This window comes from Tauraco erythrolophus, chromosome 2, assembly GCF_009769465.1.
Source record: "Tauraco erythrolophus isolate bTauEry1 chromosome 2, bTauEry1.pri, whole genome shotgun sequence".
NCBI lineage: Eukaryota > Metazoa > Chordata > Aves > Musophagiformes > Musophagidae > Tauraco > Tauraco erythrolophus.
In genome coordinates, this window is record NC_141466.1 from 73,322,950 (window position 1) to 73,467,128 (window position 144,179).

General features: G+C 40.0%; 1 protein-coding gene across 1 annotated transcript; it reads right to left on the bottom strand.

The window, feature by feature from the left end:
* Positions 1–11,712: 11,712 nt before the first annotated feature.
* Positions 11,713–76,101, bottom strand: SCAF8 (SR-related CTD associated factor 8). The gene is given in 21 exon segments (XM_086631471.1): positions 11,713–16,171; positions 16,174–17,556; positions 18,161–18,382; positions 18,977–19,057; positions 19,587–19,731; positions 21,371–21,501; positions 22,665–22,821; positions 23,494–23,607; positions 25,254–25,354; positions 27,872–28,065; positions 28,552–28,664; positions 28,819–28,950; positions 31,397–31,514; positions 31,945–32,024; positions 38,551–38,727; positions 42,250–42,380; positions 44,021–44,177; positions 45,457–45,618; positions 49,358–49,402; positions 51,167–51,250; positions 76,021–76,101. Coding segments are annotated over 21 exon segments (4,071 nt in total). The 5' UTR covers positions 76,051–76,101; the 3' UTR covers positions 11,713–15,857.
* Positions 76,102–144,179: the final 68,078 nt, after the last annotated feature.

Here is a 144,179-nt window from a genome sequence, read left to right on the forward strand (position 1 = left end):
AATGAGTGTATTTCAGTGATTTCTGGCAAGCTAATTCACAGAATTATGCACTTATTCTAACACTCAAGCATTACAAACTCAGATAGCCAGACATAAGGGTAAAATTAAACACAGAATGAAAACGCTTCACGGGGACAAAAACTCCTTCAAAGTAGTATTATGCAACTGTATCATACTGATGATAAAGGTACTTAAATATCTACATTGTGAAACTAAACTACAGATCATTTTTTCCCTCTTTTCCTTGAGGTATTGTTACAGAAATTAAATTAGGGCCAATTAGGAGCTACAGCTGTGTGGTCCTACATGTTAAACTTATGAAGATACCTTTTACGTTTTAGAAAACAGTACCTGTGATGTATTGTGCTGATTTTGGCTCGGATGGTGTTAATTTTCTTCACAATAGCTAGTATGGGGCTATATTTTGGATTTGTGCTGAAAACAGCGTTGATAATTCTGGGATGTTTTCATTACTGCCAAGCCGTGCTTACACAGAGTCAAGGCCTTTTCTGCTTCCCACCCCACCCCACCAGTGAGTAGGCTGGGGGTGCACAAGAAGCTGGGAGGGGGCACAGCTGGGACAGGTGACCCCAACTCATCAAAGGGATGTTCTATACCACGTCATCATGCTCAGCATATAAGGCTAGGGAAGAAGAAGGAAGGGAGGGACATTCAGAGTGATGGCCTTTGTCCTCCAAAGTAACCATTACACGTGATGGAGACCTGCTTGCCTGGAGATGGCTGAACATCTGCTTGCTGATGGGAAGCAGTGAAGTAATTCCTTGTTTTGCTTTGGTTGCACATACAACTTTTGCTTTACCTATTGAACTGTCTTTACTCCAACTCATGAGTTTTCTCACTTTTACTCTTTCAATTCTCTCCCCCATCCCACTGTGGGACCGAGCAAGTGAGCGGCTGGGTTGTGCCTAGTTGTCGGCTGGGGTTAAACCATGACATGTATTTTACATCATGTTTTACATTTCAGCTACTGAAACTATATAGGAAATGTGCTCAGTCTTTCAATATACTCGAAGTATTGAATGCATTATTGAATACTAAGACACATATAAATAATTTTCATCTTGTCTGGTATATTCAGTATTGCAATACATTAATCGATAAACAAGGTGCATAAAGGCAATGGTTCAGTGAAGAAATCTTTCAGATGATGAGTGTAGTAAGATAAATACTATCCATTTTGAGCAAATTTGTAGGTGATTAAAGCCAAAGGACAGTCTTATTCCTTAGAATTGATCATACAAATGACCAAATACTATGCAAAAGAATTTTTAAAGCATTCATAGTATTTCTTACAGGACTGATGTTGGAGACTAGTTTACAGTCAAAAATGTATGATAACAGCTACTTTCCCATTTCTGAACTGTTGCAATTGGTAAGATACGTGGATGGACATCGAAACCAAGAAGTACATGGGACTACAGAGACAGGCGCTGCAACAACTCTCAGGGACTGACAAGACACCCACAGCCCTGCAAGGAGGCAGGAGATAGCTGCAGGGGAAGGGGAATCTCTATTGGAGAGGTAGGATTTGAAGCGGGCTGGTACTAAGAGTTGCTAATTTCCTCCTGAGTAGTATTTCATTACCTGTCAGCATACAGACTTCCTACACGGCGGATAATATAACAACATAAGTGGCCTAAAAATGATGGAAGTACCTATCTCCTGAAATGTATCACTCACCAGAGTCACCTTATCCAGAAACATCAAAACCATATGAACATATTAGCAACGTTGTTTAGTCTGGAAACAAGTCTCAACAATATTTTACTGGGTTAGAACACTCCTATAATCATGTCTAGAGAAGGATCAAAAATATTAATCTCAATATATGTAAGCCCATGAACATTACTGTATAAAGAAAACTGATCTCATACAAAAGATGCTAGGATCAAAATCATCCTACTAAAAGCTGTGCCAAACCTACAAAGCATCAGAAATCCTACCCCCCAGCACAAGAGCAGACAGTTTTAGGTAAAAGCTCTTTACCCAGCTCTTTCCGCAGGTGGACTCAGCTGATCCCCTTCCAGACATGACACATTACATGGTAAAAAGAGTACTGCACATAATAAAACTTACTAAACAGTAGTTAAACAGAGTATTCCTATATGTGAAAAAAAAAAAAGTATTCTAAAGATAATAAAAAGCAGGTTCTCTCAGCTACATTTCTTAACTGAGCTCTCCTGAAAATGTTTCTCTGGTTTCAGGACCAAGCAGAGCAGAAGCACTCCGACAAAAAGAAGTCCAGGACTTGTAAAAGGAAACAAACTTAAAAGTTATCTAAGTCCTTGAACTACTTTGTAATGGGCCAGATAAGACAGAAACCGGAAGCTGGTAGCCAGGCTAGCTAGCGGGGGTGGGGAGGGAGGGCAGCAGCCATCAGCTGAGCTCACGTGCTAACGCAGGTTATGGTGGGTCAGAAAATCATAGAATCATAGAATGGCTAGGGTTGGAAGGGACCTCAAAGATCATCTAGTTCCAACCCCCCTGCCATGGGCAGGGACACCCTCCACTATACCAGGTTGCTCAAAGCCTCATCCAACCTGGCCTTGAACACTTCCAGGGATGGGGCAGCCACAACTTCTCTGGGAAACCTGTTCCAGTGCCTCACCACCCTCTGAGTGAAAAATTTCTTCCTTAGATCTCATCGAAATCTACTCTCTTTCAGTTTAAATCCATTGCCCCTTGTCCTATCACTACATACCCTTGTAAAAAGTCCCTCTCCAGCTTTCCTGTAGGCCCCCTTTAAGTACTGGAAGGCTGCTATAAGATCACCCTAGAGCAGAGAAATACCTCACCGTCCACTTCCACAGACCCTTCTCAGGAAGTATCACAGTGATATGACAACGATTTTTAAAGTAGGCTTTGACCTGTGAGAACGACGTCCGTGCGATTCCCGTTAATCGCGGCGGGTGTCTACAAAGGACAGGTGAGCGGGAACGGACACGTCACCCCGAGCCCGGCACATGCCGGAGGGGGAAAAACTGCCCCCAGTTAGCACCGGCGCGTGCGAACTGGGCGGGAAACAGCGCACCGAAGCGCAACGGCGAATCGTTTTGGGACTCGCCTTCGAGCCACAGGGCACCTGCCCAGCGCGGGGCGCCGGGGGGGCCGCCGCCCGCTTCCCGCCCCGGGACGGAACCGCCGCGGCTCCGCGCGCCCCCTGCTGGCCCCGCGGCCGCAGCCCGCCGCGGCGCGGGAAACGGGCACGACTTGACGAAACTCCACTCAATAATTATCAAGCGGAAGCAAAACCCGGAGAAGAAAAGGCACCTCGACCGCAAGAGAGAGTAAAAAGAGGCACCGAAATTACTTCCAAAAATTCAAAGAAAAAAACGTTCGCTAAACCTTTTTCTTTGGAAACTACAAAAAGAAAGTCAATTATTGGGTAAGCGTCCCCCGCTCGAAGATGTTTCGTTACAGGTTGCAAATTGCCGGCCCTGTGTTTCCATGGTAGCTTCTTAATAGCTGCTTAAGTCTACTTGCATTTTTCAAAAAGGCTTTAAAATAAGCCTTCGGTTAGGTGTCAGTAGTCTCTTCTTTTTCAAAAGAACAAGCCAAATAGACTAACCTTCAAGACCTCAGCAAACAAACTCAAGTCAGTGGGATTTTTTAAAAGCAAGCCAGGTATTTTCCTACCATCTATTTCAGCTGTTTTTCATTACGGTTTCTGTCAAACTAAGACAGACACCCTACTCTCATAAACACAAGATTCAGCAGTTCTTGTTTTCAGAATCCCTTTTTCCCCTTTTAACACAGCTTTTACAAACATCGTGGCTTCCAACAATCATTTCTCCTTAGTTTTCAAGAGTCCTCCTGACTGTTCACAGTGTCACACACGAACCTCTGTGGCCTGTAAAGCTCACATAACCCAAACATTTCCAGGTTTGAAATTACCAAAACCTAAAGCAAAACAAAATGCCAAAGTCTAACAGCATTAACCTTCAACAGCAGCCAGCTAGTTAGGCACCAATCCTGCTTTATGACTGAGCGAAAACAGCATAACCCCCAATAACTTCACTTTTAATATCGCTCACAAATCCTTTAATTTCACAAGTCTTCAAACCCACAGTAATCTCCCTTTGTTCACTGCTGACACTTCTGAAAACATATTTAATCAGTACTGAAACATTAAAGACAGGAGTATTGGATCTCAAGTTCGTTGCATCACCAACAAAATCAGCAAGTCCTTAGAAAATGTTTTAGAATACGCAACATTTTGCATCTTTGTGAGAGGAGCTTCTCTACTGTTCAGTTTTGACAAAACCAGGATCTCTTGAAAGAAAAATCCCATGATACTTTGCCATGTGACAGCTTGCTACTGACTATGGATTTGATTACAAAAGTGTTCATCATTTTAGAGTGCAGAATAAAGTATTACATTGTTGATTACAGGTAAGGTGATTGAGCTTTAAAGAGCTCTCCTGTTCCTGCAGGCAACTCACTCCTCAGTCCTGCTAGAACAGATTTCCCAGTTCCTGTGCTACTCTGCTGTTGCTTGGCTGCTCATTTTTTGCATCCTCCTCTCACTCCATTATGTTGTGATACACTCAGATGGAAATAAATAAAAAATAAAGGGTAAAAGGATAAAAAGAAACTAACTCAAATGCCTGACACCACCATCTGTACAGCCAGAACATATGTGTTTGTTTACAGAAACACTGTGATCCAAGAAAGATTTCACCACCACCTGAAAACAACAAACTTAATGGCACTAGTGTGGAGCACAGGGTCCTCACCATACCAATGACTTCTGTGAGCAGCGGATATGCAACTCCTCTCACCGCCATTGTATTCAACTAGCTCTATTTTATGCAGGAGAGAATTAGTGAAAGAGCAGTAGCATTTCGTTTTTAAAGAAAAGGTAGACAAAGGCGCATGTGGGAGCGTTTGCCTCACGTCACAGACAAGACCGAGCAATACCCAGCATCTGTGTACTTCATGGGCAACAGGAGGCTTTAGAGCTTTGCTTGGTAATTCAAGTGTTTGGAACAAATATGCCAGAACTGGTCACACTTCATAAAAGGGACAGCCAGTTGCTGGCCTTGTAATTCACATAAGGTCCCTGAGCCCCAGTACAGATGATAGTTAACTAGGGGAGCAACTCATGCAGCTGCCATTCTCGTCTTTGTACACCCAGTGGCTTGCTGCAAAGAGAGGTTAAAAAACTGGATGTGGTGTCCTGGCAAGGCAGGCTCACTCTTTTCACACGCTCATCTCTCTCCACATACTGAGGAGCTGCTCTTCACAGAAGCTGCAAATATATTTTGGGGACACACTGGACCTTCCCTCTTAAGGTGATGAGAAAGTAGGCTGCAGTGGCTGGCTGGACACCACTGCTTTATGTAGGTGGGGAAAGCATAAAGAAATAGCAAGAGTATATGGAAACTGTTCCTTCAAAACCTGTCAAAATCTCACTTTCAGACTGAAGACACTGGAAATCATGCTATAATAATCAGCTTTGAAATGCTCACTGCGAAGAGATTTGCCAAAGAAAAGAAATGAGAATGAAAATACAAACTGGGGAAGTATTTTGTCACACCAATAGAGATTTAATGCCAAAAGAAAACACACAGAATTTCCTATTTCAAACTCTTTATAAAAAACAGAGAACAACGGCATCAGAAGGACTGAAAAGGTCACTGGAGGAGAGCTAAGAACATCTTCCTTAGGAACAGAGATGATGATGGGACGTAGTGCTTTTGTGCCATCTGTTACCAAGCATGGTCAAGACCACATGAGGAACGGGAAAGCAAATGCAAGTGAATGGTACATTTGAGGTACCCACCTACTGCCAGTATTTCAGAAGGTCAGAACCCTAAAAAGTTTCAGAATTTAACTCTGGGCCTTTTCCCAGAAAGCGAGACCTAGAAGCAGGAATCACACACCTGTAATATCTTCAGATACAATTCTGTTTCAGAACAGCCAAACAAGCACCTACAGTGGTTTAATCATCTCTCATCTTTCTTGCTTGTAGTCCAGTTCCTGAAGTACGGCACCTGGTCCACACATCTGACTTGCCAGCAATGACTAACTCGAACAACTTCTTGGTTAACTTTAAATACTTCTCCTATTTATAAATATTAACCATGTGACAAAGTTCAGTATAAAAAGACTACTCTGCTGCCTGCCATAGTGGTACTGTTACTGTGGCTCAGGCCAACAAGAAAACCTTGAACCCCGGGTGAGTGGGAGCCTTGTGTCCATACGGCTGAAGACCAGCCCACCCTCGAGGCGTCTGCCTGTGCACCTGCTGTGAGGCACAGCACTTTGCCTGCACCTGTTTGCGCTCCCTGGGTGACCTCACAGCCTGGGACAAAAAGCCGTGGTAGGTGGTTGTTCCAGCCGAGGCCAGAGTAATTCAGGCTTTGTCTGTCACAGTCCATCAGAGCACCATTTTCTACAGTGTAAGGCTGGGAACTCTATACTCCCACATAACAAAACTGATCACCACCAAGACTGAATCCTTCCTACATATGCAGGAATATTTTGTTTCATTTTACTTAAAAAAGTAAGACTGTAACCACCAAATGGTGTAAAAATCTGGTGTAACTCACCAAAGGTTTCACGGCAAGCTAAATTTGGAACCCTAACTTCACATTTACATTTTTAAACATTCACCTGATTTTCAGAGATGATGTGCACTTAAATCTGTATGTGAACACACCGACATCTAACTTTGACACAGCAAGAGCGGAAGATGAAACAAAGATGTGTCAGCTGCAAGCACACCATGAGTGCCACATGTTCCGCACGAGGAAGAGTTCCTACTGTGCTTTGTGTTTCCCTTCATACGGTGCAGACTGTAAATACTGTGGGTAAGCTTTCCAGAAGCTTCTATAAAATGGATATATGCACATACATCCACAGTTCAACAATAGTAAGTTCTAGGGTATTGTGTACCTTGCGGTAGGTAGCTCAAGTCAATGCTAGACAACTACTGTAAGACAAGATGAATAATTTCAAAGCTGTATTATAAGATGTTTAATAGGTCCCAGTTTTGAAAAAAATTAATGAGACAAAAGAACAATAGTGGAATTTCTTAGGAAGGGCCTCTAAGAAAATATAATTTTCAAATAGATGGCTTTCAAAAAAAGCTAATCAGATGGTAGAATAAACCATGAATTAAAACCTTTCCAGTTCTCTAGTAGACTTCGTTTGGGTCTCATTTTCTTACCCATTAAATGCTACAGGTGTTTAAAAAATGGTTTTCACGTATTTGTTCATTTTGGATTTACGTTTGCTTGCTTTTCTGTATCAAGATGAGAGATATTTAGAACAAATTAATTCTCAAAGTTGGGAAAGGTGAAATCCTTCATCATTTTCAGACAATTTGTTGGTTAAATTTCTTCACTGTGAATAAGAAAGACTAAAGTATCTGGTGACAAGGTAAGGAAAGGAGAAGGGAAATGCAAGACCTTGGCATTCGCTACAGTGTGCGAGAGTGGCATGGGACAGCTCCAGAGGTCGCTCTAACTTGTGTGTAACTTTTCAATTTGCATCTCAGAGACAGCAGAACTGCTAGGTGGTGTGAAAAATGCCATTTTAGTTATGTTCTTGAACATGCTGGAACCAGACTATCATGACAAAAATTACATGTAATTTTGGATAAAAATTTTATTTCTTTTTTTTACATGTCAGCCATTCTTATTTCTATTCTAGTTAATACAGAAATGCAAGAACTTTTTGTTGGAGAAGAAAATTTATTGAGGAGAGTTAGGCAATGCATACTAAAACGAAGTAAGAAAACTTTATTAACCTAGTGCATTCATTTTTCTTTAAATCATTTGAAGAAAAAAATGCTACTTAAATAAAACACAACCTTTCAGAAGACTGGGAAAAGAGAGCCAGAGGACATAACAGATTCTAAACAAAGACTAGAGACTGTGTATTACAGGGCTGCTCTACATGCTGTAGTGAAAAGATCTACTTAGAAAGTATGATTATTTCGGGAGAGTCAGAAGATAAGACCAATGTGTTTAACTAGCTTTAATTTGCTCATTTGCTTTCACTCTGCGAATTTCCTAGCATAGGCCCAGACAAGTATAGTGCTTGCCATTTTCTTCAGGCATTTTATACAATCTATTCCACCATACTCTCAGAATCTTGAAGCAATCTGTATTAGGGCTGCCTGCTCATAAATACTTACACGGGGAACAGGATTTGAGAGAAAAAAAAAACATCCCCCAGAAGGCTCTGAGCTTAAAAGCAGTAGAAAAATCCATGAAACTAGAACCAGACAATCTTCTACCACCTGCTTTTCTAAAGGCCACTGAAGAAGAAACTGAGACACATAAAGCGTTTGAAATTCTGGATCCAATGAAGTCAACAGCAATATCCCACTGGTAAACAAGTGAGCCATGTATCGCATACTGGTTCAGTACTAAGACTGAAGCAGTGTTATTTTAAAGTCTCTAGAAATAATATGAAAGGTAACGTAATAATTTTCATCAAGAAAACTGTATTTACTACAGAGAGCAGAAAGCAAATGATACTGTAGCTAGGACTTTCCAAACTGGGATACTATTGTGCAATAAACCCTTTTAACTACTGAGATACTTAAAAGTAATCAATAATTATCTCTGTCCTAAGTAGACATTCCTCAACAGCGACGTTTCAGATTGGTGGTTCACACAATTCAGTAATCAGCTCTTTTGATTTCTCTGACGGTTCTGCCCCAAACAACATCACTCCCAACTTCTCACTAGCTGCCTGTGTCTGTATTACAGTGATGCAATACATACGATGTATTGCATATTAGACAAAATACAAATGCATTAATCAGAGTATCTTCTAATCAGCATTCAGAGTGGAACCCTGAACAAGGTCAGTATTTGGACTAGGAGACAGCACAAATGAGGAACAAAAAAAATCTTGGATTTTACACCAACACCTCAGTTCAGCACATTCTTTGCAAGTGCTATAGTTTTTTATTATGCTTTTACCTGGGTTCTGCAGGATCTACTACTTGAAAATATCCAAATAGGTATATTAACATTTGTATAAAGTTATTTCTCCAAGAACCTTGTGATCTTACAAATATTTACACCTTCCTGTTTGGTTCGTTTTTGGGGTTTTTTTGGGTTGTTTGTTTGTGTTTAATTAAGGTACAAGCAACATCAAGAAAAATGGTCAGGTCTATTTGAAATCTTTGGATGCTTGCTTGTTAATTAGTGAACATTTAATCAGAATATCTACATTATCTTTCTTTTAAATCTAAAAAAAAAGATATTTATTCATGCTTTGTAACTGAGGTTTTATCTGATTTCAAATTAGGCTAACAAGCTATTGCCTCTGAAACAACAATATCTATCCATTGCTTTACATATAGATCCAATCCCTACAGCATTTTTGGTGTCTGCTAGAATTTGCCATTTCATGTTAATTTCCTGTTTTCCACAGTGGTTCTGATCATGCAATGAGTATTGCAGGTGTAAAGCACGCATAAACTGCACACACGGAAACTGCAGACAGTATGCACATAAAATTTAAAGACTGTATTTCAATATTTTGTATAAATAACATATTTATCCTAATCACTTCAGGGGTTTACATTATAATAAAAACAATGGGTACCTCACTCGTTTTATCAATTCACAGAACTATGGCCCATCAAATTCATATTTTTAATATGGTGAATTTTTTAATCAACATGAAATTTGAGAACATGCCACTACTTTGCTTTTATTAAATAATAAAATTCCAAACTAATCAGCAAGCGCTTCAATTTGTTTTCAATATTTTACTTTTAAACACAGAGAGCTTGAAGGTTCTCAATAGTGAATTACCTGTATTGGTATTCACAAGAAATCCACGAGTATCAAGAGGAAGACTCATGATTCTCCTGTATTTAAATAACTCAATTATGCAACCGAATTACATAATTCAAAGGTATTTCTACTTTGTGGTAAGAGGAGTTCTGTGATGACACCACTTCACAAAGCAATGTATTGCAAGCATGTGAAAATAAATGAAAAATGAACTGGACAGACTAGTATAACATCCAGTAAAATTTTTAAAGTTGAGTGTCCATTTAATATTTATGTATTTACAGTGCTGAAATGAGAAAGATTTTCTTGAAGAAAATCACTGAACTCCAAGTTACATTTGAAATTCAGATAAAAATTTATTGATTTTGTCCACATTTTTGTCTAAAGTTTGAAATATATGCTTCTTTTTCAGAAGGAAAAACTTAAGGCACACTTAAAACTGCATTTCACTGCATTGCTGAATGAGATCTGATTACCTCAGAAACAGTGTAACCAAAGTAATTTTTTTCCCTTGATCAACTAAAGTGACAGTGATAGAGCTTCCTTTGACTACATGAAGGCAGACAGATTTTTTGGAAAGAACTTTAAACACTAAGATTATTTCTACTTAATTCCTGCTGTTTTCAAGAAAAAGCTTAATTTCTCATTTTCCCATATGTAATTATCTCTCATTTTAGTGTGGAAGTGACATTCAGATACAACGTCCCTGCATCTACAGCCTATGTGAATCCCACCAATCTACATCCGAGTTAACAATTCTATATCCAGTTAATACTCCTCACCTATTAAGGATTTTTTACACTGGCTTGCACACAATTACAATGCTCCAACACAGTTATAATGCTCCAGTATACAAATCAATATGGCTGTGAAGTTTACTCTAGTTTTAGAAACACGTCAAGTCATTTACCTTAAAGAATCTCACATTTTTCTGTGTTTCAACAGAAAGCTTGTACATGCTAATGTGAACACACATCCATTGCAATGGATATGCATAGAGAAAATCATTCAAGAGGAAAATTGCAACATTAAAGCATTAAATCAGGAAGGAAAAAATGTTCAACTAATCTATCTACAGGTTAAAATACTCTCTGACCAGATTTATTTTGTTTTTTGTAAAACACAAAACAGTCCCTTTTCTGAGGGCCTTAGTATGATTTCACATGATAGGAAGAAGAGAAAATTTAAAATTAGCATTAGTGAGTTAACTTTAAAAAAAAAATGACAAATTACAGAATAAGATTAGTAAACAGTGACATCACTAATATAATTGTTACTACGCAAGTGTCAAAATGTGCATTTTAAACTTCTTAAAAAGAGAAAATACATTCGTCTTCAACTGCACAACACATCTTAACAACCTCTTGATTTTTAAGAGTACAGAGACCACTAGTCCTTCCCCTCTTCTAATCTTTGGTAACAGAGTATCTAAAAGATACTAAGAGTAGGATATTCAATGAGAGTACTCTTCATCAAGTTTGTGCAAGAATTATGGCAAATACAATTTTACAGCTTACCAACTTGAACAAAAACCCTATGTACAGACTATTAACAGACTTTCATACCATCCCATCACTGACAAGAATCACTTTTCAGATCCTATACACCTTGACTGGAACTTATTACTCTTCTTAAAGACATGCGAATTTTCTTTTTAGTAGCTTTTCTTGGACTATGAAGTATCATGTACATACGTTAATGAAATTCAAAATGTTTACTGAGTAGCCAAAGAACTTGTACAGACTAGGTGGAGCGAATAACATGACTGAAACGACCCTTCAAGAAGAAACATAAGACTAGTTAAAACTAACAAGCCTTGTGATACAATATTCTCTTGCCACTGCAAACTTTCTGCTGATGTGAATGAATATAGTAAAGCAACATGGCGGAAAGATGCTTTCATCATTCTTGTTCAAATAACAGCTTCAAATAAAAAATATCCTGCCTTTTTGCCTTTTAAAGCAATCTCTCATCTACTCAAGCTGATGGCTTCACAGTACACGCTTACCTGTGAAAGCTTAGTACTTGAAAGGAAAACGTGACTAATGTAAAATTAAGAGTCAGCAATAGCTGGCGACAGGGAAAGAAAGATCCTTTTATTACCTGAATTAGTAACAACAAAAAATTGTTCCAGTTACTCTTGTTGACTTCTGATACTCAGAGTAAGTTTTAAAACAACATCTCTTCAGCTCCCATTATCAAGAGACCCTTATTACTATGTTATTTTAAAATACATTACTAAAAATACAAAGAATGACATTTGGGGTCCATTTTCAAATCAAATGACCCAAAGACCTGAGTTAGGGGAACATGAATCATGAAAACAAGTACTTAAAGCATTGACCGGCACAACGTATCCTTGCATGTGTTCAAACTGCTGGCACTGTATTTTGAGAGAATTCTACAATAAACGGGCTTATTTTATAAATACCTTCTATAGACAGTTTTATTTGATAATTTTCCAACTGTGCTTAAGTAATGCCTGTGCATGCCACACTACAGATTTGATTACAGTATTCCCATCTTGCCTTATTCAGGGTAAAAGTACCTTAACTTCATAATAAAGCCATTTAGACCACTGAAATGGCTTGAAAAAATGGTCTAGTACTCTACTGAAGCAAAGGAATCTAACAGAATCTATTCCCTTGAGTTTGTAATAACAACGTGAAGCACTAGATATAAAATGAAAGTGTACCAATATTTCACAGAAAAAGGCTTCAGTAAAGAAAATATACCCTTATAGCAAATGAAGGCTATCTTTCATCCTTGTAATCTTTATGGATGCAGCATTCTGCTCAAACACAGTACAGTGAAATATCAGAATCACGGGCTGTTTAAAAAGGTAATAAATACATCAAACAACTTATTAATGCGTAAGGTTTTCAAGTAAATGTGCACGCCTAAATATATTGTGTTGCCTGCAAAGCTACCTGAAATATTTTTTCAGTATGAATGTTACTTATGTAAATAGCAGATCAGCTTCTTCAGTTGCTAGAACCGACACCTTTCATCGCTAGAGCAAGCTTTAAACTGGCATAAGCCAGAGCTGCTCCCCAAATGCCTGGCCTCCATCTTCTTTCTGTCCCATTCTCACTCTTTCCTTTGCATCAGCAAAAATGACACGTCACTACCGTGAACAACATGAAAGAACCGGTCTGGATCTCAGAACAGCTCCTTTCAGTGCACATCTTGGCTTACAAACTCAAACTCTGAAAGATTTAAAAATTCCTATTGGCAAGATAAAGAAACCATACTGTTCTGGTAGTATTGAGTCCCATCTGAGTTTCTGAATACAGCTGTTTTGGTAATATTTGTCTGCATGCTACATGATAAAAGAAGAAATGGAACAGTTCTAGCTGTAAACATGATTCAACTGAAGACTGTACAACAAACTTTTATTCTACAAAAAGATAAAATGGTTGTTAGAAATTGATGGTATAATACATATGTACAGTAGCCAATTTATTAGTGCTTGAAAGATATTAACAAATATGAAAAATAATTAAATAATACATTGCTTTATACCACTACCAACCAAATTGTTCAAGATCTCACACCTGGTAATTTACCTAAACCATCATGCTATGAACAATTTAGCATACTGCCAGTCCTAGTTTAGAAAAAGAACAGATTAACTTTCAGTTTTAAACAGGCATTTAACAAAATGTTTGAGAAGCAAAGCTACTGCCAATATGTGTTTAGTTCTGAGTATTTATGTGGTCTATGACTGAAGCCTTTTCAAATTGCACATATTAAAATGAAATAAAGAAAATCCCTTAAGTTCATGAAGTACCCTTATAGCTATTTTGTGCATTTGGACTTTCACACAACCTTATCCGCTTGACCAGAATACTACTAGTAGGTCGTGCAGCAGCATCAGTCAAGTTCTTTGAGCCAGAGTCTGCCATGGAGGTACTTTTTACCTTAAACATCGTTCAACTCAACTCCTGGAACTCGTTTTGGTAATAAACACATCGGCAAGGCCTATTACAAAGCAACAGTTATTTAATGCATACCTCACTACATCCTAATGACTAGTACTTGGCACGGTAGGTAAAGAATCATTTGTTCGAGTCCACTCTTTCAAAGGGCTACCTTCATTAAGCTGACAGGTTGTTTACTATCCAGAATAAAAGTCTCTGTCATTGAAAAGCTGAACCATAACACGGTATGAAAAAATATCCCACCTCCCAGAGGGAGAGGGCAACACACACATGCGTAACTTGCTTCTACATTCCAAGGCATAGTTATGCTTTACACTTACGTGACATTCTCACACTTTGATCCCTTTGGGGAAAACTTGCATGTTAACGCTTTAATTTTATAGATCAAAATTCTAATCTGAGCTAAAAATGTTTCTTCTACAAAAGGGGCATTCATGTAACAGAATCTACCCTTGGATCCTGTTACGCAAGAGAAAAACAACTTTCTCAAAAGTGAGGGAAAGGATGCTTTCAGACCCAGAATTTTGACAAAAGTTATGTTGAGAGAAGTTGGTGAAACGCACTTGAGCGGAACAAACTGAAAATCTGACATTACCCTATAGCCAAATCTTTCACCACCAATGCAAAGGATACACAAGCAGCAAAGTAGGTGAAACAGGAGAGAATAATGCTACTAATTTACCTGAGCAGCCAATTCATTTCAACAATTGGACAAGAGGTTCTGCTTCAATATTAAGCCATCTAAACACAAAGCCCCCCTTATTTCTGTAAAAAACACGTAGGGTTTTTTAGACCAACAACAGCTTTTTACTTTTCGTGCAACATTTCTGGACTTTGAGTCACTAAAACCAAATAATCACAAAGTACTTGAACACTACTACTATCTATCCAGACTACCAAATATATTACAAAATAAGACAATGCAAGTATTTGCTTAAGTTTTGGCTTTGTGCATATCTGCATTTTAAAAAGTAAGCTAAAATCCTACTGTATATTCTTACAGTACATTATGTTCCACCTTCTAGAAGTAGTAAGAACATTGTAACAATGAGCATGAGAAGGTAAATATAAGCTTGACAGTATTGCAGTGAAATAAGTTTTGTTATCTTACTACCTAAAGAAGGTGAAAGGCAAATTTTTACAACCTAGTTTCATTTCAGTTTTATTCAACTGTCTACAATATTCTGTGAGTGCATGCACATACACAGGCACACACAGAAAAAGTGGCATCTGCAAACAGCTTACATAAATATTCACATACATATGTTATTTACATAAACTGACTGTATGATTTTTGATGTAAAAATCCATATGCTTCTTGCACATATAACTGTTGCATTGGTCTTACAAAAGTAATGTAAACCTTTTGCAACGACTAGCTAAGCATATATCGTAGCTGATTCCAAGTTTTTAGAGCTTGTAGGTTTTTTAAAAAAATACAATACCTAGAACACTGTTATCAAACAAATATGCTTTATTGGCATCTAAAAACAAAATGCACCCAACATTAAAATGTACTTTTTCATTTTTTTTAAACCCACTGCAGTACGAGGAACAAATCACAAACACTTACTTTAGAGAAAACAGAGACTATAGTGTAGATTTTACAAAATCACTTTTAATCTCTGTGTTATGCTCCTTAAATAACATGGGCCATTTCTTTTTCTGCCAAATTGTAGGAACATAAAATATCACAGCTTTGTCTATACTTTAAAATTCTGCAGCAGCCTAAAAACACGGACAAGATACACCAGCACCTGTTTTCAAGTATAACAATTTCGATCGCCAACCTAAGGGTAGTATCTAAAAAATTCCATTTTCTTCCATAGGAAGTCTTTGTTTGACAAGCTGTTATTTTATCTTTGTGAAATTAAAAGCGAGTGGGGGCAAGTTTATGCTTTACCAGAGAAATTAAAAAAAAAAAAAGTTTACCTACCATGTTCAAATTAAGAACAGTGTTCTATACAAGTCAGTTGTACAGTTATTTAAGTGAAAGATGAACATGAACATCAGATTAACTTAATTCTGGCAGACAAAAGTGAACTGCTACGGTCCAGTCAGCCATTTATCTATTACAGAGAGATGACAACTTTACAAAAGGTATCTTTTACCTACTGAGTGATGATTATGTCCCCTCAGTTTCTGTGCTTTCTACCACTGGTTCACTTTCTATATCAGCTTCTGTGTCACTCTTCTCTTTGTTTATCTCGACGGAAGATGTCAGTTTTTCATAAAGTTCCGGATCGTCCTGCACTTGTGCAGTTGGTGGCTGACTTTCTGTCTCTGTATTTTCACCGTTTACCTGGGGCATATTATCAGCTTTGCGTTGGGAAGTGGCCCCATCAAAATATTCAAAAACCCGTGGATGTGGAGGAGGGATCCAGTTGTTTGACATTCTGTCTCTTCCAAACCTGTTCCCATTAATTTCTCTGCAAAATTAAAATCTCTGTCATCCCTATCCCTCTGTCTTTCCCAGGGTCTTCTGCGGTCATCAAAATCTCTGTGAGCATCTTGTTCAAATCCTCTGTTCCAATTGGGACCACTTCTACTATCAAACCTATAGTTTACGTGCCGAAACCTCTCTCTGTCTTCATGGAAGCCTTTAGGGCCACCATAAATAGGGAAGGCATGGTGCTCTCTTTCATCATAATCTCCTCTCTGTCCCCAGTGCTTGTCTGAATTGAAACCAAAATGCTCTCTTCGACCAAGGTTATCTACACCTGGTCTTCCGAAATTTTCTCTCATGTCTACATGTGGTCTGGCAAAGTGTTCTCTTCCATCTACTGGAGGCCTTCCCATACCCTCTCTTGAATCAACTGGTGGTCGTCCAACAGAATCTCTGACTTCCACTGGAGACGGTCTGTTAAGATTATCTCGGTTTTCCACTGGAGGAAAGCGATAATCTCTGTCTCCTTCCTGCTGAATGTTATCGCCTCCAAGTGGTAGTCTTTTCTCTGGATTAGAAATGCTATCGATATTTTGCCTTCCTGGTGTTCCAAAAGGTCTTTCTGTTTGATTAAAAATATCTGCTGGAGGAAAAGGACCTCGAGGCGGTGGGTGAAGAGATGGATCAAGGATTGCTGGAGGAGGAATACTACGCTGCGGTGGCATTCCTGGCTGCATTAATGGAAACCTTGGTCCAGGCGAATGGGGCATTAGGCCTGGACGGATATCTATGAGAGGCATTCCCGGCATCCTTTGACTACTAATATTTAAATGAGGCATGTTTTGAACCCCAGCTGGATGCTGCATTGCCAGAAGTCCAGAACTACTTGAAATATTTGGTGGTGGCACTCCCATAAGTCCAGAACTACTTGAAACATTGGGTGGTGGCATTATGAGAAGTCCAGAGTTGCTCGAGACGCTTGGTGGCTGTACTCCTGCCAGAACTCCTGAGCTGCTTGAGACATTGGGTGGCTGCATTCCTGTCAGAAGGCCAGGGCTGCTTGAGACATTGGGTGGATGCACTCCAGCTAGAAGCCCTGAGCTACTGGAGACATTTGGTGGTTGCACTCCAGCCATAAGTCCAGAGCTACTTGAGACGCTGGTTGGCTGAACTCCACCAGCAAGAGAAGAGCTACTAGAGACAGTAGGTAGCTGCACTCCTCCTGCAAGACCAGAGCTGCTTGAAACAGTTGGCGGTTGCACTCCGCCGACAAGTCCAGAGCTGCTTGAAACACTGGGTGGCTGTACTCCTCCTGCAAGTCCAGAGCTACTTGAGACACTGGGTGGTTGCCCTTCTCCAGTAAGCCCAGAGCTGCTTGAGACGCTGGGTGGCTGCACTCCTCCAACAAGTCCAGAGCTACTTGACACATCACTTTGCACTAAAATGCAGCAACAAGAAGAACAGTTAACAGAACACGCCAGTGTAACACATAGCATTCAAATCAAAATGCAGCTTAAGCCATATTCAGTTAATCCATTCAGTGATGATACTGCTGTCAAGGTTTGTCTCATGGTGATAAACAGACAGTATGTCACAGAAATGAACATCTCTAGATAGAAAAGAATGTACAGCAGCTTAACACTGCAAACCCTATAGCCACCACTCGGTTTATGCAAGGGAAGCATTAAAATCTTTGATGTAATTCTAAAAGTGTTACACTATCCTACCCTCTTCTGCTCCTTTCCATTGCCATTTGTGCAGCAAGAAAACACTTTTAAGAAGTTTTGGAAAGGGCTCCCAGTCTCAGACTTCTGAAGTCTACAAAGAAAACATCCCTGATCATAAGCTGCTAGAAATCAATGATCAGATGGTGACAAAGATGGTTCCCACCACTCCTCCAACTTGAACTGCAAATGACAGTCAGCCTAAAACTTCCTACACCACAGCTATAAGTACAATGGACCATGATCTGCAAAAAAAAAATCTCAGAAGTATGATGTTTCCTGCATGCAATCGTATCAGACAATAAAGACGGTTCTTACCAGATCTATTGTTTTCACTGGAAGAAATCTGAAGGTCTGCAAGATGTGATCCCTTTTCATCTGATTCTGGTTTGTTGATTGGCAGAGGATTAAAAACGCTTCCAGCAGATAATGTCGGAGTAGCTAGATTGCTAGTAACTGTGCCAACAGGCAGAACAAGGCTAGTAAAAGGAACATCCTTCATCGTCTCTTGTGCAATTGGTAACGGAGGCTGTACTAAAGCTGTAGAGAAATAACAGAAGTGTATCACAGTAATCATATATTCAAGTCTTTCAGATTTGTTTGGCAGAGGTCAGCCTGATAAATCAAAATAAGTGAAATTAATTACCCTAAGTGTTACACTTTTTGATAGTAATTTCTTACCCTCAAATCAGCACTGTAAAATTTTTTTGTAGAGACCATGAACTGCAGGCAACCTAAGTAAGCAGTACTCTTTAACAGATGTTTTTAAACATTAAATAAATACAGTTAAAAAGCTAAATAAAAATACATTATTATAAATTATTCAGTGACTAATACCAAATAGCTCAAGTAACAGATACATTTGTTACAGACATGTTCAAAACTGAACTATGCACACAAAGAATAAATTATTTATTTGCTTTTTTTTTTTCAGTAACTCCATGGTAAGAATAATTTTCAAGTCAACTTGAAAAGCTCTGTAAATCTTTTTCTCAATACCTGCTTAAACCAGCTAAACAGTAACTTCTGTGTTGCTATTTTCCATTACACAGGATTAACTTGCTTTTCATTAAATAACAAGTAGTATATCAAATAAGTTTTTCATAACACATAACTCAGAAGAATCAAACTTACGTGTTGGAACAACTGGTGGGACAACAGGTGGTGGGACAACAGGTGGTGGGACCACAGGTGGAACTGGGGGAGGCATATAACCTATATGGAAAAAAAAAGACAAATTATTACAAGGGAAGTAAATAAAATTTTGCAGTAAAAGCTTGCCTATATTATTCATCTTGCAAAGCTGCATCACTGAAGACTAGCAAACAAAAAACTTATGGGAAGAGGCAATGGTGGTTACTGTTTTCAAAAACAACCCCATCTTCACCGTAGATGACCTGCATGTGCATCTTTTAAAAGTGACTTCTGCCAGCAATATCCAAAGACGACAATTAAGAGTTCCAAAATTTTCCCAAGAAAGGAGATTCATCTTAAGGATTTTTACATTTTCATCTAAGTTGAAAAAAAAAAATCATATTCTTGACAGAACACACTGGTAAAAACAATATTAAGTTAGATATAAGAAATTTCATACTAAACTGAAATTAAAGACTCAAAGGTCAAGTCGCTCAAACAGTAACTAGTAACTAGTAGCTGACGGAAAACTATACAAAGCATGATGTATACAAAAGCACACAAAGTAAGCATACTTATTACATACTCAACTTCATTTTTACTAACTTACCCGGAGGTGGCTGTGAAGGGTTGAAACTTGCTCGCAAAAAGGGTGGAGGAGGAATTGCGCTATAACCAGGAGGAGGGACAGACATTGTGACCGGAAACGCAGGTGGAACCAAGCTAACAGCAGGCACAGCTGGAGCTACTGGAATCTTTTTTCACAGAGAGAAAAAACAAGCAACTTCAATACTTAACAGTATTCAATGACATTAAAAGAGGGACAAACTGATTTGACTGCAATTCATGTTAACCACTAAATGTACCAAAGGCTTTGTATACATTCCAAACACCCTGAATAATTAAGATCGCATTCTGAAACGGTAGCAATACTACAGGTAAACAAGGACACTGGAAGAATACTATGCCATCTTTTCTTTATTCTAAAAAGAACAGAAAAATGCACAGTTAAACACTATGCTTATTCAAGAATAAACATTTACCTATGGGAGAGAGGTGAATGCAGAAAGGGAGAGAGAGAAAAGGACGGAAAATATAGATAGCGTGGCAATTTGAGAGCACTTAGATAACAGTGATTCTATTCTCATTAGAAAAATTTATGTACTTTAGAACAGCTGAGTTCTAAAGTAAAGTTTACTCTTTTTTAGAAAGAAAGCTGAGTTTACTGTATGTAATTATAAGACTAGTAATCCTGATGAAATCTTGAAAATTACTTATTACTTCGCAAACTTCTGTTTGGGCTATGTGTTTTGATACAGTACAGCATAATTACAAGTAATTAGCAGCAGAATAAAAGTTATATATATGTATATTTAAATATATACTGATCACAGTGTACACTAGGAGACAGTTGAAAGAAGACTGAAGACAATTTTTGTTAAAAGTAGCTCAAAATTCAATGCAAATAAATTATGTTAACTTTCACAGTAATTTTACCTCAGTTCAAGTATTAGAAATGTCTATACATGTTAGGAAAGATAAAAAAGTAATGGATACAAAAAATTTTGTATTAAGCAACCGCTTTTCATTTTACAATTTTGTATGGTCATTATAAAAAGGATTTAAAAGAGTCTGACAAAAAGCATTTGTATTTGTACTTGATATACATACGTAGTGTAGCATACTCAGAAAAATTACACTGTGTTCTTCTAGCCTTCCACAATACTTTGTTACTGACTGGATGTTAATAAAAATTCTCTGTTTTAGCAGAAAGAAAAAAAAATACAGCAGAGAACCAAAGGCTCTCATGAATTACTGCATATAAAGTGCAACAGCACACTACTTGAAAAATCAGATCTTTTAAAGATGAGACTGTCCCTATGAAATCCTGCCCAAAATTACTAAGAAAATAATTAAACTTATATTCAAAGCTACTATGGGGAAAGCACATAGGTAGAGAAGAAACAAGCACAAGTGAAAAAAAGATTATTGCATTGCTTAGCTTACAGAAAGACACTCTGCTCTATAAGCAAAATATTTCCTGTAAGTTAATTTTAATTTCTCCTTAAAAAACTATGGTGCCAGTATTTTTTTTATTTTTCAGTTTTTTATATATATGTATTTTAGGTTTTACAATTGCTCTGTCTTCAACGTTTAAGCCTTCATTTGAGATTGTACACAAGTTTGGGATATACTGTGCATGAAACTAAAGATTTTTGCTCAACCACAGCAACTTATTCTACTCTAAAATATTTCAGAGATAAACACACATGGAAGCAGGACTTAAGTATTTTTAATTTAAGTACTTTAACTCAGCATTAAAGTTTATCTGTATTGAATAAATGTTTGCCCTCCAGTTCTGTGGGGTTTTTGCAAACTCAGACCAATACAAACCTGCAGCATAGTGACTGGTTGCGTGTAAGCTTCTGTCTGCGTTGTAATAACTGTACTCTTATCAACTGCAGCACTCTGCGTAGTTTGAGTATTTTCTTTAGCAGTTTCTGTGCTTCTGGCTGTTTCCCATTCTTTAAAAAAAGGTATATTTTTAATATAAAAAGATAATTAATGTGTTATTTTTGTTTAAATACTAAAATGTCATCTTCCTTCTTAAACAATAAATTTTAATCTGGTGTCTATACAGATTCATTACAAAAAAACCCCAAACTTATTACAAAAAGAAGCAAGTGCAATTATTTCTTATTATATATTTTAAAGACTGTAAAACATCTTTAATCACCTGCAATACTCTGATTAATTATGCCTATATACAAACTGATTTTCCAAAACTTGCCAAGTTGTTTCACCAATCATTCTATTAGTAATTTGTAACACTGAGTATGCTCCAGTTTTCCAAAAACTGCTGTTGTCAACATATCTGTGTTATCAGCTGGCTACTGTACAATGACAGAGAATCCTTACGTCAAACAAACCTCACTCTAACCCCTATTTCTTCATACTGCCACTTCCTCAAAAAGTTTTGCATTTCAAGTATAACATAGTAAATGTATTTCAGTAATGTTCCATGTTTAAATTTTTCTGTCATTTATATTCAATTTTTACTCAAAGCAAGTCTGCATTTTGACCTGAAAAATTATTGTCACTATTATAAAACAGTCTTGATCTACTGTTTAATTCAGTGTAGTCCAGTCATTTGGTGCTAGATCCATTTCAAGAAAACACAGTACTCGTTAATTTTTTACAACCCTAACAAACCTCTCAGTTGACTGTGTTTCAGAGTAAGGTCTAGCATTACTTGCTTTCCTGTCTCTTCAACTTTACGGAGGAAATACCTTAAGGTTCAGCTAAGCTGTGCCTATTTGGACAAGTTCCAACTTCAGTCTTAAACTTTAATATAAGACTTTTCACAATCACAAGCAGCTCATAATTTCTACACAAATTAGTATTTTACATACTTGGAAACGAGTGCACAGCAAATTCGTAACTTGCTTAAACTAATTCCCTTTTGTCACCAATTCCTCATTGTCATGATAATCAACTAGTTACTCACCTACAAAGACAATCTAGATTTCGTAATTACAGGGTCATTTATATTGTGAACAAGTAGCTAGTAAAATTTGTGTAAGCTGAAAAACAGCATGTATTACCTAAACAATAAACTTTCCAAGGATTTGCAATCACCAAAATAAACACATTTTCTAACTATCAGAATAACTGTTAATGTTTATACCTGTATTTACTGTTTCCTGGTCAATCATGCCACCCTCAGCAAAGCCCTCCAAATCATCCAATTTTACTTTCTCCCAAGGAATATATGAAACTCCCAGATCCACATCCCAGAATTGCTTGTATTCTGTTTTCACACCTTTATTCAAAGCCCAGGCAATCTGAAAATAAAATCCAATCAGATAACCTGGTTAAATCATATAACCTGTGAACAGAATATTTCAGATCACTTCCTTCGTGTTTCTGTCACCACAGATGAATCTCCAGTGTCTATTTGTTGAAGTTTTAACAAGCTTTTAATTTTAAATGAACCTGAAGGAAGTTTACTTGGCCTCTGCAACAGGTATGTGGAAGATTAATTACATCAAAATGCTTAAATTTGTTCTACATCAATTCTAACATATATACAGGGAAATTAAAAATACAGTATTTCAAGGACTCATCCTAAAGCATCAAAGAAAGTAGGAAAAACCACAGCATTTAATCATATACTAAACTCCATAAGAATACTATCAAATTAATATTAAGTGATCCACATGGTCAGGTATAGGACTTAGACTGTTTATAGTCTTGTACTCTTTATCACTAGCATGTACATAAAATGTTCTCCAACTCTTTCCAAAGTATCAAGTCATAATTTCCTTTTACAGTCTTTCATATTGCCTGTTAAAAGCTTCATTTTACACAGAGAGGAAAGAAAACAATTTACACCTCATGGCTTTCTTCTTCTCCATATCGTACATTTGAATGAACAGCTGCTAAACGACAAATCGCCATATTAAAACTGTATTGTATTTGAAATAGACAGCATCCTTTGATTAAAATCAACTTACCTTAATAATTTTAGACCCAATTTTATAGGACCCAGAAGTAAGTTTCTGAAGAGCACGATAAGCATCTTGTCTATGAACCATACAGACATAAGCACAACCTCTTGGGGGAATCATCTATGGAAAAAAAAGCAATGGTCTTAAAATTAGGAAAACCAGTACTTCAGATTACATAACAACACTAAGTGAATACTAATACTAAAAAAGGAAAGGCTTACACTGTAAACAATTATTAGCTTAATCAGCAATAGTAACAATTTTGAGCATCAGCAAAACTTAAGAGTGATACTGGCAGGGTACCTCAGTTATAACATTTTCGAGAAGCAGCCTCAAGCTGAAGAATGTGTGCTAAAAATGACATGAAAGATTTGAACAACATGGAGCAGGGAAGAACTGAGAGCTATACTACGACAACTTCAGAAAAGCAGATGTTGCTACCTCTTCTTAAGCTCCAAATTCACTGTGAGCTGAGCTACAACCTTTCACAGAGGCACAAACTAGTGATTAAAAGTATCTTGCATTTTTGAAAGGTAGAGTCCTTGTTCCTGAAGTGAGATTTCCACCAGCTTTAATGTTTTAGTTAGGAAAGAAAAGTATGATGTGGCACATAATCTTTGAAAGTCTGCAAATTATGTATGACAGCTGATTATCATATTTTTAGTCAAAAATATAGGTGTGCTCTTATGCTGCTTAGGAGCACACAGTAACATAACGAACAAAAATATTTAAGATGACAGATTTTAATGTGGTTCTTACAAAAATATGTTTCAAGATAAACAACGTTATCCTAGGTACTTAAAGCATTGTGGAATGCATAGGATGAACTAGGCACAGTATGGTTTGCTTCTGAAATGTAACAGGCACTGGGATGTTATGGTTGTTACATTAGTTTCCTTTGAGCTGTCTTAATTACTAGTCCCTACAAATAAAAATGAGGTTTAAATGTCAGGCTATGAATTTTTTTTTGACTTGTGAAGCTTTTTAAAAGATTCTGTAATGCCACAAAAACTATTCCTTGTTAATTATATATTTGAACATATTAACGTGATAGGAAAAATAGTAAAAATATTATCTGGAATGAATGGAATTGCATGAGAAACTTCAAGACAGCTGGAGCAAGACACTAAAAAAAAAAAAAAATCTACATTTCTCTCATGTAGATATGTTATTTTAAAAGAAAATTACTTTCCCTTAAAGCTGAATTACAGGCAACACTGAAGTACGACACTAAACATCTAAATCTAAATTACTCTAAATCATGAGAAATGTATCTCCTAATTATAAGTATCTGTTTAATTGTCACATTTTAGAATAAACACTTGTTTTCAGTCCAATTCCTTTTCTTCTAAATGTTTTATCCTCATGGATTCCACTTAAGGAACCCTCTGTATGGAACATAACCAAGAACAATGTGGATACACATCAGTTCGTGTCCATTAGTCCAAGGAAAAAACGATGCCTGTCCCATGCCACATTACAAAAAGAGAAAAGACTTAACTTTTTATTTGTCAAGACTGTGGTTTAAAAAACTGAGTAAATTGTTAGTGATTGGGAAAAGCCATTTTACCATGCAGTGCACTGTCTTTGTTACTTCGAAAGACAGTACATGGAAACCAACAAGCAAATATCATAGCCAGTTTTCAAACAGCGATAAAAAAGTCTCCTAGATAAAAGCTTAAGCTGCTAGAAGGAATTCAGGGGTATAAGCACATTTAAGTTGCTAGTCTGTAATCCTGAAAATGCATGATAACACGCTCACTTACGTTAATTGACTCTATTTGTCCAAATTCTTCAAACAAGTTAGTTAAATCTTGCTGTGTAGCCTTCTTGTCTACTTGACCTACCCAAAGAGTAGTACTGCAAACTGTCAAGAGACACATTCATGTCAATCAAAATACTAGAATGTTAGCTTATAACATACTCTATAGCATGGATATAAAAGGCTTTACAATTACACAGAAATCACTGATCAAAAAGCAAGAATAATAAATCAATTACTTACTATATAGTGATTAAGTACATTAACAAAAATGTTAAAGGGTTAAAAGACACCAAACAGATATTCAGTACAAGTGTTCATTCTTCTTGTTTCATTTTCTTTTAAACAAAATAGTTGTTCTAAAAGAAATGAAAAAATAAAATTCTGTAGATTATTAGCTAGGGTAAACAGCAGGAGAAAGTACTTAGGGAAAAAAAAAATTCTATTCCATGTTCCATAAAAACCACGCCTTTAGGATTACAAGTCAGTTTTAACAAAGTAAGACTAAGTTCTAACTGGCTACGAGTGTATTACGGAACGAACTTAACTGCAGTACCACGCACTGCATTTTCACCTGAAAGAAATGGAAACTATACTTCTACTTTACCTTAGGGAACATTGCAGAAAGATAAACTTTGCTGAGGCCCACCACTGAGCTGAAAATGCCTATGATACTTCTGACTCTTGTAAATTCCACAAGCCAGATCCCTGCAATGTCTCCCAAATGCCTACCCTCATCCCCCTCGCCAAATATAAACACTCACTGACACGTAAGCTAAAACTTCCTTCTCCCATATATATATGGTGCAGATTCTTTTGTCTTCTAAATATTACACTACGTGTGCGAGCTGTAGCAGTTATTTCCACTTAACACAGGGTGATTTAAATCAGCAGGAGATTAGGTCAATATTGGTCATTTTTCTCAAATATCTTACTACCCTGAGTAATCCACCCAGGATCTTGGAGGATCTAAGGCAGAACAAAACAAGACCACCTGGATCTCTTAGGCCTGCCCTATCCTGAATCAAGGAAACATTCTTTTTTCATCATCATCTTGATACATCACACATCCTTCCTGTACCAATCTTGGTGCACCAAACTGGACACCAGTGTTGTGCATTCGTCTGTCAACTGACATTTTCAAGTGACAGCAGTACTCAGTAGTACTGAGAATGACTAGCCTTAAGATTTCTCTTGGACAAAACTTGTTCCTCATAGGCTTGTAGATGGCCCTTTTGTTCCTCATGGTGTTAAGCTCTATGAACAATTCTTTAAACCTCAGCAAGGGATAACAGTGGTTGTCACTGAACAAATTTCAGGAAGTAAAACACTTGTCAGGTGAATTACCTATTTATTTATTTATCTATCCCCACAAAATTTCCACACTTTACTTAGTCTTCTTAGTATCTCCTTTCCATGAGCAGAGTCACTTCACAGGACCTCAAATGCTGCTGCTGGTCATGAGGTTACTTAACATTCCCTGCCTCCCTGCTCCCATCAATTCAGATTATAGCTCCCTGCTTTGTGGATGGCTGGGAGAAACCTACACCATAAACCTGATTTGCCCCTTTTCATGTGAAAAGTCAGAGAAGAAGAAAAATACACAGCTAAACTGCAGTACAATCCTGAGTTTAAAGCCACCTTGGAATGATGTAAAATATTAGTATGAAGAGAACAGGAATTTTAAACTGCTTATCTTGTCAGATAAACGCTACAGTTTTAAGACACAAAATAAATGCAAAACTCCTCAGAAATTGTGTATAACCTATCTAAACAAAGTTAAATTCAGGAACACACGTTCAAATTTAAGTACAATTATGCATCCCAAGAATCCAGAGTCCTGCTAACAGCAGCAGTGGGATATACTGATACCGCAGCAGATGACTACACTCAATTTCACTGTTTCTAGTGCTCATCTCAAAATACACTCCCTTTGATTTAAGCAACTGTGTGGAGAAAGGTGTTCTTCTCCCTGCCACCTTCCTTCTTTTTAGTATGTAAATTCTCTGTAGAAATGACAGCAGTGCACAGCAGCACTCTGCAGAAGTTGAAATCCAGTTTGGTTTTGGATACTTTCTTAAGATATGACCATTATGGTCTGTCTTATGACAGCAAATTATTTGTTTTACGTTTCCGCCTGCTTTGGCTCTATGTTCCTGTGAAAAACTACTTTAAAAAGCACTCTAAAGGTTTAACAAAACTGGCCTCTAAGATATTCAGCCAAGTGTCCAAAGTGTGTACCACATACTTAAATGTCTTATCAGTGTACCAATTTCCCCATCAAGCGTTGATCATCTTCAAATGTCCCATAGAAGACAGCATTAAAGAGAAAGCAGATTGTAACTTAGGGACAGCCCTTGCTACTCTCTGTTCAGAAGTAAAATCATTGGTGCAACGGTACGAGTAAAATAATCGGTAGAACAGTATGATACTTGTTTTCCTCTAAGATGAAATGATGTACCTGTCTAAGTTGCAAGAAGTATCAGAAATGAAACTTATAAAAAAGAATATAGTTACTGTATTTTGTAACAGTACTCAAGCTAAATCTTGTTCTTTCAATGAAAACAAAGACTTTTTCCTGCTAATACTAACTTATTAAAACAGTAAGCAGCTGCCACTTACCACTTAGTGTTTTTGACCGTATAGGAGGCAATCCCTTTTTCTGACGTTCTTTTTCCCTTTCCCTAGCCCTTCTTTCACTGGAATAAGACCTAGACGACTTTCTCTTCCTTTCTCTTGACCTTGAGCGTGAACGTTTTCTATGTTTGCGTTTACGAGAACCAGACCGTGATCTAGACCTTCGTTTTCTTGGTGACCTGCAAAATACTTACTTTCAGAATGCTGAGTTAAAAAAAAATATTCTAATTTAGTTGTCTTTTAACTACAAACTTTAAGCATGATACAGACATTTACATTACATTCACTCAAACTGCTTCAGGAAATAATGTCAATTACTGTAAGGAACAGAACATACACCTTGAGCTTAAAACAAAACACATTCAAAATGTTTCATAACAGTATCTATTTTTCCAGCATAGAAAATCTGTCTGGCTGGTCAGTGTTAGTTATTTTTGTTACCTGAACAGGCCTTAAAAATTTAAAGTAAACCATAGATAAGTAAAATGAACTGTCATACAGAAAGTCTGTATCTAACACACAAATATTAAATTAACACTTTTTTTTTTCATTGCCGAAAACAGCTTATGATAATTTTGGAAAATATAGAATTGAGAATGATAATCACAAATTGCAATTTTGTTATAGAAAACTTTCATTTACTTAATACAAGTTAATTATGAAACCTTGAACGAGATCTTGAACGAGTTCTTGATCTTGAACGAACAGTTGACTTCTTTTCTTCTTGTTCAAAGATCTCTTCTTCAGCAACATCCTGTCCTTCATCTATATCCATGTCCTGAGGTCAGATATAACAGATGTTCAATAACATTTAATAAATATACTCACAATATATATGACTATATGAAAACATATATCCATATTACTCATTTTGAAATCATCTTAGTATGTTTCCTTTTCAACTTCTGTAATCGATTTTAAAACAGTTTTACCTGTTGTTGAATATCCATTGAATCATCTACATTTGTTTCCACTTCTAAAAACTGCTGTTGACTACTTCCTTGTGATGGTGACGCAGAGTGCTCTGAACCAAAATTTCCTTCTTGATTCTCCTCAGGGCTTGCCTAAACAACAAATAATAATATACCATAAAAAGCCTCATAATTCAAAATGCTTACTGTGTCAAAATGTAGTACTAGATGAAACAATTGTTCAAGTATCTCTAAAAAACTATCTATCAAATTTCTCTTATTTTCCCACTTCCCATTAATGTGAAAGCTGAACTGGATGTCACTCCATTCCATTCCTTTTTTTGTATCATCCTTACACACAAAACTTTAACATAATTAACCATCTTGACTATAAAAAAAATTACTGTTTGCTGAATCAAAAAAACAAAGTACACTATTTGTTGCTTAATCTGGCTGGCTTCAAAACAAAAACTCACAGGACAAACAATAGTGGTGGCAGTCACATGTACAGAGATATTGAAAGATTGGTCACTCATATACATGCATTAATAAATTATATTTTGTTATTAATATAATGAAAATATTTGCAATACCAATTGAACTAGTTAAAAAAAAATATATTTAACTCCAAACTTTCTCACTGTGCACAATTTAAGACAAGTAATTACTACAAAATAAGGCAGGGTGTTGCGTCATTTATGTCTGCATGTCAATTACAAGAGACCTAACAAAACAAGCAGCTCTGAAAAAATACCAAAATTAAAAATGTAAAATACTAAATACATTGCTGATTTGCTAGAAAGAAAAAAAAATAATGGCCTGTACATTGGACTGAAAGTACAGATTTGTAAAATATGAAAGAAATTAAAGAAATACAGGAAACTCAATAAAAATAACTCAGAAATGCTATCAGGATAATTTTGAAAAGTAATTTTAAACCCATAATCCAATATTGCAGATAAACATAGTCTTCTATCCTCTCCTCCTCTCCCTTTGCTCCTAATCAGACACTTAATAATTTTGTGTTTTATCTTTCCTTCTCTTTCCCTTAATCTGACGCTTAAACGTGGAACTAAAGAAAATCTTCCTCGTAACATGCTGCAGTCATTACAGAGTAGTTCCAGAGGAAGTTTGTAGTTTTTAGCTTCTATCAAGGTGAAAATAAAATTTCCTCTCTGTACTGACTAGACAGTGGACCCGAAGAGAAACAACTTCTGGACTTGGAATAAAAATAATAAGGGGTGAATCATATGATCATTCCACCCATACATGTACTGTAACTTAATTTCATAGATGAAATTAATTTAAACTCTAATTCTGCTTATTTTACAATAGGGAGGCATTCAGCACTTTTATTTTCAAATTAGATAGTTACTTTTAGATACATCACATCAAAAACTCCTAAAATAGATGCACTCTTAAAGTTATATTCCTTCACAACATTTTAGTGTTTAAAGCCAGAAATTGCTAGATATCCACCACCATCAAAAACTATTCAGTCTGTATGTAGTATGTCATACAAACATATTTTTGTTTTTTTCAATAAAAATAAACCACAGTAAAATAAAGCAGTAGAATAAGAAAAGATACAGTAAAAATTACATTACTATTTTTCTAAACAATTAAAATCTCACAGTCAAAAATTCAGAACATTCTTGATTCAAAGATAAGTGACTGCACCTTTGCACAAGTTAAGCTAAAATGCTCAACAGATGTTTGTTATGTTTGTGATCCCTTAGATTTTCTTTCAATCTAAGATTTCTATTTTGCTGTGAAACTAGATCCAAATACTTCAAAGTCCACTTTATATCTGATTAGTATCAAGACAGAATAACTTTTGAGTTTTTTTTCTAATGGGATCAGGAATATGGATTAGGAGGGGAAAAGAACAGCTAAATACCGAGGACTAACCTCAGACTGAATCAACTACTACTACAAACTGAATAAATTTACTTCAATTTAGAGTAGATAGGACCCAACTCACACAGTTAAGAAAGAATCTTTGGTTGTCTCAAGCATCAGTTCTTAATCAGCAATTTTTTAGGAAATACGTGACTATTTTTAGCTCAGATTCTTCAACAGAATGAGACATTTACTAGCCAAGACTTAAAGCTTGGTAGGGGAAATTAAAGTTATCCACAACCTCTATTCTGTCCTCTCGATGGTTCTGCAGCAGCCGCTGGCACGCTGCTCTCCCTTCACAGTCAGGGGCATAATCACTTCAGTGCTCACCACCTTCTTCCTAACAGTAGGGAAAAGGCTTTTTTCCCCTCACATAAAGAGCCGAACAACCAAAGCACAGTCAGTCTGTAACTCAGCTAAAGGGTACTCTTTCCTAAGAGAAGCAAAACGTACAACCCACACATTTGGTTGGTTTGTTTTTTTTTTTTTCCTGCTTTAAGCACTTTCTTCTGTTTATTCCACTTACTCCACAAACGTCTGTTAGATGAGTAACTTCTGTTACTCCACTTCAGCTAGTGACAAAGCCTTTCATTATATGAGAAGTGTCAGTAACAAGAAATTTTTTTTGTTCTGGAGTACGAACTTTTTATCAGTGAAGAACATGATTATTACGACAACCACCAGATGGAGTTCTCACCTTTTGAGGCTGCTGTTGCTCGAGAAGCTGTTGCCTGAGATGTTCTAAATTTTGTTGCTGTAGCTGTTCAGCTAGTTGGTGAAAAAGTGAGTTGTTCACAGATTCTGGTACTAAAGGCCTAAAAGTAAATAATTTAGATTAAACAAAAAAAAACCCACAACAGTTTTTATCTTGGTTTAACAGTTGGTAAACAGGTCTTCACAAGTGATTTTCAAATTTAACTAAAAATGTAAAATAATGAAGACAGTGCAGCTAGTTCCACCTTCTGTTACCATCATTATGACATTAATGCTATGAATATAACTAACAAAGCAAAAAATGGTGTAACTTTAAGATGAAGTCAAAAAAACTTCTGACACAGACTTATATTAAATATTTTAAAAATGTGTATGCTTCATTAATTTAGTAAATTGTCTTTTCTCTTCCTACCGTTTTAGTTATACTTATGCTCTGAAAGAAACAACATTTTCCTTACTATTTAATCCTAATGTTCAACTAGTATCAGACAAATTTTAGCATTTTCCATAAGAAACATAGCTTGATCTTACAGTTGGGAAGTGGGTGTTTCCTTTTTAGGCTCTTCATTTTGTTCAGTTTCTTCCCCAAAGTCAAACCTGTCCATCAGCTTCTAGGAGAAAGCAAAATAAGCATTACTCAGTAGTCCTTGTACATCCCTTTATGTATATATACTTTTCAAAAGAAAAACACTCTTACTTCTCAACTTAAAAAAAAATAAAAATCAGCAAATAACCTGAATAGAAAATTAAATGTTATACTGCCATTGCTACATAACTCTTGAATAAGTCAAATACCAAATTTTGTCCATGGCTTTCTTGAGCTCTGGATGCTATTACAAGTACAATCACATGTTCTTTCCATAGTAAATAACAACTAGTTTGGACCAAGGCTTAAATAAAGATTAATTTTATGTAATGGCATCTTTAATTAGAAGAAATTACTACAAAGAAGTCAATCATTCAATCCTTTAGCAATCAGCAAACTGCTCTGCTTATATCAAGAGAAGACCTACAAGCTTGATTACTTCGCAAAGAATTACGGTATTTTTCACACACACGTGCCATTTAGACAATCTGAATTCCTTCAAATATACTGCTCCTTGAAAATAACTTATCTCAGCCTGCGAAAAATGAAAACAACTTCCCTCATAGTCTGCAAAAAATCAAAGCAAGCAGTTACCGTGTAAGAGGAATAAGAGGGATAAAAATCAAGGTATCTGACAGGGAAAAAGAAAAACTTGGATAAACTTCCTGTTTTATCTGTAAAGATGTCTACACCGTAGTTCTGCTGAACTAAAAAAGTTTGTTCTGTTTATTAATTTTTAAATGGCCTAGAAGCACTTCAGTGGCACGAAGAAATACAACAAACATTATTTGTCACTGAGATTGTCTTCTTTCCATAACCAGCTATCGATACAGCAGTGCTATCAAACCCATGTCCATGAATCTTTATACTGTGGAAGTTTTCTGAAAAGTAGAGTTAATGCTGTACTACAAACCACCACAACTTCTTCTCAAACCCTGGTCTCAGAACAAAAACACCCAAGAGGATGAGAACATACAGCAGTCATTTTGAAATACCAAGGCAAAAATGTCTCCAGTAACAAGTCATGAAGATTTAGTAGCCTGTTTCCTTTCTCAGGATGCTCCACTTACTCTCAATTACTGGAGCCCAACAAGAAGAACAAAGCGTAAGTTAACTAAAAGATGGATCAATCAAGAACTTTTAGAACGATTTTCCCAGTGAAATAACCTAATATATAAGGAAGGCGGACTGAATATATCCCTGAGAAAACACAGCAGAAACACAGACCATCAAGCCTATGAGAGATGGGATGCTAAAATCCAGAGTAACATTCATTATATATATATCTAATCCATTTAAAGCAAAGTGACTAAAAGTTTGGGGTTTCTTTCATATTGTTAGAATATTTTCAAGTAAAGGATCTGCAAAACGCTGGCCCACTGACAAAAACATGCATTTTAGAAAAACTACCAGTCTCATCTCTAAGATATTATTCATAGATTCATAGATTTCTAGGTTGGAAAAGACCTTAGAGATCATCGACTCCAACCATCCCTAATCCCCATTAAACCATATCCTCCAGTAGATCATCCACCCTATTCTTAAACACATCCAGGGATGGGGACTCAACCACCTCCCTGGGCAGCCTATTCCAGTGGCTGACAACCCTTTCAGACAAGAAATACTTCCTAACATCCAACCTGAATCTCCCCTGACTAAGCTTATGCCCATTTCCTCTTGTTCTATCACCCAACACTAATGTAAAGAGCCCTTCCCCTACCTCCCCACCATCTTTTCTCAAGTATTTGTAGGCTGTAATCAGGTCTCCCCTCAGCCTCCTCTTCTCCAGGCTAAACAGCCCCAACTCCCTCAGCCGCTCCTCATAAGTTTTATTTTCCAGCCCCTTGACCAGTTTAGTCGCCATGTATCTTCCATCATGACAAAGCAGAAAGGAATATAACAGAATACAGACTATTTAACAATCTGAGAAAAGGAACAAATGGTAAGTAGTCAAGAATTTATGATATGCAAAAAAATCACTTAGTTAAATTGGGGTCGAAGAAAACCAAAGAACTTCCAGCCAAGATAGGCAAATGTGCAGCATGATCTTTGTTTGGATTTATTTTAAATAACATAGTAGACATTAAAGAGAAAAATCTGAACTGAAAAATCTTGATTTTTAAATAAATTGTAACAGAATACTCTCTACAATAAAGCAATAGAAATAAAAACAAATTAAGTATTAGGATACTTAGGTAAACGCACCACACACACGCATATAGAAGTATAAAACTTTCCATGAATGCTACAGAAGAGAATATGTTAAGAAAAAGCAATGGAATACATTAAATACATTAAAAAAATCTTTTACTCCAAAGGAAGCAAAATTCTTCTAAAGGATCAGGATATTCTCTTCATAAATTAAAATAACAGGAATGGGGCACAAATGTATAGGAAACGTTGATCAAAAATCTTTCTTTACGATAACACAAGGATATGGCCATGTAGTAAGATCAGAAAACAAGGATATTTGATGTTCACAAAAGAAAGAAATTTTTCATGTAATGCACATTAATCTGTGCAACTTATTACCACAAGATACTATGGAGACTGAAGAGCTTGAAAACAAAGGATTGTAAGAACAGACGAATTTATTGAAAAAGGGATTTTTTTATAAAATATGGATACTTATGTATTCATAAGAAATATTTCCCTGCACTGTTTCTATTTGTTATCCAGTTCACCACCGTTGTATCATGGAATGAGAACTAAGCTGCACAGTGATCTTTGGATCACGATGCTTACTGTTTACATATCACGAAAGCTGCCTTTTTTTTTTTTTTGTCTGCCAACTCAGAACATTTGCCTTTTGGACACGGCCTTCAACCATGTAAGCGTTTCTATATCCACCTCATGGCCCCATCCTCCATTCTCTAAACTCCATCAGCAGTCTGTTCAGTATCTTCTACAGAAACTAGTCAATATTTCTAGTTATTGCTTTCAGGAGTTGCCAGATTCTCTAATTTTGCTGCTGCAGATTTTTTAAGACTTTCAGGACTGGTCACTGTACCTCAGGTAAGAATACTTCATCAATTTCCACTGGATGACAGTATCTCTTCTGCCCCATTCTTCATGAACCTTAGGATCACAGGACTGTTCAGGTTGAAAGGTACCTCAGCAGATCTCAGTCCAACTTTCTGCTCACAGCAAGCTTAGCTGTGAGCTCAGAGTAGGTTACTCAGGGCTTTATCCACTTGAGTCTTAGAAACATCTTAGTTTTCAACAACTGAGACAGCATAGTATTTCCAAGCAACCCTTACCAGAGTTTGACTGTCCTCATGGGAAAAAGGGTTTTCCTTATACCCAATTCCAAATCTTTCATGTTTCAATTTCTGTCTGTTGTCCATAATCCTGCCACTATGCCATGCAGTGAAGAGCCTGGCTTCATCTTCTTGCTGATCTTCCCGCAGGTGCCGAGGGCGCTGCTGTTACATCTCTGCCAAAGCTGCCTCTGCCTCAGTCTGAACCTGCTCCAGTCCCTCAGAAGGTAAGTGCTCCAGCCCTGACCATTTTGGTGGTCCTCCACTAAATTCACACCAGTTTGTCAGTGTCTTTCCTGTACAGGGGCGGGGCAGGCAAAACTAGATGTGATACTCTAGACGCAGTCTAGAGTAGATGAGATGTCTAGATGGGATGATCATCTCCATCATTCACCTGGTTGTACTCCTGTTCGCACAGCCCAGGATGCTGTTGGCTCTCTTTGCTGCCAGGGCACTCCGCTGGCTCATGCTCTGTTGTTACAAGTACACTTGTTAACAACTTATTTTCTTATAAAGACTAGAACCCCAGAGATTGAGCAACTGTATGTCTGGCACTCAAACAAAGGCTGTTTAGCCCAGTGTTGCTGTTCATTGTACTGTTCTGACATCTTGGGTTTTGGTACTTGTATCTCTAATAGTATCGTCACCTGAAACTGAGGCATTTTTTGTTAAACATAAAACTATTGCAACCTCTCTAAAATTTGTACAAAAACTCTAGAACTTCAGAGCATCCTGGAAGATCACTAGCAAAGATCCAGATTTGCTGTCAGGAAGCAAAGCACTGCCAAAACTTTTCCTCTTGAAAAAATCTGGTTTATAGTTTTTATTTTCTTTTATTTGGGCATGCTATTTGGAATTGTTACTAGTTATTTGAAGCAGCTCTAATCTGGCCCTGTCAACTGAGGGCTCATTAGCAGTTGCATCTTGTTTTTTTTGCTTCAGCTTAATCCAAATGAATCTACTTTATGCATTCAAGATTGCTCTGCAATGTGAAACGATGTGTGTTACCTGTAAACAATCAAAAGTTTCACCTCAAAAGCATGCTCCTGATTCAAACTAAAACACTGATGTAGATGTTTCCTATCAAAGTAAATATTGTCTTTTTAACACTTTCTTTATTAAGGCTGCCATGTTTAGTAAAAAAATATACAATCAATTATATAATAAAATGGAAGCAAAGAGCCTATTAAATAGAATTATATCATTATGACTCATTGTCTTCAGTGATTGAGAAGTGGGATTCAGGTGGCAGATTATATTAGTGCTGAGAAACAATTAAAAAAAACCAAGGGAGATTATTATCTCCAAAACTTATCATTGCAAAAATAAGATTGCCCATTAATACAGATATATTAATACGTACTCTTCTGTAATACCTAGATTCAGAAATCCTCAAATCTCAAAAAAAGGTGAAAATAGGTATGGTAGTGTCAATATTACTTTTTTTTTTTTTTTAAAAAAAAGAGAAAATTCTACAATGACCTGGTATTTATGCAAAGCAGCCTAAATAACCTTTGAGTAAAAGCCTCAATGGATTAACAAGATACACTATCAGTTCACCCACAGAAACGCTACACAACACTGAACAAGGAATCTGAGGCACATTATAATCTAAAACTATTTGCATAACACAGAACTGCAGCACAGATCACCTACTATAAACGCAACTCTTCCATAGCTTACAAGAACAAATCAACATTATATCCCTACTGAAAGCTTATAAATTATCACACTGCCACAAGAATACCTTGCATAATAACACTTACCTTCAAAGTCTCAGAAATCAGTAATGTACATTCTTGTGATAACTTCTGTGACAAGACTCCTGCATACTATTACTGGCATAAACTAACTAAAGAGCTTCAGCCTGAACTCACTCAAGGCATAAAACATCTTAGCCAAATGCCAATTCCTTCAATTTGCTCCAGTTATGTTTTCCAACATTCAAGACAGCCACACCTATGAATACACCTATCCATATAGATGCTGGAATTGAAGTCTGTGGAATAAACCACAACACAGTGTCATAATCTTAATTACTTTTTGTATCTAAATATTAAGGCAGTCCCTACTAAATGATGCATTCGTTCCTTGTGATTATACCCTACTCATGTTGATGGTTACACCTGGGATACAACACGAGTACAGGCCATTTCTCTCCTGCCTGATTTTTACAGCAGCATTACTTTCACTAGTAATGACAACTCTTTATTTCAGAGATTTGAGTTTAGCTAAACAAATTCTAGAAATTTAAGATAAATTTTCCTAAAACATTAAACTCAAAACTCGTCATGTTCTGAACAGCTGATCGCCTGAAAAAGAGATTACTGGGTTAGGAAAAAAAAGTTTTTTGCCTCTCTGACTTCCTTATTCTGATTATTTTTTCACTCCAGGACAATCCTACAGACATTATCTACTCACAGGCTGTTTCTCTCAAAGATATTAAAATAAAATTTTATTTATTTATTAATTTTTGAGTAGAGGTTCTTTCTTTTTTATTTTACTGATACACTATTACTACTACTATAGTTGCCAGCATGGTTATTGCTACCTGGGATTCAACTATACTAGTCTTCTTAAATTCCTGCATTCCATATTTTTAATTTTTTTTTTAAGATAGGCACATATGTTGCAACAGACACAAAGTTTCTTTACCTATACGGTTGTTTTTGTTTTGTTTTTTTTTTTTCCCATTTTGACATCCTTTAAAAAGTGTTACATGACTAGTTTTAACTACAGTCATAAACTTGTTTCTTCATTTACTATCACTTTGTGGGTAAGATAAGACGTTTTCTTGGCATTATCATGTAAGAAAATTAAAAGTCTAATCACGTTTTACTCTTCTGTGAGAACAGTATATAGATTTCTGCATGTTTCCCTTTCATTACCTTTTAAGAAATCATTTCCTACCTCAGATCATAAACACAGGAAGGGGAAATACAAGACATGCTTAATTCTCACTGCTATGTTACAAAGGGTGAAGAAAAACGTATAATAATGGCTTAACTTTGCTAAATCATATCCATCTTCATACTTGATGACCCTTTTGGGTCCCTTCCCACTCGAGGTATCCTATGAAATTCCATTTAGCCCTAAACTCTAGAAAATTAATGTTTCATTTATACAACTCTCTCTAGATTTTTTTTAATTTTCAAGATAGAGCACTTTTTAGTATATTCATATATTTTTAAAATCTCTGAAGTCAAACCATAAAGTCCAAAAGAAGACTCTTTCACTTATATATATTTTAACAATAAATATTTCTTCAAACTTATATTATTCTACTTCTACCTTATTAAAAGAGACACTCTGTTCCAGTGGATTAAGTGTGTTTGCAGCAGCAGCTGCAGCTGTAAGTTGTGCTGTGAGGGCCTGTAACTGAACAACAAGACCAGCGTCCAGGGCTTGAAGTAGTGAAGGCTGTGGTTTCTGCTGCTGTATCTGCAGTGTCTGTATCAACTGCTGAAGCTAAAAGAGAAAAGATAACAAATGCATTAAATAAGAAAATTTCTTTTAAAAGCAAAAACCAAAAACCAAACTAGCCTTTTCCCCTTCCAATTAGGGAAAAAAACCCCAACACCTCAGGAATGCAGTATCATCTAACCTATGGCTATTATTTAATCTTAATTTGTTTTCATTTATGGCAAATTTTGTTCCCACTTACTGGCTAATTTGTTTTCTGTGGCTGATAAAGACATGCAGATGTTTCTTCCTCCTAACTTGCTCTGACAGGTTGCATGATGACCAGTCACCACTCAGGATTTCCTGCTTTCTAGGGTTCCCTCTCTTCTGTTTCTCCAGTTTGATTCCTTCTGACCTGAAAAAAATCTGTTAGCCTACTCCAGCTTCCTAAGGGCCCACCTATATTAGGAAAATCTATACGCTGTAACATTTGTGTAGAGAAAAATAACTGCACTGTTGCAAGCTCTACTTCAACTGATGCAACACGTCTATATGAAGCGCTTGCACTAGTGTCTCTGCATTAGTCACAAGGAAAATCTCATGCTGAAACTCAGGTTTGCAGTGATAGAACGCAATTCTCTTGCTATGTTAACAAAACATAAAAAGCAAATTAAACAGGAACTGCAAATATAACCTGGCTTCCTGCAATGGCACAGACTCTGGGCTCTGTATAGTACTATCTTATGATAAAAATTGCCTAAATGCAATGTTGAACCAGAAACAGCAGCTCTGGGGTAGCAGACGTACAGTAACAACAAAGTATGTTACAATAAAAACGAAGTACATAATGTCAAAAGGGAGATGTTACAAAAATATTATTTAAAAATAGCATTGGGTGTTTCAGATATTATTTAAAAATAGTTTTGGAGAGTGGTATGCTGGTTGGGATGTTTTTTTGTTTGTTTAAACAACTCCATTCACAACATAAGAGAGGTCTAGGATGATACTGGAATATTATCAGACAAGGAACTTTCAAAAGTGTAGTGAATGGACATAAGACATTTCATCAGAGTATATCAGCATACCCTAAGAGTCTCTTCCTTCAAATCTAGAGGAGGAAAATCAAGAAAAATAGAATTTCTTCCACGTTTTTTTTAGAACAAATGTACAATTCAATTGCCTGGTTTATCTTGATTTTGTTACTCCTACTTCCTATTTGTATATAATTTTTTTTAAGGAGCTGTCCCAATGAGGAAATAAAAGGCTTTTTCATGGGCAAATCTACTCATCTGTTGAATAGAGATGCTCCCATAAAATCACACAGATTTACCTTAACACAAATCCCTATGGAAAGAAGCCCTCCTAAACTACCACGGAATTAGAGGAAGCAGTCCCTTGACCTTCCCTGAGGTAAACCCCTGGAGCCTTACCTTTGGGTATTTCTGGAAAAACGGTTGAGCAAATCCAGATAGTTCAAACTATCCTGACATAAGTCCCTGATTGCCCCTACGTTCACATTTCATCTCCTCGTGGGGCTCACTACTGAACTCTTACAAGGTTCAATCCCTTTCTTCTGACTAGGGCTCACTAGAAACTCTGCATAAGCTGATTAGATTGATCTTCTTTTCCACAATGCAGCAAAAACGTATGCTACTTTTCCAAGATTGTTTTAGAGTTACCTTCTGATATCGTAAAACACCTTCTGATATCGTGAAACAACTCTTCCTATTCTTTAAAAACAATTACACAGACTCCTTATACAGCAGAGCCTCTGAAAATGCTTCAAGTATTGTTCTACCCCACCAAGAGCTTTCAGCGACTACTGCAATAGGCAAAGCTGAAGAGCTCCCCTCTCCCTTCTTGGTCGATCCACAAAACATGAGCAAATATGGCTGGTCCACCATGTGCATTGCTCTGAGTAGGAAGGAATCAATCTGAAGAAGCAGAAATGGAAGCCCTATAGTGGGAAAATCCTGGGTGGTCACCGTTCTAGTTGTTTTCACATTCTTGTTGGTCACTTCATTCTTACTCTGCCCTCTCCTATGTCCAGACTCTCAATTTACCTGCATGCATTCTCATCCATAAAAAACAATCTTAAGATGAAATCAAGGATTTTGGAGCTAGAAGACAGGGAAGCACAGTGACTGGAGTGGCTTGGGGAACAGGAAGAAAAGAGGTGGGCAAGATGGAAGCAAATGTTGCAGTTCATCTACCAGTCCTAGAGATCTGCAGGTACATATTTATTGTATACCCAGTTCGTCTCCACAATTCTGCTTATCTTTTCCCTCTCTCAAAATTCATTCTCTTCCTTATTTTACCATTTTGAGCTAAATACCCAAATGTTATTTCTTTGTAATCTGCTATCTTTAAACTCTAATTCCCTTCCCATCTTTGTAATCTTTTTCTTTTGCTTCATTATTTTTTTTTCAGAATACTCTCTAGGTAATAATCTTTAAAATGACCTTACTGACTTTACACACATTTCCCATTCTCACTTCATGTGCCTTCCTCGTATAAGAGCTATCTCCACTAACTTTCCTCTACATTTCACAAAGTAGGCCACAAGCTCATTTTGCTCTGCTTTACAATGACCCACTGATTTCTTTCAACGTACTCAGATGAAAACTCTCCCTCCGCTTGACTTATGAATAATTACAGATGACTCTGCTTAGCCGAACGCTGTAAAACAATCTCACTAGTAAAGTTGTTGTTATTGTCAGCATCAGAGCTTCGTAACTGTTCACTGGTGACTGCTTCTCATTCACATGCACGGGATTTTTGTTTAGTACCGCAGCAGGTAAAACACTCTATTCCTCGGTCCAAATAGAAATCATAATGCCAAAGTTATGCTGGTGCCGGAGTTATAGAATAAACTGAAAAACGATAATCTGTTTTCACTGAAAGCCAATTGTGTGTGTCCAGCTACTGTGGCTGTGGGTTAAAAGGACAAGCAGTCCAATGCATGCTGCACACTAAGCCACTTTTTTAGAGTTGAGCATTTAGAAACTGAGGAACACAGTCACTTCTATGACCTTATTTTTGAATGCTGCCAAATAAAAACTATATTTAGCTGATGGAAAGATAAAGAAAAGAATCGACACATAACGCACTTCCAGAATGAGTACATTCCCACTATAGAATTCTGTATAATATTTAGCTTCTTGGGGCATCCAGCAGAGAAATACGCTTAAACTGGCATTCTACTTTATACCTGTACCCATGAAACCTTAATGCTGCTCTTGATTTAGTCATCTGCAATACTACACAGAAAAATATATATTGCCCCATGGCAGGCAGGTTGGAACTAGATGATCTTTGAGGTCCCTTCCAACTCTAACCATTCTATGATTCTATGATATTACAGACCATCTTATCTAAAGTCACATTCTGTGATACTTCGAAGGAACAAACAGGGTTGGTTACAAAAGGTAACAGAAGTTTTAGTTTACCTGGAACTTACTTATGATGAACAACCTTATGAGATAGTTAACATGGATACTGGACACTAAAACTAAGAGATACTCATAAAAGCAGTATTCCTTAAGTGTACCTAAAACACAAAGTATCGACTGTCTACAAAACATTTACCTGTTGGCCTTGAGGACTCTGTAAAATCTGTGCAACAGCAGCAAGGGTATCTGTGTTAGCAATCTGAGATACCCAAGGATCAGGTAAACTTTGGGCCACATTGGCTGGAGTAACTGGAGTCACAGGTGTTCCTAAAAAAGAGAAAATCCAATATGCCAAAATATTTTAACATACAGACTTAGAAATAGTGTTAGAGAAGGAAAAAAAATCCTGTTGTTATTAAATACTGAGAAAGCACTATATTAACATCAATTGAAATAATTTTTCTGACATGCACATAGATCACATAGAAATAACACAGATTCACATCGACATTCCTCAAGTAGCAGGATACTTTGTTCCAAGTGTAGCTCACAGCTGTGTCCGCTATTGATCTATGGGGGCTACTAACAAAAACACTGACAAGTGCTAAATAAATAGGTTTCACACAGTAATCCAAACCATTTAGTGGAAACTATATATATCAAATGATAATTTTTTGCAATCTACTCAGAAATGTCTGTTAGTCCAGAACTTAATGGACTTGCACTTTATCTCCAGGACGAACCTTAAGGATTCTACTAAAAATTTCAACCTGCAGCAGCTGGGTTCATGAGGGTTGCTCGTTTTATCATTTTCTCAAGAGGAACACTGAGATTAAATCGTCAATCTGAAAATTAGTTTCATGCCATAATCCAGAAGAATCCTCCATCCCTTCAAATACTCCCACTTTTAGCTCAGAAGTAGAGACATGCTGATGAATACTAAATGTAAATTACTAGATTACTGTTTTAAAAGACAATTTGCATCAGAATTTTAAAAAGCATTAGAATAAAGCTACGATTTCAAAAATTTAAAGTAATCAAACTAATGAAAATAAAAAATATTGAGCTAGAAAATGCAGTAAATCCAATCCAACAGCTGGAACTTTTACATATTTACAGATACCAATGAAAAATAAGGTGGATTTGTCCACCTCACTGCTTTTCAGCATGGGATCAGCAAAAGTTGGTCCTTATGTGCCAAAACCCAATTTCTATATGTAAAATTTCCCATACATCCCAACCTTGAATGAAAAAATCACCACAGTGAGAAAAAAGTTGAAAAGCCATTTCCCCGCCATCTATACCTACATAAGTAAGGAAGATGCTTAGAGCACAAGATCAAGTCCGCATGCATAATAATGTAAGTTGGGACACACTCCATGAGCAGTTTTTTTTCCCCACATTATTCACCAGCATGATTTCTGCAGGATTTGATTACTTCGGATTCGGGGGAGAGGGAAGTATGTCACTGGCTGCAGCTTATATTGTCGATGTGTTTTTTTCCCCTGGAAATCATTGTCTGTTGGTCAACAAAAGTAAAGGAGCGCTGTCTGGCATTATCCAGCAAGCTCAATCCTACAGACAGCAAAAAGATACTGATGTATTCATTCTCTTTAGTTTCTCTCAACTGTGGCACCTCTGATTGACAAAGACTGTATTAATTGCTGTGTTGGGTTTTTAAATCTGTCAGTGATCTACTGTTTTGACCTTTTGAGTGCAAAACTAGGTCTTACTGCACTGTCACTCAATCTGAATATATTTATAATACACAGTTGGAAACCAAACACAATAGGCTGCCTCTTGTTTTTGCTATTTCCCTCATCTAGATGCTGGCTATTTCTTTCTAGCATTCATTTGATTCATTGAAAGGAAACCAGTCAGATTTTTCAGCATATTAACAGCCACCATACCAAAGCTGACACAAGTGTTTTGATTCAAAATACAATTTTTAACCTGTTTTTGCTTACCTGGTGTATTGTTGCTCATAGCGGCTGTAGTGCTGGGCAAGACAGGAGTCACAACTGGAGGAGGAATTCCTGCTGCCATATCCAAGAGAGGCTGAATAATTTCACTCTTGAACACATTATTCTTCTGCCATAAATTTAGCACTCTAACAATTTTACTCTAAAATGAAGAAAGAATAACAAAAGACCTGAGTCTATTTCTGTGTTAGCATATTTCCCAGAGTAGTAAGCTAAATGATTACCAAAACAAACTAATACTGCTTAAGGAATAAAATTAAAAGAAGAAAAATATAAGTTAACTATTATGCCTATTTATAGGTAAAATACTGTGGAATGGAAGCAGCACAAGTTGATCATGCAGATAACCTAAAATCAAACTGGTAAATAACCTGTTCAGCAACACCTCTGAACTCAGTTGCAGAAGAGAAGACATCCATCCATAGCAGAGTTTTTCCCACCATTTAAAATTTGCACACCCTGACATATTTTCCTGCTGAGGTCCTAACTGCTCTAAACCAGCAGGAATCCTAAGACAACTACAGAACACACAATGGCAGAACTTGCCTTAATCACCTTCCATGGATGCCTTGGGTTTTCAGATCTTTGGTTGAAAAATACAGCTGTGGGAATGCATGTGACTATTCAAAGAATAACCTGTCTTTCCCCTCCTGCAGTGTCCTGCCTTAGTTATTACTTCACTTAATGACTCTATCACACAAATTTATGTGGAGAAAAAGCCCTTAGCATTTCCCATCTTTTTGTAATTTTTCAATTCAGTAGGAAGAAACTCTAGCTATTCTAAGATAAGTGACAAATATGAAGGGAGTTAAACTGCATGCATTCCCTGCTATTCCAGCCGATCTGTTATGAAGATAATTTGGTAGTGATCTTGACTACTGTGATCCAAGGGAACAGCTGAACTATTGGGTCAAACTATTGAAGTTAGGCCTTATTCAGCTGTTGGTTGATCCAGTATCTAGGGAAAGATAAACTTTTAAGATAATTTGCTGTTTCTCTACTGCTCCTTCCATCCAAAACACACTAGATTGTACTGAAGATACTGATACCAAGATAGATATTTATTCCTTGACACTATACGAAACCTGCTCGCTCATTTTCTGACTGAAAAGGAGAAGACGACAATAAAAGAATGACTACAACCTCCTGTGCTACCACACGCCTACTTAATTTTCTTCCCATCAAAACACAATAACTCAAATCCATCCAGTCCTCCTGAAAACCTTTCCAAAAATCTAATTAATCTAATTGGATGTGTCTTTCCCCATCCCTACACTCAGGCAAGCAAAATTAAATAAACACATATAAATGTTTAAGTCTATAATTAGGTCCACTCCAGCATGCAGAACGTGAGATCAAAAGATTTATTCTTTATAGATAACATACGGAAGATTAATTAGAAAAATCTGTAAGCAGTTTACCTTGTCATCCCCAGGACAACGGTACAAGTTCTGGAAAGTGCTGATGATGTTATTGCTGAATCTTGGAGCAAACACATCCTTCTCTTGTCCAAACTGATGCCGGGACTGTCTCACAATGGAGTCAATGACATACAGACCAGGTACCTTGTATTCCGGTTTGCACTACAAAAAATGATCATTTAAAACATACATATGTGAAACATTACAAAAAACATCAATGGCAGAGTAAATATTAATAGTCAGCTCTAACTTTTAAATAGGTCGAAGTATTACTAAAATGTTCTCTATTTAATAAATTATTCTGAAAAATGAAACTCTCAAAAATAGATAACCATTAACTTTCAAATTATCACATCTATATGTATTCTGCAAATATGCAAATGGTTTTAAATCAATTTCCTACCACTGAAAAAATTAACTTTTTAGAATCTAGCTATTAAAAATTAGCACATGAACCATATATCCTTTTTAAATGAACATATCTATTTTAAGAGAATAGCATAAACCATGACCAAATTCTTAGTGGTACATTGGGACTAGTTGTAAGTATAATTCAAAATATTTTTGTCCTTCTTTATAATTGAAGTCAACATTATAGTTAACATTGTTTACTTTGTTTTACATTGTTGTAATTAGTGTGCGGTATTTTCTCCCCTGCCAGAACAAAAACATATTTACATGGACATCTGATTGGTTGATAATATACCAGTGATACTTATTTTAGAACTTTGGAAAACTTGCACAATTTACAAACAGCATGGTATTTATAAAGCATGTCTGCTAACTACAATACTCATTATTTTGTAATTTTACTTACTTCAAAACTAAAGTTAAAATTTTTGTCTTTTAATTGCAAAGTAATTGCGCCAGACTATTGCAACTAGTTTTAAAGACAAAATGAAAAGTGGTAAGAAAATATAATGAAGTCATCATCAGAATATACTACGACATGGATTCACTTCATGAATATTGGTTGTAGGCACTTATCACAGCAGGTACTATGGAAAACATGGGAAAGTACACCTATTCCCTCTCTGGTCCAGATAGTCTACAGACATATTGTGCAACATGCCAGATTTATAATCTCTAATACAGTGCCAAACAAACTCTTCAGGCTATTAATTTCATCACAGCCTAGATACAAGCTTCCTGTTTTGAAAAGTGCTGATTTGCTAACATTTGCAACCTTGATAAAGTATTTATTTAGGCTCCAAACATGGCTCAGTGTATTTAAGTATGGTATTCTTTATTTTTAAGAATGTGTATGGCATCCTTTTAAGAATAAATCTGCATTATTAAACTTCAGAAATTAAAATCTAATTGGATATAATATACTGTCTTCAGAAAACCACTTCAACATATTGTAGCTACTGAAATTTTAGCTAAATTGCTACCAAAAATAAGAGTATTCTGCATACAGAACCGACAGGTATACAACCTTTCATAATATCCAAATTCGTAAAACCAATAGATATTTAGTAAGAAAACTTTAGCAAATACGGTAGGTGGAGTATTTAAAAACATGGCACATACAGAAAGCAAAATATTATTAATATAATAACAAAAATTACAAAAATTAAAACACGACAAAATGCAAGTAAAAAATTAAATATAGCAGATGAATTACAACTGGGGCAGTAAGCTTGCATATCCCTAATCTTAGATGAGACAGCTTTTACACAACAAATATTCACTTATTTTCTGAGTGAGACTAAGCAATAAGATAACTTGATTACTCAAAGAAATTATTCAAGTCTTGCTCTCTCAGTGGAATATCCTTACATAAGTAAAACGTAATCATTTGACCCCTGAAGTGATGTTTTGCCAGAGAATAAAACAGTTAACCAAAACAACAACAGACCAGTGAGTTAAGCATCATGAAACAAAGAATGCCACAGGCAATTATTTCACCTGAAGTTTCAGTAACCTCATGAGATTAATTTTCAAGAAAGAACGTACTGGAGTAGTAAAGAATCAATAGTAAACTAATTGAGATGGCACTGACATCACTCTGGACGAGTCTATGGCAGATTTTAACAGAAGATTCATTAGTCTTGAGCTTTAACTTGAAGTGACTGCTTCCAGAAAAATAATCCAATTATCTTCCAAACATACAACTTCAGTCCATAAATATCAAATGGCTAGCTTTCATCTGCTTATATCCAATTCCACTAAAATAAGAACTTAGTATTTGATGTTATTAACAACTTGTACATTTCACTAAATCATTCCTGAAATACTGAAAAAAATACATGTCAAGCCCACCAAAGGGAAACATCTAATCCAGAGCGATCATTAACAAGGTTGCCAATAACAACATACATCTGCCTTGTCTAACCAGTAAACAAACAGTTCAGAACTCCCTCTTCAAGTAGCACTGGACACTGAACACAAATATGTGAAAATAACCCATCGTCTTAGAAGCTTGTGGACAGGTCATGGACAACCAGTCCAATTCCAGACAAACTGCCTCTCTCACGTTCAGAGGATAAATCTTCTCTCATGCTTCTGAATACAGAATTGCCAATCACAGCCACTACAACTAAAAAGCAGTTTAGTTGGAGTATTTGAAGAGTATTTGGAACTCGGGCAATTCTGGATTAATATTGGGACATGAAACTGCCATGTGCTACTGAGCAGAGATGGATGAGACGTACACTTGCTCTCATCTTCCTATGTCCACCTGTAGTATTAAACAGGGATCAGAAGATATTGATCTCTTTTTTTTAGAGGTGGAAGAAGCCAGAGGCAATGCCCCAAAAGAGAACAACTTGACAAAAAAATAGCAGTGACAGTAAAGTATACTACTAGTCTTTACTACTGCCATGAAACATACATATGACACCTTTTCCACGTAGGACTGATGTTCTAGTACCTAAATAATTCATTCACGAACTGTTCTGAGACAGTTAAAAACACCAGGCTGAAGCTGAACCCTGTTTACACTGTCCAATCACTGCCAAAAGGCACTGCAGCATACACTGGGCTTCAAGGAATAAAAAGTAATGAGGAAGATGGGTTACTGACACAGAGCAATCTAGACTGCTTCATAAAACAGCTAACGGAAAAAAAAATTGCATCCAACATTGCAACATTAACAGACTAACTTGTCTAGATTGTTTGTAAAAATAAAAAGGCAATTTGATCATTATTTACTCCTATCTTCAAAAGGAGAAGAAATTCAGTACCAAAATGATCAACTGAACAGTCAGGTACAATGCAGACAAGAAGGAAAGACTCAAATTGGAATCGATGCATTTCCAACTAGAGGTAAATGCAGTTGTAGCTAAGAATAATTAACTGTTGCAAGAAAACAAAATACAATAAAATTCTTTGTTATTCGAAATGTTTAAATTAATCTTCCCAAAAAAGTAATTCCAGTCTAGCCATATAAATATTTTTTGGTTTAAATTACTAGCAGGAATAACTGACTGAAACGCTACATCTCCTGCTACACAAAACATTAGGCTCAATGGTTATCTTCCCTTCAGCTTTAAAATCTAAGGGAAAACCCGGCAGAAAAGCAAAAGCACCTGTCACTCACCAAACCCCTGTCAAGTCATTTGCTGTGAGCTGTTCACACGGGCTATGCTGACAGTCTCTTTTAACAGTAAGTGAATTCACACAGAACTGGTCCTAAGACAGCATCCACGGTCATTCAGATCAAAGTATATCATAACTACAAAATGAGGACAAAGTATTTGTCTTTCTGCATTATGGGTCATGAACAGCTACTGATTACCAGCAGAAACTGAATGTGACTAAAAACTGAAATAAACTAAGGTGTGACAAAAATATTAATCCATGCGTGTACCTAAAACCCGATAATTTTCAATACTCTGTAAACCAAAATGAGGACATTTTCCTCAGTGCTAACACAAAATACCCGTGACTGACTTACCTTTTGAATGAATTTCTCAACACTCTGTACAACGTGCTTGTAGAACTGGAAAATAAAATAGTATTTCAGTAGAGGAGAAAATCGGAAGATGCATATACTTGTTCAAGTCATGCAATATTGATAGTAAAACCAGAATTAGAAACTTTGATTGATTAACCAGCAATCCAATACCTACATCTGAGTATGCTGTCTTCCTTAAAACATTTAACGGCATATAAAAAGCTAATCTCACTTCTTGCCTTCCGAAGGTTTTTTACAGTGGATTTTTTGAATAATATGCGTTTATTTAGTGAGAACTAAGAGAATAGTATAATTTCTCCTTCAAAAACATAAGGTTTATTTCACTGTACATGACTAAAGATGTTAGCCTAATGTTACTAAAAAATACCACTTCTCTGTATTTCATTTATTTTCCAAGTGTTCACTTTAATAACCTAAAAATATGAGTATAGGAAGACTTTATAACATCTACTGAATGAAAGAAATGAAAGAAATTCTTTACATTGAGGGTGGTAAGGTACTGGAACAGGTTGCCCAGAGAAGCTGTGGATGCCCCATCCCTGGAGATGTTCAAGGCCAGGCTGGATGAGGCTTTGGGCAACCTGGTGTAGTGGAGGATTTCTCTGCCCATGGCAGGGGGGTTGGAACTAGATGATCTTTGAGGTCCCTTCCAACCCTAACCATTCTATGATTCTATGATTCTACTGAATACTTTAAAATCGGCCTGCTTTTTTTTTTTTAGATCTTGCATATCATCATCATGCCTCTATATCATCTCAATAACTGCTCTACACAATTAAATGGTGTTATTGAAACAACAAGAGTAGAAGCAGAATTTCTAAGTTAAATACAGACAAAACATTTCGGTATCATTTGATTGTTTAATTAATAGAACCATACCCTATCATTTACTACATATGTTCAACACAAGTTTTTAGCATTTTCATTATACTGCAACACAGACTTCATTTTACACAGACTTTTCTTATTTAAGAATGCCAGTGAATGTCACTCTTCTGTCATCAAACTGCTCTCTCTCCACATTACACAAAACATCAATGTGGATTTCATTATCTGAAGATGTACTGGCATTCTCGGCAGAGGAATGTAGACAGCAAGAGTATAACTTCATGGCTTTTTTTGCTTTTATCCTATCCTCTTTTTCACCTCTCCAGCTTTCACTGAGTTTCCGTTTGTTTTAATGCTCAAAAGTGATGGCATACTTCTTTCCTTTGCCATTTTTCAGTGCTGTTTACTCCAGCTCCATTGCTGCTTGGCAATTATTCCTACTTTGTAGCAAGAAAATTCTTTTATTAGTGTACTAATGCTAAAACTTAAGAACAGTTTGTATCCAAGTAACATAAAAAATAAAACCTATGAACAGCACCCCATGAAAATGTATGCCGGGAATTTATTAAAATGAAATAAAACTTATACAATTGTATTGAACCAAAGGCACACACATCTTACATTTGCGGGGAGGGGAATTGTAGTTTTATATTTAATCATCTGTTCTCAGGCAATGTCAGTGTTCCTTTTTAAACTCAGGAAAAAACCCCTGTGTTTCAGATTTGACTGAAGAGTCAAGCTGGTATAATTCTTTCTCACCAGCAAATGAAAATCACACAACAAATTAAGCCACTTGCTGCGCTCCTAGAAATCCCATCACTATCACATTTGATCATAACTTGGAAATTGTATACAACAAGGCAAGTAGAAAGTTGTGAAGCAAGTTCTTTAAGTTATTCAGTTATTTTGACACAGATGAGAAATGGAAAGGAAGTCACAAGAAGTTAGCCAATTTCTTACCTTTATAGCCTTGATTGCTGCCTTGGTGATCTGTGTCATTTTAGCTTTAGAAATGGGTGGCTTGTAATCATTTAGCGAGTACAACTGCCAAAAAAGGAAAAAAACAGTTATCAGAAATGTATTCTGCCATTGTAAGCAGTTTTAAAATACATTATTTTGCCACAAGAAAACGCCACTCTCCATTTGCATCAGATTTTAAGTATGTATTACACCAGAGAAGACATCCCTATTTAAGAAAAAATAAAAAGGCCCAATAAAATACAATGTAATATACAAAACGCTTAAAAGATAAGAAGTTTTTCTTTGCAATGGCCACTATGTACTAGTTTTACTAGCACTAAATACAGCAGAAACCTGCAGGTGAAGTTACAAAGGAAATACATATGATACGCAAACATGGTAGCTCTCATTAGGTTTTTCTTTCTAGGGCAAAAAAGTTAATATACTTGACTACGCTTATGGAGACATAACAGAAGCTTAACAAAATACTTCATTCATCATCATAAGCCTGCTGAATCAAATCTTTTTATTTTCTATTAAACAAAAAACTTCAGCCCAGTGAGAATGAGCATGTAGTAATTTTGCCACCTAAACCAGCAGATTTGGAAAAAGTACAGATTTCCTTCATTCACTGCATTAACTCAGAGAAATAATATACTGGAAGTGTTACAAATGCTTAAGCAAAAATCCAGCTGGGTTCTCAATTTTAAACACAGCTTTGTAACTTCATTAATACCTAACCACTAAAACAGACACAGTACACAGGTAGCAGAGTTCTGCAACAGTTTTCTCCCAGGACACAGTAGTAACTCTATTCTTTTTACTAGTACATACATCTCCTAGCAGAAGCGATGCGGCATGACAGATATTAATTAGAAATTTGCTACATAGCGAGAACTATACATGAACTAACTTCATAGCTGACTGACAGGTGGAAATTGGAAACAACAACTTCCTTCACACTGAGTCAGGACCTCATCGTCCAAGGCTATTTACTTGCTGTGAAAACCCCTGATTATTCACAATATATGGCTTTGGACAAAATGCTGCTCTTTCCTCCTTCAACCCCAGGTGTTAACAGACAAGGGACTGTCTAGTATTTGCTGCTTTCATGCATAAAAAGACCAGATACAAAATGCCAAACCAGCTTTAAGGATATTCTTGACTTAACTTCTGTTGCATTTTTGTTTACAATGCACATGTTTAGAAGCACATCAGCTCACAAAAAGAGCCCTGATAATGGGACTGACCATCCATGGACAATTTTTTATTTCCTTCCTAAAGACAGGAAGAACTAGAGTTTTTCTATAAAATGGTCATTGAAACAGAAATAAAGACAAAAGACGCCTCTGCTCTCCTACTACATACCCTGAGCAACGCAATATATTGAACTAGATTAATATCCATATGGATATTAACAATATATTTACCTTCCTAAGATTCATTCAACTTTTGGCAAACCGCTAGCTCAGAAAACACGATTCAGAATTGTTTACACTTAACGAAGTAAAAAGTAACAGTAAACAGGATCACACAGTGGAAAGGATTAAATGATCTCAAAGATACATCATGCTGCCCAAGTTGCTTATAATAACTTAACTGCTCTGAAGCTAAAAAGTAGATATTCTACAGTTATATTTGAGTTTCCAAGAGACAAGAATTTCTTCTCCCTGTAAACGAGATTTTTTTTTCTATCCTTTCCTGTCATAAACAGTTTTAACTGAAACTTTATATAGGTGTCCAAAGACAAACTGAAAAAAAAATGGTTTGTCCAAGCATAAAATCATAGAGTGTTTTGGGTTGGAAGAGACTTTAAAGATCATCTAGTTCCAACTCCCCTGCCATGGGCAGGGGACACCTTCCACTACACCAGATTGCCCAAAGCCTCATCCAACCTGGCCTTGAACACTTCCAGGGATGGGGCATCCACAACTTCTCTGGGCAACCTGTTCCACTGCCTCACCACCCTCTGAATGAAAAATTTCTTTCTTATATCTAACCTAAATCTGCCCTTTTTCAGTTTAAAGCCATTGCCCCTTGTCCTATCAATACATGCCGTTGTAAAAAGTCCCTCTCCAGCTTTCCTGTAGGCCCCCTTTAGGCTCTGGAAGGCTGCTATAAGATCACCCTGGAGCCTTCTCTTCTCCAGGCTGAACAACACCAACTCTCTCAGCCTGTCTCCCTAGCAGAGGTGCTCCAGCCCTTGGATCATCTTCTTGGACCTCCTCTGGACTCGCTCCAGCAGCTCCATGTCCTTCTCGTGCTGGGGACTCCAGAGCTGAATGTGTAAGTATGTTTCTCAGCTTGAAAGGATTTCTATTAAAACAGCGAAATTATGACCAGCTCACAGCTAAACATACACTTTTAAAACAATTGTTAGTGCTTCTCACTAAAGCGAATGCTAATGGTAACTGCTGTTGCAAAATATTCTGTATAACTCAGATGATTCTTAGACATTAAAAAGCAATATACTTCTAGAATTCAAATATATAAACGCTCTTGACCACCATGGGAGAAAGGGAGAAAAGAGGCAGAAAATTTAGAGTCTTCAATCAGTTTCTTCTCTGTTTTACCCTCATAGTTCAAGGCTCAACTTGCAGTTACTCACAGGTGATTTACCAGACTGTGGGTCACTCATCCTGGCTACTGACTTGGCTGGATGATGTGCAACTACAGCTGAACTACTTCTGGGACCACTACAGTGCCAGAAACATTTTGCTTACATTCAGGCAGTGCCTTAGCAGAGTCACTTTGGGTATTCCTGGTCAGCACTCTCAAAGCCCAAAATACTAGTAAAACCAGTTCACAGATACGTGAGCAAATACGAAATTGGCCTAGATTGAAGAAGACACCTCGCCAATCCGAAAACAGTCCCAGAAGAGACAGGAACAGTAGCTCCTTCACCCATGACGTACACAGCTATAAAGGAGGCGGAACCGCTGACTCACATCAATATGCTGGACCGCACCTGACCAGTCCGTCAACTTTGAAATGATCAGGAAAAAAAAATAAACGGGGGGGGGGGAGCGCGGGTGGTTCAAAGCACCAAGAAAGATACAACACAGTGCTGGGAAACATGGAATTGTTGCACACAACGGATTCTGAAACATCAGCTGTGTACAGTCAGGTATCTTAGTACCAAACATCCGGAATACGCCGAAAACTGACAGGATAACATGGGCTATTGCTAGCATCCTATTACTTTACTCCAGGTAGCATAGAGTCAGATTTAGTAGTAAGTCTAAGGTCAGATAATTCAAGCTAGAAAAAAAAAAGGAACCAAAAGAAATAGCAAAATTAAGAACATAATTCTGTAGAGACAGGCTTTTTGGACAATGGATACACCTGTTCCAGGTTTTAATAGCCATTTAAAGGAAAACACAGATCCCAAATTAAGTACCTGGAAGAAGCCAAGAAAAAAAAAAACAACAATAAATTCTGAATCATTTTTCCTCAATTGTTTTTAAGAAGCTTCTCATTTCCTATAAATACATTTCATTTTGAAAAGTATATTCACTTGGAAAACTGGTGATTTATAATAGCATCATAAAATGGTTTGGGTTTGAAGGGACCTTAAAGATCATCTAGTAAAAAACCTGGTTTGTCCAAGCGCAAGTATCTCAGTTTGAAAGGATTTCCATTAGAATAGACATCCGTTTTTAAAACAACTGTTAGTACTTCTCACTAATGCTAACTGCCATTGCAAAATATTCTGAATTACAAAAATATTAAATCAAAAATATAAAAATATTCTGAATTTGCAATTATATTGCAAAATATTCTGGATTTAGGTCAGTGCATGGCAGAAGTTCGAAGTAGCAGCATTTGTAAAAAGGACAAAGTGAGGGCCCAGTATGAAATACCTACCTGCAATTTTGCAACATTTAATGCAACACTTGCTTTTGAAAAAAATAATTTTCAAGTTTCCCTTACAAAATTAAGAAACATTACATTTCTTAAAATATCTTAACTCAATCTTTTAGTATTACACATAATTCAACTACATAAAATACAGACATCCCCAGCACAGTTTAAATCAAATGAAAGACGGTCTAATAAACTCCCACTTTTCTGAATATAGATATCCTAATATGCACAAACATCTTCCTGAATACCTACTGACAGCACACATGTTCTTAGCTCTATATTCAGCAAATTCATACATGACATTTATTAATAGTCAAGCAGGAATCCCTCTACATTTAGAATCATAATATGGTTTTAGTCAGAAGGGATCTTTAAAGATCACCTAGTTCCAACCCCTCCTGACATGGGCAGAGACATCTTTCACTACTTCAGGTTGCTCAAAGCCTCATCCAACCTGGCCTCGAACACTTCCAGGGATGGGGCATCCACGACTTCTCTGGGCAACCTGCTCTAGTGCCTCAACATCCTCATTGTAAAGAATTCCTGCCTTATTTCTAACCTCAGCCTACTGCCTTTTAGTTTAAAACCGTTACCCCTTGTCCTATCACTACAAGTCCTTGTCAAAAGTCTCTTGCCATCCTTCTTATAAGCTCCCTTAAGTACTGAAAGGACTCAATAAGATCTCTCAGGAGCCTTCTCTTCTCCAGGCTAAACAACCCCAACTCTCTCAGCCTGTCTTCATAGGAGAGCTGCTCCAGCTCTCTCATCTTTGTGGCCCTCCTCTGGACCCACTCCAACAGGTCCATGTCTTTCTTGTGCTGGGGACCTCAGAACTGGACACTGTACTCCAGGTGGGGTTTCATGAGAGCAGAGTAGAGGGGGAGAATCACCTCCTTTGACCTGCTGGCCACACTTGTTTAGATGCAGCTCAGGACACAAGCAGCTTTCTGGGCTGCAAGTGCACATTGCTGGTTCATATCTGATTTTTTCATCTACCAATATCCCCAAGTTCTTCTCCACAAGGCTGCTCTCAATCCATTCATCACCCAGTCTGTACTGACGCTGGCTCAGGTGAAAGAGGATCTTGCACTTGGCCTTGTTGAACTTCATGCGGTTCACATATGCCTTCTCAAGCCTGTCAGGGTCCCTCTGGATGGCATCCCTTCCCTCAACCTTACCAACTGCACCACTCAGCTTAGTGTCATCTGCAAATTTGTTGAGGGTGCATTCAATCCCACAGCCTATGTCATTAATAAAGATATTAGACAGTATTGGTCCCATTACGGAACCCTGAGGCACACCACTTGTTACTGATCTCCACTTGGACATTGAGCCATTAACTGCAACTCTTTGGATGCTGCCGTCCAGCCTTATCCCTCGAATAGTGCATCCATCAAACTGATTTGCTCTACTGCTAGGCTGGCTAGAGAAGCAAGACTTGCTTGCCTCTCTAGTAATGAAAACTCTGGGTTTTCATCTAGCACAGATGATTGTTAAGACAGTGGGTATTTAAAGAAATCAGATCTTCTTCATATCTAGATAAAGCAAAATAACCGCAATTTATTCAGGATTATAAAATATGAAAATGAAGAGTTAAAAAATACATATTATTTTTGTTTTTAAAACTTGTGCTTACATTCTGTCTCATTTGCCCTTTTGTACAAATGCTTAGCGAAAACAGTCTGTTATAATTATCTCCTGATCATGCTTTCATAAAGTGTACATGCTCATTGGTGGAAGGTAACTGCTTGCTCTCACATAAATAAAGCTTTTAAGCAAACTAGGAAAAAATGGCAACATGGCTAAATAGTAAAGTTAGGGAAACCACCTGAAGTAAAATGATTGTCCTGGTTTCAGCCTAAACCACGTCAACGATATACTTCAGAAAATTAGAAGGGGTATCCAAAGGGGGGAGGGCAGGGAAGTGACCATAAGCTCTAGCTGGTAACGTACATGGTTAAAAAATACAGCAATCAAGTTTGAGAAACAAACAAGAAAAGGAATAAAAATCAGTCCTTTTCAGAAGATAGAAGGAATAGCAGATCTAATAGACTGCTCCTCCAGGATAATCAGTACATAAAGGACTCATTGGAGATAAAATCCTACAGGAAAAGAACCCTCCCCTTCTCTCTTCACATCTACACACTGAGGAAAAACTGTGGAGGCATCCCATAGCAGAGTTCTGGTAATAGAAAGTGTGTTTATAAGGTAAAGAAAAAGCTCACAATGTGAAAAATAATGAAGTGCTAGAATAGAACTCAAGAATGAAAGATTTAGTAGCTGTGATTCTTGAATTCTCACTTCAAACAGTCTCAGTCTTGTAGCTCTAAGAGACTGGAAAAGCAACAAGGGGACAAAGGGTTCAAGGGGACAACTGGGAAACAACGGATCAGTTAGGTTCAATGTACCATAAAAATCTGTATAAATTACTTGAAGGAAAAAAATTAGTGGGCACAAAGATAATTCCATGCAACTGTTGTAAGGAAAAGCCACATCTCAGTCTATTGTCCTCTGAAAGACTCAATGAGCACACCAAGATATAGTCCTCCAGGACTACCAAAAGACATTTAGGAAAGATCTCTCACGAAAGGCTCCAAAGAAACTAAGCTCTCCTAAACAGGCCCTTGCATGACAAATAACCTGAACAACTACTCCTTAAAGATAGTCAGCAAACAATTTGAATAAACAGTCATTTTGTTTATAGTACAGGGAAGTCCCAAGAGAGTCCCACTTGTGCTGGGGCCTGTGCCTGTGCTGTCAGATACATTCCGGATCGGACACACAAGTCAGACTATCAAAAGCTGCAGAGGAACATCAGTGAGACTAATGAGTAACAAAATTGCAGACAAATGAAGCATGAGTATACATGAAGCAGTGGATACTGGCTTTGAAGCTGACTATTTCATAGATTTCATAGATTTCATAGATTTCTAGGTTGGAAAAGACCTTAGAGATCATCCAGTCCAACTGTCCCTAATCTCCCATTAAACCATATCCTTAAGTAGTTCATCCACCCTTTAGGATGAACTAAAGGAAAGGGATCTGCTGATACGTGAGACATCAACTCAACAGTAAACCAGAAAAATCTCAGTAGTAAATGCAGCAAACGGACTTCCAGAACCTTTGGAACATTATTTAGGCAACTGCAGGCACTCTCAACACTTCTGGAATTTCTGTCCTCCCCTCTAATCTCCAAGGCTGGCATGAAATCATTCGGAATAATTAAAACTGCGGACAAGCTTTTCAGTGAAGAACAAAGGTGGCTAGGACTCTTCAGCCTACAAACAGGATTACTACAGGGATGGCAGATGTCAATACAATCTGAGTAGAGGAGATCAAGTGAGAGGGATGGGACTGGAGGAGTGCACCAAATGAAATGAGGAGGGAGTGTGTGAGAGCCAGGCTGGTGGATGTGGCTCCAGACTGCCACACGTGGTTTTCCTCAGCCTGGGAGAGCAGTTCTGGTGTGCCTGGAAGGGAACTGACTCCCTGCTGAATTGTTATCCCTCCTGAACTGTTATCATCAACTTGCTAAGCCTGTGTCCTGATGCCATAATGAAACACACCCACTGTTTTAAATAACCACATAAAATACAGTTAGTTATCTGAACGCTAGTATAAAATGCAGCCCTCAGTTTAAAAGAACTTATTCATATGAAGTTTGAGCCTTATCACATCAGACAGCTGCCCTTTTTCCACAACAGAAATACAGTTCATTTAAGAGGGTCAAAAGCAAAACACTGTAATCCTCAAGTGGCAGACAAAACCAGAAGTTTCAGAGGTTTTGAAGCACGCTAGTCACATCAACAATACAAGCTGGAAGAAGAATGCAAATGAGCACACACACAAACCATTATGCAAACTTTAAAAACCATGCTTTACAGCTAAACTGCCATATGATTCTGTGAATTATGAAGAAATCTGCCTAATTCCATTCACTAGTCATTTACCTGCTTTTCTGGATAAACATCAACTCATACGAAACACTTGCCCCAAGAGACAAAAACTGGTTAGTATTTCTTTAAGTGTCTGATCGCTATTGATAGATATCTGACCACCAACGAAACTTGTTTTCTCTAGTTGGTTTCGTAAGTTCACAGTTGGAAGGACTTGCATAGTGAAAGTATTTGCATCATTTCTTATGTGAAAAACCAGTAAGTACAGAAACTTGCTGTTGGAAACCAAGGCACTGTTTGGAGTGTCCATTTAAAATAAAGAGAACAAAAATTTTTCTCCAAACACTGCACATCCATCATCAGTTGATGATATACATACATATCGAAATCTAATTCGAAAACCACCTCACGTGTTGTTGGAAAAATTCATTTTTCTCATTCATTCAGTAATTGATTTTGCACCAGAAACCACAAAGAATATGCTAATCTAAACAAAACGAATATGCATCTCCCAGCTATCCTAATATCTAAAGGGGAGAAACAGTCTCCTGACATTTGCCTGGAAAAGAGCACTGCTGCAAAGAGCTATGTATTCACCACAAGAGTCCTTCTGGCTCTCCTGAGCAAAGTCACCACAACACAAACACAACACTTGGGAGAATGCTGCTTTGGTAAAACCAACTGACTTGAATAAATTGAAAGGCTAAACCCTGATAAAAACCTACAAAAATCCCTTACAAAATTATACAAAGCTTTGTTTTGTACTGTCCATTTTTGAACCATGGCACGTCACTCAGAAAACTAAGGGTGAGATACTCCCTCTTTAAAGGTAGATGGCATTATCACACACAAAATTAACTGAGTAACAGACAGAAACTGCATGTCTGATGCTAAGGAAAACAAAATTAATGACTTTCAAAGAACACAAATGTTAAGAAGGAAAAAACACTAAACTTCTACAGAATTTGATGGGGTAGAGGGAAGTCTAACACAGAGACAAGTCACAAGGAATCCAACCACACTGGTAAGAGAAACTACTTCCAAAGCGTTGGCTCAGTTTTTTTGGGAAAAAAAAAAAAATCAAGTTAGAAAGACTATTAAATGCAGGCTTCCCATATGACCTTTTGGGAATAATTTTATTATCCTCTGTGAGAAAAAGCATAGCAAAAATAAAGAGAATACTTTCAAGTTACTGTAAAAAGTGCCAGTGACTTTTTTCAACTCGGCGCACTTAACAGTAGCATGCACGTGATTGCGATGTCAATGAAAATTTAATATTCTATCAGTTTATTCTAGAAAGCTGTGGACAAGACTCTGAACTGCCTATCTCAAGTATCCTAGGTGATCAAACATGCTTAGCTCCAAACACATTGCAAACAATACTGGAAACTACAAAATACAAAGGAACATTAATCTTCCCAACCCATTTATAGCTAAAGAAAACGGAAGTTGTTTTACTGCTTTCCTGTATGATGATTCCATCCAACCTTGCCCTACACACATCGCCATTTTGATAATTAGGTGGAGGACAATCAATAAACTTTTGATAGAAGTATGCATGTTTGATTAAACACTGAATACAAATCACAGGAAATCCTTAAACAGAAGGCTTGAACTTGAATGGCACTTCAGGGACAAAATGAGTCCACAAAGCTACACTTATCATCAAATCCTAATCTGTCTCAATGAAAGCAATTCCCAGGGTAGTGATGTTGCAAAGTAAGAATAAGATACCAGCCAAATGGCCAAGTAAGCACATACCCGCTCCTCAGACAGAAGGCACTCAAAATATCCAAGATGATCAATGTAACAGGTAGTTTTAAGAGTGGATTTTTGTTCCAGTTTTATAAGACTATCTCTAAACCTGTTTTGTTACTGGCTGAATTATGAAAACAAATTTTGTTTTAAGTTCTCATCCTAATTCAACTGTACAGAAATGTAACAGACACACACAGGGTAAAACTTGCATCGCATCTCCAAAACTATCAGTAATTCCTGGCCATGTCTCTTTAGTAGGCTGTAGGACAGCTAACCAATCCATCTTGAAAGCACGCCTCAAAAACATCCCTATCCAACTGTGCTTCACTCCTCCAACTCGGCCTTGTGTCACACCGAAAGATTCAGTAGCATGACTTACTGTCACAGGAAGGTGAAAAACCCTGTGGTTTTTCAGCAACCCCAGTGTGGTAGCTTACACTGTGTTAACAAAGTCCACTGCTTAACAGGAACACATGTTGGAAAATGCTCAGTGGAGGACTTGAGACACGGGGGCTCAGGCATGCTTCCGTGATCCTGACTTATGCCCATTCCCTGGTGAGAGGAAGACCTTCTCACCATATAGATATCAAATACACCACATCCCTTTTCCAGTTCCTCCAGAATGCCGATGTTCTTGTCAAACTTCACCCAGCACTAGTCAGCTTGGCCGTTTCAAGTGTCAGGAAGAGCAGGAAGTAACCTGGCAACTGTTTCAAACTCCCTGTCTAATCAGGCCCCTGGGCTGAGCATCGCCAAGGAGCAGCCACTTCTCCATGGACCCCACCCAGCAGCCATGGCTGCTATCAGGACTGCTTTTCTCTGTCCCTCTGGTTCTCTCTTTTTAAATTGATTTTATTCTTAACGCTTTTCTGTCTTCTCGTAATAATTTACTTTTCCCTCCTCTTTTTTTCTGTCCCCCTTCCTCTTCCCCCCCTTTCTTTGCGCAAGGGCACGGTAGAAAATGTGTTATTTACTGAAGCATATCACTAGTTCAGAGAAAACTAATAGAAACAGCATTCAACAGCTGATATTTATGGAAGGTAATACAGTGTTGCCCTTTTAGTGATAACTTTCTCTGCATATTATTTTAGCCACCAGTAACCCACAGCTCAGTGATTCCTGAGCCAGCACTAACTGGTCTGTTTCATAAAATCCTTGAATTCCTTCCACAGAGGGAATTCAAATTTACTTATTTTTCAATCTATGTAAACCTTTAACATGTCCAGCATCTTTTGCAAAGGTGCATAGTTTAATCAAAACCTATGCAGAGAACTATTATTATTATTAATTACCAAATGATATCATTTCAGTGCCCATCACTGAAGACATAAAGCAAGTGTTGATTTTTCGTACTATCTCCCCAGCCTTCATAACCACATTTAACTTGATGAAACTGCAGGATACCCTCTAACAGTCAGTACAGCAATGTCTTTTTGCCATCTTTCATGGCTAACCCTTTTAGTACCAGCATTCTGAATAACTTAATACTGTCAACAAACTTTTTTCTGCCTCATTATTCTACCCCTTTTCCACAGCATTTACAAATAAACTGAAATGCAATTAATTCCCAGCATAAACCCATATAAGATTTCATCATGAAAAGAGACAATTTATTTCTACAAATGAACTTTTCCCCTATCTCCCTTTTTAGCAGTCATCCATCAATGTAAGGATGCACTCTCCATAGCAATTCAACTTCTTTTCAAACTTTTGAGGATGGATCTTCTCAATGACTTTTTGGAAATCCAAGTAACTTTACCTGGTTCTTCCCTGTCCACATGCTTTCTAACTCTCTTAAAGAACTCTCGTACATACATGACTCATTATTTTCTTTGATAAACGTCACACTAATTCCCCCTCATTATATCATATTCACCTGTGCATTGTTTCAAATAAATTCAAATTCTTCGACTTACTTCTCATCACCTCCAACTCAGGTATATGTCTTGTTCTTACATTGAAAAAAAAAAAAAAAAAGCCTTAAGACTCAGTTTTTACTATCATATCCTAAAGCAAGTACTTCTTCCATATAATTCTCTCCATTGCAGTCAATCAATATTATCTGGAAACAGATTTGAAATTGTCCTCACAGGGATTTTATATGCATTCGTTGGACAATGGAAGAAGTGTCATTTCCTCATGCACCTCTTCCAGAATTAATGGGTTCTAAATGCAACAAGTTGCACAGGTTTACTACATAAATGTACATTTAAGTATCATATCCAAGAAAAGACCAGGCTGGCAAATAAAGCCAATTACATTGACAATTTCGTATTTTCCTCTGTCTGATAAAACAAGCGACGATATTGAGAACTAAGAAACTACACAAAAAGCAATATTCCAGTCTACGTAAAAATTAGGCTTAAAAGCATTATTAATACTTCCTTTCTCCAACATAATTTTAAATAAAATAAGTCCTATTTCTGAACTTTGGCAAAAAAAAAACATGGGCTTGCTCAAAGATTTAATGAGCTATGTAAGTTATATGTTGGGAATGAGGGGAAAGGCAAAAGATAGAATCATAGAATGGTTAGAGTTGGAAGGGACCTCAAAGATCATCTAGTTCCAACACCCCTGGATTATGCTATAAAGCACTGAATTTCTGCTCTGTATTTTTTCTTTAATTCTGTTAAGAAAAGAGAGGATTACTGAAAGTCTGGGAATTCATCAGTGTATTTCAATTTTGATTGTTCAGTAATGCAAACAATATTTTTATCATTACAACTGTAATTCAAAAAGTGGTTAAAAAGTTAATTCTATCGTAAATATCTGTAAAAAGTGAACTCTATTGCAAATAGCTGTATACTGCATGGTGCTAAGCTATGGTCTAAAGTTTCTCAAGTGAAGACCAGGCAGCACGCACATGAACTACATCCTCTGTGGATGGATGGTCAGTCGCTTACAGAGCAAGTTATCACATCTCCACGGAAGGCAGTGGCACACTACACTTCTACAAAGCCCAGCACTTCATTCCAAGATCTTTCATCATTCTTACTCAACAGGCAAGAGAGATAGACAACTGTTTACATACCAAAATTTTGAATAAATATTAGAACAAAGTACTAACCTTATTACAATACAGCTTCATAAGTAATACATCCTTTTTCATACCTCTGGCCACATCTTACAAAGGCAAGAGGAGAGTGGCTAGGAATTAATACTTCATGTAAGACTCATTTTGCCACTAGAAGGCTTGAAAGCTATAAACACCTCTGGTCTCATGTGATCCAAGGGAACACTGTTATACTGTTACAGCAACTAAGGGAATAAACATTTTGATACTGATACTTCAGGACTCAGACCAATCTCTAAGTATGAGACTATGACCAGAGGCAGTGTCAGGGCTATCAATTACACATACTCCACTGAAATATTTTTACAGTTTTCTCTGGCTGCTACCAGAACACAACACTAACTAGATATTATATATAATAATAAATGTCTGCAATCTGGATGTGCAAAAAACAAAATAAATACATAGAAGTCAAGCCTAATACATATTATTACCTTAACAAATTAGGTTAATTTCTTTCACATTTCAATAGCATTAAAATAAATCTAATCCAATGGCATATACAGAAATAGTCACTGAATTGCTTACCAAATATTTATATCACCACACTGCAAAGAACAAGAAAAGAGTATTGTCAGTTATTGCTTTAAAAAAAGGACAGAATCAACAAATTTCTATTATGTTACATTTTACACACTCTCCTGAAATTTAATCTCTAGGAAAAGTTACTGAAATTACACGAGCCTATCCCTCAGTGAATAGGATTTTCCCTTGATGCTGACTAGGATCTACCAGGGAGGACTGTTATTTAAACCCAATCAGCACCTTGTTGCTCTCTGCACTGCGCAGAAACGTTAAAATAGACACCAAAGATGTGTAAGTAGGATGACCAGAATGGCAGATGCTCCATTTGCATAAGGTATTTCAGTTTGGAGGGAAAACAATGAAAAATTCTTTTCTTCCAGTAATCAGCCAAGACAACATGAGTTGCTAAAATCCAACATTAAAAAAAGCACAGAACAAGAGGGTTGCAACTCAATAGCAACTATCTTAATACCTGTTTTCAAACAACACTTAAAGTATTTGACGTGGTTTAAATTAACAAACACAAAATAATAGTCAAAATGCTTGATATCCCAGCATGTATTCTTTCTACTGTTGCACTTAACTGATTTATAAGAAATTCAAAAGCAACCAAGAACCCTCACATGAAAAGCTTACCCCATACATGTCAGCTGTATTATACACCACTCTTCACATATTTATGTTTAAAGCGGACACCTGAACAGTAAACCTAACTCAGTGTATAAGCAATCGAGTGAAATAAGACGGAAAGGTAATACAGCAGTCTCTCCAGGCCGCCAATTTCAGCACGAAGAAGTCAGGTGTTGTCATCACTGCCTTTGCTCAGTCCTTCTCTTACCCTTTTCATTTTGAAGAAGCAAAACTATGACTTTCAAATTTACTGAACCTGAACAATTTGAGATGGAACAACAAATTTCTATTTTAGTTTTCCTATATTTGAGTCAAAAGGCGTATTACAGCTTATTTATAACTCCCTCTAAATCCTCTTCATTACTACTTCCAAAGAAAGCTTCTAAGTTCTAGAAGTTCTAGAACTAAGTTGCAGTTCTAGAACTAGAACTTCAAGAAACCACCTAGATTCAACTCTAGTCTCCAGAATTGCACACGACTACAAACAGATGTTGAGAGTAACCTCTAGAACATATTTCGTTTCCTCCTAGCCCTTTACAAGCCACAAAACACCATTCTCCTTTTTCTCTTTGTAGTAACTTAGGACATTTACTGCATGGGAACAAAAAGCTCAGAAAACCCTAAACTGACCACAGGAAATAGCCAGGCAAGACTGAGCGCTTCACCAATGCCCAAACTCCCAACAACAGAAAGGAAAGATTGATCAAAAAGCCTCGACGATCTTTGAAACCATACTACTTAAGAAAAAAAGGACTGTAACATGGATATTGTACTTTCTGCAATTTTCTCATCGTTCCTGTCATATGGTTAATTTCCATCATTAACATTTTATCATTATTTTATAGCTAATTCTAGGTGACCAACAGGAAAATCGATCAGGTTCAGGCACAATGTCAGCCTCTGCAGATTTCCAGAGGTGAGCCTGTGGGCTGCCCACACTGGAGAAGTACCCCTTGTTCTGGCTGCAACACACTGGTTAGGTAAAGTGTGGTGCAGTATGGAGTTAAACACCTTAGAGAAGTCTGAATACAGTCACATCTCTACAACTGTGAGACATGAAAAATAGGGACAGATCCTAAGCATTACGAAAATTAAAGACTCACACATTTTCTCTGCCAACTGTTTTTAGGGCTCACAACAAAAGCTATCCTGTATATTGATTTCAAAATGTCTTCTCCTTAGATATGGTTTAAAATCCCCTGCATTCACAAAGAAATTCCATGATTTAATTTTTTTAAAAAAATTATAGTTTACAGTGGGTTGTATTTCTTAAACCAATATATTTGTTAAATAAATGTTCCTCCTTTCCTGTTAAGTGTTTCACTTCACTTTTCTGAAAATTAAGAAGCAGTGGCTACTATCGCATATCTGGTAACTAAGCTATGAAGATCAACAAGTTACCTGAAGCCATAATTTAGAGCAGATTCAGAGAATAATATATTCCTTTTCACATGAACCAGCTTTGCTTTGATAATATGTATAGGAGATATGGTATTCTGAAAAAAATTCAGTCTCATCAGATCTTTCCACAGGCTTCCAACAATCTGCTTAATACATTCTAAGCTCTTTGGATTTAACCTCTGGAAAATCCAAATACATTTTAAAGTATGATTATTTCTTTTTTTATAACTACAATTACATAAATATCGAACTATTAGATTGTATTTTTATCTATCATACTAATTTCTAAACTATTTGCCAAGAGGGCTCTATAAAGTCATGCCATGAGGCCAAGATTTTTAAACCAGCAGTTTTATAGTCAGCAGCAATTTATAGTATTTTGTATTTCTTTAAAAAAAAAGAGCTATAGAAAAATAGGGACAGAAAGCAAAGGATGCATGTAATTAATTCAACTTCAGGTTTTGAACGTAACTAATAAATATTAAAAACGAAAACCAAAAAACCAAGGAAACCCTTACCACTCAACTCCAAATGAATAAGTATTTGGAAACGTCTAACCCTAGGCCAAACAATACAAGATGATGGATCTTCTGAAATTTCTTCCCTCAAAATGCATGCTATTTCAATTATCAATTCCGATTCAAACATGCAAGACAGCTGTTCACTGCCTTGCATAAAACAGCTTGTCGAGCTGTCATCAGTGTTTATAAAAGAACATTTACTCCAATCTTTCAAAACTTACGTTATAGACAGAAGTTCACAATAAAAAAGCTCAAGGCTACCAAAACAGGTGCCTTCAATCACTCAGCAGTTGTTACCCTACACTGTTTTACTGCTCAGACACCATCCATCCAAACTACCATTCCTTGCTACTCCTGCCTCCCAAACCTCAGCGCTGCGCCTCCACGTTTACACACCTTCTTTTGTGCCCTCAGCGTAAATGAGAACCAGAGCACACTCTGCCAACCCTCAAAAACCATCAACAGCAAACACAATAAAAAAGGTGCCAAGCCTTACCTTCCACATATGTATTTTAATAAACACGTGCATTATATTTCTGAATGTCAAAGCACCAGAAAAATGTCCATCAGCTAGCTGCTTGTATAATCACAAAGCTAGGAGAAAAGACAGCAAACCAGTATTATTCATTCAGAACTTTATAAAAAAAAACCCTCATACAATCAAAAACTGTATCCAGTAAAATCAAGAAATCTCTGTAGGCAAACTCTTGGAAAAAATGGAAAGAGAACGATAATTGTTATATATCCATAGTTGCCATTTTCGCACAAATGGTAGCTCACTTGCCAAAAGCGTAATAGCACAAAGAGCAGGCTATTACAAGAAATACAAGTTTATGGTGGGGATAAAGCTGACAGAGGGTCACAGTGGCAATGTACTCATTTCCTCTTACTTCCTCCAAATTTTTACAATTCCTTTTTAGATTCTATTTTAAAGAATGTCTCCTTTTGGTCAGTACAACTGGCAGAGACAGGTGAAGACAAGGCCAAGTGCAAAGTCCTGCACATGGGTCTGGGCAATCCCAAGCACAGGTACAGGCTGGGCAGAGAATGGATTGAGAGCAGCCCCGAGGAAAAGGACTTGGGAGTGCTGGTTGATGAGAAGCTCAACATGAGCCGGCAATGTGCACTGGCAGCCCAGAAAACCAACCGTGTCCTGGGCTGCATCCAAAGAAGCGTTGGCAGCAGGTCGAGGGAAGGGATTCTGCCCCTCTAGTATGGTGAGACCCCACCCAGAGCGCTGCTTCCAGCTCTGGAGCCCCCAACACGAGAAGGCCTGCTGGAGAGAGTCCAGAGGAGGGCCACGAAGATGATCCAAGGGCTGGAGCACCTCTCCTATGAAGACAGGCTGAGAGAGTTGGTGTTGTTCAGCCTGGAGAAGAGAACGCTCTGGAGAGACCTCCTAGCAGCCTTCCAGTACTTAAAGGGGGCCTACCAGAAAGCTGGAGAGGGACTTTTGACAAAGGCATGTAGCGATAGGAAAAGGGGCAATGGCTTTAAACTGAAAAAGGGTAGATTTAGGTTAGATCTAAGGAAGAAATTCTTCACTCTGAGGGTGGTGAGGCACTGGAACAGGTTGCTCAGAGAAGTTGTGGATGCTCATCCCTGGCCAGGCTGTATAAGGTTTTGAGCAACGTGATCGAGGGGAACGTATCCCTGCCATGGCAGGGGGAGTTGGAACTAAATGATCTTTAAGATCCCTTCCAACCCAAACCGTTCCATGATAAGACAAGAACAAGCTCAGCAGTAGCTGAAGATCCTCTTTTTCTTTCAAAGAACACATACCCTACAGTGTAGAAGCAGCTGCTGAATAAGGTTAATAAAGTTACCTAGCTGGCTGCTGCTGCTATCAGTGCTCCCAGAGAAATACTGGAGAAAAGTAGCTCCAAAGAAGCAAAGAAATGGAAGGAAAGAAATGCACATACAATTCATGAAAAGTTCTGATACAGGAACAAGGACTCATATTGTTTACTGACTTCAAAGCCAAGCTCGCTGAACTCTGGATACACATGTGAACAGACAATTACGCACTGTTGTCCCAGGCCTCACAATGGAGTTACACCAGTGGTTGCTGAGGCCAGGAATGAAGGCTCTAACCAAGGCTGAATCAGCCCCTCAGGATAAATTTCTTGGTAGCTGTTCAGAGGTAGAATGATGGACTAATTTTACAGACGAGAAAAAAAGTGGGCCTCTTCCTAAGTGAAAAAAATCCTCATGAAAGTAATCAAGTGTCTAGACTGTATTTTAAGACCTGATTTATTCAATACTTTTGTTCTGTTTTTTTTTCTGTAAGAAAGCCATTTGGATCACTAGACTGCACTTTTACAACTTCCACAGGAAAAAAGACTGCTCATGGCAAACTTAAATAAGACTTAAAATTATCTTAACAAGTACTTTGCCAAATATTGTAGCCCCAGGCATGGTCTTAGTGAGTAGGTGAAAATCAAAGGATCTGAAGCCCTGGGAGTTCAGAAGTGCATTTGTTTCAAACTACAAAATGGTTCCCTGCTCTCTAAATGAGTGGAAAGCAGGATTGATACTTGTAACTATCCAGTTACAACCCAAGAGTGTTAGCAGAATCTAGAGATCTTCATTACCCTCCCAGGCTCACAGGGATCTAATCAAGACCACAGTTGAAGAAGAAATTTAAAGTGTATGTATCAAAGGCAGAAAAATAACCAAGGTCTGTCCTACACTACAAAAGAAATGAGGTCCTTGAGCAAAATATGCAGAAAAAAAACCCTAACAGTTTGAGTCTTTAACAAAGCCTTGCATGATCATGTCTTTAGGCCAGAAGTCAAGATTCTGTGGCTGGTGAAAGTCTAAGGTCAGAACAGTCTTTGAAAATGTGATATTAAAACTGTAAATATTTATTCAACACACATGGAGACATTTAATCAGGTGAACATCAATTTAATATTTACTGTATCTTGAAGAGAATAAGGCTTCCTTTCCCTATGTCCTTTTAACAAAGAGCAAATAGTTGAGATCCAGTTAAGTTCAACTCTTGCTGGGATGCAACAGAGTGAAATATTTACATTTCACTGATACTGCTCTTAATGTTCTGGACAGCAAAAGGTAAATTACCAAATTCTTATATATTTTGCTGTATCTTAATGGAATTCATCCAGCTTATAAAGATTCCGTGTTTTTTCTCTGAGGAACACTACGGGATTACAAAGCAAAATAAAACTGAAGACCTTTTTCACATCCACCCCAGAAGAACAAAAAAGAGACAACTTTTCAGACGTATGTATGCCCACATGCAGATGCAAATATCACTGATTTAACTTTTTCTTCTGAAAAATAAGAATAGAGGTAAACCAAAAGCTTTCATCCCAATTTGTTGCAACAAAATTTACAAATATCAGACCATAAATGCAGTATCAGATAAACAAAAAAGAGAAAGTTTTAAAACATATCATAGTTGCAGAATCCTTCAAAACAGCAAACGACATGAAAGAAGGTTGCACTATTTTTACAACAAGTAAAATATTAGTGAGAGAGAAGAGGAAACACACACAAGTTTTCTCATTTTCTCAGCAGCCAGGAAAAAAGCTCTGCAGATGTTTCAGGTGCTTTGGCCAACGTGAAATGTGCAGCAGAATGTAAGAAAAATATCTTGCCAGGGGGTAGCTCACATGTCCTTTCACTATTCCTCATACATAACTGCTAGTATCACTACTTGCAGCAATCAAAGCCTTGGCTCCTCAAAGTGCATCCTTTTTTTCCACTCTCCTCAGCTATTCAGCATCGATCTCTACCTAGCATCACCATGAGGCATACTATCTAGCTTTTTTTAGCATCAGCTGGCATGCTTTCATGAAAAAACTGCCTCGGTGACTTAGAATATGCCATTTAAATAAAGTAGCCTAAAATAGAATATTTGATTTACACTTCCGTACTTCAGTGCACCCATACTCCGATGCTCCGTAATTAAAATGTGGGTTATTTCCAAGGGTCACATTTCTGAAATCGTAGTTGACTGAACTGTTTCCCACTGCCACTTAAAACAGACTTTCCAGAGTAACATCAAGACAAATGTGACCAGCAGACAATGAAGTGCAAATAGAGTACACAGGCAACAGCATTGCCATCAAGTGATCAGTGACTGTTATGTCCCTGCTGCTGACAAATTTCAGAAAAAACAGTTAACCCAAAAGTAGCAATGACCACTTTATGTAATGCTTATCATCTTATCTGGTTCTTGCAACCACTCCTGCATAGCAAAAGTTCTCTGTGACTCCACTTTATGATGAGTTACACAAGGACAACCATTTCCATTGTTAGCAACAGCTGAACCCCAGCCTAGCAATGCTGTGAAAGTTTTAATTGTGACTCTCACATCCTAGAAGACATTTTGATTAACAAGAGAGAAGGCACAGGAACTTACACCACTCTTTGGGCAAACTGTAATCACTACCTTAATCTTACAGCGCTTTATGTGCATCCTCATCTTGAAACACTTTAAGACGGAGCATATTCCACGTCTTCATGATGACACTTAGTTTACCATTCAATACCTTTGTACATGAAAAGATCAGCACCCAATCATACAGAGAAGAGGAATTAAGCTTTTTATACAAAACACGCTCTAACAAACACAGCATTTCTGAAAGGAATCAGAAGACACATGATTTTCCCATTCCTGGGCTTCGATGGAGAAGCTTTGCCTTATTATTCTTTCTCTTCTTCTAAATATACGATTGCCCTTTTCACAATTGCCTCTCCAATATCTTAATGTATCACGTGGCCTGACAAATACAAAAACCTGTAATTTTTCCAATACATTTCAGCTCAAAATTGAGCACTGGATGCTAACAACTATTGTTCACTGGATTCAACAATGTAAATTCTACAACTAGGCATGTTTTAGGGTATTTTTTTAAGCTATCAAACTGCCTTAAGTAAGTTTTAAACCTTCTAAATGGCTGTAGTTCAAAACTGCAAGTGCCAGACTCAGCAACTTACAAAGTACAAGTAATTTTCAACTATGTGACCGATGTGTGCATAGCTTATGCATGAGATATTTTTGGTTTGTTTTTAAATAAAGACCATGCAAAAAAAAAACCAGTAAGGGTAGCATCACAGACAGCAAGACTTAACAAAGATCATACACGAAGAGATGCATGCCTGTATGTACTAAAGATATTGAGAATCACAGAATGGTCTGTGTTGGAAGGGACCTTAAAGATCATCCAGTTCCAATCCCCCTGCCATGGGTAGGGACACCTTCCACTACACCAGATTGCCCAAGGCCTCATCCAACCTGGCCTGGAACACTTCCAGGGATGGGGCATCCACAACTTCTCTGGGCAACCTGTTCCAGTGCCTCACCACCCTCAGAGTGAAGAAATTTCAAATGAATGGAAATGCTATGTTTAATTGAAGTAGATCAGTGAATTACTATTGCAGATTTTAAAGAAGGAAGTATCACAGCTGCATTTGCCCTTTAAAAGTTAAATAAAAGTCCTTTCAAGATACCTGTTATTCATTTCTAAAAGATGTGGTTAACATGGCTAAAAAAAGTATCACTTCAGATGTCCAGTTTGTGTTGTGCTTCATACTAAATTGTGATCTCCATTTCCCCTAAAATAAATTCCAGTCCTATGACTATTTACATCTTAAAACTATTCACATTTATTCTGCAGAATCATATCAAAATAAATTTTAAAAGAATTAAACATATTTCAGAATTAAAGCATCCATCAGTCTCCTTTCACACTTGTCTGCCCACATTATTCACATCATAAAGTGAAAAATAATTTGGAAATACAAAGCTTGCCACTGCAAAAAAAGACAAGCACTGCAAGAAAACTCTGGGGAATAGAGCATCCAAAACCAACTTCAGGTACAGCACCTGAAACCAACACGAGGAACAGCTAGACTGGAAGCTGACACCAAGACTCTGAACTGACTATACAACAAATACTGAGTTTTAATTATAAATTACACAAGTCTGCAACTAAAACATTACCATATGAATACTGGAACTGTGATGGTAAGTGTGTTTGCCTCTAGCCCATTTCAATTCCCTTTTAACAAAATACATTTTATAGAATGTATAAAAAATTTGAAACATTTCAGTCATTTTCTTCTGTCAAGACCTGTTCTTGACTTTGATGTTGTGCTTTTCAGAGAAAACTCAGCACCTGAACTGAGACCTGGCAGAAAATGATTCTGCAATGGTTAGCCTCCATGACATCAACTGTGGCAAATGATAAACTGTGGTACAAAAACACTGCCAATTACCTCAATGGTATACCAAGTCAGTTGTATAGTATTCAATTTTTCCATTGCCAAGCAGTTTTAAGCAAATAGTAAAACATCAACCATTACAGGAAAATAATACTGATTATGTTTTATTTAGGAGTGTGATTATTTCTCATCTTTAAATTTATCTTTCCCAAGACTCTGAATGTTAATTTTATATATACGATTAGGTACAGCACTGACAATGCCACGTATGACCGCTAGACATTGAACAGCTTTCTGCAATAGCTGGCGTTATTTCCAGTAGTCAGAGTTCAAATAAACTTGAGAGATTTCTTTCTAATCCATGACAAACCTATGTTAATCACTTCAATCCTGACTGTCATATAGGATAGCTATAATACAAGATATTGCTCAGCTCACACACACATTTGGAGTAAGCTATACTGCCCAGATGGACAGCTGCCTTTATTTTAGCTTCACTGTAGAATCCAAACACAACTCCTTCCTTTAAAAAGAAAAACAAAAAAACCCAACACCAGAAGTACTCAACCTGCAGACTTAAGCGCTTAAATGTATTTGGAATCTTTCTAAAGCGTCATCTGGATTTCACCAGTAAGTTACATAAACTGTTGTAAAATTATTAACTAAATGCAAACTGTATAAGAGAGAGCATGGTAAAAGTTTTTATACAATTTAGTTTATCCCATCTGCTGCTAAATTTAATTTCCATCCATTTTAAGCCAAAAATCTCTAAAACAGAACTCTGACATCATTTATTGAGTATAACATGACCTTAAAAGATAATATAAACAAAGAAAAGGATTTTTAGACGTGAACTACAAATATTTTGTAAGTTAATCAAAAGCATTTAGGTACAGCACAAACTACAATCTAAGGACTCATACACTTCAGCTATTGCAAATATTTATTAATCGTTTCACAGTTCTAAAACGCAAAATGTGTATAGGTCAGTTAGATCAGACACAATGATGGAAAGTTAAGTTGAAGTCAAATTCTGCATTGGGTACAGAGGTGTTAATGTGGCTAGCAATGACACTCAGGATTCCCCAAATGTAGCAAGTCTTGCACAATTTACTTCCAGGATCTGGGGTTTAGTCATAGCATCTTTAAAACCGTCCTAGCAGTGTAGCCCAGCATTCAAATACAGAGGAATATGTGAAAACAAAAATCAAAGAGAAGGCACAAACCCGAGTTTATTCATAGATTCTGTCTATTTATACCACAGGAGATAAGTTGGTTACAACGTCATTGCCTGATCTTCTGAATTTTCTTTTCCGAGAACCCAAAGTTTACTGTTTTTCAAGAATTTAGAAGACTTAAGGCATATTCTAAAGCTCTCCTCTTCAGTAAGATTCTCACATTAAGTCTTCAGATTTAATTATTTTTACAGTACTTAGGTACATCTGGGTGCTCAGCAAGTCAGCCAGAAGCTGTTTTTCAATATGAAAAGTGAAGACTTTTATTTATATTAGTAGGTGTATAGGAGAAAAAGGTTCTAATCTACTTATGTTCTTCCGCTCTTGTGACTACTTTCTCTTCCCTGCTTAACAATATAGCACATAGCCAATCAAATAATAAAACAGGGAAAAAAATAGTTTCTAGTATTTATTTTTCTTCTAGTGGCCACAGTGTGATTTCTTCTACTTAAGAATTCAAATTGCATAAAATGCAACACCTAGAACGGCACATCGGTTACGGCTGTTTAACCACTCCTGAGTTACTAGAATGCACCTGCCAATTTTAAAAACCTATCTTATCGTGGCTTGTAAAAAGAACATGGTTGGCACATTGTTTCACTACAAATCAAATTAACATCTTAAAAACGCAAACCAACATTGTATTACTTAAAATCGTTACTACATCCCCGCTGGGGGTGGCAAGAGGGCAACACGGAGCACCAGTATGTGAGCAGTCTGTGTAAGTATACATTGTAACCAGAGCTGATGCTTTCTACGGCTAATATAAATAAAAATGTGTTTTTTTAAGACGCATGACTTCCTATAAAGAAGATATATAATATTTCCCGTGCTCTTACCCTAACTCCAAAATATAAATGATATGAACTCTCGCAATGAAGTGGAACAAAGCAGAGCTGCCACAATATCTTGCAATAAAATAAACATTACCTAGCGGCACAAAAGAGAAGCCAGGTGCCCTATCAATACCTGAGCCTGTAAGCGTGTGTTCGTAGGTGCCGTGGCCCACTCTCAAAACAGCGCTTTGGTGCAGGACCAGAGCTCTGTGCGGCACACCGGGAACGTCTGCTTCCATCCTGACCACTGCGAATACACTATTCTCAAAGACGGAGATGAGGCTCCGGGCCTTTATATTCCCATCCCCAGATGTGAAAAAGATACCTCCACGAGGTGTTACAGTGCGCGCTGGCGGGGTGCGGGAAGCGAGGAGGAGGGTGGCCGAAGGGGCGAGGGACGCGAGGAAGAGCACAGACCCCGCGCCCGGCGGTCCAGGACATCCCCCGGCCGCCCCGTGCAGCCGCCTCCGGCCGCTGCGCGAAGTTGGCCGGGCATCGCCCGCCCCGCCGCAGGAAAGAGGCCCCCTCCGCCCCGGCCTCCTCCCGCTCCCTCCCCTCAGCCCGCCGCCAGACCTATTCTTCTCCCTCCAGTCTCCCACAGCCTCAGGGCGGAAGGAGGAGCGGGGGGGTGCCGAGTTAGCCTCTCCCCCCCTCCCGTTTCCCAAGGACTGCGACAACGGCCCGCTCCCGCCCGACACGGAGCGGGAGGGGGGAGTCTCCGGGCCCCGCGGCTGCCTGCGGGAGCACTTCCGATCCTCACCGGCCCCCCCCCCCCCCCCCCCCGCTACGCCGAGTCCCCCCCCGGTTCCCGCTCCCTCCCCGAGCAAGGCGCACGCAGCGGGAGGGGGCAGGGAAGGCCCCGGGGCCCCGCCCGCTCCCCGACCCCAAGGGGAAGGAGCGGAGAGGGGGTTACACACCTCGCTGTTGAAGGCCTTCACGGCCTCCATGTCGCGGCGGAGGCGGGAGCCGGGCGGCTTCTCTCCGCTGATGGCGGCCGGGCCGGGCCGCGGCCGGGAGGGGGCTAGCCTCGGTCTGTGTGTGCGTGTGCGCCTCGCTCAGGGGCCGCCGGGCCTCCTCGCCATGGCGGCTGGCGCAGGGGGCGGGCGCGGAGGGACGCGGGCCCCGCTCGTTTCCGTCTCCTCCCGGCAGCGCGCGGCCTCCTCGCCCCGCTTCCCGCCCGGCGGCGCCGCCGTCCCCTCCCCCCGCTCGGCTCCGCTCGGCCGCGCCGACAGGAGATGGAGGAACAAGGCGCAGCGGCTGCGGCGCGGGCGCCAATATGGCCGACGCACGGCGGCTCCTCGCAGCGCAGCTCCGAGAGGAGCCGCGAGCGGCGCAGGCGGCTACAGCGCCGCCTGCCGGGCAGCGCCCGCCCGCCGGGCCGGGCCGGGCCGCGCCACAACAGAGGCGCTGCCGGGATGGCGGCCCGCCCTGCCCCGCCCCTCCTCTCCTCCTCCTCCTCCTGTTCTTCCTCCTCCTCCGTGCCCGCCCCGGCGCGACGCTCCCGGCCCGGCCCTGCGACCAGGCATAAAGTGAAGGGTCACGGAAACAGCGTTTTAAACGCCGCCGTGTTTCGCCACCGGGGGCAAATCCGGCAGCTGTCGGGACACCGTTTCCGCTGTTTCCAGGTGAAGGTGGGATCGCTCCGAGCGAGGCGGCCGTTTGGCTCCTCACTCCTGACCCGCGGAGCCTCCCCTCCCAGCAGGGCCCGGCGGGGAAACCGGGAACAGCGTGCGAGCTTGAAGAAAAACAACAGGGAAAAGAATCAGCGGGACACGGAAGGGCAAAAAAAGTCGTAATTAAAAAACAAAACCAGAACAAACCACAAGCGATCAGCAAGGAATATTATTTATCAAGAGGAAAGGGGAAAACCAACAAAAATCACAGTGCAAATCACAAGTCCCAGTGCACTTACGACATGGATATCGCAACTTGACAATCTGACCCTAAAAAGTCTCCAAATCCATCACTAGGCATTAAGGCAGTACTGTTTCATTACCCAGCGCGTATTCCCGGGTTAAGTTCCTGACAGGGAGCGCTTCCCTGCAAGCAGCAGTGCTACCTGTGTCCCGTGCCACCCTGGCAGCCCAGCACAGCACCTGCCTCTGCCTGAAGCACGAACACCTCCGTTGAGAAATCCCAGCAGCAACAGCTGTATCAAACAGGAGAGCCTCCTTTCTTCCAGGCATAGATTTTTTGATCCCTCGAACACAAAGGCTCCATGTGACTTACCTTCATCAGGGAGAGCCTCAAGGAGCTCAGAAGCATTGAGGATGAAACCTTAGATTTGTCTTTAGCTGCTGTTTTTCCAGACCTCAGTCAGGTTCATGGGACTCTACCACACTCAGAGTCTTTAGACTCTGCCCTCTTTAGAGGGCACATTTCCATTAGATATAAGGAAGAAATTTTTCACTCTGAGGGTGGTGAAGCACTGGAACAGGTTGCCCAGAGAAGTTGTGGCTGCCCCATCCCTGGAAGTGTTCAAGGCCAGGTTGGATGAGGCTTTGAGCAACCTGGTGTAGTGGAAGGTGTCCCTGCCCATGGCAGGGGGGTTGGAACTAGATGATCTTTGAGGTCCCTTCCTACTATAACCATTCTATGATTCTGTGATTTTCCAGCCAAAACTCTAGGCCTCGCTCTGGATAGACCGAACCCTCCTGCCCTCACAGCGCCCCTTGGACCGGAGCCGCAAGGGCTCTGCATGGACAGTGAAAGCTCCTGCTCCAGGCCAGAACCAGGGACTCCCAAACGGAAGCGTACTTTACTCAACAAACAAGGTAACTTAGAAATTAAGATAAGCCCAGCATTTGAGGCAGACCTGGAATCCTACAGCTCAGTTCTTACAAAAACACAAGAGAGATTATTAAGTCTTGTTAGAAACAGAATTGGAAGTTTTTCCCCCAACAGGCTTACTTAAAGAAAAAGCCAATCTCTAGCAATCGCTGTTGTTGCAGTATCAGGCCACCAAGAGGGTCAGGAGGCTAGAGCAAATGCCCTGTTAGAAAAGGATTAGAGGACTGGATCTGTTCAGACTGAAAAAAAGATGGCCGTGTGGAAGGGAAGGGCACCCATTAGCAGCCAATACCTGCAAAGTAAAATGGCTGAATGAGGCTTCTTAACATTTTCAATCATTCTGAAACAATTGAATAAAGCTCTTAAACAGAAGTACTAGCAGGAGGACAAGAGGCAGTGGTCTTAAATTAAATCAGGAAAGGCTCTGACACAACTGAAGAAAAACCTTTTCCATCGTCAAGATGGCCAAGCGGTGGAGCAGGTTCCCTAGAAAAACTGTGCAATCTCCCTCCCTTTCCAAGGTCCGATGGGATAGAGACCTTAGTAACCCGCTCAGAGCTCACAGCTGACCCTGCTTTGAGCCAGAGGTTAAACTTGAGAGCTCCCGAGCTCCCTCCCAAGCCAGATAACACTGTTACTGTATGAACTGTGTAGCTCAGTGCAACCTTGTGGCAGTCTTCAGCCAGAACCAGCCCCCTTTCCTGGATGTTTTAAGAGAAGTGCACTATGCTTACCAGGAGGGACAAGGCCTCTGTTCCTCTTTTGTTCTTTCTTTTCCTGTGATAATTAAGAGTAAATAAAATGTGAAAAGACAACTCTGCTCAAATTATTGTGGAGGCTTCACATGGGATTCATTTTGTTACAAGAGAAACTGGTAAAACTATGGCATTGTACTCCTTTGGAAAATTTACTGAAATACTGTGGTTACAAAAAAAATCCTCCAGGATCTGGTAGCTGTCCTTTCAGGTGAAATTGAAGCAAACCTAGTTCCTTATTAAAATGGATGTAATACCACACTGCACAAGAAAAAACTTTGCAAAAACTATTTTGAAATTGGCCTCGAAGTGACCACAAAACTCCCACACAGTTGCTTTTCTAGAATATTTATTCCAGAAGAATAAGTTATTCCAGTGAAGGAAGGGGAAGAGTGAATAAAGGAGAAACCAGAGAAGGAGGGGTAGGATTTACACTTAGAGATATATATATGCACAAAGCCTTGACCTCAAAAGCGCAGAGCCTGAATTTGAAACTAAGTGGTTTCCCCTCCCCTCATATTTAGCCTGTTAACTCTAGGTCTGTAGTAAACATTTAAACAAATGTATTTACCACTTTAAGAGTTTAGGTAACAAAGCCTTTTAACAACCCCATTTAATTCCAGCAATAGAAAAAAACGTAGGAGTACAGTACATCCCTAACCTCATAAGGAGCTAGCTATCATCCAAGAATAAGAAATAGACTACAGAATGAATACTGTAATATATCTCTGATTATAACTAAATGTTCTAAATTAAGCAAGCAGACAAACAAAGTAATATGAAAACAGTATTAGTGCAGAAACACTGGCTCATTCTGGGGCAAGGCCACCTTGCCCCACGAGACTGCCTAATTCAATGATTTGCACTATTACTCATAACATACCAAAGCTGGGAGATTTCTCATTGTGCTGTGGAGCAGAGAGAGTGTCAACTTGCTGCACAACACAAGCTTTCTGCAGTTCCAGTGGTCTGCACAACTGCTGAAACTCATACCAGAAACTTTTTGATACTGCAAATAAGATCCCACTTGCTTTCCAACATGTCAATGGGATGTGCAGTGGTGGAGCACTCTTCCTAATTGGATGTGAACACCTAGCTTTGCAATTCTGAGAGAAAAGCAAGACTGAACAGATCTTTAATCTGCTAGTTAGTGAGGGTTTTTTCCATGAGAGAAGGTGAAATAGATAGGCTTGCCTTTTTCCTACTTCTGACAAGTCCAAATATAGACTCAGTAGACCAAACAAGTGTCATACTGGCAAATGCCCTTCAGAAATCTTCCATCCAAATGAGCAGTTCACCGTTGTTTCCTCTTAGCAGAGGAAAACACAAGCAAGTGTTAGATTCAAAACCCCATACAAGTGTCAGGAGGGAAAGCTGGTGTTCCAGTAAACACAGGCAACGAAGCAGGTCTGTTATTAGCCACTTGTAGCTTCAGGTAAGAGGTTGTCACTCGGCGTTCTTCGCAGTAACTCTCTCCACACTTCTTTTAAATGCACAGCTACAAGTCATCCTTCATGGACACTGCCAGTTTCTACTTAATTTTTCAGTGTGTTTTCAAAGAGCTGCTTACATTTCTGGCTGAACTTTAGCACGTTCCCCTGTTTTTCACTACCTGACCTTCCTCTTTCATTTGCATTTTTAGTTGCCACTCCTCCTTCACACTAACAATTTTAAAAGGTCTTGATTTGTAACTAAAAGTGTAGAAATAAATTTTCTATTGAACTTTTCCTGAATTTGTTACAGGGTTATGTTCTCACAAAGAGCTCTTTTTTTCCAAGTACTTATGATTTTCAGAGATCGTAAGAGAAATTCGGAACCATTGTACCTGTAACCAGATGTTGCTCACGATAGCCTGATAATGGAGAACCCCAGTCAGTTCACCACCCATTTCCTCCTGTGCAGGCTTGACTTACTCTGCATATCTTGCACTTGTTCTAGCATGATGGTATCAGACTCCCTCATCACAACACCACAGAAATCACCTCAAGACTACTTTATTGGAAAAACACGTTCAAAGGCAATTGAAGCTTTAATTTACAGGCCAGCTTCTGCTCTCACACGCACACTGTAAGTCTGTGTTGATCCAAAGGGAACTGCTTTATCAGGAAAGCAGAAGAAACAGACTTAGAAATTGCTTTCAAGTAACGTTTCTCAGACTTGCTTGTAGGAAATTTGGATAACCTGATGCAACTGTGTTGACAGTACGAGTCGCACCTACTGTGGCATTTCCAACATTGCTAAAATAAGCTTAGCCAGGAAGCATTTCCTAGTGTTTTCTTATTCTGTATGGGGTTCTAATCTTGAAGTTTGAACTTTATGCCATGCTGTTTCTGATTATAGTGTACAATTACAAGGCAGTGTGATTGTTGTTTCCTATAGCTGCATAGTCACCATTGAGTTCTGCTCCTAACAAGACAGTTGTTTTAAAATAAAGGTCAGACAATGGTTTTGCAGCAGCAATTATAGCATCCTTATCTGATTTTAATGTAACAGCAGAACTACAAGAATGAAACATCCTTATAATCTCCTTTTGCAAATACTGTAAAAGACATAACAAATGTTCTCTAGCCAATTCCAGCTACAAGCATATCCATTTTTTTCCTTGAGGGAAGCTCAAAATTATAAATAATTTTTAGTAAATACATATAAAAATATATGTACTGAAATTTTTTTGAAGAATTCAATTCCAGTACTAAAAAGGAAAACTTTCAGAGATGTATTTATGCATTTTGAGGAAAATTCAAGGAGTATTCACTGATACATTTCAGACATTATAAACAGCACAAGACTGCTGATTTATGGTGGTGCTGTTTGTAGAGCAACACGCAAACCTGAGGTCAAAAAGCTTGAAGTTAGAACATTAGAGATGATGAACTGAGAAAAAGAAAGAAAGGAAGGAAAGGAAAGAAAGGAAAGAAAGGAAAGAAAGGAAAGAAAGGAAAGAAAGGAAAGGAAAGGAAGAAAGGAAAGGAAAGGAAGAAAGGAAAGAAAGGAAAGGAAAGGAAAGGAAAGGAAGGAAAGGAAAGGAAAGGAAGGAAAGGAAAGGAAAGGAAAGGAAAGGAAAGGAAAGGAAAGGAAAGAAAGGAAGAAAGGAAAGGAAAGGAAAGGAAAGGAAAGGAAGGAAAGGAAAGGAAAGAAAGGAAAGAAAGGAAAGAAAGAAAGGAAAGAAAGGAAAGAAAGGAAAGAAAGGAAAGACAGGAAAGAAAGGAAAGAAAGGAAAGAAAGGAAAGAAAGGAAAGAAAGGAAAGAAAGGAAAGAAAGGAAAGAAAGGAAAGAAAGGAAAGAAAGGAAAGAAAGGAAAGAAAGGAAAGAAAGGAAAGAAAGGAAAGAAAGAAGGAAAGAAGGAAAGAAAGGAAGAAAGGAGAAAGGAAAGAAAGAAAGAAAGAAAGGAAAGAAAGGAAAGAAAGGAAAGAAAGGAAGAAGAAAGAAAGGAAAGAAAGGAAAGAAGAAGAAAGGAAGGAAAGAAAAAAGGAAAAGAAAGAAAGGAAGAAAGGAAAGAAGGAAAAAGGAAGAAAGAACGAAAGGAAGAAAGGAAAGAAAGGAAGAAAGGAAAGAAAGAAAGAAAGGAAAGAAAGGAAAGAGGAAAGAAAGGAAAGAAGGAAAGGGAAAGGAAAGAAAAAAGGAAAGAAAGGAAAGAAGGAAAGAAAGAAAAGGAAAGAGAAGAAGGAAAGAAAGGAAAGAAAGGAAAGAAGAAAGAAAGGAAAGAAAGGAAAAGAAAGGAAAGAAGAAGAAGGAAAGAAAGGAAAGAAAGAAAAGAAAGAAAAGAAAAGAAAAGAAAGAACAGAAAAGAAAGAAAAGAAAGAAAAGAAAGAAAGAAAAAAGAAAGAAAGAAAAGAAAGGAAAGAAAGAAAGAAAGAAAAGGAAAGAAAGAAAAGAAAGGAAAGAAAGGAAAGAAAGGAAAGAAAGGAAAGAAAGGAAAGAAAGAAAAGAAAGAAAAGAAAGAAAGAGTGTTTACCAGCTGGCTCATGTTCCTTTTGATGTACAGGCTGACAGCAAGGAGCAGCAGACCTTGTCAAACAGCCCAGATCCTTCCTTCATGTTATGTTACTGACCCTATCCTGCCCACACATACCAAATCTCCAACTTGCAGCCATCAGGCTGCAAAACCGGAGTTCTCTCTCCCAGCCTGCTAAGACAATCTTATTACAGAGCATAACGAAAACAAGCACAATACACTAAAAGTAATTTCCATCACTTCTCTCTTTACTGTCTCAAGCAAATAATGTAGGAAAATGAGCAATTTTGATTCAAGTTTTTTTTTTAAATTTTCTTCAGGCTTAACAAATGAGACCTAGACTATCACATATTCATTGTCTTTAAAAAAAATCTACATCGACCTGAAATCAAAATTTTAGCCAATGCTTAAGATCACCTTTTCTCTCAAAAGTAAGAATGTGAAATACCAGAATAAAGAGAACAAAATCAGTAGGCAGATTTCCTAGGCATAGGTCTTTGCCACAGGTATATATGGAACTGGAGAAGTTTTTCTGTAGTGGTTGGTCCAGACTCACCACATGCATCTCTGTTCTGATAGCTACTAAAGTCACAATCTGTAGAAGGCCAGAAACGAAGGAAGAACCAAGGTTTATTTCATACTGATTAAACCTGACTGTCTGCAATGCCTAATCAACTACTGACAAAAAGTGTCTGAGGAAGAAAGTCCCCAGAGATGAAATACACCTTCTTATCACAGTGACAGTTTTCTCATCGTGTTCAGCTGTTAAACCTGATTTTCCAGTTTCAGAACTCTTTTCTATCAATTTATGACCTCATTACAGTCATATCAGTTGCACTTTTTTTGCTTAAAAATATGGAATTCTTATCTCTTCCATTACCTTTCAGTAAACAGTAATTCCAGTTAGTGAAGTAAATTATTTCCTTTCACTTCCTTCCTCTGTTAGATCATGGACAGTGAGGCTCAGCTCATTAGCAATTCACACAGTAATGGGAGAGACACCGGATGTCCATGGTGGCACAGACTATACAGAAATTAATCTGTTTTCTTCACAAATACAAGCTTGTGCTTTAAAAAAAAAAAAAACAAAACAAAAACAGTCTTAATGAAAGCCTTGCACTGGAAAAGTTAAATGGAAACAAGCAGAACAGGGATGATTACACATAGACACACACGGTGTTGGCCAGCGTTAAAGTCTAAGGAATTTTTAATCGCCACCACCTTACCAGGAAAATCCTGGAAAAAAAATCACTGGCTACTTACAACTTCTGCAGAAGAAACTGAACATAACTATGCTTTCTTTATCCTTTTATAATCCCATTCCAATGTGTTTACTGAAAACAGGTACTCGAATGACAATATTTACTATTTACACTATTAACTGTGTTTTGAAATAGTGTATGTTCCTGGCATGGCAGTTAGCTTTTTGTGTCAACAGTCAGGTTGCTCTCCAGATACCCTAATAAAAATTACTTAATTCAATTAAAACATATACAGTTGGGATAAAACAAGCCAAAAAAAATGGGCCCCCTTGAGTGCAATGCTCTAGATCTACATGAGGAAAGAATCATTCTTCTTGACTGTTACTAGACAACACTATCAGTATGCTTCAAACAAGACATGAGCACAGGTTTGCTGGTTTTTGCTGTTAGACCGTCTGTAAGACTGATTGACCAGAACTAAACTGAAGGAATGTCGGCAAATTCCATTCTTACTCCTCCAAGAATAAGAGTTGCCTGTCCAAGCTCACAAAGATAATACAAACATTTAACAAAGAAAATTGCACAGCAGATATTTAAAAAAAAAAAAAAATCACAGGGCACGCAGATCAATTGGGTATCCTCCTCTTTTGGAAGTGTAGGCAGAAGAGAATAAGCAGAATCCCTGGTGATAGTGTGGCAGACATGAAGCTTGATGGGAAGAAACATGGGCACCTCCAGTGTGTGCAGAATCCTTTGTCCACTAAAGTCAAGTGGTTAATAATGTCTAGAAATACCTCTTAGTCCTTCAGCTATCCGAAAGATTCAAGGGTCCAGAGAGACACACTCCTTACACATCTCTGTTATCTCTTGGCCAATACTAGCATGAGATGGTAACTAACAAAAGTTATTTGGAAACCCCATCTGGAGAGGGAAATGCTTGCCACTTGAACATAGTTACTTTTAACACTCTGAACTTGGTGCTTATTTGTCTCTCATTAACCACATTTATATACGTGTCAATGGAGTTCTAGCTCTTCGTTACGAAAGCTAACGAGAAACTGGGCAAACTACGAGTGCTGCGTGGCTCTGAAAAACACCACCCAAACTGTAGCAGAGGCAGCGCTCAGCCCGCGCCGCCACACTCGGCCAGGTTGAGCGGAAGCACGCACGGGTGCTTGGGTGTGTCAGCACTGCGCTTCCCAAACCCTTGCGGCCACCAGGAAAAATTAGCTCCTTTTGCACATCCAAACTACTCAACTCCCCAGATGCAGATTCCTGGATTCAGAATTCAGCTGACAGACTTGGGAGCTGGCTGGCTCAGGTCCACCAGATCTTAGCAGTAACATTACCTGGTGTGTCTTTAAATTTCTCAAGCACAAGAGAAGATGCCTTCTAGACCCGAGTGGCCCTCAAAACAGTCTAGTTAAACCAGCATGATACTTAAGTTCATTTCCTCTCTGACTCAGCTGAAGCTCTGATCTCAGACCAGGGAAGAGGCTGTTACCAGAAAATGTGTAAAGTATTCTGTGAAGTTCAGGGAAGTTTTTGTTCTTTAGTTTTAAAGCCAAAGTAGAGCATCAACCTTTGTTGTTGTTACACTGAAACAGTTGCATTTTCCCATGGTAATCTATCTATCATTCAGAGGAAAAAACCCTCCAATCTAGTTTAATACTTATCTCATTTTGAAGACAACTCACTTTAAGGAACAAAAAAAACCCCAAACATAAAACCTTATGCCAATTGCTACAGTTTCCCAGTCCAAGACTATGCTTGCCCAAACACAAGCTGTACGAAAACCACGCTTCTGGTTAACCCTGGCAACCAGCTTCTTGTGAACATTAAACCCAGGCCTGCCTGAAATAACATTGGTAACAGCACGCTGGCTGCTGGCACCTGAACTAGTGGAATCAGGCACGTTGCTGGGGCTAGAAAGCAAAAGTTCGTACTGCCTCTGTAGGAACACTGATATCTACTTCACAAACCGCTCTGTTTGCTCTAATTTTGATACAGGACAGCCTATGATCCACCTGGCCTTTTTAAGTAAATACCTTTTGCTAACAAAGTACGCTTTGCGATGCTTGATATTCCCCAGTATGCTCGCTCCACTTTCAACTCTCAGGCTCCTAAAGTTTAAACTTCTTAAAGGCATTTATAGCCTCGATGTGAGATAATGAGCCCATGCCTCCTTTCAATTCCCTATAAAAACTACAGAATTCAATTCCCTGTAAAACTACAGAATCACAGGTGAAAAATATTACTGCTACAAGGACATAAACACTGAGAAACTTTATATTACTATTACAAGACTTGTTCTTAGTGTAATCAAATAATTGTGAGGTTTTTTTTGTTTTGTTTTTTGTTTTTTTTTTTTTTTTTACTAATAGCAGGTAGATCTTACATTGCTTAGAACTTATGGAATAAGGTATTCAAAAGCTTTTTGCTCATTATAAGCCTTTGTAGCTGTAAAATCTAGACTGTTGACTCTCAAAGGTTTTTGAAAAGCAACACAGCAGAAATCATCTTGTTGAGCTTGACAGATTTTATAGGGGTCACTCTCTTTAAGGGCGAGCCTTAAGGAACTAACACTGATAATACTCTTCAAGTCTCAACTGAAGGATTATTTTGCCTAGGTAATGGTACTACTACTAGAAGGTGAACATTCAGGAACATTTTGTATCATCAGATACATTCCTGATGTGGATACATTAGTTGAAGAATTGCTGTCATTATGCAGGGACAAAGCTAGACCAAACCACTCCAAAGTTGCTAAATGATGCATTCGGAAGCACAGTAGGGCACAGCAGAGGCAACATTTGGATGCGCTCCTGGAGCTTTTCAGCTTAACAGCAAAGCAATGTTACCGTAACACTTTAAAGACATGCACCCCCAAATTCCCCCTAGAACAAGATGTAAAAGGGAAAAAATAAAGCTTTTCTCTCCAGACCAGAGCCCAGCCACTGGTGAAATGAACTGCTATGAGCCAGACAATCCTTCTCAGCCTTATGCTTACTTTGTGAAATTCACAAAAAAAGATTTTCATTGAAAAACCCTTACACATCCACAAGTAGGTTATGTGCCCTTCTGACAAAAAAAACTGTATTCACTCATAACCAAATTCAGCATTTCTGCTTCATGTACATCTATTCAGGTATAATTAAACTGCCAAGAAGCTAACCTACAATCCACAGAAATATGGATCTCTTGAATGTCTGATCTGAAACTACTCTGGTGATAGTACAGAGGTAAGTGAAATGCAAAATGTCGACAAAGAGTATAAATAATTTTTAAAAAAGCATAATGTATTAATAACTATTGCCGGAGTTGAAAAAAGTTTTCAAATGCAATCTTGCCTTGTTTTTGCTGTATTAAAATCCATATACAGAGAAGTGCTAAGATTTATCCTTACATTCTTCAGATAAGAGATACCGAGAGAGCTGTTTCTGAGAAAAGCTTTCCTGAGCCTTAGTTTTCCCAGCATGCTGACAACGGTTACTAAACTCATTACAACGGCATCCCCAAAGGAAAATTTTCACCAGCGGTTGCCACCTCGCAGGTTAACTGGCTTACAAAACCCCGCGCTCCTGGCTGTTCTCGAGCACAGCCTGTAGTCTTTTCTCAGCTTTGTGTCATGCTTCTTTACCGTGAAAGCTGTTTTCCCCAAAAGCCTCACGAAGGAGGCACGGTTCTGCGGAGCTGGATCAAGATGTTGAGAGCTGTCAGCAAGCCAGCACGGCAGACAGCTCCGCCCGCGTCCGGCCTTGGGTATCCAGCCACGAACTCAGGGGCGAGTAACTCTGACGGCGCTTTTAAAAGTGGAAAAACTGCGGATAAAAGGCATTATTGTGTTTCAGCTCTGGGCTTAGCCTGCATTTAGAGCCCTTCAAGGCTTTTTCTTTTTTTTTTTTTTTTTTTTCCTGGGACTAGAAGCCAGCCCCGGTTCTCCATGGAAGCGGCGCTACAGACCCCGAGAGCGAGCCCAGCGCTCCGCGTCCCTGCCAGCAGCAAGCGCCGGGCCGCCCCGTCGCTCATCCGTTCAAGACGGTGCTTACCGTGGGCTGCCTAACCCCAGCCCTTTCCCTCGGACGCACAGCGTTTCTCCACGCCTTCCTTAGAGGAGAGCAGCCCGCCTCTAGCTCCAGCGGTGCCAGCTTCCCTTCCCTTCGCCCCCGCGAGCCCCGGCCCGCCCGTCCCGGGGCCCGCTCCTGTGCAGCGCAGCGGCGCCACCTGGTGGGCGCACGGGGGAGCGCGGGCCGGGAGCGACCCGGCCCCGGGAAAGAACACTCCCTCGGGCAGTCAGTGTCTTCACGTCTTTTTTTTTCTGGAGGAAAATGAGGTTCCCTTCCTCTCTGCATACCTGTGCCTGGTATCCTTCCTTCCCTGCCCGAATAAACCCCTCCACACACATAACGCTCAGAGGGCAATTTTGCCTGCAGTCAGAAACCAACGGCTCCTCACGATGCTTGCCCAAAGTACTTTGCAATAAAAACTTGGAGGACTGTACCTCCCTGCTTGCCCACAGGTGCTGACCATCTTTCACTCTCAACTCTCCCAAAAATCAGTTCATCTTCTCCAATAGCATGGCTTTAACAGTGCAGCTGAAAAGAGGTGGTTGGTTCAACATTAGCAGGCCAGCTAAGTGCATTTGTTTTTCAGAAAGCACTCTGTCCTCCCTCCTTCCATTTTCCACAGGTGGAAGTGATTTAAAAGAAAAAAAAAATCACTGTTCTGCTAAAGATCTAGACTAATAAAGGATTGCCTTCAATTGTATACTGCGATGCTATGCTAATTGTATATGCCATATGAAAGCCAAAGGCATATTATTAGTAAGGGATTTGCACTTCAGCTACAGTTTTTACTTATTAAGTTTAGGTATTTCAACTCAGCTGAAGTCTGCATGCATTTGCTCTGGTTTAATAACAAGATTACACTCAGTGTGCTTTGCATGCTGAGGACCTGAACTAGTGAATTCAGCTTTTGTCTATCAATCACTGTGTTTGTCCAGAGCTCTGCTGAAATAAAAGGAAGTCGTGAACCATCTCTGCTAGAGATACTCTGCATTATCTTCTAGTCATTTATGGAGAAATGATACAAAATATAAGTAGATACAAAACGGGAACCTAACAGTCCTTTAGTGCTTTTGTAAACCCATTCTCTTTCTTAATTTTAGTGCCTTGGTTTCCTCCTCTCTAATTTCTCTCACATTCTGAGCTCTCTGGTTCAGTCAGACTACCTAAGGTCTAGGATGATGACTACTTCTCACTCAGCATACAGAGAGAGTCTTAATTTTGGCCTCTCAAAGCTCCTGGTGTTTACCACTGGTGAATTTTCAGATTTCTTTATACAACTCTGTTTGATCTAGCATCAGGTAGGGCTGAAACTGTAATATAATGTAAACAAGCTGAGGCTATACATGAATAAAGTGCATGATAATTACAGGCATAAGGTCTGTCAGCTGTAGCACCTGTATATGCTTAATAAGGTCTGACAATCCTGTAATTAAAACACTAATTCTAATAAAAGGAACCGAGGCATTAGTCATTTCTGCCTGATGATATCTGTTGGTAGTGCGGCAAATGATGAGCTGAGTACAACAAAAAATAAACCCCCAAGTTCTGTGTATGTTAAAAACCCAATGAGTTTTAGTTGGTGCTAGAAAACTAGAAACAGTAATAAAAGTAACAAAAGGAGAATCATTAATAACAGATGCTATGGTAGGCAACCACAAAAAGGAAACAAATCTATGCTACTGTCCAAAAATACTCTCAAAATAATAGAATTCACAGTTACATGTTTATCAGTTAATCAGAAGGTAATACATGGCAATCAAATCTACTAGGCAAGCTGTTGTACCTGTAAGTGATAATTGATTTCTGAATCTTTAGCTGAATAAACTTTTGAAAGAGAAACGGAAGTACACTATGTCTCTAAGCCAACATGTCTGTCTCTGGACAAAGAAAAAAAAATCAAAGAAAAAGCATTTAATACAAAATTTGGTCCTAATAAGTCAGTTCTCTAATTCTTCTCAAATCTAACATCACATTGTCTGATGAGTTCATGGACTTGAGCAATCCTCTGAAGTTTTACATAAAGGAACAAAGTGGCATCCAATTATAGGATCAGACTCTGCATGACTGTAACTGATGTTGACAATTCCCCAGGACTTCTCTTCAAATCTATTTGAGAAAAGATTGACCGGACCTGGAACACAAGGAATCAGTCACGGGCAAAGCTAAACTTTATGCTTCTGTTGCTAGCGAGACTAAAACAAGCAACCACTGCTCCTCTAATAAGGAAAGTACAATAAATACTATTGCATCCAGTTTCTTTATCATAAGTTAGATGTAGTCCTTTAAATTTGGCAAGTTGTCAATGCAATCCTTCACACGGTTCACCTACTAAGAGATTAGGACTGAGTTATCATCTGTGACTTATTACATATTGTTCTTTCTGTAGTACCTGAACTAAATACAGACTTTCAGCTTTGAGGGAGACTTAGAAAAGAGTGTAAAGAAGAAAATGTTACACTAGAAGAACAACTTCAGAAACCACGTCAGTACTAATTAGACTGCACTTAAAACCAAACCCAATCTATACAAAAATCATAGTATTCAGATCACTAATTCTGCATCATTTCCCTCCAGAGGCCGCTTCTAGATATACTTCACTGCACTGAGTAAGGGAATAAATATGACTTGCATTCATTTTACAATCATTATTAATACATGGCATAATCTTTAAAGAGTCCTGCACATTTATTTTAAGCCTCGTCACTAGCTGTACAACTCCTCTTCCAAAACATTATTCCCAAAACCACAATGTGACACCTTACATTTCCAGGCTAGCGAAAGCACTAATTGCACTTCAAACTATACTATTAATGCTAGGTTTTGAATTTGGGTTTGAGAAGAGAAACGTAGCATCAATTTTTCCATGGAGGTACATTTGATAATTACTCAGGGAAAGAAAAGAGATGGATTTAATCTGTTCATATACAAGGATCATAATGAAGAGTTCCTATCCTGAGCAGGAAGACTGACTTAAAATTGAGGTATACAGCAAATATTGCCTTTTTTTTTTTTTTTTTTAAAAAAAAGCAGCATTGTTTTAAAAAAAGCCTTAATTGAAAGCTATACCTAACATGTTAAGAACATGCTACAGGATGATCACTTTGTTCCTGCTAGGTGTTTGTCCTTTTTCTTATTCTCTTCTCTGTCAGTTCCCTAAAAAGGCTGAGCACTTACCAGAAAGAAAAGTCTCTCCTAGAACAGGAGCATTTCTCTCCACCACGAACGCAGCAGTATTTACCACGAAGTATGGGAAATCAGGGGAGGCCACTCTGGCTGATCCAAACCAGAAGAACTAAAGGTAGTATCCTGGTTCGGGAGGGGCAGACACCAGAAAAATTGCAATATGGGCTCTACAAAAGGATCAGGACAGGCTGGATCAATGGGCTGAGGCCAACTGTATGAGGTTCAGCAAGGCTAAGGGCCAGGTCCTGCACTTGGATCACAACCACCCCATGCAACACCACACGTTTGGGAAAGAGTGGCTGGAAGGCTGCCCAGCAGAAAAGGACCTGAGGGTATCTGTCCACAGCTGACTGAACATGAGCCAACAGTGTGCCCAGGTAGCCAAGAAGGCCAACAGCATTGTGGCTTGTATCAGAAATAGTATGGCCAGCAGGACTAGGGAAGTGATTGTCCCCCTGTACTCAGCACTGGTGAGGCCACACCTCAAATACCGTGTTCGGTTTTCGGCCTCTCACTATAAGACAGACATTGAGGTACTGGAGCGTGTCCAAAGAAGGGCAACAAAGGTGAAGGGCCTTGAGAACAAGTTTTAGAAGAAGCAGCTAAGGGAACCAGGGTTGTCTAGCCTAGAGAAAAGGAGGTTGAGGGGAGACCTTATTGCTCTCCACAACTACCTGAAAGGAGGTTGTAATGAGGAGGGTGTCAGTCTCTTTTCCGAAGTAACAAGTGATAAGACAAGAGGAAACAGTCTCAGGTTGCACCAGGGGAGGTTTAGATTGGATATTAGGAAAAATATCTTCAACAAAAAGGTTATCAAGCATTGGAACAGGCTGCCCAGGGCAACAGTGAAGTCACTGTCCTTGGAGGTATTTAGAAGACATGTAAATGTGGTGCTCAGGGACATAGTTTATTGGTGGACTTTGCAGTTTTAGGTTTATGGTTGACTTGATGATCTTAAAGGTCTTTTCCAACCTAAATGATTCTACAGCCTCATAATCATAAATACAGCTTACATTAAAAAGAAGAGTAACATGTAGAAAAACTCCCCAGAACTGTTTTTCTATTCAAATGCTTTGGGTTTGACACCTGTAGTAAGTGCTTTTGTTTGTTTGTTTTTTTTTCTGCTCTTTTGAGAACAGTTTCACATATATCTTTCTCCTCCCAGTCTATCACAGTGGTACAATAGCTTCCTTAGAAGAAGGTAGAACAAGGAAAATAAGTGAATCACAGCTTCCCTATCCATGAAAAACAAGAGGAGGTTGCTCTTTACCTGAGTTCCCACGAGAAAAATAAAAACTTTCTTTTTTCACTGAACATAATGTATGTACACAGCAATGTCTATGGAAGAAAAAAGTGTTTCCTACTATTTCTCAGAAGAGAAGTAAAAAACCATCACCTGGATCACCACCTTGACACACAGAGCAGGTAAATAACTTTCCTCACTTCAGACACATGGATTACTAACAGCATCTGCTTTGCTGAAAGCACCTGAAATACTTCAGTCACTTCTGTGATGTTGGTCAGCCACCTCATTGGCTCATGCACATGGGCAGCAGAGACATTAACTCAGCAGAAACAATTCCACTCTGGTTATTTGTCCCAGCCTTGGGGAAAGTACTACTGAGCCACAAATAAGCTTCTTCTGGCCTAATACTGTTTGCAACACTGAATATTGAGTACTGGTTGACCATAGTACGGCAGACTGTAAGATACAGCTCTTGGAGGCTAGCTTTATACAAAGCTCAGCTTTCCCTGCCATGGAGTGGCAATCACTGGGGAAAAGCAAAGAGCAGAATTAGGTTGTATTTCCATTTCAGTTCCGCTTGTATTCTTGAGCACCATTGGACACTAAAATAGGAAAGCGCAATAGGAATTCTGAAGCAGTGACAGAGCTCATAGTAAAAATATCAGGCCCTTACAAGTTCTTTAAAATCAAAGTACTTTAAACTATTAATACATTTGTACCAGAACACTGCAGCAATTAAAAGAGCAACTCTTTTTTCATCACAAACAAAACACATACCACATATTTTACAAATACATTCTAATTTACATCACTCACTTAGCAGAGAGGCATCTAAACAGCAGATAAGTACAACAGCTACCTTTTTTTCACTGCTTTCCTTGTCTTCTAAGTGGTATTGTGAAAAAAACCCCACCTTAAATAGATACCTTAATCTGCTTGGTGAGAATAAAAGAGACAGCTGACAAAAAGTAAGGTGCTGAGTTTCAGCTGTGCCTACTTAGAGAAGGGAAGGATAGGATGCGGTAGTTAATTGAGGGGAGGTGATTACTTATTGCAAATAGGATCATAGAATGGTTTCAGTTGGAAGGGACATTAAAGATCATCTAGTTCTAACATCCACCCCCACCATGGGCAGAGACATCTTTCACTATACCAGGTTGCTCAAAACCTCATCCAACCTGGCAATGAACACTTCCAGGGATGGGGTATCCACAACTTCTCTGGGCGACCTGTTCCAGTGCCTCACCACCCTCAGCGTGAAAAATTTCTCCCTTATATCTAATCAAAATTTACTCTCCTTCAGTTTAGAACCATTGTTCTTTGTCCTATAATTCCATGCCCTTGCAAAAAGTCCCTCTCCAGCTTTCTTGTAGGCCTCCTTTAAGTACTGGAAGGCTGCTAGAATGTCTCCCCTAAGCCTTCTCTTCTCCAGGCTAAATAACCCCAACTCTCTCCGCCTGTCTTCATAGGAGAGGCGCTCCAGCCCTTGGATCATCTTTGTGGCCCTCCTCTGGACTTGTTCCAATAGGTCCAGGTCCTTTTTATGTTGGGAACCCCAGAGTTGTACACAGTACTCCCGGTAGGGTCTCATGAGAGCAGAGTAGAGGGACAGAATCACCTCCCTTGACCTGCTGGCCATGCTTCTTTGGATGCAGCCCAGGATACAATTGGCTTTCTGGCCTGCAAGTGCATACTGCCTGCTCATGTTGATCTTCTTATCAACCAGCACCCCCAAGTCCTTTTCCTCAGGACTGCTCTCAATCCATTCTCTGCCCAGCCTGTATTTGTGCTTGGGATTGGCCTGACCCACGTGCAGGACTTTGCACTTGGCCTTGTTGAACTTCACGAGGTTCTCACAGGCCCATCTCTCCAGCCTGTCAAGGTCCCTCTGGATGGCATCCCTTCCCTCCAGTGTGTAGACCACATCACACAGCTTGGTGCTGTCAGCAAACTTGGTGCGGGTGCACTCAATCCCACTGTCCATGTCGCTGACAAGGATGTTAAACAGCACTGATCCCAGTACTGACTTCTGAGGAATGCCACTCGTCACTGGCCTCCACTTGGACATCGAGCCGTTGACCGCAACTCTTTGAGTGCAACCATTCAGCCACCAAGTGGTCCATCTCTCAAATCCTTGTCTCTCCAATTTAGAGATGGATGTCGTGCGGGTCAAATGCTTTTGACAAGTCCAGGTAGATGATGTCAGTTGTCTGTCGGGGAAGTTTTCTGGCTGCTACATGGGCTAAATAGAAAGCACCTGTGCCTCGTCAAGACAGGTGCTGTGAGTCACGCTGGTCAGCCAGAAACCACATGACTCATGAATGGTTAAAGGCGGGGCACTCTGAGGAGGGAGTGGGGTATTTCCCTCCTGGGTAGTGGAGAGGTAGGAGCCCTCAGAGAGCAGTGACTCGGAGCTCTTGGTTGAATAGCTTTCTGATTGAGATGGCAGTGAGATTGGAACAGCCTTCTGATTGTAAGATACATTGTAATTGCAACAACCGTTTGGTTCCAATTCACTTTGAGAAGATACAGGCAGTTCACGACAGTTGTCAATTATCCTTCCCTTATCCACCAATGCTGTAACCTCGTTGTAGAAGGCCACCAAATTAGTGAGGCTTGGTTTGCCCTTAGTGAAGCCATGTTAGCTGTCACCAATTACCTCCTTTTTTTCCATGTGCCTTAGCATAGTTGCCAGGAGGATCTGCTCCATGATCTTTCCAGGCACAGAGGTGAGATTGACTGGCCTGTATTTCCCTGGGTCTTCCTTTTTTCCCTTTTCAAAAATGGGTCTATGTTTCTCCTTTTCTAGTTGGTGGGAATTTCACCGGACTGCCACAATTTCTCAAATATAATGGGTTAACAATTCTCAAATATGATGTCTGAACATTTTCACCTGCCAGTTCCCTCAAGACCTGAAGGTTCATCTTATCAGGTCCCATGAACTTGTACATGTTCAGGTTCCTCAAATGGTCTCAAACCTGATCTTCTCCTATGGTGGGCAGTTCTTCATTCTCACAGTCCCTGCCTTTGTCTTCTGCAACTTGGGCAGAGCAGCTGGAGCACTTGTCAGTGAAGACTGAGGCAAAAAATTCATTGAGTACCTCAGCCTTCTGCATATCCCAGATAATCAGGTCTCCCCTTTCCTTCTAGAGAGGTCCCACGTTTTCTCTAGTCCTCCTGTTATCACTAACATATCTATAGAAGTTTTTCTTGTTGCCCTTGATGTCCCTGGCCAGATTTAATTCTATCGGGGCTTTAGCTTTCCTAACCTGATCCCTGGTTGCTCGGACAATTTCTCTGTATTCCTCCAGGCTATCTGTCCTTGCTTCCACCCTCTGTAGGCTTCCCTTTTGTGCTTGAGTTTGTCCAGAAGCTCGTTGTTCATCCATGCAGGCCTCCTGGTGTTTCTGCTTGACTTTATCTTTGCTGGGATGCATCGCTCCTGAGCTTGGAGGAGGTGATCCTTCAATATTAACCAGCTTTCTTGGGCCTCTCTTCCCTCCAGGGCTTTATCCCATGGTATCCTACCAAGCAGATTCCTGAAGAGGCCAAAGTCTGCTCTCCTGAAGTCCAGGGTAGTGAGCTTGCTGTGCTCCCTCCTCACCGCCTGAAGGATTTAGAACTCCACCATTTCATGATTGCTACAGCCAAGGCTGCCCTTAAACTTCACGTTCCCCACCAGCTCCTCCTTGTTGATGAGAATGAGATTCAGCATAGCACTTCTCCTCGTTGGTTGCTCTGTCGCTTGGAGAGGAAGTTACCATCAACACGTTCCAGGAACCTCCTGGATAGCTTCTGCCCTGCTGTGTTGTCCCTCCAACAGATATTGGAAGGTCAAAGTCCTCCGTGAGGACCAGGGCTTGTGACCATGAGACTGCTCCTATCTGTCTGCAGAGGGCCTCATCCGCTTGCTCTTCCTGGTCAGGTGGCCTGTAGTAGACCCCCACTACAATGTCATCTGTCCCTGCCCTCCCTTTAATCCTGACTCATAAAGTTTCTGTCAACTCCTCATCCATCCCCAGGCAGAGCTTCATGCACTCCATGGACACACTGGTCTTTGACATAGAGAGTGTCAATGGTAAGGTATTAAAAAAAAAAAAGTATTGTTACTTAATGTAAGGAGATTAGAGGGTTTTGTTTATTGTAGTGTGGGGGATTTTTGTTTGTGTCCTGGTTTTGGCTGGTACAGTTAGTTCTTTTTAGCAGCTAGAGGAGCTCAGTGTTTTGGGTCTAGTTTCAGACTCGTTATGAGAAGAATGTTGATAGCACATTGTAGTTGGCACTGAGGCCACAAGGACTTTTCAGCTCACTGTGTTTCTGCCAGTGTGCAGGAGCACAACAGGCTGGAGGGGAGCACAGCTGGGACAAAGGGTCCACAACTTCCCTTGTGATTTGAATGTAGACTTAGGATTGAGGGCTAAATTGGCTGATGGAGTATTCCACATCATGTAACATCATGCCCAATATACAGATGAGGGTTAACTGGAAAGCAGGGCTTTTGCCCTTCCAGGGGCTCTCCCTTTCGGGCTCTCTCTCTCAGGCTCTCTGAGTGCCATCTCTCTCTTGTTCTCTTTTCAGGCCTGTCACTTGTCCAGGATTGTGGTGTTGGGACTTACCTGTTTTGGAATTGTTTAGCAGGACGGGACAGATGTTGGTCATCTCTGGTGAGCAATTACACTGTGTATCACCTGTTTGTATATATATATATATATATTCTCTTCCCCATCCCCTGAGGGTGAGGAGGGTGACTGAGCGGCTGTATAGCGTTTAGTTGCCAGCGGGGCTAAACCACGATGATTTGTTTGTAAATCTGCTATTTTCTCTTGGATGCTGAAAACAAAAATCCTGATTCTGAGGTTTTGCAGCTGAGGAGTTCTGATGTGTGTTCCTGCTAATAAAAGATGCAGCTTGTCTACTTCTGCCTAAAAGGTGTAGTTAGCTCTGAGGACAGAGGAAATTATACCATGGTTGTACTTAAGACTATGTTAGTCTGTAAGCCTTGTGCAGAAAAAAGACAGTAGTACTTGCAGCTGAAGTATTATTGTAGTTTTCTCTACTGTGCTGCTAGGTGGCCTTCTTGTTTGTCACTGATCAAGATGAATGCTCTGTCTCAAAGACTCACATAAATGAAGAAAGTGGCTTAATGACTTATGAAAATAGAGCTATGCTAGAAAAAATGAGCCAAGAGAGGGAACTACTAAGACTATCCAGGGAAATAATTCATATTCAAGGTACAAAAAATAAAACTTGTGCTATTTAGTTAACTGACTTTTTTATTTTGTAGTTTCATCTATCTGTGGTTTGTGTAGTAAGTAAAAAAAACCTAGTTAGTACTTCCAATTCAAGTGTTTATAGTGACGTGATATGGCATAGCAGACTTTTATTGTAACATTCAGGGGTTTTTTATTAGTTTGCTTTGTTCAAGCCGTCTTTGCACACTGTGTACTTGCCATCTTCCATCATCTCTAAAAGCTCAGATGCAGCTGTCTGAAGTTGCAAGTAATGAAACTTTAAACTCTGAAGTTTATGGTAACCTACATGTTAAGAGGAGGAAAAATTAACTCGAAAAACCTATCCCTCCTTGATGTAAAATACACCATTTCACATGAAAGTATTGACTTACCTTCAAAGGCAGTACTATCTTTAACCTAACTGAATACTCCTGAACTCCATTACCTGTGAGATTCTACTTGCTGGGAGTCTTGGGTTGTTTTTTTTCCTTTTTCTTTCAAATCTCAATGAAAATACTGAAAGCGTGATGTAGGAAGTAATTAATATTCCCACGGATGTCGGAGTGCAGATCCTTGAAGAGACTGCACGAAGAAAATCCTGTGTAAATAAAGACTGGAGCTCTAAAGTTAGGCCTCAAGTGCAGAATGCCCTTGAAGTTAAGGATAAGAAAACTATGCAGTATGATAAGGGAGTAGTGTTTGCTTAGAGCAGAGCTTCGCTAGGCGGGTACCTGTTTGAAATAAGCTGTTAAATATGACAAGCGTATGTATCATCCAATAATGGTGTAGAAAAGGTGTGGTCTCAGGATTATTGGCAAATACTGTCTATATAAGCAATAAGAACTGTGCAATAAACGAGACTTCCTGCAGCTAACTCATATTGAGTCGTCTCAGTACTTCTCCAAATCCCTTCTCCGCATTATGGCGCCCGAACAGGGACGGGAAAAAATGAGCTGGACTCATCGTTTCACTCGGGACATTTATTACTTGTTTTGAACGAGTGTTATTTTAGCGGAGAAGGGACGGCGACCTCAGGCGGCCCATCGGGGAAAGCCGGGCGGATCTACCCAGGCGGCCTATACAGGAAAGCCGACGATCCGCAGGATCCATTAAGGCGGCCCATCGGGGAAAGCCGTGCAGATCTACATACAGGCGGCCTATAGGGGAAAGCCGGAAGATCTGTAGGATCCACTGTCGCGGTAAGACGATGGAACGGGACGTTGCATTGTCGTTGTTGGGAAGCTTCTTAGAGAAGCGTGGATTAAAACTTGGAAAAAGATATTGGCCCTCCCTGATTGCAGGGGGGTATGCAAAAGATATTATCGGGAAACATGAAGAATTAGGAACCAAAGGAAAGAAGAAGTAAGCGACTGAAAAAAAAAAAAAAAAAAAAAAAAAAAAAAAAAAAAAAAAAGGCGACAACTGCCTCAACAGGAGGAGGTAAGCGACTGGGAACAATGGGAAGCATGGCTTTAACAGAACATAAGTCTGTAGTTAAAGTGCTGACAAAGTGCTAGAGAAAGCAGCACTATTAGCAGTTCTGACTTGATAAAACTCCCGGTACTCCTGGTTTGGGTATCAGCCCATGTACCGGAGGCAAGCTCTTCAAATATATACATGACAAGGACTTGGGACACTATAGACGTTAAACTTTGGCGTGCAGCCACCTGTGGGGATGCTGCTGGCCTGGAAAAGTCATCATCGAATCTTTTGATCCAGGGCTCCGAACGAAAGACAGACTTATTGCTTCCCCCCTCTTCCAACGAAGTCGGTACACCGGCACCCCCGCGCCGCACCGCCCACCGCGCCCGGCGGCGCCCCGGGAACGCCGCCGCTGCTGCCGGCCGGGGCCGCGGGCGGCGTTTGCCTCGGCGCTGCCGCCCGTGCGCGGAGCGAGCCGCGGCTGGACGGGACGGAGACGCGCGGCGGGCCCCGCTGCGCCGGTTCGTTCGCAGCTGATGGTCCCTCGGCGGGAGGGGGCGGCGGCGGTTACGGAGCGCGAGCGGCCGGAGCTGCGGCAACAACAACAACAACAACAACGACAACAAGGGGGGGCCGGCACAGGGCCGCTGGGTCGTCATCGCCACCCTGCCCCCCCCGCCCGGCTGAGGCGAGGGAGGGCTGACACCCCACCCCCCCCCCCCCCCCCCCCACCCCCCCCCCCCCCGCGCCGCTGCTGCCCCCCCCACCCGCCGGCCGCGCCTGGCGAGCGGCCGCTTGGCCCCGCCCCCCCGCCCGGCCGCTGCCTGTGGCCCAGGTTTTACCACGAGAGAGCATATCGTAACTTGGATCGTCTCGATCGGCATCGCGGGAAATAACTAATTCTCTTCTGTTCCAGCAATTTCAACAGCTAATATCAGTGTTGCAAAACCGTAAACATGCACATTCCATTGTACATCTGCGAGCGCACACCACGCTGCCAGGGCCTATAGCAGAAGGGAACAGGCGAGCTGACCCTCTCACGAGTGCAGCTCTGGTACCAAACTCGCTCATGCAGGCAAACATCTTGCATGACTTCTACCATCAGAATGCTAACGCCATTAAGTGACAATTTGGTATAACAACAGAGCAAGCCCGCTCAATCGTACAATTGTGTAGTACCTGTCAAAATACGATCGTGCCACCAGTGAATGGTGTTAATCCTCGTGGTTTACGCTTGCAGGAACTTTTGGCATACACTTCTTATCAGACATATGTATTTTTGTCATCATAAGGTATTGAGCATGTTATTGGTATTCCTTACAATCCTACTGGGCAACTGATCATAGAATACGCACATGGTACTTTGGAGAATATGCTTTTAAAACAGGAATGATGGGGAAATCTCCCAATGAAACAATAGCTAAAGTGTTATAGGTGTTAAATCTCTTAAATCGAGAGCTAAATATTTTCGGATGAATAAAATGTCACACATGTCAAAATCAGGCACAGGCAGGGTTACAGCAAGTGGCTTTCCAACAACTGACTGAATTGGCTAAGAGAGCATTAAGACGTGTCCCTGATTTTGGGGACAGGGGAGGCTTCCTCTGCTTCCATTTGGCAGGGAGCACAGGAACCTTATGAGCATTTCCTTGATCAGCTACAAATGGCAGTTCAGAGATAAACAGAAAATCCGGCTACTGCAGATGTGTTGATATTCCAGTTAGCCATTGAAAATGCTAACACAGACTGCCAACAAGCTCTTGATCTTATCGGAAATCGGGCAAAAACGATTGCAGATTTAGTAAAGGCGTGTCACAATGTGGGCTCGGAACGCTATAAAGCAGAGGTATTGGCAGCTAAATGTTTTGGTCAACAGTAATCACTGACACGTTGGTGCATTTAATTCCTACTGGTGTCTTTGGTCTTATATCACAAGGATTATGTGCACTATTGCTGGGACGATCATCCACCACAAAATTAGGATTGTTTGTACTCCCAAGGGTAATTGATTCTGAGGAAAAAGTAGACAAACAAACAAAACAAACCACCAAAATGCTAGTAACTGCTTCTGCAGGGCTATAATAGAGCTTAGCAAGGTATTCCTTTGCATATAAGGGGAGATCCATGTACTATAGGGACTTTAAGAATGTATTTCCCTAACACCACCATGAACCTAAGTCATAGACACACCCAGAATAGCTGCAGCACGCATGCTTATGATAGCTAGTGCGATTCCAGAGCAGAATTTTGGGAACCAGCTAAAATCATTGCAGCTTCAATATTTGCACCAGGAGTTGGAGTGGCACAGGTGTTAACTATACTGAATAAGTTGGGTTGTTGGCTTGCAAAACAAACTAATGCTACAGCTTCTGCTTTATCAATGCTCTTAATTGACAGGATGGTTAAAATCTTTAGTAAAGCAGACATTATATTGCTAGTAGTTCTTTTATGCATAGTAATAATCATCCCCTGTCTATTGTCACGCTCCCAGCAAACGGTACAGAGTACGGTTCATCAAGTAATGGTCATAGAAAAAAAAAACAAAAAAACAAAAAAACAAAAAACAAACAAACAAAAAAAAAACCAAAACAAAAAAAAAAGGGAATTATGGAATCATACACACAGTTACAGTTGGGGTTTGACCTTGATGATTTAAGCCTGTGCTCTTTTCTGAAGTTGGAAAACACCGATAACAAGGATGAGAAAGAAAAAGGGAGTGTGAACAGCTGGTGCAGGGAGTGTGAGAAGTTGACATGAGGAGTTTGGGAAGTTGATATAGAGTGTGTGAGAAAATGATGTTTAGTTTAGCAAGTAAAAAATAGCTCCTTTTTAGGCATAGCCAATAGTAAAATTAAAATAGGTGCGTGCACTATTGTTTGTAATCAACCACAGCTGGGTGAGGGCCGCGTGGACACATCGTGGCCAGAGTAATAATCTATAAAAGCTGCCTGTATAACAACAATAAAGGCCACTCTGCTATCACAAAAGAATTTTGGACACAGACAGTCACAGCTGCACAGCCTCCTTTAACAGTAATCATTAATGGGAAGGCTTTTCTGGCCTAGTTTACACAGGGGCTGATGTATCTATAGTGAAAAATCCTGACTGACCGCCCTCTCGGCCTCTGATACAGCCCTGGCAGCTGTGATCGGAGTAGGTGGAACACAGATCCCACAGCAGAGTGCACAGACCTTGTTAGCAGTAGGCCCAGGTAACAAACAAGCTATTTTGAAACCATATGTTTTGATGTCCCATATACATTATGAGGTCGGGCTTTGTTGAATCACTGGAATGTGAGGCTAACCTCAAATTTTTAGCACACATCACTGATGTCCAGCCCCGACTCAAGCTGGACTGGTTGACTGGCAAGCCGGTCTGGGTCAATCAGTGGCCATTAAAAAGCAAGCGGCTGGAGTGAGCTCAAAAATTAGTCGACGAACAGCTCAAATTAGGACATATAATTCTCTCCACTAGCCCATAGAATACTCCAAAATTTGTTATCTCAAAGAAATCAGGAAAGTGGAGATTTATGTTAAAAGATTTAAGAGCTATTAATGCAATCATTTCACCAATGGGTGTTTTACAACCGGGTGTACCAAATCCTACTATGATTCCAGAATGTTAGCATTTGATGGTGATTGATTTAAAAGATTGGGTTATTTCACCTTTTTACTTTTTTATTTATTTACACCCTAACAATTGTCCTAGATTTGCCTTTTCAGTTCCAGTGCTTAACAATGAACGACCCACGCAACAATATCATTGGATTGTACTGCTTCAAGGAACGATGAATAATCCTACAGTTTGTCAATTGGTGGTAGGTGATGCTCTCTGTCAGGTCAGACAGCAGATCAGGCTCAGCAGATTGCAGGTGCCTACCCTGACCGTCAACATATTGTGCCTTGAAATACTCCAGCAGGTGTAAATCCAACAGGTTTATGTGACAATGAATTATGGCAATCTGATATTACTTATATTCCATCGTTTAATCGATCTAAATATGTCCATGTAACTGTTGATATGTTTTCTGCCTTTATTGTTGCTACTGCTCACACTGAAGAAAACCATGGGAGTACCAAAGAAAATTGGGACAGACAGTGATCCAGTATGGTGCCTTTTTACAGGATTGGGGAGTAACTCACATTACCGGTATCCCTCATTTCACCTACGGGACAAGCTGTTATTGAATGAACTCATTTAACGTTAAAACAAATGCTTGATAAACAAAAAAGGGGCAGTCTTCCGTATATTTCCCCACAAGAGTTAAATTTATTAGGATCAAAATTTGTAGGTAGTGCCAGCAACAACCACGTTACACAAACGTTTTAATCTAAGTGACCATGGTGAGTCCATCCGCGAACAATTGCAATGGCTTGGAGAGCATTCGGGGAGAATTGTGGTAGAGGATTGTATATTGATATGTAAACTGTTTTCATGTTTTCTTATTGTTTGGTATATTACGTGTGTGAAAGTTGCTTGTATATATGCTTTGTGTGTTTTTCCGATCGGAAGGTGTATGGATTCCACCCGTAGCTACTGGAAAGAAAAGAATTGACTGGTACCAAATTAATGACAAAGAATTACTAACTAGACTTAGTTGTGAGCACGTAACTTTGAAAAAGGAAGCTAGGAGAAATATGTTACAACTTAAAAAATCCGCTGTTGGCCAGCAGAGCACATACCTGGCGGCCTTGTTGCACGCACTGGCCACGCGTGCAGCAACGCCGTGTCAGTGCCTATTTCATAGACTCTGCTGAGGGTGTAAAAGGGATGGCTCAGAGCGGAGCGGAAAGAGGCTGCAGAGCACACTGTGTGGATAAACAGGGGACGCCCTGAAGGTGCCGTGCCTGCCTCTCTTCTCTGCGATGACCCTGCCGACTGACACCCTCCTGCTCAGTGGAATCTTGGATATAACGGAAATAGTAAAGCCCTCAGAAAGGGAAGTAGTATGCTAGAAACTGCTTTTGCAAGGCTGTACCAAGACAACATGCTAGTAACTGGGGTTGACAGTCTCGTGCACAGGGTTTTCTTCGTGCAAGAAAAGAAAGGGGGATTTGTCGGAGTGCAGATCCTTGAAGAGACTGCACGAAGAAAATCCTGTGTAAATAAAGACTGGAGCTCTAAAGTTAGGCCTCAAGTGCAGAATGCCCTTGAAGTTAAGGATAAGAAAACTATGCAGTATGATAAGGGAGTAGTGTTTGCTTAGAGCAGAGCTTCGCTAGGCGGGTACCTGTTTGAAATAAGCTGTTAAATATGACAAGCGTATGTATCATCCAATAATGGTGTAGAAAAGGTGTGGTCTCAGGATTATTGGCAAATACTGTCTATATAAGCAATAAGAACTGTGCAATAAACGAGACTTCCTGCAGCTAACTCATATTGAGTCGTCTCAGTACTTCTCCAAATCCCTTCTCCGCACACGGAGTTATTGAGCTCATTACAACACAGGAGAAGTTTAGAGAAACTATATTAACTCAAGCAAAAACTGATAACTGAACTATAACTGTATTTAGAGAGATATCAAATGTAATATTGGTAATTAAAGAAAAGGCTATATAGTCCTTGTTTCAGTTACCTCCTTTTGGAATACAGCTACAACTACAGTATGAATTGCATGGACAAACCCCTTAGAGAGTTTGAGCTTTGGATGCAAGCATTTTAAAAAACAGTGTCACTCCTTTTTCACTGCAGATTTTATATACACAGCTTTATATAAAACATTGCCATTGGGGTTTTTTTTGTGCATTTTATTATTCAGTTCTAGTTTATGCAGGCTCAGAAGTTCATAAAATCACGGAAAGATTTTTCCAGCACAGGTAGCTTTTCTTTGTTGTTAACTGGGAAAGGAAGTCCTCTGTTCCAGGATGAATTGTTTGAAATAAGATGCACACTTTGGAACAGGCAGGAAGAGATTAATAAAATGCATATTCTATTCATCATCATCGGGTCTTCTAATGTAGCATAGTGAGTAAGCCCTGGGGAGTTATTACAGCCTGGCAGGGTGCATCACTGGGTGATACATGGGTTGAGCAGAAAGGATCTTAGCCTAGGACAACATAGAAATTGGAGTATTGTGGTCAACAACTATGCAACCTACCAAATAAAAGAATAGCTCACCTTGCAAGTACTAATCTGCAGTAAAAACCTGTCAGAGCTTTAACCTGTCATATTGTGATGTCTTCTCCATTGAAGTTGAAAGGGTCCCCTGCAGAACAAATCTTGTGTGTATCTTCCTTTAATTCTTTTTTCCCTTAAAAAAAAAACAATTAAACAAACATCTCTCACTTCCCTGTACTTCTTTGGGACTACTGAACATGGTAGGGACCCTTATTTTAAGGGTGGAAAGTGCTTTTACTATCTTCATTGTTCATTTTTAACACGTAATTATGCTGGAGGGTCACATCTTGAGAGCTGGTTTCTTTTTCTCATGGAAAAGAACAAATGAGAGTAAGCTGTCACCAAGGGTCACTGTAGGTACAGTAAGAGCTGGACATTTAGTTACAAATCTGCACTTTTCCTTTGGTATGTGGCCGTCTCTGATAGGGACCAGGCTGCCCCCAGGACAGTGTGGGGTGCAGGTGTCAGACCTCTGCTGCTGCAGGCTTCAGGCTGCCCTGAGGTAGGGACCTGTGCTCTCGTAAGAGGCAGAGGTGGCTGCTCTGGTTAGTTAGCCCTGTGTAACTGAGTCTTTCTGCCGAAGTCTAGCTCTCCATGACAACTGCATGCAATGCCTGCCTAATTGCCTCTGTAGCCCTAAAGCCAGAGGACCTACCCATCTTTTTCTCTGCCTGTGCAGCTGGTGGGGAATTCAGGCAGCTTAAACAGAATAAGTCAGAATGGATTTTCAGTCTTGGTTGTCTGCAGCTCCTCATCCAATAACCCCAAAGCCAGGGTGGCTGTTACATTTGTGAATTCAGTCTGGTTTACTCTCAGTAAAACTTGTGTATTCATTCTTTTAAAGGGCCTGGATGGAATTCATGTTCTATTCCTTTAAAATAAAAACAACAAGAAAATCCTGTTGAACAATGCTTATCTGATGGAGGAAAAGGGAAGAACAGAACGAATCTTGATATGCACACTGTAAAAATCTGTTATAGCCCCAAAAAGTGGTACATGGGTGTGCTCCAGTTTGCTTTCACTCCTCCACCTTTGTAAATGGATAACCTTTATTCTGGTACAATGTTACTGAGTTAGATGTGAAAAGGTCCCCTGACATCACATGGCTAATTGGGGCTCCCCAGTGAATAGGACGTGGCCTTTTAGCGGCGTCCTGAATGCACTGTTGACTTGCTGACAGGAAGCCCTGTAGCGATAACAAAGGAAGAAATGATTCAGCAATCACCGGAAAGCCTCCCTTGATTTCACATCTGCTACTCCATCTATTTCCACGCCAGCGAAGCTGCCTTCAGTCTCTCATTGTTCTGTACTTGGTTCTTCTCTTTTTTCTTCTTTCTTTTTACTTTAAAATATCATATTTTCCACAGGCAGTATGAAAACCAAAATAAAACAACTGCTAGGGTCATGGAGTGTCAAAAAGTATTAACTACTGCTAGCTGCAGCAGAAGATGGATACGTGAAGACAAAGCTGCATTATGAATGGCAGGGCGATTTCCAAAATTAGCTTAAGAAAGTCCAAGGGATTAGAGTATTGTCTTACTGAACTGTGGCAGACCATTACTGTCTCCCGGGTGACTCCACTGCAGCCCTTTAATAGCAAAATCCCAAATCCTGCTTTAGATAAGTTGTTTTTCGTTTGTTACTGTAACAAAGAGGCACTGTTCAAAGTTTAAAATGCTTTTGCTTTTTATTACAGTACCCAATGTGCTTAAGCAGCTAGGAAAATATTAGGAAATTACTTTATTTAAAAAAGAAAGCAATAAAACCAATCTTTCTGTTGATCCATGCTTCTTGTGAGAGTACAGCGTATGCCAGCATACTTAGCATGACTAGGAAAATTCTTTTGCTGTATTTGGGCAACACGTACACCAAGACATTTTTATACTTATCTGGATGAACTCAAAACATCAAATGTTCTGGTACAGATATTGGAACACAGTCAAAATTAATAAATATGCTAGGAAACACATAAATAATAACAGCCATCTAACCCTGTTATGTTAATTTCTAAACATGTAACACAACATACAGTTTACATATCCTTGTTTTAATGCAGTTCATGATGTAGGAACGTACGAATTGCCATATGAAATAAAAGCAGTTGTCCATATACTTTATTGTTTCATCTCCTAATTAAAACAACAAGTCTGAGGTATCCCTAAAGTTGTGTTCTTTGCCCTAATTAGATCAAAAGGAAATTACCATTTGTTCTAGCTGTTCACAGAGAACAGTGTCCTCTTTCTGAAGCAGCTTAGCTTTTCCACATTATGCCTTGAATAACTCCTTGTGTTACTCCTCCTCTTCCAGCTCTTTTGTTTTTTTTGAAGTATTTGTTTTCTGTGATGCTATATTGCTGCATGTTTTCTGGGGTTTTTATCTTCTTAATTTAGGCCTCTGGATTAGTTTCCTTTTTGTGGAGGGAGTGTAGGAGAAGTAAGGATTGTGCGCTGAGTCATCCTTAAGATCTGGTATGAGAGCTTTCTGAAGGTCCAGGGAAAATTTTGGCAAACTAACTCTCCTGCAAAGGTGGCAGGAGTGTAGTGCTGTGTCAGAAGCACTGGAGCCCAGCCAAGGCATGTCAAATCTCAGGTTAATCCTGTCTGGAGAGAGCATCAGATGATTACATTTAGATTAATGAAGATAAGGCCCAATTTTGATCATATGTTTGGAAAATTGTAGTAGTCACTGACCACTGTGGGACTTTATGCAGGTTGGATGAGGGAGACTTGGGGGAGGGCAGATGGCAAAACACACCTTCCTCTGTGGCCCTAGCAAGACAACAGTCTCTAAATTTTGACAGGGTCAGTATGGAATAAAGTATTAAACTGGTGTTAATCTACAAGTGGAAATTTCACCAGTATACTCTAAAGTGACTGTGTTTACAGCAGTGTGATTGCCAGTTGTGATCACTAATGGGATTTTTCTGGAGAGTGACTATGGACTTGGAAGGCATGAAGCACTTCTTAGCAGTGCATTTTTGCTGCTCCCAGCAGAAGTCTCACAATTATTTGCTGGGAAGCATTGCAAGACCATTTCAGAAGTCTTCCAAGCATTTTATAGAGGAAAATGTGACTCAGGAACACAAGTCCCTAGCTGAAGGGAATGTCGAGCTTTAATTATGACTTTCTTGCTGTGCATAAAAGGTCAATCCCAATGTTATGAAAAGTTGAGAATAAAAATATTCATGAAACCTTAGGAGAAGAAAGCAGTGAATGGAGAGGAGAGAGACATGGCACACATGTACAGAGCAGGATGTTCCTCATTGATCTGGAATTCAGCTGTGAAAGTGAAATGAGGATACAAAGCACCATCCTAGAATCATAGAATCAATGAATCATACTTGTAGGCCCCCTTTGAAGTACTGGAAGGATGTTAGAATGTCTCCCTGGAGCCTTCTATTCTCCAGGCTGAACAGCCCCAACTCTCTCAGCCTGTCTTCAGAGGAGAGGTCCTCCAGCCCTCGGATCATCTCTGTGACCCTCCTCTGGACTCGTTCCAATAGGTTCAGGTCCTTTTAATGTTGAGGATCCCAGAGTTGAACACAGTACTCCCGGTAGGGTCTCATGAGAGCAGAGTAGAGGGGCAGAATCACCTCCCTCGACCTGCTGGCCATGCTTCTTTGGATGCAGCCCAGGATACAATTGGCTTTCTGGCCTGCAAGTGCATATTGCCTGCTCATGTTGATCTTCTTATCAACCAGCACCCCAAAGTCCTTTTCCTCAGGACTGCTCTCAATCCATTCTCCACCCAGCCTGTATTTGTGCTTGGGATTGCCCTGACCCACATGCAGGACTTTGCACTTGGCCTTGTTGAACTTCACGAGGTTCTCACAGGCCCATCTCTCCAGCCTGTCAAGGTCCTTCTGGATGGCATCCCTTCCCTCCAGTGTATTGACCACACCACACAGCTTGATGTCGTCAGCAAACTTGGTGCAGGTGCACTCAATCCCACTGTCCATGTCGCCGACAAAGATGTTAAACAGCATGGGCCCCAATATCAACTGCTGAGGAACGCCAGTCATCACTGGCCTCCCTTGGACATCGAGCCGTTGACCACAACTCTTTGAGAGCAACCATTCAGCCAATGCCTTATCCACCAAGTGGTCCATCTCTCAAATCCTTGTCTCTCCAATTTAGAAACAAGGATGTTGTGCGGGACAGTGTCAAATGCTTTTGACAAGTCTACGTGGATGATGTCCGTTGCTCTTCCCTTATCCACCAATGCTGTAACCTCATAGTAGAAGGCCACCAAATTAGTAGGGCAGGATTTGCCCTTAGTGAAGCCATATTGGCTGTCACCAATTACCTCCTTTTTTTTCCATGTGCCTTAGCACAGTTGCCAGGAGGATCTGCTGCATGATCTTTGCAGGCACAGAGGTGAGACTGACTAGCCTGTACTTCCCTGGGTCTTCCTTTTTTTCCCTTTTTAAAAATGGGTTCTGTATTTCCCCTTTTTGTCTCGATGGGAACTTCAACGGACTGCCATGAAGCAGTCTTCCTTGCTTAGGGAGCTTCATTTGTCATATCTACGAGAACTGTTTGAATTATCAGTGTTTCTTCAACAAGTCTGTCACTTTACCCTCGTCTTTACTGCTGTGTTGTCTGTCCCCTGTGCTGATTATCAATTCAATCTGGATAAAGTACCAATGAACGGGGTGTGGGAAAAGGTGCTTTTCTACAGGGCAGCTGTAAATATTTACTTGAGCAGTTGAGTCTTTTTTTTTCGTATATATGTATATATACACACACATGCACACACATACATAAAACCAAAAATCTGAAAATACTTATTTATACAGATGTATTCATAGAAGAACTATATAGAGCTATGAGCATATAGACGTATATATAGGGGGAAAGCTCTGGTCCCAGGAGAGCCGTGTCTGGAGATTTCGGAGCCGCCTTTGCTGGAGCCGCGGCCGGGAGGCGGCCGGAGGTGCCCGGGCGGGGGGTGCGCTGTGCGCGGCGGGCGCCCGGCGCTGGGGGGCAGCGCTGCCCCGCAACCCGCCGCCGCCCGCCTCGGCGGGAACCCTCCGCGCTGGGAACAGCGCTTGGAGACTGGGAATGCTCGCGGCGCTCTAAGGAGCTCCCCGCAGCTGCAGGGCGGACGAACGCGGACCTGGCCGGGTGTCTGGCACGCCTCACCCCCCCTTTTCTTAAATTTTATTTAAATGAGAAATCCTATTTTCCTTTCCTCAGGCACTTTAACCTGTCAGAGGAGGGGAGGGAGCTCGCAAGCTCCGGGCTGGGCTCTGAGCAGTTAATGTGCTGAGCCGTCCTCACCATCCATTTTTGCAGCGTTATGCCTCTGCCGGCAGACGACAGGACCCGTGGAAGCACAGCGGTTGAGTCTCTCAGGCTCCCTAGAAGGCCTGGAGCCTGCGGATCATACCCGCGCCGCAAAACAGGGAAAGTCAGGGCATTGGTCCGGTTGCCTCAGGTGGCACAAGTGTTGTCTATGTCCGGTTCGCTATAGGAAGTTTGTAAGAATACAGTGATTAACTTCGTGCTTCTGCATGCTTTATCTTCGCAATTCTAGCAGCCTAGTGAATGCTGGAGGGAGCCACTATCTTCTGCTGCTTTTCCAAGTGCAGTCTAGTACAGGAAGTTGCACTCTATGCTTTCTCATGGAAACATTACTTTTTTCCCCTGTATGCTGCTGGTATTTTTTCTATGAATTCAAAGTAACTTGAAACTTATGGCTGTTCTCTGAATATGTGAAGTGAATATTAGCCAATGTGACAGAAAGTATCCCATATAAAGGAAATTCTTGTTCACTGAAAGTCCATTCTAAAAAAAGCTAAGTATTTATTGAACGTTGCTCCTAACATGAACCTTATAGCTGCCTTGGAGCGAGACGATAGTAAACAGTGGTAGATATGGTCTATAAAACTGTATATGGCATCCGGCTTTTTTTTCTGGCTCTGAAGAGGCTCAAATTCTTCAGGAAGCATCTCCCTATTTCTCTCTCTCTCTTTTTTTTTTTTTTTTTTTTTTTGTTTTGTTGTTGTTGCCAGATTAGTGAAGTGACTTATCTGTTGTTTCCATCACTGGATTTTTGTTTTTGTTAGTTACTTTGGTTTGTGTCACTGGGAAATAATCCTTTTCTCTTAGCTACTGTTGCTGCTTTCTTTCGGCACAGTTCCCCGGGGAAGCCGATTCCCCGAGCCCTTATTCCTGTAACAAAGCACAGCGATTGCTTACGGGCTTCATTTGTGTATGTAAAGATTGCTCACTGTGCTAAGGATCGCTGCGATCAAGCCACCTCTGCTGAGATTTCTTACATTGTGATGAATAACGTCTCTCCCTCCTTTCAGCTTATAAATGCTGTTCTTACTCCCATGGGCAAAAATGGGGCTCTGGGTGAAGTGCATTTACATGTTTTATTTTCAGACAGAAGAGGTACATATTCCCTGTTTATTTTTATGGTGTTAGAACCACAAAAACAAATTGTGTATGTTTTCTTTGGTTTAGCAATAATGATAATATCTGGTTCCTATATCATGCTGTTGGATAATGTTATTTCCATTTCATACATGGGGAACTGAGGCACAGCAAAATAAAATGGATTCCTGGAAAACACCCAAGAAGCACATGGCAGAAGCTGGAAAACAATCAAGTATTCTCAGTACTAGTCATCTGCTTTGTGCACAATGGTTCTCCTTCACTAAAACTGGAAGGATTTTCTTTTATTGGAAATGAGGAGGTCAAGCATTGTGTGAGAGGCATTTAAACTCTAATTTAGCTCCAACTAGCTGAAAAAAAGAAGATAACAATCTGCATTTTTGAAAGGTAAATAACTTTAAATTTTTTACCAAAACATAATTTGATGTAATGAGGAGAAAGAAGGACCAGAAAATGAAAAGTTAAGGGGAGGGAATAAGGAAATACCAGTAAAAAAGTGAAATAACTGTTATTTCTATTACTGTAAAAACTAACCTGTTCTAAGGGTTTGTAAACTTGATACAACTAACCTGACAAGGCTTCCTTGGCCTACTGAAAAAGCACAAAGCTCGTGCTAAAATACATTTTTTAAGTACCTGCAGTTACAGATTCCCATTATTCCTTATTTCCATAGTAAACAGGGAGGTGGCCTGTCCTGCCTCTCTCTGCTGTAGGTAGTCCCACAGCTACAATGCAGTCTGAAAAGCAAAGGACCCTATTTACAGGACAGGTGCCATAAAGCACATGCTTATCAGCCATGACTGAATAAGGCTTTTGATCCTGACCAGTCACATTTTTCCTTTGAACCTACAATCCAGAGAAAGTGCCTTGTGATATTGAAACTGTTTTTTACAAAACATCAAACCTCCCACTTTGGACATCAGAAAACAGACTCGCTCTGTCGGACTGAAAATAGAAATCCCTCTTCTTCCATCATTTACTTCTCTGATCTTGTGCCAATAGGTCACAGCAAGGATGGTTGTTGTTATGGTATTGATGCATCCCACTTTTCTTGTCTTCCTCTTGTGACTCAAGGGTAGAGCGTTCCCCAGGATCACTAGCACATCCTTCTCGTATCCCTGCAAGTATTTTTCGGGGGGGATGGCACTCTTTGTGATACTTTCCCTAGGACACGTACTTTCCCTAGGGCATACTAGGTTCAGACTTGTGATAGCCGGGGCCAGGCTAATCTGCCTTTTTGTCTACTCAGAGCAGTCATGTACATCATGAGGTGCTTGTTCCGAGCATTCAGTGATCCCCATACCACTGTAGGAGTAGGTAGCCAGCTTCCAGCAAATGGAACTTTTACCTGTCTGTGGGCTGATGTTTTGGTATGGGCAACCTGACTGAAAGACTAGTAAGAGTCTGCAAAGAGATTCATATTATTGTTTAGCCTTACTTCTTTGGAGAAGGAAATGCATCTCCAAAGAAGCACTCACTTTAAGGCAACAAAGGTTCAAGATTGCTCTGGAACTACTAAAAAATATTGGTACTTCTGTCTCATGGTCCTTCAGAAAGTGAAGAAATGTGCCAATCCTGGTGGGATTCAACAGGCTACTGGTTAATAGCTATCATCTTGAAGAATACATGATGCTTGTTCACTGAAAGAGTATAAGAAGCTGAAATCATATTTCCTTCTCATCGCCGTATTAAAATTGGGAGGAGTCATCTGTTATATTAGGGGTCTCCAGTCCTTTGTTGTAATGGATCATGGGATATAGAAGACGTCAGTAAGTGGAAACTCTCCAGTATGCCAGGAAGTTGCAAGAGGATACCTGAACACATGTATGAAACACTGAAGGCAAGAGGATGCCACTTGTACAACTATTTCCTTGTGTGGCAGATCTTATCTATGCTGTTATGGCCCATGTGTGACACTGGCAAGACTGAAGACAACGATTTTCAAATGGACTCACTTTGGGACATAGCTGTTTGGTTGGCTGTGCTTAGGCAACCAGAAAGTGTACTGGTTAATATCAGTGTGCCTCAGAGACAGGGAAGGGACAGAAGAGCTGTCCTGTGGTCTTGCACACTGGAAATACAGGGTGACATTCATGAGTTACTGATTGGAAAGGTATGTGCTGCTTTCCCAGTCAAATTGAGCTACAGACCTATAATAGTTATTTCTAGTGGCCGCATGAGTTTGCTGGCAATACATTATTATTTAAGAATGTAAAAGGGTGGCTGTTCTGGTCATTTTAGGAATAATTTATTCTTCGGAATTTCAGTGTTGCATTTCCTATAAGCCTTTATGTTGACTATAAAAATGTAGTTGGAAAGTTTATTCCAGTCAAAATTTTTTTCAATGTCTGTTTGAGGTTTTGAATTAAAAAAAAAAGTCACAAACCTTTTGTTTTCCAATGATTCAAGCATTATTTAGGTCTAATAAAAACCTTCAAACATGTATATATTTTTATTTTATAAATATTTTTGAGCAACCACTACTACATAGGAAAAAATCTTCAAGTTCTTAAAGATACAGTTAAGGCATGTGTGAAGGTTTGACAGACTAGCTGCCTGTTAGCAACTTGAATGTGTTTTTTGAAAGTATAAAACAATGTAAATGAGAGTGTACTAGTTTTTAATCAGTCAGTGTATGTACAAAACACCGAAAACCAGCGGTCTTAACTAAACTAAATCAAAACATTGCAAGCAGAGTTTTTAAATTAGGAAGAAGGGTTTTAAACTTGGTTTGATGGGGGAAGAGAGACCGAGGGCTAGAGGTAAGAGATGAAACTTTGCAAAGCGGGGAGACATGTCCGGCAGAAGGCTGTAAGAAGGACTTTGATGTTCCTACTCGGAAGGGAGGGTGCTCAGAGGCTTACTTTGTATGCAGGTGCACTAACCTGTTGAGCCTGGGTGACATGCAAGAAGGGCTGGAGGTCCATATGCAGTTATGAGGCTGTGTATGGACGAATTGTGCAGTGCCGTGATAGGAACACTTTGATTCTCTCTTTGAAAACAGGCCTGTGAGCTGGTCAAGCATGTGCAAGTCCTACAGCCGTGCTGGGTCAGCCTGAGGATGGAAAGGGTGCAAGCATCGTTTAAAGTCTTTTCTCGCTGCCTCAGCTTCCAGTGCTATGCTATTTAGTCAGGCCAAAGAATCTGCTGGATTTCATCCAGACTTCCCTTGTTCTTAGGGCTGGATTTACTAGAGTTTAAATAACAATGAAATGTGAGCTGATTTTGTCAATCTGGCTGCTCTTTAGGTCTCAGATCCCTTTGTTCGTTCCTATTCCCATAACAAGCAGCCTTTTCCAAAAATGATACAACCACAGATCTGGCAAGCCAGGGTGCTGCTAAAAACAGCACATAGGAGTTAGATCCCAGGATGGCAAAACTCCTGGTTCATGGTCTGTGTTAAATATCCAAACGTGAAGAGTTGTGGTATTCTTGCTTTATTATCAGCAGCTCTGGTCGATGGTGGTTTACACGCTCAGACCTTTGCATCAGAATCTTTCCTAAAGCAGCCTTCGCCATGTGACCTGTTGAAGAGCTTGGTGAGCTAGTAGCAAAGCCTAAATATGATCTAGCCTGCTCCTCTGAGCTAGCTTTTCCAGGGAGCAACCAGAGTAACAACCCCAGTCCTCAGCTCAAGGAAGGCTCCTTCTAAGTGACAATGAGAAGTGGAGCTTGTCGAGGAGAGAAAAAATTATTTCCTTGTTACTCAAGTGTCAGGTTTGACCAATCAATTGAGGAATATTTGGTGAGATGCTTCAGTTCCTCCTGCCTACTAATGATCCCTAGTCGACTCTAGAGGAACTCTGGAGAGCTGTTACATAGCTGAGTCTCCTTAGGCCCCATGCAGCTGATGATGAGTGGCATATGTACATGTGGTGGTATGTGAAGGCAGTGACTGATTACCTGGAAGAAGACATTTGAAAAAGGTTGATAATATGAACAACGTGAGCTGGGGTGACAGTTCCTTTCTGAGCACACCATGAGTGTCCTGCAAGTGTTTGAGTATTTGTAGGATGTTTACATCCTCTCTCCCCTCCGGCCAGCTTGCTAACTTGTTCAGAGCACAGAGACCACGTTACAAAGGTGGCTCCTGAGAGTATTCAGGTTTTGAGAAAAATCTCTGGATTTCCCTTCTCAGCCAGACTTTTCCAAACTTAATATCTGCTCTTCTTCTCTCTAATGTTCTTTTTTTCCCGTACTGGTATGGTCTGAAATAATGCAAAAGAAAGTTGCTCATTTGAATACCGAATATATGAGTGCTCTGATATTCACGGAATGAATTATGGCCTTTGCAGAGTCTGAGACATTAGTCAGAAGTCAGAGGTTTGCAGGAAATTTGCCTTCTATGGAGTGCAAAAAGCTTACCTGTGGTTTTTTTTTCCCCATCAATGGACACTTCTTAGTGTCTATTAAAAGGGACAAAATCAGAAGGGAAGCAGCACAGATTGCAGTGAGACTTCTTTTTTTTTTAAATTGAAATGTGAAATGGTGCCTTGGTAGAGGAGTCAAAGGCGTCAACAGTTTATTTGTCAGAGTTTTATCAGTGCAACTCATTCACGGTCACTAGTAGCCTGCTGTTTCTAGTCTAAGAACTCCTGTCCATGGGTGCCTGTCTATTAAGCAGATTCGGAGCAGGCAAATAATTTTCTAGAGCATATCTATTTTGTATAGAACTGACGAGGGTATTTACAAAATGGAGAGGAGCTAGGGGTAGGAGAGAGTTTGTCTTCAGCAGGATTCTCTGGAAAACAGAAGGTTGACGGTGCCAGAGAAAAGAGATGACCCCAAACACCCTTCCCTTGTTCTGTGGGAGATTGGGTATGCTGGCTGCCACCCGTGTGCAGTCATGGGGAGCACCACAGCTGCTGTCAGAGGCTGTGGGCGCACAGTACCAGCAGGCAGTAACTGTTCTGGAGTCGGAGGGACGTGACTGATCAGTGACATTTTCCCACAAGATACCATCAGCAGTGGATTTGACTCTTGTCCTTTTTCTCTTGATGCTTTGATCACTCTACTAATTCATACAGTGAAGATTAATATGTTGCTCTTTTCTATTAGTCTATTTCTAGTTCTGAGGTCCTTGAGCCAGTATCATCTGCTTGGTGTGCGCAGTAGAAAAAGCAGGAAAAACCCTAGTGGAAAGATGGGTTTGGGTTGATAGTCAGGAGATTTTCTGCATTCTAAAAAGATTCAGTTCATAGTTTTGACCAGAGTGCTGCAGCGTGTGGAAAAAAAGGTGGGTTTTTCACATAGCAGCAACAACAGTCATAATGTAGTGATGTTATCTGGAGGTATCATGTTCAGTTGGAGTGCAGCTGAGAAATCTGCTGTGCAAACACCCTGCTAAAAAAAAAATAATAAAGAATCCCTGCTTTCAGAAGTTTCCAGTCCAAGTAGCTAAGACAGAAAAGAAGACAGTCTTTGAAGTGCCTTGGGATTGCTGTATGGAGGAGAAGGAAGACAGTTTGCTTAAGCTATATAACTATCTCTTAGATGGCTAGAATAATATAGAACCTACAATCAAGTATAAATCTGTCTCTTCCATGTTTGTGAGACCTCTCCATGACCTAAGAATACTTTTCCATCAAAATAGACTTCACCAGAGTAAGCATCCAATCACAACACCTGTGGCCAAAAAACTTGTAAAAGCAACATTTCCTCATTCAGTTAGTGCTGGATGTGGCTGATGGCAAATGAAGCGGTGATGAACTGCTACAGCCAGGGAAAAGGAAAGGCTCCTCTACAGGAATATTTTCTGTATGGGAAAGAAAGGGCAAGTATGAAACTGGGTTGCTGCAACAGAACACTATTGTATGCATTGTTTTATCTTCTATTTACCAGGAGTTGTCCAGAATACGAAATGATGGAATTGTGTGGGCTCCAAAGCTATGTACAAAATTTCAACAGAAGGCTAAGAATTATTTTGTTGCTTTTTTTTGTAAAAATAGGGTTGATATCCCATTCATTGTCAGACGCTGGTGTGTATTTTACAATTCTTGCCTGCTCTTACATTGGCTTGGGGTGAAGTGTTGGGGTAGGGGTCAGCAATCCAACATTGCTGGGATGCTGGCTCTGGTTTTCATGCACCAGCAGAACACTGTTCACAATCCTCTTCCCCATCTCCCTCCCCCTCAGCACAGAGAGATGTAAAAGTCTTCCAGACAATAGCTTCTGTATTCTGTAAACACTCCAAAGGTCATAAAAATATACAAGGCTAACATTAGCTCCTGCTTTTCAGCCTCTGCTCCCCCCATTTGACCCCATATGATTGCATAAAAAGGTGAATAGTCATCTTCGGGCTTAACAGTGAGAAAAAGTGAGTTTGCTCACTTCCGTAATAGGAGAAGCCTTTTCTCAGTAGGTGTTACTGGCTTTGGGGAGTTTTGTCTGCTTTTTACGTTTCTCTGTCTTGCCAGCACAGAGGACAATCATAACAGGCTTCTGCCCAAAGCTTTACCTGCGTGGTCAGAAAAGCTTTCAGTTACCTGTGATTAGATATGGTTGTTTTACCCCTTGGTTAACGTTTGCATACAGTGCTGTCTGGAGTCATTCACTTGACTGAATAAGTGACAAATGTAGCAAGAACGGGGTAATCTGACAACCTCTCCCAATCTGATAGGATAAATAGGCTTTATTCTGTGAAAGTAGTGAAAGGAATTTGTGCTCTCTTCAAAATATTTGATGAACTCTTCCAAGAGAGGCGTTAAGTAACATGTCAATAAATTGGAACCAGACCTATAAAACTGATCTTTGGTTTTCTCTGGCATTTACTGATTTTGGGGCTTTGTGCATGTCTCCCTCAAGCTTGGCAAGGCAGTGAGGACACCTGTTTCTGGGCATGAGCAGAATGCACCTGTGAGCAGAAGGTGTGTTTCAGGCTACGGTATCATGTTTTTTCTCTAACAGCTTCCAGGAAATATAATTTCTGTGTGTTTAAGGTTAGTGGTAAACTGTGAAAATATGGAAAACCGCAATTTCTGCTGTTAAGTTGTTCCTTCCTCCCCACTCCTAAAGTTAGAGATGTCTTATCTAACCTCTTTGAGAATAAGTAATGTGACGGTGCCAATTTGCCCCAACCTATTTAAAAGGATTCAGAGATCTATAACATCACTGGAAGTTGATGTGTCGAAGAGGGCTGTTAGAAAGAGCGGCATCCAAAATTGGCAATTAACATTTCAGACCGTTGATTTCAGTGTCTTTTGTTTGGAAATGTATGCTCTGATATCTGCTGTTTTATTTAGAAATGCAGGATTTGCCTTTTTTTGTCGTGTTTCCCCTGTGTATCTGTGAGGATGCCATCCTGGCCCCATCGCTGTCAACAGTAAAGCCCTTGTTTGACATCAGTAAGAGCAGGATTGGAACTCCTGGTGCTCTGTTGCTTGCTTGCAGTGCATAGCTGGCTCCTCAGATTTTTAAGGCGTTCATCCAACTAGGATAAATCCCAAAAGACAAGGGACTTGGGGACTCCTTGTCTCAGCGCAGTAACTGGAGTCTCAGAGCCCCAGTTTGAGAAGAGGCTAATCCCCAGATCTGAACCCTGGGGTGATGGCTGCAAGACTGCAGCCAGGGCCTGGCCCAGGGCAGAGGCCACCTCCAGTGCCTCTCTTTCTCACCTAGAGCTGGGGTGCCTGGGACTGTCCAGAGCGTGCAGGAGGGCGAGGTTGTGACTGTCCAGCCTGCTGCGCTATTGGAGCTGGTGCTACTATGGGCAGTAATGTCATATTGTATGAGCACTTCTGCAAACAAACAGGGCCATTCTCCCCTATCTCATAGATTTCCGTGCTTGTCTAGAGTCCTGGAGAAGGAATGGCTTAGCTTAGACTGTCTTAACTCTTGCAAAATCTGATCTCTCTTAATTGGCCCAGGTACATCTTTTACATGAGGCTTGAAGTCTTCCTGATCCTGGTCTGTACCTCTGGTTTCCTTGTTAATTCTGTCTTTACTTTTGGACTGATGTGAAATCCAGACCGTTGCACACTGCTGTCGTTATTTAGAGATGCAACTCCCTATCCCCTTAAAATTATTTCAATTCTTTAGTTTTGCACTAAAAGCAGTAATAGCTTAGAAAGAAAAACAATGAGAGCATACTTCATGTAATCCAAACTTCAGCTCCCTCGATCATTGGCTCCACTTTCCCAGCTTGTGATGTCAACAGAAGTCTTGAAGATTAAGAACGCATATCAAATTTCACTGGCTGGCTTAAAGTTACCCTACTGGGAAATGTTGCAGACCCTTTTTCTTTCAGCCAAGTAAAATCTTAAGAAGTTTAATAAATAAAAAATGTCTGAAAAAAGTCAAGGCTTCTACTGAAATGAAAGGAACGGAGGCCTCCTGAGCAGTGTGTAGTGTATAGCCGCCTTCCGGCCAGGATTCATTTGCATCCTGCCTGCTCACCACCAGGAGTGCTTCCACATCCCATGGTATTGTCAGAGCTGCTGCTTCCCACTGCCTAGTCTGGACTTGGACTTCATCCGCTCTGGTTACCTGCCTAGCTGATCCAGATTTGCACTTTCTCCAAACACTGAGAAGTCCTCAAGGATTTCTCTTTTCTGTTTTCTCACCAGGCCATCAAACAAGAACATCCACATGGCTGTTGTGGCTCCTTTTGGGCACCCAGGAGCTTTAATATTTTGAAATGGTTGGGGGCGAATGGGGAACTTTGTTTCTTTGGAAATGAAAAAAGCCTAGATTTTTGAAGACCTATAAATGAGATTATGATTAAGCATAATGTAGAATGGAAGCAGTGGTATGGGTTTTTTTTCCTATAATGTGTTTGTATGCATTCAACACAGAAGCACTTCATTTGTTTTTAAGGAAATTGTATTGTTGACAAAAAAGAAACATTCCCTGGAGCCCTTCTAATGTGGTGAAGAACAGACCCAACCCCGCTCTTGTCTGCAGTCGGCTGCACTGCGGTAAACAAGTGAGAAATCTCAGTATGTGTGTGTGTTTTGATGGTGGCACCAAATTTTATACCTCTGCTGTGTAGTTACTGCTACTCCCACATGCTGTTCGTAATCTTCTTACTCCCACACTCTAGGATAAAAATGATACCTTTTTGTGATATAAGACACACACCAGGAAGGACTCATTTCGAGAGCGATCGGGATAGGGGCCCAGAGAGCAGAGCGTCCAGTTTCTGGGATGGGTCCTGCTACCCCTGTCTGAGCACACATTGACTGATGGTAATGGAGGCGGCAGAGCTCTTATAATTCCCTGTTGTATTTGCATCAGATAAGGCAGTAATTTCTGACTTAACCTTTTAATGGGAGCAAACTTTCACTTCATTAACACTGGTGTCATTAGCCGGATGGGGTAATTCACTGTGAGATCCAGACCTGGCTGTGACCTGCACGAGCCATCCAGTGGCAGTGCTAATTAGTGCCTTAGTGCCACATGAACACTAAGCCACATGAACGCTGTCGTTTTGGCTGAGACCACAACTGATTTCATGTGAATCACTAAGCAGCTATTGCCTGGTAACTAATTTTGGCCTCTAACTGCTTCAACAAGACCTCCAACCCTGCCACCGAGGATAAATGACATCCTGTTGTTATCTGTCCTCTGGGTAGCTGCTAAATTCCCACAGCAGCTTCGGTTTGCCGCCTCCCTGACGTGAACATGAATAACGATTGTGATTAGGGGCTGACCGCGCAGAGACGCATCAGGCCCCGATGGCAGAAGCTCAAGTCAGATCCTGGAAATATTTCTTCCTTTTTGGTCTAGTTTTGTGATCAAGGGGGAGGGGAGAGGGGAGCAGGAGTGCTGAAGCAGGGCTAACAGCTTTCTCCAAATTCCCAGGAGACACAGCCTGACACTTTTATGTATTTAATTCTGCCTCTGATCATTTGGCATGGATGCACAATATGACTACGTGCATGGCACTGTGAGGAGCTGCAGGGGAAATACCTACAGTGAAGGATTGTTTGGGGTCGCAGAGGAGGAGAGTAGTGTGTTTTGGCAGGGGTGCACACAAGGTTCACCCAGGAGTTTACCCAGAATATTAATTTCTCTTGTGTTGTTAAATTATGGTTTGGTGTCCATCCTCAAGGATCCTTTAGCTGTTTTCCTAATGCCCACTGTATTAGATGCTTGAGGCAGCCCCTGTTGCCTCAAGAACTGGAGCAAGCCTCAGAGCGTGCACACACATCCCGAGAGCATGTCCTGACTGCTCCCGTTTCGCTGAAACCTGCCACCAGATTTATCTTATCTGCTGCTGTTGACAATGGCTAAGCTAAATGCTGTCTACTTTAAACTTTTGGGGAACACATCAGGAAAAATAATGAGCAAGTTTTTATTGGAAAAAAATCAAACAAAACATCCAAAACCCTCAAACTCCCCAAAAAACCCAAACCCACTGTTAGTACAGAAGTAAAAATTGCTCTTCCAGCTCTGATTCTTAAACCTAGTTGCTGTAACAAGTGGTCCCAATAATGCAATATTCAGAATGCCTGCTTCTATACTTTTGTACCAAGGATCTATTCTCTGTTGTTGTTTTGGTGTTTGTTTTTTTTTCTTTCTCAGATGTTTAGCTTGCATTTCCCCATGAGAAATCAACTCTTTAATTGAAGTAGGTAATACAGTAACAAGCCAAAGGAATAAAATTAAGTAACTGGTTTAAGGTTGAAATTCATAGTATCTTTTACAAAGAGATTATCTTTTAAAGATCTCCACACTGTTCAAATAAAGCTAAACAAATGTATTTACAGGCAGGATATCTAGCATTCAAGCTGTCAGGTTTCAGCTATGGAACTGGGCTTTACCCTGAGGTAGAAGTTTATTTACAGTAACATAAGAGGTGCCCGTGGAGCCTCTGACGTGAAGCAGAAAGTCAATGCCCCTGACCACTTGCAATCGGTAAAATTTTACATGGCCTTGTTTATAAGGAGCCTGTTCTGTAGTTCTGGACGTATTTCAGTTTGTGTTTATGCCTGACTTTCTTAAAATATTTTTTTCCCTCCTGGTTTCTGTACCTCGCTCAGCCGTTTCCTTTACAAACCATCACGGTACAACATTTAACAATTTCGAATTGATTAAGTTTAGCAAGGATGAAGTCATCCCTATTCGTGTGTGTTTTTCTGAAGCACTGCTGACAAAGCTATGTAAATGTAACACGACTACTGTTTACCGTAGATTAAGCTTGTTCAGCGTTTGTCAGTAATATACCCAGTTTGCAACTAAAATAAAAGGATTTTGTGATGGGGTTGTTTTTGTGATTTGGGGTAATAATTAACCTTATCTGACAAAAACTGCCTGGCAAAAATAGCTAGGCTGGACACATATGTGGCAGAAGGCTCCTCAGTGGGAAGAAGGTGACCTTTGGAAGTGATCAGCAAAGCTAGTATGTTAACTCTGCGGAGACTCAGAAGCAGTCTAGCTAGATTTATTTTTTTTTCAACATTGAAATATAGTTTAAACTGTCTCTTTTTTCTTTTGTTCCTGTCAGCAGTGTGCTTTCGTTTACCTACCCCTCCAAGAACATAACACCCAAGCCAAACTATGCTATGCAAGCTGTTGTGTCAAATCAGGAAATTTTAGAAAATTTGTGGACCCCGGGGAGAAAGCTCTATAAAGGCTTTGACCCATGGAACTGCGACAAAGCTGCTGTGGCTAATTTAACTTCTGTTTTATCTTTGCAGTTTACTTTTAGTAGAGGTAACCTTCGTATAAGAAAGGCAAACTGCAGTGGTCAGTGTCTAGCAGTTTTGTGACGGCAAACTAAGAGGGGAACCAGTTTGGACCTTTAAGCTACGATGTCAGTGGAAAAGAAAGGAGGACGCTCTGACCCGTGGCATACAGATTAAGGGGAAAGGCAACACGTGTGGTGTGAGGTCTTGGATTTTCTGTCATCTGACAAATTCTCCTTGACCTGCCTCTGCATGTTGCCTTTTTGTATTTAAAAATTAAAGAAAGAAAATAAACCAGAAAAGCTTATGTTCTTCATTATCAAGGGCAATGGAAAATCTGCAAAAATTTGAGACTAGAAAAACAGAGCAGATGAAGTTAGTGGGTGGTCTATGTTCACTGCAACATCTTCTCAAGTGTCTGGACACTGAATTTGTTGTAATCGCTTTCGCTATATAAGCATGTATCTGGGTCGGAAGGGAGTGGGGGAAAGAGAAAAGTAACAAGCGTTAATTTACTGAGACAATATGTTCCTACCAATACTGATTTTAAAAAAGAAAGTTAAGATGTTTCCGGAAAGGAAACATGAAACAGCATATTGTTAAGAATCATATTGTTTATATTTTTGTATCACAGCCCAGCCTTAGTTCTTCTGTGTCACTGAATTTAATTTTTAATCTTGCTTTTGTTTTGTACTTATACGAAGCTCATATGTTTAATACTTCTGGTTCCTCTAAAAAATGCTGATGAATTGGAAGTCCTAAACCCATGGATATTTCATCTCCTTGTTGGCTAGAGAAGGCAGACTCCTTGCCTTTGTTTTTTTTGGGGAAATGCCTCCATTGCTGTGTGTCATTGTGCAGAAAGCTGCTCAGACGCAGAGCACAGGTCGGCCCAGCCCTACAGCAGTGGGCAAAGCCTCTTGTGTTATGGGATGGATGTGCCATATAAGCAACAGAAAAGTGCATTTAGTATTTTTTTTCTTTTTAAAGAAGAGCAATGGAACTCTTTTTTTAAAAGAGACTTGAGAAAGCCATTTTATATTTAGTGTGTATTTCTGTCCAGAGCTGCCTTCACTTTCCCTGTATAGCAAATATAGTACTGGGGTCACCTTCCTGTGCCAAGTATGGATGTGCTCCCACGGGGTCACTGAGAGTTCCCTCCCTTCTGCCCATGGGTACCAGGCTCTGTGCAAGATTATCTGAAGAGGTTTTTAACAAACAGATTTTAGTCTGATCCTCAGCCTGTGAGCCTCATGCCTGCTCCTGAGCTCCTGAGACTGGGGGTGTGTGCTGGATACCCCTTCCTGCAGTGCCCTCCTCTGTGGGGAAACCCCCTGACTCTGCAGGCTGGGGAACAGCATCGTATTTTCTGTCATGCACGCAGTCTGAGGTGACAAGAGGTAAGGTGCCACTGTACAGTTTCTACATAGCCAAGGGTATTGGGCCAAACTCTACTGTACAAACTCCTCGGTGTATAATACCATACTTGCAGATATAATTCCACATTTGCAAACAGCTGCTGTACTACATCACCTCTACATTATTTTTATGATCTTTTATGGAGCTTTCTTGATGAGATATTTCTTATTTTTCAGTTGCTAGCACAGCAAGCAGGACTGTGAAGGTGAAATTGTCATAAGAGTATTTTTGCTGTAAGGTAATGGGGTAGTGCTCTGTGTCACTGATAGCTGAATCCGACTGCCTTGCAAAAATCATGCTGTATGAAGTTCCTCAGATAATGTAATTTTGTTTCCCGTTTGTTCCAAAGCAAGAGCCAGGAATTTTTTATGTCTACATCCTCTCTACTCCTCTTTCCTTTGGCTTACTGGATAAAGCTGAACTGGAGTAGCAAATTTGACTCTTGTTTCATGGATGGGTGAGGTTTGTAGCAACTCTGACCTAATACAGAAGCCAATTCTGTTATTAAGTTGCCTCCTGAAATTGTTTTGTTTCTGACCACTGCATCCCACCCCGGAGCTGATATAATTCAACTCTCAGACACTTTCACACACTTCCTTGATTGATTTTGTGTTGTGATTATTATTATTATTTTTTTTAAATAATAATAAAACCACTTTGATACACACCATGGTGCAAGGCAGCTTGCAGGACTATGCAGCATGCTGTCCCTGAGGCTGCGTAATCCTCCCCAGTTGATGCATGTCCATCAGTAGCAAAGGTTGAGTTCCAGCTTTGAGACCATCTTCTCTAGGGGTTGCAGAAGATGCAGAAGCAGATTCCAGTTGCTTTGCACTACCTCGTGCATGTGCAAGAATGTGCCTACAGCCCCTGTCCTTGCACATGTGCAGGAGCAGCATTAGTCCTACTGCTGAGGAAGCTGTTTGCGAGTGCAAGAGGAGACATTTTCTGCCTGGAGAGCTGCTCACCTTCTCCTCAGGGGAAAACGTGGTGGGTGAGATAGGAACAATCCATATTCTGGATGTAGGACAGAGGCTATTATTCCTCAGTAAAAGTAAATTTAATTTTAAATGTATATTTCACTCTTTGTAAAGGTTAAATGCCTCTTACATGTTACTGATATGACACAGGATTTCAAAATTCAAATGCTTTTAAACTGGTGTGCGAGTGAATTATATGCTGTGCTTTACGCCATGTATTATATAACAGCTAAGTCAAGGTGGCCCACAATTTCTCAGGATCAAAAAAATGGATGTGAGGCCTTGTTTATAAATCTCCTTACACCAGGTGCAGAGTGTTGTTTGGTTTTGTTTTTCGCTTTTCTTTTTTAAACTGGTAGGGGATCTGCCCTTTTTGTATTCTACTGTTGCATGCAGCTTGTGTTAAGTGTAACGTCTTCAGTTTCATTATGGTATCCTTCCTTGCAAAATTTATATCAGTATTCAGCCCTCTACATTATAAAACGATGTATATCATCATTTAAGATGATATGATGACTTAAGATGAATGAAGACCAAAAAAAGACTACTTTTGCTAGACTGTACAGCTTTTCCTGCTTTGCATGTTGCCACTGATTGTAACAAATTTAGGTGGACTCAAATTCACGTGGAGTCTAAGTGCCAGAATTGTGGGTTTAATTGTAGGATATATCCCTACAATTTATAGTAGAAGTTTAGTTAATTGTAGAATGAAATGACTTTTTTTTCCACTGCTGTGTGTCTCTATTGAATTTGGCACAAGTTCAAACAGCCTTGTAGCATCCAGCCTTTGCTGGATCATAAAGCAAAGACCCTCCCTAGGAACACAAGTGGAATTTCTTTCCACCACTACAGTGAGATTAATGACAGTGTTAGTAGTTTTTTTTCTCCTCCCTTGTCCTGTAAATCTGAGCTCTATTTGACTAAACTGCTCTTTAAAGAAAACAAACCAATTCAGGCTGCCTAAATTCTCTTGAGGCACCATTCAAGGGGTAGTATTTTGTTCATCCCATGAACCTTTCATGGCACTGTGGATTTTGGGGAGGAGATGTATACAGGATCATGCCTGCTGGCAGAGACTAATGGGGTTTGCAGTTGTAGGAGAAAGGGGCCACACATCAGCTGATGCTGCTGATGTGGTGATGGATTAGCAAACAGAGAAAGGTTTGCATTGTGCTATAAATGGAAGGATTAGCAGCTGCCCTTGTTGAGTCAGGCGAGAGGGAGGAGGATGAGGACAGCAAAGTGCTGTGGCACTGGTCTGTACTACATTTGCTATCAACATCCTTCTTTACTGCTAATCTTCTTCTTTTAATAAGAAAAGTACTTCTGGAGACCTTCCTTCATGTCAGAGAAGGAGACCTCTTATTTTTATTCCTTCCCTTTTGCTTATGCTTTTTTATTACTACACTGCTGATTGCATTTTAAACTTTTCAAATATTTTCAATCCAAAGTAATTTCCAGATAGAAAAGAGTTAGAGATGTTATCTTAACTGCAAAGTCAGATCCCAGCATGAAGTAACAACCAGAGGTGTTTGTGCATAAGGATTTATTAAATATTACCGCTGTGTGGCTGGACAGCACGTCCTCATTGAGATCCATTCCTATAATGTGAAGTTTGAGTTCAGGTCCACCTCTAAAATTAATAAGCCACAGTGTTTTCTTTCCATCTCCTCAAAAAAGGGTAAATTGATTGCTTATGTTGATTTTTAACACTTAGTTCCTTAGGGCCTCGGAAAGGGCTGGAGTCAAACCTTAAATCACTTCTGAGTATGACTCTGAGCTCACTTACTGGGATGTGAATGGGAGCAGCTGTGTTACCATGCAAACCCCACCTGCCAGCTCTGTGACCAGCCTGCAGCTGCCAGGCGGGTGGCGGGGTACGCATCATGAGACGTGCTCCCCAAACCTGACACAGCTCCTGGGGCTGTGCTTAGACACTTTGCTGCAGGCTGCTGCCCCTTCAAGGTCCCCCAACACTTTAAAACGCCATTTGGCCAAATGAAATTGTATTCCTCAAGGAAAAGGGTTTGAATCAGCTAGATACCTTTGATCTTGGAAGAGAACTCAGTCTAACAGTTGGAGACCAGTGAAACTCTCCTCTTCAGAGTTGCACTGCAATCAGTGAAGCTTCTCCCTGACGGATGATTCTAGATGTAAGGATTCCTTTGCAGAAAAAGAGAAATAAACCAGGAGGCTTAAATTACCTGACTGTCAAGTGGGGAGACAATGCAGTGACCAGAACAATTGCAAGGGACACCATTTCTGACCACTACAGCTCCCCACTAGGCCGGTTGCATGTGTAGTGTTCATGGGGAAAGCAGCTTTTTATGCAACCCAGAACTTCTACTATGGGCAGCAAAACTGGGCTTGTACTAATACAGGATGATTTTAAATACCTGCAAAGAATGTTGTGGATTAATGTTGGTATTTTAGATCTAATTATAGTCTGGGCAACAAGAAAAACTTCTATAGATATGTCAGTGATATAAAGAGATCTAGGGAAAATGTAGGCCCTCTCCGGAAGGAAACGGGGGACCTGGCTACCCAGGATATGGAGAAGGCTGAGGTTCTCAATGATTTCTTTGCCTCAGTCTTCACTGGCAAGAGCTCCAGATGCACAGCCCAAGTCACAGAAGGCAAAGGCAGGGACTGGGAGAATGAAGAACCGCCCGCTGTAGCAGAAGATCAGGTCTGAGACCATCTTAAGAACCTGAAGGTGGACATGGGACCAGACGAGGTGCATCTGCGGGTCCTGAGGGAACTGGCAGATGAAGTTGCTAAGCCACTATCCATCATATTTCAGAAGTCGTGGCAATCTGGTGAAGTTCCCAATGACTGGAAAAGGGGAAACATAGCCCCCATCTTTAAAAAGGGGAAAAAAGAAGACCCAGAGAACTACAGGCCAGTCAGTCTCACCTCTGTGCCTGGCAAGATCATGGAGCAGATCCTCCTGGCGACTATGCTAAGGCACATAGAAAATAAGGAGGTGATTGGTGACAGCCAACATGGCTTCACTAAGGGCAAATCCTGCCTGACTAATGTGGTGGCCTTCTATGATGAGGTTACAGCATTGATGGATAGGGGAAGAGCAACTGACATCATCTAATCATCTACCTGGACTTATCCAAAGCATTTGATACTGTCCCACACAACATCCTTGTCTCTAAAGTGGAAAGACATGGTTTTGATGGATGGACCACTCGGTGGATAAGGAATTGGCTGGATGGTCGCACTCAACGAGTTGTGGTCAACGGTTCAATGTCCACGTGGAGGCCTGTGACGAGTGGTGTTCCTCAGGGGTCAGTACTGGGACCAGTGCTATTTAACATCTTTGTTGGAGACATGGACAGTGGGGTCGAGTGCACCCTCAGCAAGTTTGCAGATGACACCAAGTTGTGTGGTGTTGTGGACACGCTGGAGGGAAAGGATGCCATCCAGAGGGACCTTGACAGGCTGGAGAGGTGGGCCTGTGAGAACCTCATGAAGTTCAACAAGGCCAAGTGCAAAGTCCTGCACGTGGGTCGGGGCAATCCCAAGCACAAGTACAGGCTGGGCAGAGAATGGATTGAGAGCAGCCCTGAGGAAAAGGACTTGGGAGTGCTGGTAGATGAGAAGCTCAACATGAGCCGGCAATGTGCACTGGCAGCCCAGAAAGCCAACCGTGTCCTGGGCTGTATCAAAAGGACCGTGGCCAGCAGGTCGAGGGAAGTGATTCTGCCCCTCTACTCAGCTCTCGTGAGACCCCACCTGGAATACTGCATTCAGCTCTGGAGTCCCCAACACAAGAAGGACATGGAGCTGCTGGAGTGGGTCCATAGGAGGGCCATGAAGATGATTCAAGTGCTGGAGCACCTCTGCTACGAAGACAGGCTGAGAGAGTTGGCACTGTTCAGCCTGGAGAAGAGAAGGCTCCGGGCTGATCTTATAGCAGCTTTCCAGTACCTAAAGGGGGCCTACAGGAAAGCTGGAGAGGGACTTTTTACAAGGGCATGTAGTGATAGGACAAGGGGCAATGGATTTGAACTGAAGGAGGGCAGATTTAGATTAGATATAAGGAAGAAACTTTTTTCATTGAGGGTGGTGAGGCAGTGGAACAGGTTGCCCAGAGAAGCTGTGGATACCCCATCCCTGGAAGTGTTCAAGGCCCAGTTAGATGAGGCTTTGGGCAACCTGGTGTAGTGGAGGATTTCTCTGCCCATGGCAGGGGGGTTGGAACTCGATGATCTTTAAGGTCCCTTCCAACCCTAACCATTCTATGATGCTATGATTCTATGATTGCTTTTAACAAAGAAAAACCACGAGACTGCTAAAATGCGTTGTAGTGTAGTACAGAGGACAAATTAGCCAGTGTACAACATCTCTTGGCATTTCAAATTTCTTTTAATTCAAGGAAAAATACAAGCCCAAATTTAAAAGTCTCAAATTCTGAAAATGGAACACTTAAATAAAAGGCTCTATTCCATGGATTTCTTTTGTCCTAATACGTTAAGCTCCTGTGAGCTCTTCAGAAAACAGGATGATTTGTGTCGATGTCTCACTGTAAATTAAATACTTAATTTGGATTTACCCATTTGAAAAATGTTGTCTCTGTAAGACAGTTTGCTCATGTGAAGAAATTTGTTTAACATGATGGTCAAAGAAAGTAAAAGAAGCCTTTTGAAAATAGCTTGATTTAAAAAACCCCAAAACTGCAGAGGAGAATTAACAAATGCAAGTGCTGTTTAAAACAGACGATCCTTCTTGTTTGAGGACCAGACTCCTTGCAGTGCCTGAGGAACTCACCATGTGGGGTCTGCTCAGCTGCATCTCCTCTGAACAAGGACAGAGAAATATTTGAAGACAAGAGTACTCTTGCTCACTTGTAAGAATCATGATTTGCTGCCTTGTTTTCTGTCTCATAATAATCTAGAATATTTGGGACCTCCACCAGAAAGGAGAGGAAGAGGCATTGTGGGTACATGCAGGAGCACTGCTTAGGGAAACTGATGAGATGAACTTGCCAAGTGAGAAAGCATTCACTGTTTGTCCTCTCAGAAAGTTGCTCAGGAAGTTGAGGCAGAAGGAGGCTAGGAAGTATTTGGCTATGGCTCGCTTCCAGATTTTTCTTCTTCTCTTTCAGGGAAACAAATCCATTTAAAGAGCAGAAGTTGGAAAGAAGAGAGGAGCTCATTCAATGTCATGTCTTATCTTGCTGTTTTTATACTGCAAGAATGAGTTTTTCCCCATCTCTAAGCACTGTTGTTGCACGAGCCTTTCATTGTGATGGCCACCTGTCATAGCTGTAAAGGGTATACCTCAGGGACAGCTGAAATTAATACTGCAAAAACACCAAATCTTACAGACTTGAAAGGGATCTCTGATACTCCCTAGTTCAACCTCTCATGCAAAGACTAGGTCATGCTACTACACCTTATCACCTGAAGCTACTTCTGACCAAGTCTTGGATACCTCCTGTGTGTAGATTGCACAGCTACTATGGATGCCTGTGCCAGGCCTCCAATACTTTCCTTGAGAGGAAAGTAAGAAACTTCTACAACACTTCTTCGCATAGCGAACAGGCACCTGAAGTTCAAGTATAGTACAAGTATGTGCCAGTAGACTTTATCTGCAGAGAGGCAAGGGGATGGAGGAGAAGATGACCTTTTTTTTTTAAATCCGTAAAAGCACAAGAAGGTTTTTTAGCCTCAGCAAAAGGATTATTTGGAAAACTTATTAACCTGTTCTCACTGGAATATTTATACCATGTACTTGAAAATGTAACTTATTTACGTGGATAATATTACTGTGTTAGCTAAGTGTGTGAGGGCAAAGAACATGTCTAGAGTGTGAGTATTTTGACATATTGTTGAAGAATCAAATGGCTCTTATTGGAGACCAGGAATAAAACTCACTCTCACTCATATTAGATAAATGTACTATCAAGATCAAAGTCTATGGAACTTTTGAGGTATTTAGATATGAAGTTAAGGCTACAAGACTCTGTATTCAGAGTGTTCAATGATTCATTTAAATTAATCCGCTTAGAAACCAAAACCAAAATCAGATGTTGTGATTTCCTCAGGGAGAGGAGACGACGAGATCCTGAAGAAGCATCCAGAGTCCTTATTACGTTCTGATATATGTGATTTTCAGGATTGCAACTTAAAGAATAATTTTGATAGAACAGCAAAAAAAGTTCTCCAGCTCGTGGTCAGTAATCTGAGTTGTCTGGGAGATGGACATGAGCCAACAGAAGTCTTTCCAGGAGTTACCCATGGGTTCTCAAATTCATTCCTTCCTCTGTCACAACTCAAACTATTTTATACAGTACCCCTGCTTTTTATTTTCTTTTTTTTTTTTTTTTCTTTTTTTTTTTTTACAGGCTCACATAGGCTTAGAGGTTGAAAACGTGAGATATTTGACGTCTCTCCTTCCCTTCCAAGGTCCAATATGTTTCTTTCTCCCTGTGGAGAAATAGCAAAGTAAAGAAACACTTCAGTGTATGCTCCTGATTTGCGCTAGCTCCTCTGGATGCTCTCACAGACCAGGCTGTGGGAGCAGCTGTTGCCAGCCTGCATGCAGATGGCTGCATCCAGCCCGTGTCTGAGAATGCTTACGCTAAGATTAATCACTTTCTAACGTTAATCACTTTACTACCCCTTTAAAACTCCACGGAGAATAGCAGTGAATCCTGCTTCCCCAACAACCAATGGAAGCTCTTTCATTCCTGGGCCCAAGTTAGTGTTCAGATGGGCTGGTAGAGCATTGATGTGGTTTCTCTAGGTCAGGCAGGGCCCTGGACACCTGACTACTTGTGGTCCTTTGCCAGCTGTGTCTCTTATGCTTGTTCTGGCTACCAGCGCCTTTCACACAGCTCAGGTGCCTATGCTGCACTGCTGAATATGCTCATGACATCTTGCATTTCTGCTGACTCCACTACAAATCTGGATTTTTAGCAAGTGCAGTAAAAGGTGAAATGAAATTTAGATATTATATCCTGTATTATTTTAAGAAGAGTTTGAATTATTTTGACATAGCCTGAGACATACCTGCTACAAAGAATGCTGAAGATTTGCTGATGATGTTTTTTAAGTCCTCACGGTCACCTAAGAAAACGTTTAATATTTCTATGTTCTACAAGGTTTGGATATGATATTTTTGAAGAACTGTACTTCTACACAGTCCAGGCAGCAAAGCTGCTGGGATTTGATGACATTTTCTTTCAGAACTATAATTTGAACAACCTTCTTGATAGCAACAAATGAAATTTTCAGCAACGGATCTCGATTCCTTCTTCTGCATACAGGTGGTATCTGTTAGGACTGTTAGGACATTATGAACACAAAAGGTCAATTTCTTTGGCAGGAAACAACATTTCCTGAATAATTTATAGCTAAACACTTCTCATAGCTGAATAAAGTATTAGTACACGTATGAATTCCTAGTTTAGTTTCAGTGATAGTGAGTCACTTCCCTTGTTTGTGTCGGTCATTCAACAGTACAAGAGAAGAAGATATCTCAAACTGTCTGAAGTTTCCATTTTTATTACATGAGCTTCTGATTGCATTAGCTCTGGAGGTGACTCCCCTCTCATGCCACTCTTGAAGAGTTTTTCATTTGAAATAAATTATCTCCTATCCATAATAAACAACATCATTTGAAAATAAATACACTACTTTTAAAAATAATTTAAATCTCATGCTATTCAAAGCACTTGATTTTGCTTTAGCTCCAGGAGCTGATAAAGCTACAGCAGTGATGTAGGTGCATAAGTTTTCCATATGAGATGATAGCTATACACGTGTAAGTCTGGTTTGTGTGCCTGTAAGGAGGATCACCTCAGTATCTTTGAAAACGTCACCCTTCCCTTTCAGATAAATGTAGTCTGCAGTTACAATCTTCAAGTACTTTACACACAGGCAAATGGAAACAGAGGGAGAAGCAGCACAAAGTATTTCTGAAAAACCTCACAATCTGTTGGGAGTTGAGCAGACTCATAGACACCGTTCTCATACCCCGCTCAGTCAACTGCCACAGTACAGCGCCACAAAGGTGGTGAATTTTTAAAGTGAATTTACAAAATCTTCAGAAGAATGGCAGAAAATCCTACACTTCTGATGATAACACTGAGTCTTCATTTTACTGACTTTTGACAGCCAGCCCTGATGGCCCTTGAAACTCCCAGCTCTGAACAGCCTGTTTAGAAACATAAACCGAAATCCCTTATTGTCTAAAGCAAACACCATCTAAGAAGCTCCTGTTAGCATACTTGGCCTTGCATTGCCTTGCGCTTGTGTAAGTCTTTCAGAAAGCTTTGGACATGGCAAGCTCTGGCTGAATGCTCACTTCCAGCTTCCTGCATTTGCTGTGTCACATTCCCAGGTTCTGCACGAGTTGCTCATGTTGCGCTTGTGCAACAATGATCACACCAAGCACAGTGGGTTCTCTGCCCCGTAAAAAGAGTTTCCTCTGGAAAACTTGTCCTACTCATGCCTATGGGATAGGCACATATTGAAAAGTTTTTTCTAGCTTGATACTGCAGAAGGAGTGCAAACAGATTTCCCCATGGCTGAGATGTGCAATAAGTGTACTTTAGATAGAGACTTTGAGGAAAAAGGGGGAAAGAACAGTGGAGGAAGGAAACGCAGCAAACATGCTAGGGACCTGATAGAGCTTGGGATCCCCCAAAAGCAATCATCTTCTTTATTTCTGTACTTCTGTGGTTAGAATTAAAGGAGTCTTTGATACACAGGCTAAACTGAAACTAGACAGATGATTTAGTAAAGCAACCAGGTCCTTCACCAAAAGGCAGCATGTTAATGCTTTTCATTTATCACAGGACAAAGTATATTAAACAAAAAGTCTATATTATAAATTCAGACAAGAAATGTGCAGCCTTATTATCTGTTACCAAAGACTCAAAGTTGGAGATTGTTCACTACTATCTGGACTAATGGTGTATCTCAACACTGTCATTCTTTCAAGAGAGCTTAGTTCAAATGCTGTTTGGGATCTAGAGGTGGTAGCTGCAGCAATCTGGCTCAGTTTCAGGTATGCAGGAACTTTATATTGTTTATCCAAAAGCTTGGATCACCCTCGCTTGCATCTGAGCAGTCTTGGCTGGCAATCAACCAGGAAAGTAGAATTCTTCACCAGCAGAATGCTAGAGGCAGGGATGTGTTTTACAGACAGAGAGGATGGGAGATGCCATTGCTGGGCTGGGAGGAAAGGAAGCTGTTGCTATGAGGAAGGAACACGAACAATCAAGTCACTTAATCTTTGAAGATAACAGCACGACTGTGAACCTAGACATCTCTCCAACCTGGGAAACACTGTAGTTGCCTCTCTGGCAGTTATATTAGTTTTACTTCTAATTTGTGTTCTTGGGAGTCTGCTCTTTTTACCATTGCTTGTCTCTCAGCAAGTCTAAGGACAGAATATAATTGTTGCTAATAGTACAGAATTTGTGTGAATTCAGATGCCAATAAGGGATATGGCAATAGAAACTAACATCTGATGTCTGCTGGGATCAAAGTTACTTTGAACTATGGAGGCTGCAAAACTGTAAAGCTCTGGGTTCTGCAAAGCTCCTTGGCAGCCCAGGACTGGACTTGCAAGGCACAGGTGTCAAAAGGCTTCAATAACCTTTTCTTTCATATTCTTCAGTAAAAGGAGAGATTTGAGTACTAATCACAGTGTGGAAAAAGAGGTGAAGTATTAAAAAGGAGAGAAATCTTGGGGCTCGAGAACTGGAATTCATGCATTAGAAGTGTGTCTTGGCTCAGCTATTGACTTGTTGTGTGGCCTTGGACAGCCTGGTTTATAAAGCAGGGAGAGGAAACTGGCACAGGAATATCTGAGTATTAAAAGATGTTTACAGAGTGCTTTGTACTTGCATCATTTTATCTTTTCAAAGTGTTTATTAATTTTGAGCTAGTCTCTTATGCCACTGTAACAGCACTGAACTTTCCCTAACTGGATCTGTTTCTTCACAAAAATATTCACATGTTCACAAATAAGACACGATGCTTCACATAAGTTCTAACCAGTTACAGAAGTCTTAATATCATCTTAATTGGAGTAATGATTGTTGCAGATCCCTTCCAACAGAAATACTCTATTCTATTCTATTCTATTCTATTCTATTCTATTCTATTCTATTCTATTCTATTCTATCTCGTGGGTATTTAGTATTGAAAAGGATTGGAATCCCAAGGGGGAGGAAAATCCCCCAAAGTGGGGATAGCTATCTCATGAAGACCTTCTTATTTGTTAATGGCTTAGTTAAGGAAATAGTTATTTGACTGAGAAATATACTTTATGTATGTTTTCTAAGTCTCTGTCATTTTAATTCATATTAACTTAGTGATATCTTCTGTGGCATGAAGTCCCAAAAGTATTTTGAAACGGATGTTTCTGAGCATCCAAGCCCTGCTTTTTTGTGTAAGAATTGAGTGAAAGTGGGTGCTAGTAGATCATACTGCCTGCAGGCATTGCTGTGCTTCTTTCAAGCGACAAGAAGCCAAGTGTCAATCATCATTACAGTATGAAAGACTAGCTGCAGTCAATTTAAGAGTTCGTTCAGTGTGAGTCCTCTAAACCCACTCGTCTGCATGGCCTGGCTGTGTTCCCTGGGAGACACTGGCTCCCTTGAGCCACTCTGGTAAGATAGGCTGTGAAGAGTATATGAAATGGAGGAGGAAAGCAATCTGAAGTAATGCTGATTATTGATATCACGGTGAACAAAATGCAATAGGCCAAGGGGCTGAAAAGATGCAAAAAGAGATATATGTTATTATAAATATATACTATGAACAGTCAAGAAAAAACAGAATTCAGTCATAAAGGATACCTTTGAACAGAATGAAGACTTTTGTGAGCAGTTGCACAAATGTAGTCTACGAGAGAGATGATAGTTTAGTAGCCTACTCAGAGATGAATACAGGATCTCAGAGTTGTTGCATGCCTACACTGAACGCCTGGCGTTCTATATAAAGTAGCTGTAAAGGAAATGTTTCTGTGCTCGTTTACACAGCTTATGGAGTTCAGGAACTCTGGGGCCAGCAACTCTGGAAGTCTGAGAGTCGCAGCTAGTTATCTTCTGTTGTTAATTACATTGTGCTACTGTTGGCTTTTGCAAAGCAGCTCTGAATATTCAAGCAGTCACGTGGCATGTGTTTCGGATGGCTGGAGCCCTTGGTAAGTTTGTGACACCTTCACATTTCACTAACTGCAGAACTGCAGGTCCATTTTCAATAAGCTTGGGGAGCAAACTAGCAAGGACACAGAATGAACATACCTGTGGAGGAGAAAGGTACACCTGGTTCCTATCCTTGGATTTTTCAGGCATGAAGTCACGAGAAAAACCCTTTCAGACTCATGTGTCTTGAGTCAGAGACCCACATTCACTGAGGATGTATACAGACAAGCAGTCTGATTTCCAAGAATGGCAAGAGGCACAGCAAACTACAGACATAGGTGAGAATTGTGTGACAATCTGCAACTCTGAAAACCAGGCCCCTTACCATCAGGCACCTAATCTTGAAAATGTTGGCCAAATGCCACAAAACTGTGCTTCTTTTAGAAAATGGAACCTTTTTTTTTTTTTTTTTTTAAAAAAAACACCTTCTAATCTGTAGTGCTGGAGCTTTGTAAACAATCTCAGATATTTCCGCTATAACATTAATAAGTAAGTCATTTACCAGTGGAGAAATAGATTGGCTTGATTTTTCTCTCTTTGCCCTTTCTTCTGGTGTCAAGGTTGAAAGACTAGAGCTAAAATGATTACTAGAGAAAGAATGCTCTCTGCTTGTGCCTTTCCAACTAAAAGCCTTGTAAGATAAAGTGCGTCTCATTCATGGCTCTCATTGCTGGGGGTTAGACCGTTTTTACCCCAAACTATTTTTCAGTTTGCTTGAAGCGCTTCCCTTGTGCATTTTTATTTGGTGTCTGTGTACAACTAAGATGAAATCTGTTCTTAGCTTGTCAATGCAGATTGCTGTGGGCATGAGGGTTATGAAATTTTCATGGTCTCGTGGTGCTCAAACACAGATTGAGTGAGATTATTATGAAGGAAGCATGGCACTTGTATTCAAGATTACTGTTCAGTCCCTGTGTCTGTTAGTGTTGTGATATCTCAAACCACCCCTAAACTTTTAATGCCTTTTCCTCATTGTCAAAACATTTATTCAGGAGTAAGATGAAATGAGACTGGGATGGAACATAACATCACCAATGGATATATGTGTTGGATTTCTCCAACACATATATCCATTGTATAGTTGGATTTCTAAGTTGCTTTGTTTTTGAACTGTTTCTTCCTGTCCAATAGGCCCTTGTAAAGTTTAAAAATCGGCATCCTGGCAGTTTCAGGTGCCTTGAAATTTTTCAGTAGCATCATCACCTCATTATTCATTGAAATTATTAATTTTGAAAGGTTGAGTTTAGAAGATTAATTAACTAAGGATTGTCAGCAATGTTGGTGGATCTGTGGGAGAGCTATGGGATTTCATGTGATGGAATTTAGATGTGAAAATTAAGAATGTGCATTTATTCACTTTCTCGATGCTTCCCATGAAGACTTTCTGAACTGTGGTCTTGCCTGCAAACTGCTGAAATGCTCGCCTATTGCTTTCTGCCACTGCTGCAGGCCTGATCAGCACTCATGCTGCCACAGAGGAAGAGATCCAGCCGGTGTCTTTGCAGGAGAAATATTCTAACAACAATAACAATTCCTTTCTGTTGCACAACCAGTGCTATTAGATGCACTAATAGCTGGGCTTAATGATCCAATAAGACTTAAAACCTAACTGGGTGTGCATATGTTTGGCTTAGCATGTGGCACTAAAAGCACTCTGCAAAGCTAATTGCCTCTCTTTCTTTGCAGTTAGGAGGGTAAAAGCTCTAGCTTGACAAGAAATTTGCAGTATGCATAGGCGATGTTTACCACCAGCTCAGTAATGTCAGCAACATCTTTGTCTTAGCAAAGCTGTCCGGAAGACATTCTGGGTGTGCTGTTGTCAGGGACCTCAACTTTCATTGCCCACAAATGTCCAGCATTTGGCAGGACAGTTGGTTAATGAAGAGAAAAGAATGAAGAAAACTTATCTGGCCAAGAAAAGAGGGAAACCTGCAAATGGAAGCTTTAAGGTCAGGCACAAAAGGGTAACTTGAGCATTATTTTTTTGATCTCTCCTATGACAGCGAAAGGGAAGGGCTCAAGGAAGACATTGCCTTAATGACTGTAATGGCAGAGGGAGGAAAGCCCCCACAGCCTTTCCCTTTTTTGCCTTGCATTTGTCTCCTGATGACCATCACAGCAGAAGGCTTTCGAGGGCAAGGATGTCTTAGTTTAACAAGAAAAGAAATGTAGAAGGAAACACTTGCCTGGACACTGCTCCTTTCAGAGCTGGTATTGCCCAAACAAAGCTGAGTGTAGCTTCTGACTTGCCAGCATACTAGAAGCTGCTGCATACTAGTATATACCCAGAAGCTATTTTCCTCAACTGTTTTCTTTCCCCGAAGCATATAGCTCGGGGGACCCTACTTTGCTTCAACACGAAGACCATATATGACGAAGTGAGCCACTATCCCCACGTTCCTGTGGTTACCATAGAACTGTTTTTTCTCAGACAGATCCTCCTTTATATCCTTTATGTCCCATTGGGGTAAATAAATAATATTTGAGTCTCTGCCTGTTCTTTATTTATTATTTCTTGCAAGTTTGGGAGTACCAGGGTGTTCTCAGTTAGGAGGCAGGAGGCGAGTGCCAATGGCTAGGGGTAATGTGACAGGTTGAAGATGAACACCTCATCCAAATACAGCAGATGCAGATGCTCTGACTGGGAGCCTTACAACAGGGCAGAGGACCTAGGGGTTGAGAGAAACAGGGATGCCCCAGGTTGTAGGGGTAGAAGGGAGTGCGTTTGGGAGCTGCTTTGAGGCAGGATTGAGGACAGTAAGTCAGAGAGAGAGCAGAACCAAAGCAGGAGTTGGAAAGCTAAAAAGTGGGAGGACATTAAGACAGCAAGGAGAATGGAGCCCTGAAATAAGATGTATGAGGTCCACAGTGAGCTTAGGCCCACAGTGAGCTTAGGCCCACAGGTGGGTTGGAAAAGGGAGTTAAGAGGAGAAAAGAGTTTTGAGGATGCCAAGGTTGTGTATGGGAGGAACATTGATAAAAAGGTGTGGGAGGCTCAATATTCATATTGGGAAATACTGAGAAGTTCTGAAGAAAGAGAAATGGAGATACTTGATCTCTTGGGCACTCTGAGACACAAGACAAAAATCTGTCAGGCAGGAGAAGTGGTACCAAGCTCTCTGGAATGTGAGGGGATTGCAGCCAGGAGAGGACCAAGGATACCCTGTCAAATTTCCCCTCAGCCTCTGCTGTGGTTTAATGGAAGGAACATCCACTGAACTGCTCTCCATGTGCTCTCTCAGCTGCAGGACTGCAGAGCACCATCCCCCTGAGTGTTTTCTACTTTCATTGCTGTGACAGTCCAACTAATTTTCAATCATGTGACATCCCCATGGCAAAAAGAGTGGTGACTTCCCTGTAAAGAGTTAGAAATATATTTTAGCTGTTAATATACAGATGTAATGTAATATAATGCAATATAGTATGTGTTATATTATAAGTGTAGTTTAGCTGTATGATTTAGCAAGTGGACACAAAAAGAGACAGCAAAATATCCCTCATGTAGTGGAACAGGTGCCCTTCTCCTTCCCCAGTCTGTCCGTAGGCAATATAAAAAAAATTACAGAAGTTAATCTGTTTCACTGGAAATAAAATTGCAGGCAAATATCCATCAGTAATGCATTCAGGCAGATTCCTACAGATAAAACTCAGCCCCTGGAAGCAGAAAGCCCATTTTACAGGCGTTTGCAACACTGTATTGAGGTTGCCTCCTCCCCTGTGGAGAGACTAGCTGCTAGCCAACACCATTACCTGAGAAGGTAATGTCAGTTAATAGAAAGCCTGGTTAGCTTTCAGCAAATTTTACTGGTTTTGAGAGAGCCAGAGTTGCTGAGAGAAGAAAGTTTTGTAGCATTGTCAATTGCCATTTTTCTTGGGAACTTTTCCCTTCCCAAAGACTGAGAGCCCATCTCTGTACAGAAGGAGCAATGCTGTCTCTCTGTACCGGGAAGAATGAAGCTCACCGTGAAGAAGCAGTTGGCAACCCAGTTTCTGAAGTCTCCTGGTGGTGGTGGAGAACTGCTGAGGCAAATGCTCTGGCCAATGCGTTGGTGAGCACATCATCTTGCTGCTGGTACTCAGCCTGTAACCAGTGGGTGCTTCTCTTTTATGCCTAATTTGTAGTCTGTTCACCGCAAGCCTGTTTATACCTAGCAAGTAGGTTTATTACTTGTTTGTACATCGCTTACAGTTTGTTTGCATCCAGATTACAGTAGGTTCACTGGCAAATTATACCCAATTTGCAATGTTCGTATAATTAACTGATTTGTTACTATGTCGTTTGCTATCCGCTTACAAAATTTGACAGTGCAGCATTTTTTGATATTATGCTGGTCCCAATGAGTAGGGGAGGAGCTTTATACAGGTTCAAAGTGTACGTGGACTGGGGCTTATTTGGCTAAGCTCTTGAATAGACTGCCATGTTAGTGGCATAAAAAAAGGAGACAGATATTTTAAGTGGGGAGAAAATGAATAATACAACAGTAAGGGTCAAATCGTCCTGCCAAGAAAAACCTACTGAAAAGGAAGTACACTGAGTTATAATTATTTGCATTGTAGATAATAATATCAATTATAGTTTCCAGCTGGAATCAAGCCTCCATACTTTTGGCTTCTGTACAACCACAGAGTAACAGTTCCAGTCACAACAAGTTTCAGCCAAATAAAGACAAAGCTCAGTTAGCAAAACAACGCAAATTTGCAGAAGCATGAGGTTGGACAATTAGAGACTGATGTTTGAATATAGTTACATATGGCAGTTCAGTGACAATTAGCAGCACTAATCAACATTTATAATTAATGTCACTTTGCAAACAAAAAGCCTTAACCCTTACCAAAAGCCGGATCAAAGAAAATCTCTTGTTGGGCCCACTAGGAACCATCTGCATAGGATTAAATCTATGGTCTAAGTGAAATTGCCAAGCCACTAGGTTTTGTTGTAAATGTCATGCTATCAGGTTCTTCTAAAAGCCCCAGATTCTGGAATTTAGTTATTATGGGAGAATCACATTAAAAAGAGAAAAAAAGAAAAATCAGCAGCAAGGAGCATGCTGGCAGGTGCTAGGGTAAAAGAGGATCAGACTGGTTTGAGGTAAAGGCAAATGAAGCTGCTGCATTTGCAGACTGCTGAGGACTGTGCCTGGCACAAAGTCCTGAAAGCCAGGCTGGCACTGCTGCTGTCTGGTCAAAACATCAGGGGGCCTAGGGCAACAATAATGCCAAAAGGGCTAACCCCTCTCCGGCCCCTCCAAGCTTTCTGTGACAGCAGGAGCAGCAATCCTGGCTTTCTGAGGTTCTTCTCTAGTTTCCTTTTCCCGGTTTCCCCTCTAGTTTCCCTATTTTTGCTGTATCTTTCCTCACCCCTCTTCTTTTCCCATAAAAGTAGCTTTAGTCCCTCCCACCTAGGGTTGCAAAATTCAGCTTTGCCTACACAGCTGAAAAGCTTCGTGCAGTTTCTGTCCCAGATGAGGGGACTAACTTTTCCACAGGATTGAGCAGTGAGACCCTCACAGAATTGAGAAGGCACAGAGCTGGATGAAAACCACCAGCTCCCTTTCTGTAAATGAAAATGTTGAAGTGAGGGCATCAACCTCCTTGGGAGAGATGTCAAGCATTCATGCATGTCACTGATCTCCATGGAGATGGCAAAGGTCTTGGCACTTCTTGCACTGCTGCTTAGAAGAAATACTCTGCATAGACTTCAAATGGCTCTGATGGTCCAACCATCCTGTACAGATTTCTCAGGTCGTGGGGAAACCCAGATTTGTGTCACTAATAGGATGTAGGAAGGTACTAGGGTAAGATGAAGAGAGAAATAACATAACTTGTCCCTGTGGTGATATATACAACTGCGGTCGGCTCTCTGGAGTAGTTAGTCTTGATTTCATCTTCACAAGACAATATTTTAATTTCAGGCAAATATAGCAAATTCTAAAGGGTCGTAGCAGTGGAGTCAGCCAGAGGCTTCCTGCCTTCTTGTGCTACCTGACCCTGTTCATTGCATAGTGTGTTGGTTTGCAGCAGGCTGATTCCTCTTCACCATCCTTGTGCCACTGACACCTACAAAAGCCTCTTTTCTAGGACAATAATCCATGATGTAATCAAAATGGATTGCCATTTTAATAACTGAGTGACAGATGTGTAGAAACACCTCTTCATGCCTTCCTTTTATAGTTGGTAGGAGAAGGCATAGACTTCCAGGGTGATCTTATAGCAGTCTTCCAGTACCTGAAGGGGCCTACAAGAAAGCTGGAGAGGGACTTTTTGCAAGGGTATATGGTGATAAGACAAGGGGCAATGGCTTTAAACTGAAAGAGGGTAGATTTCTATTAGATATAAGGAAGAAATTCTTTACATTGAGCGTAGTGAGGCACTGGAACAGGTTGCCCAGAGAAGTTGTGGATGCCCCATCCCTGGAAGTGTTCAAGGCCAGGCTGGATGAGGCTTTGAGCAACCTGATGTAGTGGAGGGTGTCCCTGGCCATGACAGGGGTGTTGGAACTAGATGATCTTTGAGGTCCCTTCCAACACTAACCATTCTATGATTCTATGATTCCTGCCCCTTAGGAAGAGGAAACATCCTTTTCTTCTGCCTAAAGGACACAGTGAGGGGTCTCTGTTCATTTCCCTAGTGCAGTCATGGTCATTCAGGAAGGTGACCTATTTTTGTCTTCCATTAATGCACCCTTTGGGAGACAGATACTTCTGGCTACCTCGTCCCTCTCGGGGGAATCATTCATGCTCCTACTTTCAGATTATATCTCAAGGCTTCACCTCACTTGTTTACCAGCAGGGTTAACTCGACAGGCCTAACTGGATTTGGCACATACACACCCTTTATCTCTATTGTGACAGCAGTTAATTAAAGTGACTCAGAAAACAGCTTCTCCAAAACAGTGTCATGTTTATATGACAAAGGAGCATCCAAAGAAGTGCCCTAAACAGCAAAGAGCTGTAGCTTAGCTTGACCTGTTTGTGGGTCTGGCTCTACCCTAGCTTGGTAGGGAAGTCTGCTACCTGCTACCCTGCCTGACTGCCCCAAGCTTCTCTCTACTCACTATTAGTGGCAGCTTATCTCTCCTCCTTGCCAAGCCAGCATCTTTAATATGTAAAATCCCCCTTGACCTCAGCTCTTGGTGTGAAGAAGCACCAGCACTGTCTGCCCGAGAGGAGCAAGCCTGGAGTAGACCTCTCTTCTTCAGAGGCACTCACATTGCCTCTTCTCTCCTTTCTTACTCACTTCCTATTAACAGTTTCACTGCATTTTAGCTTCTGATGCTCAGCAAGAATAAGATATGGCAGACAAAATGAAACCTACATGATATATGCAAAACAGTACACATTTTTCTTATTCAACCCAGCTATGTTAAGAAAAGAGGAATGCCTCTCTTTCTTACTCTTAAGAGTAGGTGGAAAAGCGTATCTTAATGTAAAAACCACCACGTAAACAACAAAAACTTTTGAAACTGAGTCTCCTTCCACTTATATCCACTTAAATGCCAT